Source organism: Desmodus rotundus, chromosome 5, assembly GCF_022682495.2.
Source record: "Desmodus rotundus isolate HL8 chromosome 5, HLdesRot8A.1, whole genome shotgun sequence".
Lineage (NCBI taxonomy): Eukaryota > Metazoa > Chordata > Mammalia > Chiroptera > Phyllostomidae > Desmodus > Desmodus rotundus.
The window spans coordinates 12,598,205-12,731,796 of NC_071391.1; the positions used below are offsets into that span (position 1 = coordinate 12,598,205).

At 42.2% G+C, this 133,592-nt stretch overlaps 3 protein-coding genes and 1 non-coding gene across 4 annotated transcripts; all 4 read left to right on the forward strand.

Annotated features, from left to right (window-relative positions):
* Positions 1 to 4,351: 4,351 nt before the first annotated feature.
* Positions 4,352 to 44,869, forward strand: NUP160 (nucleoporin 160). Its single transcript, XM_024558649.4, has 36 exons — positions 4,352 to 4,708; positions 4,979 to 5,090; positions 9,628 to 9,838; positions 10,148 to 10,370; positions 11,858 to 11,936; positions 12,424 to 12,538; positions 13,263 to 13,421; positions 16,222 to 16,299; positions 16,545 to 16,642; positions 18,216 to 18,300; positions 19,822 to 19,890; positions 21,562 to 21,645; positions 21,928 to 22,098; positions 22,864 to 22,963; positions 23,235 to 23,400; positions 23,758 to 23,885; positions 23,971 to 24,131; positions 26,092 to 26,225; positions 26,867 to 26,937; positions 27,890 to 28,049; positions 28,665 to 28,734; positions 29,275 to 29,373; positions 30,587 to 30,706; positions 33,453 to 33,548; positions 33,648 to 33,742; positions 33,846 to 33,942; positions 34,035 to 34,140; positions 36,608 to 36,768; positions 37,602 to 37,662; positions 38,412 to 38,522; positions 38,683 to 38,806; positions 39,500 to 39,601; positions 40,188 to 40,329; positions 41,228 to 41,353; positions 42,517 to 42,621; positions 43,062 to 44,869. Exons 1-36 carry the CDS (start codon positions 4,609 to 4,611, stop codon positions 43,149 to 43,151), a joined length of 4,209 nt encoding a protein of 1,402 aa, XP_024414417.3. The 5' UTR covers positions 4,352 to 4,608; the 3' UTR covers positions 43,152 to 44,869.
* Positions 44,414 to 44,520, forward strand: LOC112303498 (U6 spliceosomal RNA). The gene has a single exon (XR_002974649.1). It is a non-coding gene; the product is annotated as a U6 spliceosomal RNA (small nuclear RNA).
* Positions 44,870 to 46,121: 1,252 nt separating the features above from the next.
* Positions 46,122 to 79,113, forward strand: FNBP4 (formin binding protein 4). Its single transcript, XM_053924345.2, has 17 exons — positions 46,122 to 46,420; positions 47,685 to 47,777; positions 52,749 to 52,885; positions 53,237 to 53,423; positions 54,555 to 54,702; positions 54,807 to 54,927; positions 56,973 to 57,311; positions 58,241 to 58,451; positions 61,760 to 61,884; positions 63,113 to 63,217; positions 64,227 to 64,360; positions 65,347 to 65,534; positions 70,480 to 70,796; positions 70,924 to 71,068; positions 71,863 to 72,206; positions 75,294 to 75,451; positions 78,075 to 79,113. The coding sequence occupies exons 1-17, from the start codon at positions 46,180 to 46,182 to the stop codon at positions 78,163 to 78,165; spliced, it is 3,084 nt and encodes a 1,027-aa protein (XP_053780320.1). The 5' UTR covers positions 46,122 to 46,179; the 3' UTR covers positions 78,166 to 79,113.
* Positions 79,114 to 79,698: 585 nt separating this feature from the next.
* AGBL2 (AGBL carboxypeptidase 2) lies at positions 79,699 to 114,669 on the forward strand. The gene is given in 19 exon segments (XM_024559039.3): positions 79,699 to 79,906; positions 80,336 to 80,453; positions 80,688 to 80,751; positions 82,656 to 82,763; positions 82,766 to 82,789; positions 85,678 to 85,734; positions 86,493 to 86,678; positions 88,079 to 88,186; positions 93,683 to 93,836; positions 95,338 to 96,120; positions 97,772 to 97,928; positions 100,269 to 100,395; positions 100,976 to 101,076; positions 102,230 to 102,360; positions 106,300 to 106,366; positions 107,657 to 107,782; positions 108,298 to 108,405; positions 110,552 to 110,641; positions 112,275 to 114,669. Coding segments are annotated over 18 exon segments (2,601 nt in total). The 5' UTR covers positions 79,699 to 79,906; positions 80,336 to 80,417; the 3' UTR covers positions 112,449 to 114,669.
* The last annotated feature ends 18,923 nt before the right edge of the window (positions 114,670 to 133,592 follow it).

Here is a 133,592-nt window from a genome sequence, read left to right on the forward strand (position 1 = left end):
ACAAGAATCTTGGTAAAATGCCACATTGTTTCTAAATGAAGTTATTAATACCACCAGACCACTAGATGGCAATAAGATTCCATTTACCCATATTTGGCTGTGTATAATGCAGACTTTTTTGCCCAAATTTTTGATGGAAAAATAAAGATGCACGTTATACATGGGTAGTACTAATTCTGTATCTATATAAATGTTTTTAATTCTTTTATTTATCCTTATGCATTAAAAGTGTAACTCTAGAAAGGAATAACTATGTCCATATGCAAAATAATACCCTTAATACAATAATTGGTTTTGTTTCTAAATATAAATAAATAAATAATTGGATTAAAAAATTAAAACGGGAGATTTTTTTCCTGAAAGTTTGGACCAGAACTGTGGGTGCACAGGATACACAGAAGCACGTGGCAAAATACGGTAGATTACAACCACGCCAACCAGAATATTAATAGGTCAAGAAGTATTTCAGTTTTCTAAGAATGCATATGTGCATTTATTCATTCACTTACTCATTCATTCAAACACTTAATAGGAACTTTTAAACCCTCAGAATTCCAATGCATGTTGAAGATAAGAGAAATGAGACAGCGCACTGTCAAAAATTGTAATTTTTAGATTCCTAGGAAACTGTAAGAGGCCCTCATCAATGTAACAACCAGTTTTTTAAAGAAAAAGAAGGATAAAAGAATATGGCTACATTAAATATGCACACTGACCGCATGGCAGTCCTGGGGAGCTTTTGGAGCAGGCTTGGTCCACAGCCTGGAAATTCAGGAGCGATGGAGAGGTGAAGGTGAAGATGCTTCCTGTCTCTGAGTGTCAGCCATAGACCCTAGAGCTTCAGCGTCAGAAGAGAGCTTGAAGACCAATGTGTTTAACACCCTTTTCTAAGACACCGAGGCACAGAGATGTGGAATGGCTTGCCAAGTGGTGAGATTAGTTGAGACAGAGTTAGAACTTGGAACTGTCTCTTAATGCCCAGCTAATGTTTTTCCCAATATGTCCTTACCAATTTTGCAATTGAGAGTAGACCCTCCCCTAACCTCTCTCCCTTTCCAAATTCTTTTTCCCTGCTGTTCCCAGCTGACTGCCCACCCTTAGACAAGGTATCGTGTGTGTGTGTGTGTGTGTGTGTGTGTGTGTGTGTGTGTGTCACATTGGGTTCCCTAGGAAACAGACTCTGAGGCACAGATTTGCATGCAGGAGGTTTATTGGAGAGTGACCTCAGGAACTGCATCTCAGAAAGACTAAGAGACAGGATTGGGCAGAAAAGGAGTAGAGGCCTCACCCAACCCCACATAGCACTGTGGGGACTACGGTGGTCCTTCAGAGTTATCCTACATCAAGGCTAGGGGCCAGGACCTTTAGACTTTCCCTATTGACCACTGACTGGATGCAAGCAGCATAGCCATAGGCAAGGTAGCTCCCTTCAGCTAAGAGCGAAAATCAGCAGACTTAAGTCCAGGTGTTAGCAGGGTTCCATTCCCTTCTGGAGGCTCTAGGGAAGAACCTGTTTCTGTGCCCCTTCCAGCTGCTACAGGCTGCCCACATTCCTTGCTCGTGGCCCCTTTCGTCATCTTAAATGCCAGCAATGTCACCTATCTCTGACCTTTCTTCTATCCTCACATGTCTCTCTTTCTGACTTCAGCAGGCAAACACTCTCCTCTTAAGGACTATGTAACTAGACAGAGCCCACCTGCATGATCCAGGACCCTCTCCCCATCTCTACATCCTAACGTACTCAATGTATAGAGTCCTTCTGCCATGTAAGTGACATATTCACAGGTTCCAGGGATTAGGACGCAGACATCTTGGGCGGGGCCATTATTCTGCCTCCACAATCTGGATTAAACATTTTTGGTAAGAATACTTCATATGTTAATAGCAGTATTATTCACAATAGCCAAAAAGTGAAAACAGCCCAAATGTTCAGCAACTGATGAGCGGGTAAGTACAATGTTGCATATCCACACAGTGGACTATTGTCAGTCACTAAAAGGAATGACGTACTGACTCATCTACCCCAAGGATGAACTTTGAAAACATTATGCTAAGTCAAAGAAGCCAGTCACAAATGTGTATGATTCCATTTATATGAAAGGTCCAGAATAGGCAAATCTGTGGAAATATAAAGTAGATTAGTAATTTTGGCTGGGGAGGGGAAGAGGATGGGCAGTGGCAGCTAATGACTATGGGATTTCTTTTGGGGTGATAAAAACATCCCCAAATTAGATTGTGGTGATGGTCACACAACTATGTGAATAGACAAAAATCACTGACTTGTACATTTCAGAGGTGAATTTTATGGTATGTGAATATTATCTTATCAAAGTTTTAAAAATGCCTTATAGGTGATGCTGTATTCTTCACTTTGTATCACACCAGGAGGTACTTCATATCTGGTTGTCCTTATTAGTGGGAAATGGTAAGGTTGAACTCTGGGTTGACAACTGATGGAAATTATATTTTTAACAAGTGTTTGAGAAAAGTTATCTACCTTACAGGAATACTACTACCTTATAAGGAAGTTAGAGGATGAAATTAGAATGTGGCATATTTAGCAAATCATAAATATGTTGGGTAGAAAAAGCAACCCCTCCCAAAAGAAAGGTGTCCATGTCCGGATCCCTGGGATCCGGATGATCCCATATGCTATATGTAAGGTAACATATGAGTATGTTACCTTACATATAGCAATAGGAATTTTGCAAATGTGACTAAGTTTAAGGATCTAAAGATGGGGAGATTATTCTGTATCATCTGGGTGGAATCTCAGGAGCTTGAAATCCTGACTCAGGAAAAATATTTTAAGTGGTAGTTCTTTTCAATAATGCTTTTCATTCAGCAACATTAGAACTTTTACCACCAGTATTGAACGTTCCTGCAAGGAAATACAACCCAGCTTTCTCCCATTCTTCAGATCTGCCCCTCCTCTGCTGTTCCCACCCAGTTAACAGCATCTACCCAGTTGCCAAGAGAAAAAACATAGGAACCATCCTAGACTTGGCCTTCTCTCTTGTTTTCATGCTCACACAGCAGATCCTACTGACTTTACCTCCTAAATATTCCTCCGAATTTACTTTTCCCATGCCACTCAGGGCCTCAATTCTTGCTGGACTATTCATTCATTCATTCACTTACTCATTCATCTGAATGCCTCTTTTGCGTCAGGCCTTGCAGTAGAAGGGGGAAGGTGGGGAGGATATAGAAAGAATGCAATTTAGGAGGTAATCCAGGTGCTGTTTAGAGCCCAGGAGGACCCAGGAGGAAAGAGCAATTGAAGAGTCCAGTATTATGGTACAGGGAATGTTCTGCAGACAGGGAGGGAAAGGGAAGGAGAAAGAGGAAGAGAAATATCAATGTGTGGTTGTCTCTCAGCGCCCCCCACTGGGAACCTGGCCACTGGGGTCCTGGCCCACAACGCTTACACCCACAACCCTGGCTGGGAATCGAACCCATGAGCCTTTGGTTCACAGGCCAGCAATCCACTGAGCCACACCAGCCAAGGCACACAGTTGTAGTTTTTACCAGAGTATGTTGAACAGAGCTGGGCACGGGACTAATTTAACAGAATTTAAGCAGAGCAAGAAGGAAACATCAAGGAAGTGAAGCACAGCAAAAAGGTGTAGAACAATGGATCGCACGAAGAATGGAGGGATCGCATCGCTAGAGTTGGTGTCCTGGAGTGAGCTGCCGAGAGAAAAATGTGGTCAAAATAGGATGAATGAAACAGAGAAAGGCAAAGAAGGGTTGTGGTCACTGGCAATAACAAGAAGTAGTAATAGAAGTGCTAACAAACATTTTCTACCACGGATAAAAAAAACCTTTCTCCGTCAAAATTAGTATATTCCTCAATATTGTGCATCTACACAGCCCTAGATACGGATAAAGCCGCAGTATCTTCCAAACCTTCAGATCACGGGTGGAAAGAAAAGCACATTCCTTTCACGCACACAAACATGTGAGCAGAATTTAAGTAATCTCAGTAGGTTGCTCAGCATCAATGTTTTATTGAATCCATTATATCTTATTATACAGAATAGTCTCCTGAAAAAAAAAATATTTGCAACACAAAAGGACCCTCTGCCCCTCACTTTCCCTCGTCCCCGTCCCAAGTGTCGGGGAAGAGTGAAAAAAAGGAGACCAGGTGGAGATTCACAGAGCGACAGCCAGACGCAGGGAGCTGGGACCGCAAACTCGGAATCCGGAAGAGGAGGTTAATCTGCCCGGCCCCAGGACCTCGCCCTCCAGGGAGTTCAGACTCGCAGCCCGCGCCGGCTTTTTAAAAAAGGAAACAAACCCGCCCCCGCCCCCCTACCCTGGGGCCGCCGGGAAAAGGGAACCGCCCCCCCGGAGGCATCTCCACAAGCCACGCCAAAGTTCCGCAGGCAGAATCGGCTCCCCCTTCCTCGGCCTCTCGGCTTTCCTCTCCGCCCGCCCTCATCTCCAGCCAACTCGGTGGGAGCTCGGCAATGCAGAGTCAAAACCGCCTTTCTCCTCCCGGGGCTCTTTCACCTGCCCGCGCCTTCTCCCGTCCAGCCCCCGGAAGTGACGACTGCCGCCGGCTCCTGCGGGTGTCCCGTCGGTCTCCGCGGCAGCGGCGGGAAGATGGCGGCGGCGGGAGCACTGGAACGGAGCTTTGTGGAGCTCAGCGGTGCTGAGCGGGAAAGGCCAAGGCACTTTCGGGAATTCGCAGTTTGCGGCGTTGGTACGGGAGCAGCCAAGGAGGGAGCCATCCTATTCTTCCGCTCAGGCTCTTCCCATGGGTTCCTAAATCTCTGATCCCCAATTCATCCTCCTAAGTCCACATGGCCATAGACCTGGGATCAGAGTTTCCTTAGTGTCCTACTTCTTCCTTCTCTTTTCCCCCTTCTCTTTGTATGGGTTGTCAGTCCACCATCCTCTGTTTTCTGTGCACCATCAGTCCCTGTCATCCCCAGACAACCATGTGTGCAGGCTGATCACTCTCCTTTTGCAGAGACTGCAAATGTCTTGGCCGGAACGGTGAAATACAGTGAGAGCGCGGGCGGCTTCTACTATGTGGAAAGTGGCAAGTTGTTATCCGTCACCAGAAACAGGTTCATTCATTGGTAAGTGCTGTGTTTGCCCACGCCCCCTGGAAGGTCGGGTTGTTCCGGCGTCTGAATATTCGTGGCTGTTTGCTAAGTGTCATTTTCCAAAGCGGTGACCGACAGGAAAAGAGAAAGACTGTTTTCTAATCATATGTAAATCAGGGGAAAATTAGGGAGACCAGAGTTCTAAGAGACGTGCCCTCTCGGGACTGCACTTAAAGCAGAGGAAATGTAGTTTAGGGGATAGAGCCCTAAAGGCCAGTTTTCAACTAAGCGCATTGTGTTTTTATAATGCTTTAAAGCTTCCTTCGTTCTACAAACATGTTTGAGCTTTTTCATGTCAGGTACTGTGCTAGATGTGCTAGGGATGAAGTGATGAACAAAACCACCACCATTTTCATCATGCAAGATGTTGCAGCGTGAGATGTGGACTCGCCTTTCACAGAACGCTTTTAAAAAGGAAAAAGACATTATAGGGACTATGAGAGGCCAATGGGAGGATCAAATGTTATTTGTGGGGCTGGGAAGGCCTTTAAGGAAGTCACGTTTAACCTGAGATCTGAAGGATGAATTGTTAGCCAGGCAGGGGGTTTGGAGACAGAGCAGTTCAGGAAGTGGGATCACCACAGGCAAAGCCCATGTGGGTTTTCTTGGGGAACTAACTGTGGCTTCAGTGCAACAGGAGAACGTGATGTGAGAGATTCTGAGATTGGAGTAGTAGGAAGGACCGGTTATGAAGGACCCTCAGGTCCTTTTTAAAGATTTTGGATTTTATCTTAGGTACATTGAGCAATCATTGAAAGGTTTTGCAGGGTTACTAACATGATCAAAATTGCATTTTCTAAAAATTGGTCTACTTTGTGGAAAGTGAATTTGGATTGGATGAGTATAATAGAAAAGAACAAGTTGCTTTTTTTGGTGGCCCAAGTAAGAGATGCTGGTGGCACAATTGTGGGAGTGGCTATAAAAAGAGAAACAGGTAGATTCCAGATACAGTGAGAAGGCAGATGCACTGGGACTTGGTGATAGATTGAGTCTGGGTCAGAAGTGGTAAGGGAAATGGAAGGAGCAAGGACAACTCCCTGATTTCAGGTGTAGTTAACCAGATATAGGGTGGAGGAGTTGTCATTTACTGAGAACCAGAACACAGGTGTTTGAGAGATGAGTAATTCTTTTAGATCACAGGTGGCAAACACAAGGCTCAAGCTTAACTGTAAAGGAGTAGTTACATTTATACACTCCTAAAATTACATTCAGCCCTTTGAAAGCAACCTCGAGGCTGATGTGGCCCCTGGTGAAAATGAGTTTGACACCCCTGATTTAGATGTACTAAACGGAAGGTATGTGTGTAGCAGCTCTTTGGTAATGCTACATCCTTTCCCAAGAAAAAAGTGCACATACCGCCTGGCTGGTGTAGCTCAGTGGACTGAGCACGGGCCTGCAAACCAAAGGGTTGCCAGTTCAATTCTCAGTCAAGGCACATGCCTGGGTTGTGGGCCAGGTCCCCGGTAGGGGGCGTGTGAGAGGCAACCACACATTGATGTTACCCTCCCTCTCTTTCTCCCTCCCTTCCCCTGTAAAAATAAATAAATTAAATATTTTTAAGAAAAGTGCAGAGAATCTGAAACAGGAGCTTGTGTGCTGTGCTCAGACAATGACAGGAGGCCGTGTGTCTGCAGCTGAGTGGACAAAGGGTAGAGTAATGAGAAAGGCCGCCGAGGGCCGTATCAGGGCTTTGTCCGTTATTTTAGGGCTTTGACTTTTCCTTGGAGTGACACAGGAAGAAGCTATTTGAGGGTTTTCCGTGAAGGAGCAGCATGATCTACATTGTGTTTTTAAAGGACTGCTGTGGCTGTAGGTTGTGGGCAGAGTGTAGTGGGGAGAGGGTGATCGCAGGAAGACCAATTAAGAGGCTGTTGCCACAGTCCAGACGAGAGATGACGGGGACTCAGGCCAGGCTGGTCCTGGTGGCAGTGAGAGAAGTTCTGACTGCGGATATGCTTTGAAGGTGAGTTTTAGAATTTACTCTTGGAACAGGGGTAGGGCATACAGAAAGAGGGAGTCAAGGGTGATCTCCAAATTTCTGACTTGAACAACTGGAAGTTATACAGGTGCCATTCATTGAGTTGGAAAAGAGTGCAGGTAAAGCATGTGTTTTTGTTTCTTTGTTTTTCAGGTTTGCTGGGTCTGGAAATTTTATTTTGGATGGGTTTAGTTTGAGATCCCTGTTTGGTGTTCAAGTGGAACTGTTGGCAGGGGTCATGAGTTCAGTGGAGACTTTGGGCTGAAGATACAGATTTGGGAATTGTTGGCATTTGATGGCATTTAAAACCGCTGTGCTGAATGAGATTGCCCAGAGAATGAACAGAAACCAGCGTTTCTCAACCTCTGTACTGTTGGCATTTGGAGCCAGATAAATCTCTACATTGTAGAGTGTTGAGCAGCATCCCTGGCCTCTCCCCACTACATACCGGTGGTGTACACATGCGCACACGCATGTACCCATACACACACTTAGTTGTGACAAGCGAAAACCTCTCTCAGGATATTGCTGTACGTCCTTGGCGAGTTGGGTAAAAACAGCCCCCACTTGAAAACTACTGTGTGGATGAGGGAAGAGAAGCAGTCTGAGGACTGAGCCCTGGGGCACGCCAATATTTAGGAAGGTGAGGAGCCAGTGAAGGAGACCGAGAAGGAGTAGCTAGTGAGGTAAGAGTTGAACAAAAACAGAGTGGTGCCCCAGAAGCTAAGGGAGCTATTTCAAGAAAGAGGAGAGTGAAAAAACTGTGAAGTATCGCATGTAAGTCAGAGAAATGAAAATTGACCTTACACCATGGGAGTCATTGGTGGCCTTATAGGAACTTGTAGGAACTGCAGCAATAGCGGTGCAAAAGCCCCAGTGGGGTGGGTCCAAGAGAGCAGGGGAGGAGAGGAATTGAGAGTGTGAAACAACTCTCTCAAGGAGCGTTGCTGTAAGGGAAGCAGAGAAATCGGACGGGGGACAGGGGAACAGTGTAGGGGAAAGGTAATAGTATGTTTGTATGCAGTCGAGGGTAACCACTAGAGAAGAGGCATTGAAGAAGCTGAGAAAGTGAGGTATTACAAAGCAAGACGCGTATTGAAATCATTCAGGATTATGGCAAGAGAAGTGAGAATGACTCAGGAGCCTGTCGTCAGCGAATGAGAGAGGTCTGCCATGAACAGGGTAGCAGGTGGCATCTGACTGCATGACCTTCAGTGCTGAGTGGTTTGGGCACGGAGAGGGGAACAATGGCCTAGAGTGGCAATGGGGAACAAGCAGGACATCTGTGCCCTGCCCTGAGGCCCCACTACAAGGAGTGTGGTTGAGAAAGCTACCACTGTTAGAGAGGACTCTGGAGCATGCTGTCCTGCGGGAAGATCCAGAACCCCACTTTAGCCAGGAGGCAGGAAGGAAGCAGTTATTCAGAGGTGAGGCTGAGGGTCCATAAGATCGTGCTGACGACACAGCATGAGTTACCAGGAACGCAGTAGCTCTGGGAATCATCAGACCTCCAGTGGTGCTTAACGCTTTGCGAGTGGATAAGATGTGCTTTGGAGAATGTGTACTGTAAGCACAGAAGATGACCCAGGGTCAAGGTTCGGGAACTAACGTGGGGGTCAGGTCAAGGAGAAGGAGAGGAAATGCCCAGAGATGTGGGAGTAAAACCAGGAGAGGGTGCTATGGAAGTCAGTAGAAGAGACGGGTTTAAGGATAGCACGGTCAAGTGTGTGAATGACTGCTGTGAAAAGGTCAAGTTAGAAGACTGAGGAGTCCTTTGGAGTTGGTCTGGTGACCTTGATAAGAAGAGAGTAGGTTGAAGAGTACAAGACCAGTGAGGAAATAGAGAAAGTGTGGCCATAGAGGGGAATGGAGAAAACATGGCCGGGGGGCGGGGGCGGCCAGAATCGGTGATGGAAGGGGAGAGGCCTACGAAGAGCAGATTTGAATGTTTATGGAAGGCTCTGGAAGAAGGAGAGATGGGGGCAGGAGGGAGATACTTGGGAGGGTCAGGATTGACCTTTACTTGCTGAAAGGAGACCTGCTCTTGGGGGAAGGGCGTGGGTAATGTGGGCGATGAGGTGATGGGCCACCACATGGCACAGTGGCACCTGAAGAAGAGCCTGCCCTGCACCCCTTCTGCGCCGCAGAAGTAACAGAAGCAACAGGAGAAATACCCATACGCAGTAAGGTCACTGCGGTTGAGGCCGCCTCAAGTGATGGGCAGGGGGCATGAGTTTCCTAATAGTGGAGTTTAACTGCCTTGAATATTCTAAATAAATGGACCGTCGAGTTTGGAAACACCACCATTTAACAGAGTCGTGTAATAAAATTTGAATTTTATATTATGCTATTTTGTAAATCTGTATAATCTGGTGTTTTGGAACATAAACATTGGTCTGAATTTGTCCAAAATTTTCAAATTGGGAGAGTTCACCTATAAATTATTTTCATATATGTCAGTGCAACAATCAGTTGGAAAGAAAAGCAGAAACTTCTAAAACAAATGTCTTTTTTTTTTTTTTTTTTTAACAGGAAGACCTCCGGAGATGCACTGGAGCTCGTGGAAGAGTCACTGGACATAAACCTGTTGAATAATGCGGTTCGCCTCAGGTTCCAAAATTGCAGCCTCTTGCCCGGAGGGGTCCATGTCTGTGAGACTCAGACTCATGTGACAGTCTTGATATTAACCAATCAGACAGTGCACAGGTTGCTTTTGCCTCACCCTTCCCGGATGTACAGGAGTGTAAGTCGGTTAAGACCTTTACTCCCCAGGTTCCCCTGGCTGTCCAGACTTAGTGCTGGCGGAATATCCTTTGGAACTGGGGGAAAGCTGGACTCCTTGTTAGCCCTCACCAAGCACACTTCAATAATTAGTATCTGAAATGATCGGACACATTTTAAGTTCAAGAAGTAGTTTTTATTAAAAAGAATGGCTTTCTTTTTAAGCTCGAAAATTTTTTACTTTAAAAAAGCTTTCGTAGCAATTGAGAGGAGCTGTGTGAAATTCACCTTACTCTGACTTAACAGATTTGTCTTTTCAATTACTTCACAGGAGCTGGCGGTGGAAGGTCAGATGCAGTCAATATTCACTGACATTGGGAAAGTTGACTTCAGGGATCCTTGCAACTATCAGTTAATTCCAGCCGTCCCTGGACTCCCCCCTAATTCTACCACCTCGGCAGCCTGGCTTAGCAGTGAAGGGGAGGCCCTGTTTGCTCTACCGTCTGCTACTGGGGGAATCTTTGTTCTGAAACTACCTCCTTACAACATACCTGGTAAGAATGGGAGTTGAGCCTGGACTTGACTTAAAACAAGGCTGGCATTAAAACAGACCTTAGAAGTCCAGACCCACATCCAACCCAGGAACTGCCCCCCTACCGCCCCTGAAGTGGTTGTCCAGTGTCACTTACCTGGTGAGCCCCTAATGGTGTACTGTTTTTGTTCCAAAAGGAAGATCTTACACAGTGGGTGAGGAACTGTAAAGTTTATTGGGATGTGGGAAAAGATAACTGTAAGACAGCCTATTCTAAAGCCTCTAGTAGGGATGTGTGTGCCTTCAGGTTGAGGTCGTGTAACCAAAATAATTGACTCAAGGAAGTTGGGTTGCTGATGCCCTGCTCCAAGTCACTGCCCTCTCCTGCCTGAATTACTGCTTTAGCCTCCTAAATATCTCCCCGGACCTATCCTTACTCTCTAGAGAGAATTCTCAGGCAGACTCATGCACTTGAATCTAAGTTAAGTCATGTCACTAATCTGCTCAGAGCCTATAAGTGAGTGTTGTTCATCTCTCTCAGAATAAGCCCAAAGCCCTTACATTGGTGTGCAGCGACCCCTGTGGCCTCACCTTACTTCTCATTTCCCCCTCGCCTTCTTGACACCAGCCACGTGCCTTCTAGTCCCTGGAATGTGCCAGGCGCACATTTCCAGGCTTTTTGTCTGGGGCAGTCTCCCCAGCTGCCAGTGCGGCTCCTTCCCTCCGCTCCTGTAGGTCTTTTGCTCAGTGTCCCCCTCGGTGACACCTTCCCTGACCACACTTTCCAAAGTTGCACACACATCTCACCCTAGCATTCCCTGTATCCTTTCCACATTTTGTTTTTCTCTTGTTACTACTCAATTTGTTAACTCCCTGGCTTCTCCCACCTGCCAGTGGCATGTGAGTTCCATGGGGGCAGGAGTTTTTTAATTATGTTTACCACTCCATCTCTGACACTTGGCACTGCCCCACACATGAAAGGTACACAGTGATGATTTGGAAAGAAGGAAGTATTTCTTCTGAGCAATAGGAGGTACTATTTATAAATGGCAAAAATTTTCCCTAGGAATGTAAGAATGCCCTCTTTATTGATCTAGTAGTGCTTCAAAAGGTTTTAGATGTTGTGTATGTGGAAAGGCATGTCCTAGCAATTGCCTAGGCCTGGCTGGTGAGGCTCAGTGGGAAGAGCACTGGCCTGTGAACCAAAAGGCCACTGGTTTGATTTCTGGTCAGGGTACATGCTTGGGTTATGGGCCAGGTCCCCAGCCGGGGGGGCGTGTGAGAGGCAACTGATCAACGTTTCTCTCGCACGTCGATGTTTCTCTCCCTCCCTCTCTCCCCCGTCTCAAAAAATAAAATCTTAAAAACAAGAATTCCCTAGACAGAAATGTGTAAGCCTGTCACCTGTGATAAAGACCTGGTTCATGGTCGTATCCTCACCTTTGAGTGTCATGAAGTACCATCAGGAGGTGGCGCGGTTGAATCACTGGTCTGTTTTCAATCTTGTAGGGATGGTGTCAGTTGTGGAACTGAAGCAGAGTTCTGTGATGCAGCGATTGCTTGTAGGCTGGATGCCAACAGCTATCAGGTGAGTGCTATCTGCCAGGGAAATCAAAGGGCCTAAGAATTTAACCTTTTTGTGCTGGCCGGCCTGCTGCATTTCTTACTCCAAAGTAGATAAAAATCATACTGGAAAGCAGAAGAGTCTGCCCAGCCTCACATTCGGTCTGAGCAGAACCACATTCAGAGCCCACGTCCTCTGGGATGGGACACCTTGACCACAGAAACTGGCTTCCTGTGTATGTCCTCTCAGTATCCACTTCCGCCCTGACTTACCAAACCCAATTTTGAATAACATGAGAAGTAGGGAGTTTTTGATGGTTAGAACAGCATTCCATTGTTATGTAAAGCTGTTTAAAATTGATCATAATAATTGGTTATAAATCAAATAGAAAAGGATTATACCAACATGCAAACTCGTGCTCCTGTTAATTAACAGTGTACATTATCTCTTAATTTTCAAATTATAATGACCAGATGATTTTCAATAGTAAAACTTGGCCTTATGTTTTTAGAGGAGATCAGGGGCCTTCAGACCGTCCCCTCAGTCTCGCTGTTCATTGTGTCGAGAACGATGCGTTCATCTTCGCTCTGTGCCAGGATCATAAGCTGCGCATGTGGTCGTATAAGGTAACCGCTACGTTTCTAGCTAGAATAAGTTAAAAAGGGATTGCGAATTGTTAAAGACGTGAAGTAAGTCTTGCTGCTCTTCTTAGATACTTAGTTTGAAAAATTACAAGCCATGTCCAAATTCAGGCAGTTTCATTTTTCATACACTTATCCCCAAAGTTTTCATCTGCATTTTGAAAATTATAAGTCCTATAGAAAAGTTAAAATAATAGTGCAGAATAGATCCTTTACTTAAGAGGAACAGCCCTGGCTGGTGTGGCTCAGTGGCTTGAGTGCCAGCCTACAAAATGAAAGGTCACTGGTTCGATTCCCAGTCAGAGCACATGACTGGTTTATGAGCCAGGTCTCCAGTTGAGGGCATGTGAGAGGCACCTGATCGATGTTTCTCTTGCATATTGACGTTTCTCTTCCTCTCTCTCCTTCCCTTCCTCTCTCTAAAAATAAATAAATAAAATCTTTAAAAAAAAATTTTTTTTTAAAGGAACAGATATGCTTTTGAGGTGCAGTTAGTAAAATAATTTCCAAGGTTCACAAAACACTGGATGCTTTTATGTATCAGACTAAGAGATAATTTCATCTTAGCCCTCAAAAAGAGACCACTAGGTCCTTTAGCACATAAACTAGGCAGAGTGCTAGATATAATGGATGTGCATCTTTTAAAGGGGAGGGGACTTGTTTTCTAACCTAAATGTTCTTTGGTAACACTAACTCTTCTCTTCGGCAGGACCAAATGTGCCTGATGGTGGCCAGCATGCTGGAGTACGTGCCTGTGAAAAAAGACCTTCAGCTCACCGCTGGGACTGGACACAAGCTACGACTTGCTTATTCCCCTTCCATGGGAATGTACCTAGGGGTTTACATGCATGCACCAAAACGAGGACAGGTGGGGCACACATGAAACGTAGCACGTTATTCTGTGTGTGTGAACTGGAGTCTGTTTCAGTTCTTCAGGTCGACCTGGATGTCTTGTGTGTTGTTTTCACAGAGAATGAGCATTTGTGCTAATGTGTGAATTGAAAGGTCGTGCAGGACAAGTCAGGGTGAAAGGGAGTAGAGAGCTTAAAGGAGTATTTAAGGAAAAGTTAACCAAAACCAAAGAAGAAAGAATAAATTTGGAAGTCTGGGCGGAAAAGTGGAGTCATGAAGAGGGATCTAGGCGTTCATAAGTGGTTGAACGGAAGTGGCACGCACTGACATCCTCAGTGTCTTGGATGGAAATACAGGCGGCACGCTATTGCACGCCATCTAAGGATGAAAGCTTTCAGTGTTCCACCGTTTCGTATGATGGTAGCTATGACCTTTTCATAAATGCCATGTCTCGGGGGGGGAAGTTTCTCTCTATTCCTAATTCATTGAGAGTTTTTATCATGAAAGGGTGTTCACTTTGATGCTGTTGTCCTAATTCATGTTAAGACATCAGTAATTTTACCGATCGTTTTACATACTTTTACATTTTTGCGTCATTCATACAAATATCCACACAGTGAAATGGGCATGTAATGTCATAGTATTATAATGAAAAGAGTTTTGACCTCACTGGCCCCCTGCGACAGTCTCAGAGACCTCTGAAACCTCTGTGGACCACATGTTGAGAACCACTCCTCTAACAGCCACATCCAGAGTTGAAGGTGCCATTCTAGGAGCAGGGTCAAATTGGGCACTGCTCTTAACCTCCTCTGTTTTGAGCACTGTGGGGTCTATCAGTGGAGCCTAAAATCAGGCAGGCCTTTTTGGCAGCCATATAACACGTATGCCTAGTCAGGTTGTAATAAGTTTGCGTCTTTTTTTTTTTCTTCACAAAAACTATTCTATGCAGGGTTTTTTTCTCCCTAATCTGTAAAGTTGAAGTTTTATTTTTAAAATCTCTGTAATAGTTTATATCCATTTCTATTCATTTCATTTGTTCCTTGTTTTTCTTTTGGTCCTTTGGATTTTAATTTGGTTAATAAGTGTATTAATCCAGGGCACCCAGCTAGCTCAGTCGGTAGAGCATCAGACTCTTAATAAATGTATTAATCCAGCAGATGCTCGCTGAAGTACTGAGCATGCCATCTGTATTTCCATGTAAGATGGTGTGGTCCGTGGAACGGTCCTGGGCCAGGAATTCTTTGTCACTAGTTGCGGTAAGGTAAGTTACAGGGGTGAGAGAAAGCACTGGGAAACCTGTAGTGATTTGACATTGCCACAACATCCATGTTTTGTAGAAGTAATCGGTCTGCAACGGATTGGAAATTTAAAAAAAATATAAACCAGTCCTTTTCCACAGGTAGCTTATGCAACATTGCACTGGACCAGCTGGAGTCTACAATTAGAAATATTTTGCGCAGCTGCCTACTGTACACATGCGCAATTGACATGTAACAAAAAAATTTTCATCAAATATTTACTTTTACCGTGAGTGATGATGAACTGATGAACTCTGTTACTTTTTATGTTTGTTTTGTTGTCTTTTTTGTTTTGTTTTTTAATGCTGGTTGCGACCTGCTAAGTTGGTTCATGTTCCCCTAATGAGTTGCAATCCAGCTTGTGAAATACAGCTGTAGGCAGGAGTGAATAGCACTACATGTGTTTTTCATATTTCATGCACTCCTATTCTTTTTCAAAAGGGACTCACTGAAACTATTTTAGTACTTCTTTCTGGACAATTGCTTATGTTATAAGGACACAATTATTGTCGCTCTTATCAGTGAATTTTCTTTATCAAAAAATTATTTAAAACACCCATCAAAAATACTATTTTGAGTTTGAAATTCTTTGTTTTGGCTGTGGAGTTAGATACTAAACATGAATTATTTTATAGGGTTCTATTTTTAATAAAGATTAACTGACGAATGTTGATTTGTATTGTGTGTATGTTTTAAATTGTCTGGTACTTTGGAAGACTATAAATAGGTTTCTGACTACAATGAGATACCACCTCACACCCACTAGGATGGCTACTATCAAAAAGTAAAAAAATAACAAGTATTGGTGAGGAAATGGAGAAATTGGAACCCTTATTCATTGCTGATGGGAGCGTAAAATGCTGCAGCCACTATGGAAAACAGTGTGGCGGCTCCTCAAAACATCAGTCACAGGATTGCCCCATGATCCAGCATTTCCGCTTCTGGGTGCACACTCAATAGAATTTAAAAAATAATAATGTAAAGTAGGGTCTCGGGGATATTTGTATACCCATGTTTATAGCGGTACTATTCACAATAGCCAAAGGTTGGAAGCAACCCAAGTATTCATCAACAGATGAACGGATAGACAATATATGGTGTATGCGTAAAATGAAATACTATTTAGCCATAAAAAATGGTTATGATAAATGTTACAGGATGGTGAACTAAGTAAAATAAGCCAGTCACAAAGAGACAAATCCTGTTGGGACTCCAGGTACCCAAGATGCTGAGGAGTCAGAGTCAGAGCGATAGGAAGCATGATGGCGGCTGCCGAGCACTGCGGGGAGGAAGGAATGGGGGATGTTCAGTGAGTGCAGAGTTTCGCTTTTGTAAGACGGAAAGAGTCTGGGGGGTCAGCTGCACAGTAATGTCGATGTACTTAACACTTGAACGTTATGGGAAATGTGTATTTGACCATACCTTTTAAAAAATAGGTTTCTGAATGCTAATAACTCATTTAGAAAAGTAGCACATTGATTATTTCAAGTAATAAATTATCAACTTGTGTTTTAACAGTTTTGCGTTTTCCAACTGGTGAGCGCCGAGAATAACCGCTACAGTCTGGATCACATTTCCTCCCTGTTCACCTCTCAGGTAGGTTGGCTCGTCCTTCGCGTGTTGCCGCGCAAACGCAGGAAGGAAGTGTTGGCTGATTCGACTCTACTGCAGTATCTCGTGATGTGTGCAAACAAAATGTCGCTTGGGTTTCACCAAGTTCATGTGGTGCTATCTTTTGTTTTTATGATTCTGCCTCTCCCACTGATACAAATGTAGGTCATTACAAACTACTGCCCTTTCTTATTCTAACTCCCCTCTTTCCCGCCCCCATTTCCTCCTAGGAGACACTGATCGACTTTGCTTTAACCTCGACGGATATCTGGGCCCTGTGGCACGATGCCGAGAACCGAACGGTCGTGAAGTACATCAACTTTGAACAGTATGTAACACTGACCTTTGTCATCCTACCTCACCCCAAGCAGTTTCATACTAAGCAAACGAGCGCTTTTCAGGTGGTGCCAAAGTCAAGTATTTGCATTTAAAGGATTCAGCCCTGGGTCTGCCTACGGTTAACTATTTTCTGAAAAACCTTCTTTTATACTTGTGTTATTTCTTATCCTTGGTTTTAAGATGAAATGAGGATTCTTCAGTGTTGGAATGAGATAAAGAAGATACCATGTCTCTTGGGAAAGATAGCACATACCCAAAATACTTCTAATCTGGAAGGGGGGTTGTTTTGCTTCTAATCAAAGATATTTTCTGATACCCACAACTTCTAGGAGCCACTAAAGCCCCTTCGGGTTCTAAGATTACACAAGTACAGTACTTCTCAAACTTTTTTTAAACAGGAAACTCTTTTTTTTCCAAACATAACTCCAGTATATAACAAAACCAGTATTTTGTGAGTATAAAATTAAAAACACCATTCAACATGTTAAGAATTTCTAATATACATTTGGTATCTTATACTTTAATGTATATCATGAGTTATGAATGTTAATAGTTACAAAATATATTTTAAAAGACTTATTTGGAGTCAAACACTTATGTAACCCCTGAAACACGTAGGATTCCCTTGAACACATCTTGATGTCCCTGGAACTGAACTGATTGAACTTAAGGGTCCCTCATAACCTTATATTCGAGAATAGAATTCTAGAAACAGTTGCCCCCCCATTGACCCTGAGCAGCCACATCTCAGGAAATGTGTGAGAGAGTCCTGATAGATGGCATTCCAGCCAAGTGGGGAAGAAGCAGAGACTGGAGTCAGATGAGAGTTCGAATCCTGATTGTGCAACTTGCTAGCTGTCAGATGCCCTAAGCCTCACTTTCCCCATCTGCAAAATGGGGTTAAGACACCTTCAAAGCTACACGGCAGCTGCACCTAGCCTAATGTCTAGCATGCAGTAAATGCAGAGTAAGTTAGCTGCTATTTATAGAGTTGTGTTTAGAGTTTTAATTTCAGGAAGCCTGTTAAAACTGGTTAGAGCACATCTAAAATCAGAATAAGTTTCTTCTTTCTGAAATGATTTTTGTTTTTTATTATTGTTGTTTTTTAAGACCAGTTGCCTCTGACATGCCCCCAACCCGGGGACCTGGCACACAGTCCAGGCTTGTGCCCTGACTGGGGTCAAACCAGATCTTCGGTTTGCGGGACAGTGCCCAGCCCGCTGAGCCACACCAGTCAGGGCCTTTTTTTTTTTTTAATTTATTGATTTGAGAGAGAGAGAGAAACAGGGATTTGTTGGTCCACTAATTTATGCATTCATTCATTGATTCTTGTATGTGCCCTAACCAGGGATCAAACCTACATCCTTGCCATATCGGGACGATGCTCTAACCAACTGAACTACCCAGCCAGGGCTGAAACTTTTTTTAACAGTTGATGAAGTAGGCATTGCAGAGATCAGTGATGGGGCCCTCCCTGTCCAGATACCAGATACTGCCAACAGCATAAACTTTGTTTCTCTTCATCATTTTTCTGTAGACTGATGGACTGTTTTTCTCTGTAGTAATGTTGCAGGTCAGTGGAATCCAGTTTTTATGCAGCCTCGGCCCGAGGAACAGATCATTATCAGAGATGATCAAGACCCCAGAGTAAGCAATGCGGAAGTCTTATGTAAGGGGATGTTTTCCCCTGACCATCAGTCTCAGAAGAGCCAGGTGCATTAGAACTCTTCCAGCTGCGGGCGAGAGAACCCACCTCAGACTGACTAAGGTTTAAAACTAGACCGCACTGGCTTGTGCAGCTGAGAGGCTGAGTTAGCTGGCCCCACCCCTGGCTGGGAGGGTGCCTGCAGCAGTTGATGTCTCCTTCGTCTCTATCCTGCTTTCCTCCTTGTTGGATTTGTTCTCCGGCAGAGCCTGTGCGTTCTGTGAATGAAGCACCCCCAGGGGAGAGAGCACCTCTGTCCCAGGTCTGGCTTGCCTGGCTGGGGTCGGGTGGTGTTCCTGACACAGTCACTTTGACCAGAAGGAATAGAACACTGGCTTGGCTTGAGAAACACATCCAACCTGGGCCTTGCTCTGGGGGGAGGTTGTGAAGTAAGTTGAGTGTAGACAGTGGAGGAATGGTTCCCAGAGGAAGATAAGGGATTTGTTAGTGAAGGAAGGGGAGATGGATTCTGTCCAGGCACAAACCTAGGTGTCCTCTGTACTAACCACTGTGGTACCTGCACATAAAGTAGACGTAAGACAGATGCCGGCAGTGGTGTAATAGCTTTAAAAGGTAATGCATTGGAGAGCAAAACAGGCCAGTCTCCCTCTTTTCCAGGGACACCCTCGGGATATGTGGTAGAAAAAGCTTTCAGTTGATGCCTTAATATTAAAATGAGATTTAAAAATTATGGTGACTGTTTGTAGGCGTGGAAACCCACTTTGAACATCTGTTGCCATGTTTTTAATCCCAAGAGGTTATTACACTTGACTTTTGTCTAAACACCAAAATCATATGCTGATTATTAAAATCCTTGTTTTTCTCCTTCACTTTGGTCATTTTATTGTCCTCCAGAAGCTCAGAAGTAAGGAACTTGAAAGAAGGTCAGTCAGGTTTACTCCTCACTGACAGATCTCGTTTATGAAATTTGGTCAAAATAATTAGGCAGTGTGAGGTTTTCCAGTTTATTTTCTTCATTTCTCCACTTGTGAGAGCTTATTGCAATTTTTTGTTTTTCACATATAACACTATTCTTGGTTCCTTTTCTTTAATATGTGAGCCATAAAATGAGTACTTTGTGGATGATGTAGAAACCAGTCTAATTGTTCTGGTTAGTGTAGTTGTTCTTACTAGTATACTCGTACATCACCAATAAATTAGGTTCGCCTCTCCCACTTAAGTGGGGCGTTTGACAAGGTGTGTTTTCTGGTGGAGCCCAGTGGATCTGCGTGAGGAGCACGCCCTGTTCAGGACAGGACACCTAGCTGACTCAGGCACCGAGGTCTTCACTCTCCAGGGGGAATGGAGAACTGCTCTGCTACCTGCTGTTGCCCCAGTGTAGAAGGGCACGTGTAATAGAAAGCCAGCTTTGTTGCAAACCAAACGCTCTTGAATTCTTCCTCAAACTTCTCTAATTGTTATTTTTTTGGAATGATACTAATTTTTCTTTTATGTTCTAACAGGAGATGTATTTGCAGAGTCTGTTTACACCAGGACAGTTCATAAATGCAGCTTTGTGCAAAGCTTTACAGGTCAGTGAGAAAATACTTCATGTTTGTTTAAGACCAGCCCTTTATTTTATTACTACTTATTATACAGTAAATTATTGCTATCCATTTTTGTTGTGTTTTTGCAATTGTATCGTACTGTTTTTTATAAGTACTTTTTATAAGGGTGTTTATAAACGCTGCTGTAATTTTTATAACTGGTCTTCCCACGAAGTGAGACTCCCAGCTGGGAGGTGGGACAGGGCACTTTCCCAGTGACGAATTAAGCGTGCCAGTAGCACAAAGAGAAGTTTGTGCCTACCCTGTTACAAAAGATACATTACTACACTACATATAATCTCTATACTTAAAAGAAATCTAAAATATTTTCCTGGTTAGTTTTGGTGGTATTCTCTTACCCTTTTGGTAGTACAGTGAAGATCCGACTTGGTTCAGGTTCAATCTAAAACCTAAATCTAATGCCCTGGCGGGTGTGGCTCAGTGGACTGAATGCCAGCAAACTGAGGGGTCACCTGTTTGATTCCTGGTAAAGACACATGCCTGGGTTGCGACCCAGGTCCCCGCTTAGGGGCGTGCGAGAGGCACCAATTGTATCTCACACATTTCTCCCTCCCTTCCCCTCTGTCTAAAAATAAATAAAATTTAAAAAAAATAAATCTAAATCTAAGCTTCAAAAATCACATAATCGACGCTTCAAAATCACATGGTTTAAGAGATGCTTCAAATTTTACAATAGGATTCTCTACTTCAAAGTCACTTGTGCTTCCTTAAATTGCCACACTTGGTGAACTGAAAATAGAACATGGCTCATGGAATGGAAAGGTCCCTGGAATCTCCTGCTCTGGCCGCCCACTTGGGGCAGCAGTGAGGCTCCTCTGAAGGACAGCCCTCTGCTTTTGGTTGCCTCTGCCTCCCTGGCGACAGGTTTCTCACTGGCGCTGTGTGAGTTGTAGCTCCCAAACAGTGGCATTTAAAAGTTCTTCCCAGTGTCAGATCAGACTCAACCCCCATCCTTTTGGTGGCTTCTTTCTTTTGGAATGTCAGAGAACTTGTTTCTCTCCTGTAAAGCAGCCCTCAGTTATTTTAAGAATCTTTCCATGTTCTTTAACTTTCTCTCACGTGGTATAGTTTCCAGACCCTTGACTTCCCTTCTGGGCACATCGTTGGATATCTGGCTACTGCATGTTTTCTGTTTTCAGATAAAACTTCAGAATGACGTGATCCCTTTTTCCCCTTGCATCTCTTCAGCACTTTGTCCTTGTAAACAACGATCAAACGTAGGATGGTATTTCCCGTGATATCTCTTGCATCCCAGTAGTGAGGCAGCCACCACCCCTTCGCTCCTGTAGTTTAGCCGTGGGCCGGCCTCAGGATGTGTGTGTTCAGCTCCGTCACGCGTCTTCCTTCCAGCGGAGCAGTCGCCGTTCTGCTTTCTGTAATAATCCAAATGTGCCCTGCGGTGACTCTTTCAGATTCAGGGGTTTCTGCAGTTTATTCTGTTCTAAACTACTTCAAACATGCTCTGATTTCAGTTACAGAAATTACTTGCAGAATGTGTATTCCAGGCGCGTCTGGTCTCTTTTTGATATCATATGTTGCCCCAGTGCCGTCTAAGCTAAAGTATTTTTCATTCAATTTTAGGTATTATATAATCCTCTCATATTTCATCTCCTCTCACATGTCTCTTAATTTTAGATTTTCGGTCAAGGAACCAAGAGGAATTTAGATCTTTCCTGGAGTGAACTAAAGAAAGAAGTTACTTTAGCTGTTGAAAGTGAGGTGAGGCTTGGGTAAAGAAAGAATAAATATATTCTTCCATTTTGATGTGGATGGGCAGACTGGTACTGCGGAACTGTTCAGATTGTTCACTGAACCTTGTTACCGGAAGTAAAGACGTTTGAAGCTTTTACCTGGAGAATTATATATTTGTGTAGTCAGTGGCGTGTAAGCCGTAGAGAATATCCAGTTAGCTATAGCTTAGGAAAATAACGTCAGATAGTCATGTTTTAGGGGGAGAAGCTCCTGAATGGTATCAAGAGTTTCCTTTCTTTTCTTTACCAGCTCCAAGGAAGCGTGACAGAGTACGAGTTTTCTCAGGAGCAGTTTCGAAATTTACAGCAGGAATTCTGGTGCAAGTTCTACGACTGCTGTGTTCAGTACCACGTGGCCCTCTCTCATCCGCTCGCCCTGCACTTGAATCCACACACGAACATGGTGTGCCTGCTGAAGAAGGTAAGGGAACTGGCGCGCAGAGAGCTCCTTCAGACAGTCAGTGGGTCCCGCAGAATCCTTGTCTGCTGTGTGTCGCAGTTGGCTGTTAGGACTTTTAGGACTTTGTTTCGTTTTGTTTTGGTTTTTCCTAGAATTACAGTTCATTTGTATTTAGATAGTCTTCTGCATTGCTTATACATTTTGGCATTTTACTTCATTTACCTTGATATTGAAGTGATTTCAAACTTAATGTACAACTTACAGGAATAGCACAAAGAACTTCTGTGTACTCTTCACCCAGATTTACCATTTGTTAACTTCCATTTGCTTTTTTTCCTTCTATAATTTGTTTTCCTGGGCCACTTGAGAGTTAGCTGAGGACTTCATGCCCCATTAACTGTACAGGTTAACATGAATCTGAGATCAAGGGTGTTCTTATGTAACCACAGCACAATTTAAAGGCCAGGCGGTTTGATATTGATGTAATACTGTACAGTTCATAATCAGATTTACCAGTTGTGCCTGTGAGTTTTCTTCTTGATCTATAATCCAATCCGAGATCTTGCATATGTTCATATGTATGTTTTTTCCCCTTAATCCCAAACTGTTGTCGGCCTTCCTTTGTCCCTCGTGACGCTGACATGTTTGGAAGACTGCGTCTCTTGTCTGTACAGTGTCCCTCAATGTGGATTTGTCTGGTGCTTCCTCGTGATAAGATTCAGGTATCAGTCATTTTATACCTTCACACGTTCACCGAAATGAATGTAACTGGATCTGTGTTTCCAGGGGTACCTGTCTTTCCTTATGCCTTCCTCCTTAGTGGATCATTTGTATCTACTGCCTGATGAGAACCTCTTGACCGAGGACGAGACAACCATATCTGATGGTAATAGTGCTTGTTACGCCCATATTTCATCTCCTTCCCACATGCACGCCGTGCTTTGTTTCATATAGAGGCAAAACCCATTGATTGCCACTGTGACCTTTCCTGGTCATTTTACCACATTGCAGATATTTTAAGGGAAGCTGAAGAGGCCTGAGCACCTCTAAGACCTCAGATAGATCCTTAGCATTTAATTATTAATATTTTCACATAATATTCATCAGTAGCTCTTCATTGGCTTGAGACATGAGTGTTAACTTTCTCTTACTCATAGACGTGGATGTTGCTCGGGATGTCGTCTGTCTTATAAAATGCCTTCGTCTGATTGGAGAGTCCGTGACTATGGATATGTCAGTAATGATGGAAATGAGTTGTTTCAACCTACAGTCTCCAGAAAAGGCTGCAGAACAGATTCTGGAAGATTTGATCACTATTGATGTGTAAGGAGAACTTAGGGTAAAGTGCACTTCCTAATGGAAATTTAGCAGTTTTTAGTGCCAAAGTCAGGATTTTAACGTACATTCAAGTATGTACAAAGTAGTGGCTTAAACTATTAACTATTAACTGGCCTGTAAATTCTGAAACACAAAAGTATTTTTCTCATATATGTATTGTCTGTCATTTGTGAAAAAATGAGGGGAAATTTGCTTCGTGGAGTAAAGTATCTTGTATACCTCCATTCCTTGGTTATGTGGCTGGTTTTCCTGTTTCATAGCACATTGACGCTTTCAGGACTCACACAGAGTTTGTCTCGTGCGCTCTCGGTAGTAACAGGAGCTTTCTAATTGTCCTTACAGAGAAAATGTCATGGAGGACATTTGCAGTAAACTGCAAGAGATTAGAAACCCAGTCCATGCCATTGGGCTTCTTATACGGGAAATGGACTACGAAACAGAGGTGGAAGTGGAAAAGGGATTCGATCCAGGTAACCGACAAAACAACAAGCGTGCCCTTCTGACGTAGCGAAAACGATGCATTTAACCACCGCCCCCCTTTTTTTTAAATTGCAGCTCAGCCTTTGAATGTTCGAATGAATCTTTCCCAGCTCTATGGTAGTAGAACAGCAGGGTATACCGTGTGCAGAGGTGTGTATAAAATTGCCAGTACTCGCTTCCTCATCTGCCGAGACCTTCTGATCTTACAGCAGCTACTAATGAGGCTAGGAGATGCAGTAAGTACTGTTTGAGAGAAAACTGGTACAATTTAAGATCTGAAACCTTGGGTAGCCCTGCAGGCACATAGCAGAATGTCAGCTCTACGAGCACAGACTTTTGTCTTTATTCTCTGCTCTGTCTCCCCTGCTTGACCCCTAGTAGGTGCTCCGTAAATAGTTGTTGAATCAGGAAAGAGTAAGCGTCAGAATCTGAAATGACAGACCAAGAACATACAGAGAGCAGATAGTTTCACTATTACCCTTTGCACGCACAGGGGTAGGAAGTTTTCTCAGGTTGGCTCTTCCAAAATTGAGTGGTATTAGTCCTACTTTGGCTGTGATAGCTGGGGGCCATTTAGTGGGAGGAGAGAGGAAGAGAAGAAAAAGCTCCCTTCTGCATGCAGCACAGGGTTTACCCGAAGCACGGTCTTGAGACTGCAGTCTGTCTTTAGGGCTCTCCCACCTCCATTCTGTGCTTCCTTTCCATCCTGTTCTTCTTGGGCCACCAGACTCTACAGACCTCCAGTCCCTGTCACCTGCCCTACTGAACTTCCGTGTTCAGAAATTACCTTTCTTCCCACGGTCAGAAGCCCCTTAGGTCTCTGTCAGCAATTCCTAATGAGCCTGACAAGAAGCAGTCTAATTAAACTGATTTACGTTAGCGAGTACAAAACAACTGTAAGGCCTTTAGGGTTCCCAGAGATTCTAACACTTTTTAAATCAGAATTCATTAACTCAAATACATTGCTAGTGGTAGAATTTCGGGTAAAAATAAGGAAACACGTCTGGGAAGATGATTTGTTTGGGCCCACCAAGGAAGAACAGGGACCTTCCCGCGAGTCAGTCACTTACCACCGGCTTCGTTCGGTTCTTTTCAGTCTGGATAGATTTTTCCATTTCTTTAGGGGTTTGGGGCTTTTGGTTTGGGGCTTTTTTTTTTATATTATAAACTTTGTTGGGTTTTTCCTAAACATAGAAGTAATAGATGGTCATTGTAGAGCCTTTATATGTAAACAGAAAGAAAATAAAAATTCACCCGTAATCTGCACAATGATAACCACTGTTGCACATTTTGGCACACACCCTTTTTTTCTGTGCATTTGTTTTGTGTTTTATTTATAAAATTAGGATACGTTACATAGTATTTTTTTTTAACCTGGTGGTTTTTATTCTACTTACAAATTTCATCAGCACTTTCACATTATTAAATATTTTTCTACAGCATTAATTTTAATAATCTAGTATAATTTTAATTTATTCAATCAATCCCATTCGTGGTCATCCACACTGTTGCCAGTTTTTCCTTGTAGCTGTAATTTTCTGTACGCCTTTGGTTGTATCTCTAGGATAAAGTCTAAAAACTAGATTTGATTGGTAATAGGCTGCACACATTTTTAAGGCTTTTGGCTGTATTGCCAAATTTTCCTCTACTTTTTCTTTTTACCCAAGACCAGAAGTATAACAATGGTCTTAGATTTCCCTGTTCCACTTCTTGAATTCTGAATCCACAGATTTAATGAGAGTTAAGCTTTCCAATATTGTCTTCTTTTCGTCATCGGCTCTCATGACTTGGTGAGCTGTTTTTTATTATTTTACATGTTTGGGTAGATATTTTTGCCCTCTGCTATCCCAAAATATAATAGGTGTGTTGCTTTTGTTTATGTATAACTGTTACTTTCTTTTTAAAATTTACTTATTGATGTCTAGATGGGGGAAGGGAGAGGAACATCAATTTCTTGTCTCACTCATTTATGCGTTCATTGGTTGATTCTTGTATGTGCCCTGACTCGGACCCACAACTTTGGTGTATTAGGACAATGCTCTAACCATCTGAGCTATCCAGCCAGAGCTGCATATATGTTACTTTTTGTATGCCCTTTGTAACTTTTTGTTACTATATTTTACCTCCACCTGAACCTTAGGAGTTACAATCACTAATTGCTATTTCCTGTCTCCCCCGACCACCCATCATGTACAGGTGATTTTGGGAGCGGGTCAGCTCTTTCAGGCACAGCAAGACCTGCTCCATCGAACAGCTCCCCTACTCTTATCTTACCACCTCATTAAGTGGGGAAGTCAGTGCTTGGCAACTGATGTTCCAGTTGACACACTGTGAGTTTTATTATTCTAATTATTATTAAAATAAATTGTGAGTGTAATTATTTTTTTCATTGTCTTACAAGAAGAAAATTATAAACATGCTGTAATGTATTTTGCCTTAAAATTCGAAGAGCTTTTAGATTCTTCATTTTTTAAGGTTGAAGGCAACTTACAATGATTAAAATAAGTATATACTTGCTATATGTTATCATACATGTGTGTATAATGTAAAGGTAAATCCTGTTGGGAGGAAAATAAGATGAGGTCAGTGGAAACGTTAAGCCACACAGAAACATTGTGTTAGTTGTTAAAGGTAGGCTGAGATTCTTTATAAAGAAGAAAGGAAATCCAGCAATTAGGAGATACACGCTTTCAGTAAGATACACCATTCCGTTTTCTCTGGCAAGGCGAGGCTTTTCTTAGCATGGCGGTCTCTGGGAAATTTCCGCTGTGGCTTCTCGCTGAGGGGTCACTGAGTGGTGTCATGGGCGCGTGTCTAAACCATGACACGTTTTCCAGAGTTTTGTGCTTTCGGTGGAGCTCTCGTGTGCAGTTTGTTAATGGCACTGGCAGCGTTCTTGATAGAGTAACTTGTTGAAGTCATGTCGGGCATCACAGAATTTATGAAGCTGATTTTCCCCCTTTTTTCACAGGGAGTCTAACCTCCAACACTTATCAGTACTGGAACTGACCGACTCTAGTGCTTTAATGGCGAATAAGTTTGGTAAGGACCGGACCGTGTCTGCATTTGATTGTAAATTTGGCAGTTATTATATATTCATTAAAGTGGTCTCTCGCCACCTTGTTATAGAAAGTTTGGGGAGGCTCTGCTTTCACTTGGAGAGGGGATGAGCAAGCTGTGGCCTGAGACCTCTGCTTGTGACAGCGGTCTTGTGGAAACCATAGTCCCAGACGAGGCATACGACCTGTATCTACCTACTGCCGCTTTCCCGCTGTATAATGATACTCCAGCGGTTGATGCAAAGTCACTTTTTAAGTTTACTGAGTTCATGGTAGCTTTTGTAATCCTAATCAGTATATGTTCAAAAGGAGCCCCTCTCATGCTTGAGAACCATTCTGGGGAATTTATTTTGTGGGGGGGTTTTTTGGTATAAACCTTGGAATTTTCAAACTATTTTTATTGTAAATATTTTCTAGGGGAGACACTTAGGTTTAGTGAGACCAGTGAAAAGCAGTGACTACAGTGTTGATTTAACTGGCTTTTTACATTGCATTTATGTAGTACTTCACAGTTTACAAATTGCTTTTGTTTATATTGCCATTGATGATGTCAACGGTGCAGGGGGTTTTTACTTTTTTTTTTAGATTTTATTTACTTTTAGAGAGAAGGGAAGGAAGGGAGAAAGAAGGAGAGAAACATCAGTGTGCAAGAGACATATCGATCAGTTGCCTCTTACACACATCCAATGGGGGACCTGGCCCACAACCCAGGCATGTGCCCCAACAGGAAATCAAATTAGAGATCTTTTGGTTTGCAGGCCAGTGCTCAGTCCACTGAGCCACACCAGCCAGGGCCCAATGGTGCATTTTATATTTTGAAATAGTAAGTGTCCTTTGTTATAGGCATAAAATTAATTGGTAGACTGTCTTAATTGAAAATTGATACTGCTATCACAAGTTGGTGATTGTCGTTTCTTTTTTTCTTTTTTTTTAAGTATCTAGCCCTCAGACAATTGTGGAATTATTCTTCCAAGAAGTTGCAAGAAAACACATTATATCTCATCTCTTCTCTCAGCCGAAGGCACCTCTGAGCCAGACTGGGTTGAATTGGCCTGAGATGATTACTGCAATTACCAGTTATTTATTGCAGCTCTTGTATCCTTTTATTTAAAAGCCATTAGAATAGTTTTTTTTTTTTCTTTTTTTTTTAAGTCCTCACCCAAGGACATTGTTTCATTGCCTTTAGAGAGGGAGGGAGGGGGAGAGAGAAACATGGGTGTGAGAGAGAATCACTCATCGGTTGCCTCCCACACACTCCTGGACCCAGCATCCTCCACACCCAGACTGAGGGTCCGAAAGTGTCCCAAACGGCTGGAACCTTTTGGTCACGGGATCACATTCCAACCAACTGATGCATACCAGCCAGGGCAAAAGGTTTCTTCTAGCTAAAGAGTCTAAGGCTCACTCTGCCTTGTAATGAAGATTTTTTTAATGAGTTTGGGTGCTGTTCCACGTACAGAAGATGACAGTACTTATTTTCAGATATGATCCCAATTTTTATTTTATTTGGGTTTGGTTTTTTGCTCAGGAGTTGAAACAGATTTTATTGTTATGTGCATGTTTAATACCTAGATCTCTTTTAAAGTGTTATACATTCATCAAATATTTATTGACTAGCTCAATTAAGCCATTTTATGGAGCTCGACTGCCCAATGTGTACGTTTAAGTTTTGCCAAAAAACATTAAAAAATCTCCTTAACCAATGACTAGGTGGCCTAGCAATCCCAGTTGCCTCTTTCTAGAATGTTTGATGGGAAATTGTCAGTATGTCCAGTTGCAGGTGAGTACTGTTGAATATTTCAGGTTTAATTATTGTAAAGAATGGGATTTCTCAATTTTTTTCTTTGTAAATGTTACCTGCATTTTAATTGGTAATTAGAACCGTAATAATTTATATTCAACTGCACCAAAACATACTCCAGATTTTCTCTACTTCCCTCTTAATAGTATCATTCCTAATAAAATTTTTTCTAGAATCCTTTCTTCTTTTTTTAAGTCTCTCTATTAGGTAAAACAGCATACCATTCTGTTCATTTAAATCCTTTCCTGGAATCTAGTGATTAAACCAGTAAATACCAAAAGTTGGGAAATTTGCTAAGATGGAAAGCATATGTGTGTTTGTGTTATTGGAGTCCCGTTTATTTTCTTAAGGTATCTAATAGCCTAATATAAAAATCAATGAACAGGATTAGGTTTTGTTCTCCGGGTGATGTCAGGAAATACAGCTTTTGTTGATTGACCACATCTGCTTTCCCTCTGTGAAGAACATGGAAATGAGTATTTATTTTCTTAATCAGAAAGTGCCTTTTATGCCTTTAAGGATTATATTCAGCTGCTACATCCCTGGTGTCAAGTCAATGTTGGTTCCCGTCGATTTATGCTGGGACGGTGTTACCTGGTTACGGGAGAGGGCCAGAAGGTAAACTGCCTTTGAGTGGTGAACAAAATTAGCGCAAGGAGGACACTTAGTTTCCATTGAACTAAGTTGCAGGGGGTGAGAAGCATAGAATCCTTTGGATTAGGATACAGAAGACTGCTAGTGCCTGTGGACAATGTGCAGCCTCGGGTACTAAGGACACAAGAGAAGAAAAGAGTGAAACCCTCCTGTCCCTATACAGGTGTTTTAGGGATGCATTTTAGTAAATAAATATATTTTTCAACTACATTGTTTTCATTATATCTTTTGCGGGGGGGTGTTTTGGTTTTTTGGAAAAGCTTGAATTATCATTTAATTTTTAACTACTGTAACTTCCTAGGGTTTTTGAAAACATTTTTCATGACAATTTGAGATAAAATTTATATATCATTATAACTCACCCATTTAGAGTATACAATTTAATATAATACATGTCAACATTTTTAATATATTCAGAGTTGTGCAAGTATCACAGTTAATTTTAGAACGTTTTCATCACTCCAAAAAGAAACCCCAACTTATTAACCATCATTCCCCAGCTCCCCTATTCCTCTTAAGCCCTAAGTCAACCACCAGTCTACTTCATTTCTCCACAGAGAGGATAAATAATAAATAAATAAATTTACCTATTCTTGGTATTTCATATTAGTGCAGTCATACACTTTGTGGGTTTTTTTGTGGGTGATTTCATTCATTTAGCATATTTCAAGGTTCACCCGTGTTGTACATGTCATTTCTTTTAATGGCCAAATTATATTCCATTGTATGGGTATACCACATTTTGTTTATTCATCAGTCAAGGGGCGATATATCATTTTTTTTATCAGCTTCTTTTCCTATTATGGTAGTTGACATTTCTGATTTTTCTCTGATATCCTGGTATGTAAATTTTCAAACATACAGAAAAGTTTAAAAGCTTTTATAGTAAAGTCCTAAGTCCTATATATTTACCACTCAAATTCTACAAATGTTAACATGTTGCTACAGCTGCTTCATTACATATTTATCTATTAATTATTAAAGTTTACTTTTTAATAGCATTGACATAAAAAAGTAAGATAAAAATATCAATAATGCCTCAGAGAGTTTAGAAGGGCAGAAATTATGAATGTAGTCAGCAGTATTAAACAATGTTGTTTCTTTGTCTTTCTTTAGCACATGAGCACCTAGAATTGGAACAATCCATTGTAAGTCACTTAGTATTTTATTTCTCCAGGCTCTGGAATGTTTCTGCCAGGCAGCATCTGAAGTGGGCAAAGAGGAATTCTTGGATCGCTTGATCCGGTCAGAGGATGGGGAAATAGTTTCCACCCCCAGGCTGCAGTATTATGACAAGGTACATTATGTCATGGTTTGGCTCTTTTTCCATTATCTGAAATGCATTGCTTTGGTATTTTTGGAGAAAAACAGTATAAAAATTAATCATTCCTCCCTGGCTGGTATAGCTCAGTAGATTGAGCACAGCCTGCAAACCAAAGGGTCGCTGGTTTGGTTCCCAGTCAGGGCACATGGCTGGGTTGTGGGCCAGGGCCCTAGTAGGGAGCACACAAGAGGCAACCACATGTTGATGTTTCTCTCCCTCCCTTCTCTCTCTAAAAATAAATAAATAAAATATTTTTTAAAAAAATAAAGAATTATTCCCTGGATTTCCAAGTAAAGGGAAAATGAATTTGCCTAGAACAATTGAAAATTTTTAATTAAATTTGATAAATGTTTTTAGCTTAAATTATATCATTTTATTATCCCAGTTATCAGAATTCTATTACTTGACATTAGTTTTTCTGGTAACTCAAATGATTAACTTGCAATGTTTAGCCTTAGTTTATGATTTGGCCCCTGAGCTTTTCTCCTGCCACTGTTCCCTCTGGTCACTCAGCTGTTATGATGGCGGCCTTCTTACTGTCTCCTGCAAGCCAACCACATCCTCTGTTCCTTTCAGAGCCTTTCTGCCTGCCGTTCCCTTAGTCAACTTTCTCATGCCCTCGTGGCATTCAGGTTTCTGCTCAGGTGTCACCTCCCTGCCTCACCTACGAAGAAGAATGGGTGCTTATGCTGTCCTGCCTGCTTGTGCCCTCTCCCTCGTGTGCTCACTCGCAGACTGGCACCACGGGCAGTCTCCCAGCCCTGCTTCGTTTTCCTTTGTAGCACTTCTTTGTAACGTGTTGTATTCTAGTAGCTATGTGTCGTTATTCAGCTTTCCCACCAAACAAAATGCAACAAGGCAGACTTCACTGTTCTGTTCATTGCTTGTTCTTTAAAGAGATAAATGAATTTATGCTGAAATACTGAAATAGATTTATATCTATTAATAGCCCTCTACTATCTTGCAAATGAGAAAATTATTTTGAATTTTAAGTAGGAATTTTTAATCTGAAGCCAGATAAATTTAAGGCATCAATAAATCCCCTGAAATTAGGTATAAAATGTTGTTTGTATTTTTTTCTGTGGAGAGGCCCATAGTTTTTACCAGAAGAAACTTACTGATTAAAAAAACATTAAGAATCACTGCTCCAGTGGACTCCAAAGTGGGAATGGGAAAGAAAATACTAGAACTCTCACTCACAGAAGAAATAGACCAAGGTATGCTAATGTTTATCATAAGGATTGGCTCCGATGCCCTTATTTGGCCCTTTTACCAAGCAGTCGTTTGTCTCAAGGCAGGCGTCTGAGGGGAGAGCGGTGTCGCAGGGAAGGGCAGTGGTACGTAGTGGCACCCTCGTCCACGTCATTTCAGTAGGTTGGGTTTGCCTGGTTAAATTGATTTATACGTTACATTCCTTAATTTTAATGAAAATCACCTTTACAGTATGAACATGGCTTTTAAAAACTGCAAAGGAACCAGATTGGAGATTCTAACAAAGTACAAGCAAGTGAGGAAAATGTAGGGCTGACACTTACAAACATGTCAGTCTTACAAACATGTTAAGCAAAAGAAGTCAGATACACAAAAATACATACCATAAGATTCCGTTTCCATGAAATCAAAAAGAACTGTTGAAAGTCAGTAGTGGCGCCCTGACTGGTGTGGTTCAGTTGATTGAAACGTCATCCGGTAAATCGAAAGTTCATGGGTTTGATTCCCACTCAGGGTAGCTGCCTAGGTTGGGGGTTCAGTCTCTTGCTGGGGCACAAACAAGAGGCAGCCGATCAGTGTTTCTCTCATCAATATTTCTCTCCCTCTCTCTCTAAAATCATGTCCTCAGGTGAGGATTAAAAAAAAGAAGAAGTCAGTAGTGGCTGGAAGGAGCCACACCGGAGACTTGGAGTACTGATATATTATAATTCTTAATTTGGGTGCTGGTAGCACCGGTGTGTTTACTTTGTGAACAGTCAGCCAGCTCTGTACTTAGGATCTGTGCACATTTCTGAACACGTGTTACACTGAAGTGAAAAGTATAACCTTAAAAAAAACTAAGCATCCAGAACAAAAAGATGTTTTTGTACTGTGAATGAAGAAAAGAAAGCTAATATAGAGGTAGTAATAAGTAAAATAATTTTATACTATTTTTATCTTTACAAACTTATTTTGAGTGTTTCATGCAGACGTCTTAGAGAAACGGACGTATGTAAGCAAGTAAGTGCGTGAGCACAGGCCTAGAGTGTGCACAGATGTTGCTAATAGGGAGGACAATTTAAGCAGTTGGAGGAGTGCCATTCTGGTACCGGAAATGGGTTATGTCAGGCAGTAGCGTAATCTGTCTAGGCTTTTTATAAGGCTACGGTATTAGTATTATTTACTAGGCTTTAAATTCACCTATGACCTAAACAGTACAAAAAGTTAGTAGTGAAATTATACGTGTTCCTTCCCTCAGCAAATACTGAGAGCCTGCTATGTCCTAAACCCAGAGTACAGAGCCGCGAACAAAAACGACCAACAGGAGGTTTTACAACAAGCCAATTACTTAACAGCAGAATCTAAAGGAAAATCTCAAATAGTGACCAAATGATCCTAATGCTCATCTTGTCAGCAGCTTTCATTTAATCTTTATCTTACCCAGTTGTTTAATGGACTTAAAATCATATCTCAACTGGAGGGCGTTAGCATATTAATTTGAATGGAATTTTCTGCTATTTGTCTGTAGGTTTTGCGTCTCCTCGATGTTGTTGGTTTGCCTGAACTAGTTATTCAGTTGGCTACATCAGCAGTCACTGAAGCAGGTGATGACTGGAAGAGTCAGGTAAGCACTAAATATAATCTAGCCATTTCTCTTGAGGTTTGTCGTGAATGTGATGATTTGATTTATATTAATCTTTCCCCCCCTATGTTTGATACTTAGGCCACTTTAAGGACATGCATTTTCAAACATCATTTGGATTTGGGTCACAATAGCCAAGCGTATGAAGCCTTAACCCAAATTCCTGACTCCAGCAGGTAGTCAGTCTCAGTCTGTCTTCAGGAAGGTGATTTATTTACTAACACTGTTTAACCCACGAAGACAGTTGACCCTCATCTCCCTTTCCTTTCCTTTCCTTAGGCAGTTAGATTGTTTACGGCAGCTGGTGGTAGTTCTCTGTGAACGCTCGCAGCTACAGGATCTTGTAGAGTTTCCCTACGTCAATCTGCATAACGAGGTAATTTTATTTTCCACCAAGGACCGGGCACAACTGTGTTGGTTGTCGTGATGGCTGCTAACTTTGATGTTCAATCACTTCCCCATCCTTAGGTTGTGGGAATAATCGAATCACGGGCCAGGGCTGTGGACCTCATGACTCATAATTACTACGAGCTTCTCTATGCCTTTCACATCTATCGCCACAATTACCGGAAGGGTGAGCACTGGAGCTGATGGCCTGTGTTGGAGGCAGCCTTATCAGTTTAATCATGTTTTACAAATATATTATGTATTTGACCTATGTGATTTTACCTTATTTTTACTACTGCACGTGTTCTCTACAAGCATTTGGGGATATTATGTTGAAGGGCAAGAGGAGCTTCACCCTTTTGAAGACCACCTGTTAGCTCTAAAGACAGGCACTCCAATTCTCGAACCTTTTTGATGCATTTCCAGTCAGATGACCTTCCATGTGTGTCTACTCTCTCATTTTATTTTATTTTTAATTATATTTTATTGATTATACCATTACAACTGTCCCAATTTTTCCCCCTTTCCCCCTCTCCACCCAGCACCCCCCCACTCCCTCAGGCAATGCCCCCACCATTCTTCATGTTCGTGGGTCATGCTTATAAGTTCTTTGGCTATGCCATTTCCTATATTGTACTATATTATATAGTACTATAAAATATTATATAGTATAGTATAATATATACTACATACAGTACAATATATAATATTGTACTATATTATATTGTACTATATTATATTATACTATATTATATAGTACAATATATTATCTATTTTCTATATTATATCCCCATGATATTCTGTAACTACCTATTTGTACTCCTTAATCCCCTCACCTCTTCACCCCTTCCCTCATTCCCCCTCCCATCTGGCAACCATCAAAACACTCTCCCTATCCATGAATCTGTCTCTTTTAGCATAAAAACATCTTTGCATCTTCTTTTATTTTCTTGAATCATCCAGGAAGGGTTGAAGATCTCCCGTTGCTTGCTTTCACAATAATAACATCCCTTAGTCAACCTGATTAAAACTAGTTTAACCAGATAAATGTTTAGGTCTTCCTAGAGCAAGGCTGTTTTCTAACAAAATGTCCTACATATTACGGGCACTCACAAATATTTTTGGGCCCCGGCCAGGTAGCTCAGTTGATTAGAGCATTGTCCCGATACACCAAGGTTGCAGGTTTAGTACCAGTCAGGGCATATATAAGAGTCAACCAGTAAATGCATAAACAAGTGAAACAACAAATCAATGCTCCCCTCTTTCTCTAAAATCAATAAATTAAAAAAAAATTTTAATTTGTTAGAATGAAAAATAGTTTCATTCAAAAACTGAAAGAAAATTTTTTAATGTTCTTTGGTTTCTGGAGTCCAGTGCTGTCTCAGAAAAATGTATTATTCAATATTTAATCAACCTGTGTAACCAAAGTATGGTTAAAAAATAAGAGTCCGTGTTCTTAAACAGAGCATCCAAACATTTCTTGGTCTCAGAATCCTGGGTGGAGATAGGTGACCATTTGGCTGAGACAAGCTCCCTAAGTGAGTCTTCTGCCCTGTTTGGGAATACAGGATCTAATAGTCAGAAATAACATTTTACATGATTGTTGGGGGGAGCTTTTTTTTAATTGTGGCAAAGTACACACGAACTGTACAGTGTTGACCATTTTTAAGTGCCGGTCACGCTGAGTGCATCCACATCGCTGTGTAACCAGTCTTCAGACCTCTTTTCAGTCTTGCAAAACAGAAACTCTGTACTCATTAAACAATTTCCCATATCTTTTAATCTTGTATTAAAACATAAGTTGATAATTTATTACTTGAAATAATTAACATTGTACTTTCCTAAACAAGTCATTAGCATTAAGAAACCAATTTTTTTTACGTGTGGTAAAATACATACAATATTTACCATGTTGTCCATTTTTAAGTGTGCAGCTCAGTAGTACTGAGTACATTCACATGATTGTGCAGCTCATCTGCCAAGGTTTTCTCATCTTGCAAAACTGGAACTCTGTGTCCCTTAAACAGGTCCCCATCCCCTCGTCCCCCAGCCCTGGACAACCGCCACGATTCTCCCTTCTGTCTCTGAAGGTCGCTGTTAGAATCATACATTATTTTTCTTTTTGTGACTGGCTGGTTTCGCTTAGTGTATGTGATGTCTTCAAGGTTCATCCATGTTGTATCATGTCAGAATTTTGGGGTTTTTTTTTTAAGATTGAATGATATCATATCATATGTATATGTCACATTTTATTTATCCATCAATGGATACTTGAATTGCTTCCATTTTTGTCTATTGTACATAATGAACAAGGGTGGACAGATTTCTCTTCAGACTTTGCTTTCAATTTTGGGGAGTATATTTTCAAAAGTGGAATTGCTGGGTTGTAAGGTGATTATGTTTTTAATTGTTGGAGACTGCCATATTGTTCTCCCTAGTGGCTGCACCCCCAGTTTACACTCCCACCAGCACTGCACAAGGGTTCCCATTTTTCTACATCCTCACCAACACGTGATTTTGTGTGTGTGTGTGTGTTGCTAAGTTAAATTCAGTTTTGTTTTAATTTTAATATTTGATAAGTAAAGCAAATTCTGTGTCTCTCTAAAGAAACCCATTTTGAAAATTCTGCTGTCTAATTTATTATTGCCTCACAGCCGGCACAGTGATGTTTGAGTATGGAATGCGTCTTGGCAGAGAGGTTCGGACTCTCCGGGGACTGGAGAAGCAAGGCAACTGCTATCTGGCTGCTATTAACTGTTTACGACTTATTCGCCCGGAATACGCATGGATTGTGCAACCAGCATCTGGTGCAGTGGTATGAGAACTTTTCGTCTTGGAACTTAGGGATCATTTTATTTATTTGGTTTGGTCCTTTCAGAACTATGATCTTATCTTCTTTTGTGTCATTTAAAATTTCTCTTGGGATATTTGTGAATTTAATCTATTTTTGCAGCAGTTCAGTTGGCATATATTACTACCTGTTTAGTTCCCAAGCTCAGAATCATTATAGGAAGAAGTATTACAGAGCAGGTTTGGAGTTCGAGAGACCTGACTAACTTCAGGCAAATCAGTCTTTTGCTGTCCAGTTATTCTCTTGCATAAAATAGAGATGATAATATTAATATCTACCTTATAGAACTGTTAGGGTATTAAATTGAGATAATTCATGTACAGATTGCTTAGAACTGTAACAGTGCCCGGCCCACAAAAAGTGCTCAATAAATGGTAGTAGCTGCTATTATTTCATTCATTTTTGTTAATTCAATCTACAGTGACTATTTTAAAGAATGTAAACTTTGAGTATTTTTTGTCATGCCGATGTAGTCACATGTGCTCAGCTACCTATATTGTATAGTTCCTACGTTTAGTAGGCTGTTTCCCAGAATTCTGAGTGGAGAGTATATCTGCAACCAAGGAAAGTCGGGGTTTATACGGAGATCAGAAATCCACACCGTTGGACTCAGTAACGTGTTAGAGCTAAACGAGCCACCTTGGCAGACGTTCCCTTTCCTTGTCTGAAAGTTACAGTACCTTTGTAAGAAGACTTGTGCTACTTAAATAATTTCTGTTGCGAGAGTTTAAGCAGGAAAGCTCTGAGTGCAAATTAAAATAGTGATTTTTCACAGTTAAGTGACTTTGTCGTTTCAGTATGACCGCCCTGGCGCGTCCCCTAAGAGGAACCATGATGGAGAGTGCACCGCCGCCCCAGGTGAGACGGGTCGCACCGGTTCTTCTCTGGACAGTGATTCTGTTGTTGTATGAGAGTATTACTTTTACATATTTTAATGTGCTTACATTGTAGTATAGTAATATTGTAGTATAACTATGTATTTTATATATATAGTAGTTACATTGTAGAACTCTTGTAAAGTTCCCTTTTCTTAGTGTATTTTCAATATACTAATCTGCTAAAGGTTGGTGGCACTTCGAAAACTTTGTATGGCTGTATGAGAAATGAAAGTGCTTAAAAAGTGTGTTTCGTTTCTTGTATTTAAATCAGCTTAGTGGCAAACTTTTGTTTTATCAGGCTCCTTTGACACTACCAAGGAGGCATGATGCCCTTCCTTAGAGAGCCCGGGCTCCAGGGCTGGACGCCTGGCTTTAATTCTGCCTCTCTCGTTTTGGGAATGTTCCTTTCTTACTGATACATATAACAGATAACAGTTCTTTATGGTTCTAAGATTTAAATGAATGATCCATAAAACACCTTGTAAGCACCAAGCCGCTGGTGCTTACAGCGCCACTGCCGCTATGATTCAAGTACTGCTTCGATTTGACTCAGTTGTACGTTTGAAGCAGGGTGCTGCTTTAAGTTAGCTTTTATGGAGCCACCTGCTTTCTCACCGTGGAAATTAAATGAACAGCTACATAATATTTAGTGGCAATCGACAGGTTGAGATAGTCTATAGGTACGTCTTTTGCATTTGGAGAATGAAATTGTTTGTCTTTGGCTGACAGCAAATCGGCAGATCGAAATCCTGGACCTGGAAGACCTAGAGAAAGAGTGCATCCTGGCTCGTGTTCGCCTGGCGCTGGCTCAGCATGAGCCGTCGGCAGTCGCCGTTGCAGGTGGGGACGCAGCAGTCTGTCAGTTCCAGCAGCACACTGGAGGGCCACGCTAGAGGGTTATAAAGCATGCTGTCCTTCTGAGATACTCTCAACAAACAGTTTGGGGGCCCATTTGCGTATACCTCTGGTCGCACTAAGTGGTGCTTTTCTGTTTCCACAGGAAGCTCGTCAGCAGAGGAGATGGTCACTCTCCTGGTTCAAGCCGGCCTTTTCGACACCGCCATATCGCTCTGTCAGACGTTTAAGCTTCCCTTAACGCCAGTCTTTGAAGGACTCGCTTTCAAGTATGTTCGCCATTGTCTTTATAGTGTTAATTTTCTAATGCAAAAATGCTGTTGCTTAGTTTGAAGCAGGGGTCACACAAGCCAGTAACCTATAAGCCAGTGTTTTAGTTTAGTCCACACAAAGGGTTTGTTCTTTTTTTTATTTCTTTTAGTTGATTGTGATTTTTTTTTTTAAATATTGATTTATATTCCTCCTGAGAAGATTTGGCTTTCCTGGACCCTCATTCCCACAACCTGGGTTCAGAATAGTGTCCATTTGAGGCAGATCATGTGTCCTCTTTAGTCCTCTAGGACAGCTATTGGCCCCTGAAAGCCTTATTAAAAAGTACTGCAGACAACTGTAATTAAACAATAAAATAACTAAAATAAGTCAATCAATCAAAAAAAAACCCTCCTTATTGAAGTTACCTTATACCTAAATATTAGTCAAGTAGTTTGTAGATTGAAAATATTAACTTCCAGAATTTTTCAACATCAGTTTTCTCTTGAAAGTAAATTATCTCTTAACACTTGTTGATGGCCTGGTGGGTCATTCAGTTATGTGGCCGTGAGAAGAGAGAAGAGCCAATATCCCGGTAGTGAATTCAGCAATAGACTAGAGCTCAAGTTGTCTTATCTCCAGCTGTCGTAACAAAATAAGGTGGTGCTTTTCAGCAAGTTAGTTTTTGTGTGTGTGGACCATTTGCATTGCAGATGCATCAAGTTGCAGTTTGGTGGAGAGGCTGCACAAGCAGAAGCCTGGGCCTGGCTAGCAGCAAATCAGCTCTCATCCGTCATCACCACGAAGGAATCCAGGTATAGCCCTAGTGTTTCTCCTGCTTCCCTAGGGCACCCAGTTAACCTCAGTTTCCCCCAATCCTTCTCTGACAGCCCTAACCCTCAGTAAACTCCCCTTCCTTGAAACGCACTTACAATTTGTATTATGCAGCCTACTGCTTTACAGTTGGAGCATTTCACAATTTGGAAGTCTTTTAACTCCTAAATTAGCATACCAGAACCACTATTAAAATACAGATTATGAGATAATGCCCTAACCTTCTAAATCAGAACTTCTGTATGACTATAGTGCTTGATCAGGTTTGGCAACAGTAATCTAAGCCATTATTCTTATTTTAGAAATTTGAAACAAAGAAGTTAAGTGAAGTGCATAGTCAAGTAAATACGTGGTTATTGGAAAGGGAAATGAAAAATTCAAGTCATCTAGTTTCTACTACTACCCTGAAGTCACTTGGCCCTAATAATATTAAGTGCCTTGTAGCAATATTACTAATTCACTTGTGAACTTCTAAAGATTTTTTCCCTTGTAAGTACATTCTTTGAATGGTACTATAGATAGCTGTTAAGAATCTGGAACTTAGTAGTCCTTTCTGCTTTTATCAAGTGCTACAGATGAAGCATGGCGACTGTTATCTACGTACCTAGAAAGGTACAAAGTCCAGAATAACTTATACCACCATTGTGTAATCAACAAGCTCTTGTCTCATGGAGTCCCTCTGCCTAACTGGCTTATAAACAGTTATAAGGTAAGGGTGTCTTCACTTGGAGAGAGTAAGAAGCTGATCTTTATCATTCTGAATAACTTCAGATGATTTTAAAAAGCGTAATAATTTATGGAAATATACTGACTTACATACTTTGGGCAGCTTCTCAGTACTAGCTAAAAACAATTTCAATTCCACATGACATACTGAGTGATTAAAGTTCTGCAGCTTAGTAATTAAGTTAATGCTAATGCCTGCGCGTCTGCTCACCGAACAATGAGTGGATACTTTGAACCATGACTCCTGTGCACGACACAGTATTTATTGTTCACTACTCAGAGAATTCACAGGATTTGGTGGAGTAGTTTTCAAATTACTGCAGCAGTGTTTCTTTTGGTTTTTGTCAAAATTGGGTTTTTGGACAATCTGCATCAGAATTATTTGGGTAGTGGACTTCTTCAAAATATAGATTCCTGGGCCCCATCTCAGACTTACAGAACCAAATTATCTGGAGCTACAAACCAGGATGTATATTTTAACAAGCTCCTGAAGGTATCTGAAATACCTTGGAAGGAGAGGGAAAGAGAAAATGTAAAGCTTAAAGTCAGGAAAATGGATCCTTTTTTTTTTAAGTTAGAAAGTAGAGAAGGCAGCTAAGATTGGTTGTGATCCAATCAGAATGCAGAAAGCACAATTCGGTAGGAAAGAATTAAAATGTATCTTACATCACAAAACAGGGGAGGAAGACTACTTCATTCATAGGGCCTCACAAGGTTAGAGAGGGTAACTAGGCTGTTGGGAATCCAAACCTTAAACCAAGGTGCTCATTTATTCATATTGACAAGTATAAATGCCAGGGAATCAGACACTCAGTATCCTTTGGTCTTTGCCTGTGTAAGATGAAATCAGGCAGATGTTCATAATCACTGACTCTTTACAGAAGGTTGATGCCGCTGAGTTGCTCCGTCTGTACTTAAACTATGACCTTTTGGAAGAAGCTGTGGATTTGGTTTCAGAATATGTGGATGCTGTTCTGGGAAAAGGACACCAGTACTTTGGAATTGAGGTGGGCGTGTACACACATTTCATTTAATACTGTATTATCACACTAGGTAAAACCAGGATCCGAAAATAAATGAACTATAGAATAGTGGATTTAACATTTACTGTTAGTAGTTATACAACTTGTTTTCTACAAGATTAGGGACTGGCACTCTAAGAATCTTCAATTCCCTGTTTTTACAATGGGAATGTATTTTCTTTTTCTCCATCAAAGGGATGTGGCTTTAGTTGGTATTTGGAGGAAGGAGGTAAATAAGAACAAAATAGTTGTTTGTGTGTGCTGAAGACTATGCTGCATCTCTACCAGTGTTTTCTCGTTTAATCCTTACAGCAGCCTATAAGGGATTGTTTTAATCCCTTCTCCCTTTTTTTAAACCGTTGATTAAGGAAAAGGGCTCAGAGATAATTTGAAGTTAACTTGAAGTTGCCAAAGCTCACATGGATGGTACGTAGATAGAAGAGCCACGTCTAAAATTCCGGTTTAGTTGACTACAGAGCCAAGCTCCTAAACTCTCAGGAATGTATTGAGAAATTTGAAAGTTAAACTTTCCTTTTCCAAAATCCCCCCCCCCCCCCCAGAGAATTTGAATCTAAATTTCAGACTGGAAATAGTATCATTCCTTGAAAATTTAGAGAAGTTTTATTGAATGTGTTTAATATGATAAACTTAGAAGCCTTAGGGTTTCTTTAAGATAAGAGATGACATGAATTTAAAAATGCATTTGATTTAGCCCTGGCTAGTGTGGCTCCGTGGATTGAGCACTGGCCTGCAAACCAAAGGATCACTGGTTCGATTCCCAGTTAGGGTACATGCCTGGGTTTGCAGGCCAGGTCCCCATAGGGGGTGCTTGAGAGGCAACCACACATTGATGTTTCTCTCCCTCTCTTTCTCCCTCCCTTCCCCGCTCTCTAAAAATAAATAACTAAAATATTTAAAGAAAAATTTGAAAAAAACTGAAAAATAATTTTATTTAATTGAGAAAAGGATACATTCCCCAGTTGAAAAAGAGAAGGGGGGTTCAATTGTGTGTGTGTGTGTGTGTGTGTGTACACACGCATACTTACAGTTTCTCATTATGAAAAAAAATAAGCATTTTATGTTATCAGTGCCTGTGAAAGGAGCTATCCACTTTTCTGATTTTCTTCAAAAGATACTTTTCCTTTCAGTTTCCACTGTCCGCAACTGCTCCAATGGTATGGCTCCCATACTCTTCGATTGATCAGCTTCTCCAAGTGCTGGGAGAGAACAGTGCCAACAGTCACAACCTTGCGGTGAGTCCTTCCCTCGCTGTGCGCCTGCCCTAGCGGTCACACCTGACAGCTGGCTCTCCAGTTCTCAAGGAGTGAGGGAGGGGCAGAAGTCATGTGTTGCCCTTAACCTGCTGCCCCAATCCTTGCATAAAGTGATTTGTTAAATCAGATATAACCCCTCTGGTTCTAGGAAGAGAGCTGGTGATGCTTTTCTTGAAAATACTACTGTGATTTGCATATTTAGAAAATTCATTAGGCAAACAGGATTGGAGAATTATATGTAAGAGAAGTGCAGTTTTATCAGTAATGTCACAAAGCACGCTCCTATAGTGAATAATGATTAAATGAAGCAGAGTGGCTAACATCTTTATTAGGGGGTATCTGGCTGGAGAAGTCAAAGTGACTAATAAGCTCAGTCTTTTTCAGTACTGACATACTCTGTAATGATTTTCTTCTTACAGCTGTCCCAGAAAATACTCGACAAATTGGAGGACTACCAGCAAAAAGTTGATAAGGCAACCCGGGATTTATTGTATCGTCGGAATTTGTGATCCAGATGGTTGCCCAGCCTTTGTAATCGCTTGGTGCCTCTTTGGGCTTAAGACTTTACTCTACAGGAACCCTGTGCTCCAGGCTGATTTTTATACCTGTAAATGAGGTGTACAACATTTGAGTCTGCATTCTGCGCAAGAGGAGAAGGGCAGATGAGTCACAGGACCTGTGCTTGCCGGCGGTGCTAACACACAGTTTCTGGTTTCAAACTTGGTCTCAAATAGCTGCTTTTGTATATGATTCACAAGCTTTTTTAGAGTTTATATTTTTTTAAACGACCGAAGACGTTCTTTATCTGCAAATTAAAACCCACCTTCACTTTCCACAATGGGTGATGGTGGTTGGTTGGTAGTAGCTGACCGCCGAACACAATCACTGGAAATCCTTTCATTCTTCCCTTCCACGTTTTGTATTTCAATGGAATTATTTTGGTCCAGAATTGACATGTATTTTCTTTATTGCAGAGGCTAATGATTTTACGTACTCTTTCCATTATTTATTGTGGAGTTTTTGTATGATCTTCAATAAAGTATTAAATAACTTGCCTAAATTAAGCCTAAAAAAAAGACAGGTGTCAAAGAAGATAACTTATTTTAAATCTGGTTCTGAAGCTAAAGTTAAACACTTAGCTAAGAAAAAAATCAGAAATCCATCGTCTATAAAAGTAACAATTTTTTGCCTTGGCTGGTGTAGCTCAGTAGATTGAGCGCTGGCCTGCAAACCAAAGGGTCTCTGGTTCAATTCCCAGTCACAGCACATGCCTGTGTTGCTGGCCAGGTCCCCAGTAGGGGGTGCACGAGAGGCAATCACACATTGAAGTTTCTCTCCCTCTTTCTCCTTCCCTTCTCCTCTCTGTAGAAATAAATAAAATCTTTTAAAAAATAATAACATTTTCAAAGTAAATTCTGTTAGCCTCTGATTTATGATAATCAAGCTGGACTTGAACATACCGTTAATCTAATAATGTAAACTTTCCTGGCCAAATTTAAAAGCATTCATACCCACAAATTTGGGGAAAGTGAAAAATAAAATCTTGCATTTTATTCTGTATATTAAAATTTATCTTTTAAGGAAACAAGCTGTATACTATTTCCTTGTATGCCCTTTGGCCTTTCTTGAGTTGTTTGTTTGTTTGTTTGTTTCAGAGAATTTTTATGCATTTACTTGAGCCAAACTGATGATACATGCTGGGGAGCACGACCTCAAATGCTCCTTGAATTTTCATAAGCCTTTAATTTTTATACTATCAACACCATATTTAGTGCTGTCCTTGGTGGCACATATACTAAAATTGGAACAATATAGAGAAGATTAGCCTGGCCCCTATACAAGGAAGACAGGCAGATTCATGGAGTGTTCCGTATTTAAAAAAAAAAAAAACCCACTGGATCATTCAGTTGGTTAGAACAGCATTCCACAACCTTTTGGGCACTAGGAATCTGTTTCCTGGAAGACAATTTTTCCACTGACTGAGGGGGTGGAGGTAGTGGAGACGGGAGGCAGAGCTCAGGCAGCAATGCAGGTAAAGATCCCTGGCCCACTGCTCACCTGCTGTGCTGCTGGGTTCCTAACATGCCAGGTTGCGGGGAGGGATCCCTGGGTTAGAGCATCATCCTGATACCTCAAGTTGCCGGTGTGATCTCTGATCAGGGCACATACAAGAAGCAACTAATGAATGCATAAATAAATTGCATTGGAACAACAAATTGATGTTTCTGTCTCTCTAAATTCAATACATTTTTAAAACAAAATACCATCTTTACATAATATATTGAGAGTCCTTGTCCTCCTACTGTTATAAACCTGTGGCTTCCAGTGCAGCAAGAAGTATCTTTTGACCTACCATACATACACAGAAGCACAAGAAAGATTTCACAAAATATGTCCTCTTTTACTATGTTCACTGATGTTGTCATGAGTGACTAATGGGTCAATTTGAGGATTCTTCCATAAGTAGGGGATAATGATGTCTCCCCCATAAGGTTGTGAGAATTAAATGCAATTCTACGTGTAAAGCGCTTAGACAGTGCCTGACATATAATAAATTCTGGATGAATGTTACTTAGTAAGAACTGAGCAGCCAGGAGTATAAAAATGTATACCACTGGATTTCTTCATAAGCTCAGTTTAGAAGGGGTAAACGAGCATTAACAGTATATATAAATGTTAAGTGCTAGGGCTAGTTAATGCCTGCACTGGGTGTTGAGGAATAAAAAAAAATCGCATGTGGTGTGGTGGTTATTCCAGACTGTGAAGGATTGAAGGTGAGATGGTGTTGCAAGCATCTGGCTCCAGAAAGGCGGCGGAGGTAGGGGGAATGCTAAAGGAAGCGACGTCAAGCAGGTTGAGGCTGCCAGTGGGCCAGATTGGGAAGGCTCCTGTGTCCTACCGCCACAATTTAGGCTTCTACCTCCTATACAGTATAATTTCTAGTGATTTTTTTTCCAGCTGACAACACAATGAGATATCTTTGTGCTCTAAGAAAAATATTCACAAACGCGTAAAAGACCCACTATTATATTTACTGTTCAATGCTATATCCAAATTAATCCACAATAATGAGGGAGAAAGTTGGGGAAAAGCCAGCACATCCTCCTAGAAGACAAATGACGACTAACAGTAAGAAGAAAACAGGTACAACATGGAGGACGAGGGGGTAGAGAAAAGACTGCAAAAGACGCATGGGCGGAGCCCGAGGTGCTAGGGAAATCTAAACTCAGGGCCTTCCTACTATTGGCTTGACTCTCTTTTGTTCCTTTCCATTGGCTACCGGCTCCTTCAATGGGCCAAAATAGCCAATCGGTTAGCGTTATGGATAAAGTCCGCCCTTCTCCCACAGAGAGAGGGAGGAGCCAGAAGGACCTGCAGGGTCCAAGGCGCTTGCGCGCGTGCGCGCGTGCTCCGCCGTTAAAAATCGGACCCTTGCAGGAGGCGGTGTCACCGTGTATGAATATTGATTACGCAGCGGCGCGCCGAGCACCGCCCTTCTCGGCTTCCTGACGCGAGCAGCTCGCGCTTGGGCTCGCGATGGGGAAGAAGTCCCGGGCGGTACCCGGCCGTAGGCCTATCCTGCAGCTCTCTCCGCCGGGTCCCCGGAGCAGCACGCCTAGCAGGGACCCGGAGCCGGAACTCGACACCGAGCCGGACTCGACAGCGGCGACGCCCAGCCAGCCAGCCCCGGCGGCGACACCAAGCCAGCCAGCCTCGGCGGCGCCGCCGCCGACCGCGGTGACTGCCGCGGCCGCCCCAGAAGACTCGCCTTCGGAAGGTAAGGGTGCGCGAGGGGCCCCGGCCTCTAGGTGGGGCGTCCGAAACTCCAGCTCGGGGCTTACGGCCTAGTCTCTTGGGCAGGGCCCTGGGAGGAGGAAGAACCCGGGCGGGCGGTGTCCGCATCCGAGGCCTGCTGCGTGGGGCCTGAGGGGAGGACGGCTGCAGGCCTCAAGGCGACGGAAGGGGCCGCGGAGCCGTGCGCGCGGGTCCCAGAGGCGCCATCTCTGGCGCAGGGGTTGGCCTGGCACGCCGAGCCTCGTTAATGTCCGCACTCGGTTTTGGATAACTTACGGGGTCGACGTGGGGTTCGCGTTTACAATCCACGGCTTGGTGACTGTGGGACCTGGCTCTTTTTTACACGTCATCTGCTTTTCCCTTCGTTTTTGTTGAAACCTAGAGAGACCCTTCAGGAGTGAGCAAGGCTTTTTTTTACGATATATGCCATCCGAAGCTTCGGTAGCCCCCAAATTGGCAGGTATCCCCAAAATTTTTTGAAGAAGTGCGGTTTTGGGGTTCCCAAGTACAATACTTGTGTGTTTTTTCCTGGACTGGTACTTGGATTAAGAGTAATATGATTGTCTAACCACCATGCTGTGCACTAACACAAAATAATGTTGAATGTAAACTACAACAGAAAAAAACTTTTTTAATTAAAAAAAAAAAAAAGGTAACTCGACAGTGCTAATCCAGGGAGTAGACGCAGGAGAATCTGTGATCATTTCAGGTGTTAAAAAATCAGGTTGGGTAGCTTTTGCAAAAGAAAGTGCTATAGCTGTGCTTGCTGTAAAGGCTGCAAGCACAGCCTGGTGGTAGCCTGGGGAACATTTAGTGTGTGTGGTTATTTCAGATGCAGTTTTTATTTATAATGTTCAGATTTATTTTTTGAAAATTTCACTTACTTTTAGAGAGAGAAAGAAGGGAGGGAGAGAAACCTGGATCAGTTTTCTCACCCCCACCAGAGACCCAACCCCCCAACCCAGGCATGTGCCCTGAGGCGGATTTCAACCCGTGACCTTTGGCTTTGCCTGATGACCCACAGTTAGCTGAGCCACGCCAGTCAGAGCTATAATGCTTAATGTTAAAGTCAGTAGAAGGTTCTAGTTTTGCTTATCTCCCAATTATTTTGGTCAGTGATGGATTATAAACTGTCTTTTAAAAAGTGAGATCTAGACTCGAAAGGTCAAATCAAAGATGGTTTTAGTCGCCTGTAGTGTTTCTCTGTCCATTGTCTGACGGTAGTTTTGTTCGTTCTCTCAATCCAGATGAACAGGAAGTGGTGGCGGAGGCTCCCCGAGTTGTTCAGAACCCTCCGAAACCAGTCATGACCGCCAGGCCTACAGCTGTTAAAGCAACAGGTATAACGTTTTACATTTTTTCTACAATATCTTTCTTTAGGATCAAATTGGTTTTATTTATGGAGTGTTTTGTTAACTGCTTCAGTGTTGGCTAATTTATATTTCTCCCATAAAAGTAGAAATTGAATTTTTTAATTTTTTAAATTTTTATTTATTTGTTTTATTGATTGATTTTAGAGAGAGAGGAAGGGGAAGAGAGAAAGAGAAACATCAATTCATTGTGCCACTTATTTACGCAGTCATTGGTTGATTCCTGTGCGTACCCTGACCAGGGATGGGACTGCAACCTTGGTGGATAGGGGGGTACTCTCAAATCAGCTGAGCTACCTGGCATGGCAAAGTGGAAATTTTAAATCTCTCTGTGAGAGTTTGTTGCATATGTACAATTCAGCCAGTGTAAAATGTGTTGCTGAATAACCTCTACCCAGATTCCTCTGCACTACTTTTTCTTCCAATGCCATTTTGTAGTGAGTGGTCTGGCTTCTCCCTCTAGCTCAGGTACTGTCTGTCTCTTTTCTATTTCTTTTCTAACATATTGCTTTGATTGGTACCTGGTAAATGTTAGTGGAGCCGAAAAGTGCTCTTAAGCATGAAGGCAGGGGTCTCAAACTCATTTTCACCAGGGGCCACATTGGCCTCGCTGTTGCCTTCAAAGGGCTGAAATAATTTTAGGAAACTACTTGTTAACTGTTAAGGAGTTGAAATTACATTCGGCCCTTTGAAGGCAACTGCCAGGCCGATCGTGGTCCCCGGTGAAAATGAGTTTGACCCTCCTGCATTAAGGGATACAGTATTTGCAGCAGTGGTTTTGTAAACAAACATGGGTTCAGATCTTCACTCCCGCGTTCATTCTAAGACCTCAGGACCTCATTCACCTATAAAGTGGATCTGACAGCCCTAAGTGTTATTTGGGTGATTACGTTGAACGATTTATATAGTTTTGCACAGAGCAAGTGCCAAATGTATAAGACATGTATCTTGAAAGGTTAAAATGTGTTTTGATACTTACTATTCCGTAATTGGTAATATTGGGTTGGCCAAAAAGTTACGTTTTTTTCTGTAAAATAAGACACATTTTTCATTTTCACAAATAACTATTGATTTGGATAATTTGAGTATGTCACCTATCTCCTGCTATTGGCTTCTAGTGGGTAGAGGACAGGATTGCTGCTAAACATCTTCTAATGCATAAGACAGCCCCACAGCAAAGATTTATTTGGCCAAAATGTCAATAGTACCAAGAACCACTTTTGACACATTCTGTCACTCACAGCACCTTCTCCACGCACGGAACAAATCTTTTTTTGCATTTCAGTTGCATTTTTACTTTTAAAATAATAACACACCAAAAATTGTATTTTCTTCCAACTTCAGTATTAAAGTAGCTGCATAAAAACTCACCAATTTCGATGATTTCTTTTTTTTAATTGTTTTCGAATGAAGTTATAGATAGCTAAGCAAAACTACAACCATCATATAGAAAAAAACTAAATGAACTTTTTGGCCAACCCAGTAACCCTTAAATTTGGTATACTTTTTTTACCTAATGACACCTGTAATAATATATACTCTTTTGTTCCTCCTCCCATTTGCCACTAACCAAAAAAAAAAAAAAAAAAGAGCCCTGGTTGGTGTGGCTCAGGGGATTCAGCACTCACCTGTGGACCTAAAGGTTACAGGTTCAGTCCTGGTCAGCACACACGCCAGGGCCCCAGCTGGGGGCCCCTGAAAGGCAACTGATCAGTGTTTCTCTCACACATCATTGTTTCTTTTCCCTTTCTCCATCTTTTTCCCCCCCTCTCTAGAAATAAATACAAGCTTTAAAAAAGAAAGAACAAAACCCAGTGTGGGTTAGAAAAGCTAAAACTTCGTTGTGAGAGAAATATTCAAACTAGAAAATATTATTTTCTGTTTTTACACTACATATATTTTACTTCATTTGAATGGCTTAGTATAATAGAGTAGGCACTCAAGAGTTGACTATGTCTTTTTCTTGAAATGGTTTTCGAATTTTACCTTTATCATTATAAACATCAGATTTCTTTCCACCAAAATGAAATAGAAATTTTAAGTTACTAATATATGCTTTTATAATATAGTAGAGCAAGCACATCTAATACTTCGTCCTAAGAAACAGTTTTAAAAAGTATATGCATGTGCAGTTGCGGAACACTTCGGAATAAGCTCCGCTAGGTTACATCAGTAGGCTCCTGCGGCAGTCAGCCAGCATTCAGCATATCCCACAAACGGGTACGTAGCGTGGTTCCGCAGAGGAGTGTCAGAGGTCTGTGGACCCCCTGAATTTCACATTCATGTCTGTGTTTCTGTGAGGGACTTCATAGCTTTATTCATCTTGATTATTACGTTTCTGTGACCAAAGGGTTAGAAACTACTGTTCAGATGACAGTATGAGGAAATTATAATAGAGTTACCAGAAGTATAAGACATAATTGCTGTTTGAAGCTTATCAGTAAAGTAAGGTATATAATCTAAGAAATCACTGCCTGATACATAGTTGATTTGCAGGTTGTGTGGCACCAGGCATTAAAGGTAAGCATATTGAGGTCATCAAAAAAAAAAATGCTGCTAAGGACTGTGGCTCCAAAGAATGGCTCTGCTTCCTCTGGTTTCACATCTCAGCAGTAGCCTGGGACATGGTCCTATGAGACTTCTATTTTTCTAAGATTAAGCAATTCTGCAGAATATTGTGAACATTTTTCAGTGTTCTAAGTTTATTCCAGTTTTTATCAGTGTATGGATTAAATTTTCAAAGGTGTGATTAGAACTTACATACATTACATGACTTGCTTTTATCTTGTTTTTATACCTTTAGCATTACTTATTGTCCCCTTAGCATTATTTCATGTAATCCTATCATGATCTAACTAATCATAAAGTAATACTGTATCTGATACCGTGTTGTAGTAGCTTTGCCAGTCCCCTATTTGAGAGCATTTGAGTTGTTCACAGCAGTTATTTAATTAAGGCTGCTAGAAACTTTGTGCAAAAAAAAATTTTTTTATTTCTTGGGGTTGTATTCTGAAAGATGAGGTTATCTAATTAAAGCATACCTGAAGTAGTTCTTGATACATGTTACCAGATTGTTATTAAGAAATATTGAATTGCCATGGCCAGCTGGTTCATTGGTTAGAGCATTGTCCCCAAACGACAAAGTGGTAGGTTCTTTTGGGTTCGATCCTTTCCCAGTCAAGGCACAAACAAGAAACAACCGATGAGTGCATAAATAAGTGGAACAACAAAGCGATGTTTCCATCTCCCCCCCCCCACCCCGCCCTCCTTCTCTCCCTCTGTCTCTTCCTCCCTCTCTCTCGCAAATCAGTGAAAAAAGTTTGAAAAGAAAACTACTGAATCAATTTAATGTAGGGTGTCTCTAACAATATTAAGTATGCTTCTTCCCCCAAATACTGAGTTATGTTATTAGGAGCTTAAAAGAGGTTTGATGTGTGCCATAGAAAACTCTGAGGTAAAGAAAAAAGAAATGGGTGGAGCCCTGACTGGTGTGGCTCAGTGGGTTGGGCACTGTCCCCTAAACCAGAAGGGTGCTGGTTCCTGGTCAGGGCGCGTGCCTGGGTTGTGGGCCAGGTCCCCAGTTGGGGGCGTGTTCGAGGCAGCCAATTGATGTTTCTCTCATACCTCTTATATTTCCCTCTCTCCCTTGTTTCTCCTCTCTAAAAATAAGTAAAATCTTTTAAAAAAAGAAATTGGTGGAGCCTTGGTGAACATGGGGAATTACCTCTACTTTAGGAATTTTGTAATTAAAATCCCACACAACTCACCTGGTTGGAATCTTTTACCAAAGGGTATATATAGCATTAAGGACAGTGATTTGGGTGATTAGATCTATGAATGTCTCTAAACTGAGAAGTATTGTTATGTAAAAATACAGATTTTCCATCTTCCTCCTTTCCTCAAAAAACCATTAGTGCCAAGTGCTAACTTGCAGACTGTCTATACAGAAATGTCTCCTTTTATAGCCCTACCCTTTACAAGGCTAGGAAAGTTGACGTGTCCCAGAACCATGAGAAATAAAATATTTGGTAACACTGTCAAATGCCTATTTCAGATCATTTTAATCAGTTTAAAGTAGTATTTTAGAAATTAATATTTAGTGTAAAATATTTAACCTGTGTGTTAAAACATTTATGCGACTAAAGAATTGAATGTGAACTCTTGTATGATATGAAGCAGTTATGTTTATTTTTACATTAACCCAGGAATTCACTTACAAAATTAAGACAAAGAAAACTAGATTCTGCTTTTGGTAAATACGATGTTTACCAAATATTTATTGAGAACATAGAAATGCCAGACGCTGGGAAATTTAGTTACTAATAAAGCTGAAAAGTCTGGCTGGGATTAAACACTTTATGTACCTGTTATTATTCCACTTATTTCTGCATTCATAAATATGCTTTCTATCAGGATGACGTTTACACATGTCATCCTGATACAACAAGGTTGTGGGTTCATTCCCCACTCGGAGCATATACAAGAATCAACCAATGAATGCATCAATAAGTGAAACAATACATTGATGTTTTTTTCTCTCTCCATAAAAATTTTTTTTTAAAGAACTTTGTTTTTAGTTTTGAAAATCTGTTGTCGTCTGCTAAACCCTAACTGGTTTACTTGTTTGAGACAAATACATAAATTAACAAATGCTAAAATCGGGATATACTGTATGCTATTTTGACAGAATATAAGGCTGAGTGATTGAGTCTGTATTTTGAGTAGAGTGTCAAGTAGCTATGCAGACTGATTTTATTAGCTCTAAGTACATAATGTAATTTATAGCTCTGGTAATTCATTGATTGTTTATTTTGAGGGTTGCTCTAATCTGTAAGTAAAGTAAATGTAAACTGTTTAGTTAAAGAACCATGTTATATTTTTTCTTGGATATTACCTAGTACATGTCAGCATTGTTATTACTGTTTACCTTTTTGTTTCTAGGAGGTTTATGCTTACTTGGTGCATATGCTGATAGTGATGATGAAGAGAGTGATGTTTCAGAAAAACCAGCACAGTCTAAAGAGGCGAATGGAAATCAGTCAGCTGATATTGATAGTACATTGGCCAACTTTCTAGCGGTTAGTAGCACTTTTGCGTGGGTTTTTAAGATATTGAAGCCACTTTGGAACCTAGATCTCAATTGGCTAGCCTACTTGTCAATCTGTGTCTCACTCTCCCTTCCCCCCCTTCACCCCTCTTCTTTAGTTCCTCCCCATCTCTCTCTGTCTTCTTTTTGTCAAGGTTGTAAGAGAGAAAAATGGAGAATAGAAAGGTTTGGGGGGACTTGTGTAATTGGAAGATAAGGATTTAGATTTGAGAAGCTAGGAACCGAACATGTAGGGTTTTGTTTTTTTTTTAAGTGATTGCCATTTTCTCAATTTTCTGGTTTTGATGTGATTAATGGATTTGTTACTATTTTCTTTCTAAAGGAGATTGATGCAATAACAGCTCCTCAGCCTGCAGCTCCTGTAGGAGCTTCTGCTCCACCTCCAACTCCACCTCGCCCAGAGCCAAAGGAGTCAGCAGCATCTTCCCTTTCTTCCACTACTTCAAATGGAACAGATTCAACCCAGACATCAGGGTGGCAGTATGACACTCAGTGTTCACTGGCAGGAGGTAAGCTTGATCCTTTGGTTTTTAAAGAAATCTAAAGTGCAGTCCTTAAAGCCGTTCTAGGCATTGAGATTTCCAAGGATGAATGCTCACATGCTTTAGCTCCAGACTGTGGGATTCTGCCTTTCTATTATTTTTTTGTTATTATTTAAAAATCCTCACCCGAGCACATGCTTATTGATTTTTAGAGAGCAGGAAAGGGAGAGGGAGAGAAACATCAAATTGGTTGCCTCTCATATACACCCCAACTGGGAAACTGAACCTGCAAGCTTAGGTATGTACCCTGACTGGGAATTGAAGCCCAGGACATGCTGGATATAGGACAACACTCCAATTAACTGAGCCACACTAGCCAGGGCTGATTCTGCCTTTTAAAAATACAGTATTTGGGAAGATAATAAGTAGGAGTGTTGCCTCTGAGAATTACTAGGAAATATTTTTATTGTTTGAAAGATAATTGCTTGCCCCTTTAACCAGTAATAGCTTGTGCCAAGTGAATGATCGAAGCCATTATTTTAAAAAGTTTTTTGGGCCCTGGCTGGTGTAGCTCAGTAGATTGAGCACAGGCTACAAATCAAAGGGTCGCCAATTCAATTCTTGATCAGGGCACATGCCTGGGTTGCGGGCCAGGTCCCCCAGTGGGGGCCATGTGATAAGCAACCACACATTGATGTTTCTCTCCCTTTCTTTCTCCCTTCCCCTCTCTAAAAGTAAATAAATAAAAATTTAAAAAATAAAAATAAAAAAATAAAAAGTTTGGGGGGTTCAAAGTAAGTTTTGTACTATCAAACTGCTTTTCCTTTTTTAAAAAAAAGTACGCAAAGGTGATGGGGGGGTGGTTTCCCCTCAGGGGACATTTGACAATGTCTAGAGACAATTTTGGTTGTCACACCAGGGGGTGGAGGACTGTTGCTGCATCTAGTGGGTAGAGGCCAGGATGTTGCTCAACTTTACATAAGACTGCCCCCACCCCTGCCCTGCCCCACCACCAAGAACTGTTCTGCCCGATTTAACTTAACATTGCTGAGGTTGAGAAACCCTGTGTTAGATTGTTACAGCTTAAGAGATGACTTGGGCTATAAGGTCAGAACTATGGAGGAATTCGTGCTTAAAATTTGTTCTATTTTCTTCTAGTTGGAATTGAGATGGGAGATTGGCAAGAAGTCTGGGATGAGAACACAGGATGCTATTATTACTGGAACACACAAACGAATGAAGTGACTTGGGAGTTACCCCAGTATCTTGCCACCCAGGTACAAGGATTACAACATTACCAGCCCAGGTAGGAATAGACTTGAAATTACCTAGGAGGAGATCAGATTCTTTATTTTTTAATGATAATATTTGTCTTCTATTTTTCTTGGTAAGCTCTTCTTTTTTTTTAAGTTCTATGACAGGTGCTGAAACTAGTTTTGCGGTAAATACAGACGTGTATAATAAGGAGAAAAATATTTCTGTTTCCAGTAGTAAAAGTGGACCAGTCGTAGCCAAGCGAGAAGTTAAAAAGGTCAGTATTACAACTTACCTCATTTGCTTATTTTTAAATCTGAAGAATTTGGATGTTACTCTGGCAGAGGTATATAATAAACCTTCTATTATTTTATAGCACAGATGTGAAATAGAATAAGATTCATTTCTGAAAGTTTTACTTAATACGTTTCTGTTTATTATATGGCATTTATAGCAGTTTGACAAGTTCAGTGGTTCTTTTGGAGCTTTAGGGTACCTAAGAGACTCCTTGGGTCATTGGAAAGGCTGTGGAAGCAGCCAAGTAGGCAGAGAGAGCTTCAGGTCCCCTTCTCCGCTTCAGAGTACTTTTATTTGGGGATTCCACATAAGTATAGTTGCCTGTGCAATATTATGTTAGTTTCAGCTGTTCAACGTAGAGATTCAGCAGTTAAACACCTTATAGTGTGGTCACCACAATAAGTCTGTTAAAAATCTGTCATCATACAAAGTTGTTATGATATTATTGGCTGTATTTCTTATGATGTACCTTATATTCCTGTGACTTACTTATAATTGAACTGTGAATCTCTTACTCTCCATCAGCCTTCTGTACCCCCACAGCCATCCATGTGTTTTCTGTATGTATGAGTCTGTTTGCTCATTTTTTTAAAATTTTAAACAAGTGAAATATTACAGTATTTGTTTTTCTCTGTTTGACTTACTTCATTTAGCTATCTATGTTGTCACAAGTGGCAAGATTTCCTTCCTTTTTGTTACTGTAACTAAGGCAGCAGTGAACATAGGAGCACATATATCTTTTCAAATTTTATTTCCATTTTCTTCAGATAGACGCCCAGAACCAGGGTTGCTGGTAGTTCAGTTGTAATTTTTTGACAAACCTCCACGTTATTTTCCACAGTGGCTGCACCACTTTGCTGCCTACCAGCAGTGCACAAGGGTTCCCTTCACATCCTCGCCAATACCTGCTATTTGTTGACTTGGATAATAGCCATTCTCACGGTTGTAAATATTTTAATTATCTTGAACTTTTAAATGATGGAGTGTGTGGTTGTATCAAAAAAGTGGTTTTAGAATAATTTCATCTTTATAATTCCAGGCGGGAGGTAAAATAATTATCCCAGTAGAGGAAATAGATACTTCAATAATAATCATATATTGCATTTTAGAAATATTTCACTTTCCTCCAAGTCACCTTCACAGAATAAAGGTGAGGTTATCTCATCATACAGAAGAGGAAGGTGAAGATTTATCAACAGTTGTGTGTTGAACCTGTGAAACTTTTTTTTTAATTTATTGATTTTATAGAGGAAGAGAAAGGAAAAAAAAACATTGATTTGTTGTTTCACTTAATTTTTTTTTTTTACATTCATTGGTTGCTTTTTGTATGTGCCCTGACCAGGGATTGAACACATAACCTTGTCCTGTCGAGACAACACTCTAACCTGCTGAGCTGATAAAACTTTGGTCTTATTTATTTACTTTTGTATTTAATTTAAGATTTTGTTTATATTTAGCCCTGGCTGTGTATCTCAGTGGGTTGAGTGTCAGCCTGCAAAGTGAAAGTTCGTGGTTCAACTCCTGGTCAGGGCACATGCCTTTTAAAAAGTTTTTATTTATTTTTAGAGAGAAGGGAAGGGAGGGGGAAAGAGAGGAAGTATCATTCGGTTGCCACTCGCATGCCCTTCCACTGGGGACCAGACCCACAACCCAGGCATGTGCCATAGCCAGGAGTGGAACCAGAGACCTTTCACTGTGCAGGACAATGCCCAACTAACTGAGCCACAGCAGTCAGGGCTGATCTTATTTAAATCTGCCTGTGCATCATACTTATCTGTCTTTTGACAGAGGGAGTTGGGGAAGGATGTTTTGAGTTCCACCCATAATTAGGTTCTAGGTCAGACTGCCTTCCTAAAGTAGCAGTGTTTCCATTGTACACATGTAAGGAAAATGGTACAAACATAATAATCTATTGGGAGTTGGGTTTTCAGGATATTCAGTGCCTAAAAAATAGTCATTTTCTACATGATTATATACAGGTGAGATTTAATTGAAAATTAAATGAGATTATTTTATTCTTTATAGGAAGTAAATGAAGGAATTCAGGCTCTCTCAAATAATGAGGAAGAAAAGAAAGGGGTGGCAGCATCACTCCTTGCTCCTTTATTGCCTGAGGGAATAAAAGAAGAAGAAGAGAGATGGCGAAGAAAAGTAATTTGTAAAGAAGTAGAGCCAATTTCAGAAGTGAAAGAAACAAGTACAACAGAAGAAGTAGCAACAATAGTAAAGCCACAGGAGACTGTATTGGACAGTATGGAAGACCCTTCTCAGGAGGATCTTTGCAGTGTTGTTCAGTCTGGAGAAAGTGAGGAGGAAGAGGAACAAGATACCCTTGAACTGGAGCTAGTTTTGGAAAGGAAAAAAGTAAGTTTTTGAAATTTTACTTAAAGCACGTTTTCTTCTCTCAGTACTATCATATTCTGGGTATACTGTGCTCAGTTTACAGCACAGTTATTGGGATTTTGTTTTTCTTAACCCTTCGTCTAGATATGTTTAAGCTTTTGAACTATGCAGTTGTATTTTTTTTTTGTTCCCGGTGATCCTTTTTCGGTAGTTGACAACCAATAAAGACCGACATTGTTCTGGTTTAAGGATAGATAACAGTGAATAAAATATATTTGATTTAGCTTCTTAAACAAATAAGCATTACAAACTCTTGTGATAACTTGTTTTATAATCCAGCGATATAAAAGTACAAGTCAACATCCAGTTATCAGCCATGGTATTGTTTTAATAGTTAAATGGGCTTTGTAAGATCACAGAAGAATTATGAGGAAACCATAATTGCATATGCTTTTCTTTTAAAAAGGAGAAAAGGCACCATCTTTTAAAAAGGTGATGGTCCACAGGAAACTATCCTGATTAACAAGTTGCTTCTTACTCATTTTCTGCCCTGAATTTCTTGGAATAGTTTTATCTACTTCCTTAAATGAAACAAAATCTTAACAGATGTTATAACAGTAATATTTCCTTGATTCCTCTCCAGGGACTAACAGCTAAGTTAAGCTTTATCTGTTGTGTACACCTGTTGGATATTTTGTCTATTAGTGGATTTCTAGAACCTGTCACCTTCAAATCAGTATGTGTTCACTATAATCATCAGTCGGCATTTATTGAGTAACAGTTAAATGTGGACCATAATTCTCAGTTCTCATGGAAAAATTGTATTAAATGCTTGCTGTCCTCTAAGGGTTTAAATTCGGAGAACACGTTCTTGCTACTCACAGACACTTAAATGTAATAAACAGTTAATGACACTCTTAAAATTAACTTTATTTTCATGTTCTTTGTAGGCAGAGTTGCGAGCCTTGGAGGAAGGAGATGGTAGTGTGTCAGGGTCTAGTCCATGTTCGGATATCAGCCAGCCAGCGTCTCAAGATGGAATGCGTAGACTTATGTCTAAAAAGGGAAAGTGGAAGATGTTTGTTCGAGCTACCAGTCCAGAATCTACCAGCCGGAGTTCTAGCAAAACTGGACGAGAGACTCCAGAAAATGGAGAAACTGGTAATTCATGATCTAGAGGTGAAAGATGTAGAGGGGAAATCTTTCATTTTCCTTTTTTTGTTCCCTCTTCAGCAAAAAGCAGGGACAGCACTTTACCTTTTTAGAAAAATGCTGGGAAGGAAGCTTCCTTTCACTTCTCTCTAGCTTTTCTGGCTCCACCTTTTAGTGGAGGAGTAAGATTCTGAAAAACTGGAATTCATTGGGTCATGTATTTACTACTGATTGGGGATTACTTCTTCCTCAAAACAGAAAAATGAAATTGACCCTCACTTCCCCCCCACCTTTTTTTACTCTCTCGCCACAATAATTGTGTTGATCTGTGTTCTTGCGTAGCTTACTCTTTCCAGCTGTTAAACAGGGCAAGCAGAGACCACCTTTGGCAAGCCCAGCCCATCTCTGCTCTCTGTACAAGCCGCCCAGCCTCCGCTTGGCTGTATAGATAGTTTGATCCTGTTGTGAGGACTCATTGTCTTCGTTCAGGGTAATGTGGAAGAGATCCTGCTGCATTTTTCCAATTTTTTATTAGAGCTAATTAAAAGTTTTTATCTCCATTTGGCCCCAGTTCTGTAGTGGAAAATTAGCAAGATTTAAATACCAAACCACAGTTGATTATACCTAGTAGAAGATACCTGATAGGTTATGGTTTAAAAATCAACAAACAGAAACAGGTAATAAATGCAAACAATTTTGGATTTTCTCTTCTCAATCAATAATACAGAAGATGATGAAGTAGAATTCTAAAAGTTTTCCTTCATCTTTCTCATTCCCTACCCCTAAGGTCCATTTTCTATATCTTTGACCTACATATATTCTAGACCTTTTTCTCTATTTACATTTGAGTTTGTGTGTACATGTACATATGTAAATTTTCTATACAGATGAGATTAGCCATATGGATTGTTACGCAGTTTTTGGTTTTGTTTTTTGTTTTTTTTTTTTTCACTTAACATGGCTTAAATTATTGTTCTTAACCACAGAATGGTATAACTGTCTCCATTTTTTTTAAGCAAATAGATTTTAAAATGTTTTTATTGATTTTGGAGAGAGAAACATTGATTTCTTCCATTTATTTATGCATTCATTGGTTAACTTTTTCAGTCATTTTTTTATTTTCAATTACAGTTGACATACATTATTACATTGTTTAAGGTGTACATTCCAGTGATTAGACATTATATAACTTAATAAGTGATCACCCTGATAAATCTCACACCCATCTGACACCATGCGTAGTTATTAGACTCTTACTGACTCTGTCTCCTGTGCTGTGCTTTACATCCCCGTGACTGTTCTGTAACGATCATTAGTTGATTCTCGTATGTGCCCTGACTGGATCAAGCCCACACCCTTGTCATATCGGGACGACAGACTAACCAACTGAACTACCTGGCCAGGGCCTAGATGTCTTCATTTAATTCTTCCTCCATTGATGGATATTTTAAGTTATATTCGTGTTTCACTCTTAAGAATAAGACTACATCTAGCCGTGGCCAAATGGCTCAGTTGCTTGGGGCATTGTCCCATATACCAAAAGGTCATGTGGTCTCAGTGCCCATCTGGAACCTATGCAGGAGGCAGCTGACTGATATCTCTCTTTCACATCAATGTTTGTAAAAGAGAAAACATTGCTTGCTTGCTGTCAAATCAATAAACACATCCTCAGGTGAGGGTTAGGGAAAAAAAATAATAATGCTTTATTATCAAACCTACAAGCCATTCAAATGTCCATCAAAGGTAGAATGGATAAATTGTGGTATATTATTCTTTTTTTATAGTTTAGTTAGTTGTCCCCACTTTCCCCCTAAATTGTGGTGTATTCTTAAAATCAAATTCTAAACAGCATCAGTAAAAAATAAATGACCTATAGTTATATACATCAGTATGGATTAACCTCAGAAGTAATGCTGAATTAAAATAGACAAAAGAATGCATATGTTAGTGTTCTGTGAATATAAGTTGGAAAATGCATAAAAATATTGTGCTTAAAGACCTCTGCATGCTGAAAGAAAAGGAACGAACTGCTAACGCCGTCGGGGTAGAGGTTCTATCTGGTGTCGACATAGTGGCAGAGAGGCCAGAGTGGCTAGGAATAGTCTTCTGTGAAGCTGGGTTATGTGTGGTTCTTTGAGTGCTCCTATTTTAAGACTGTATGTTGTACACATTTGTTAGGATATTTCACGAACATTTGCTATGGTACTTCACAATAAACATAATGCTATAATAAACATCCATCCTGGTATATATTTTCTAATGCAGATTTTTGTGTCATTGTATAGGTTCCAAATGGTATATTACTAGGTCAAGGGGTGTGTGCATTTTAATCTGATAGATCCTGCCTAATTGCCCTTCAAAATATTTGAGTTGTAGAGCTCTTTTGATGCTTAAAATTGTTAAATAATTCCACCTGCCCCCTGCTGTAAAATGTCTGATACATAAATGAATTACAAACTAATAGGTGAAAGAGTAGAAAAATTGTGTTTCAGATGATTAGAAAATGCAGAAGAGATGTTACTGATCAAATGAAAGAGAGCAAGGCCATGTTGGGCTAATGAAAGCTGAGGAAAGTGATGTCAGTGTCACATTTCTTCCTTAGATCAAGGGGTAGCCAGCGTTAAGAAAAGGTACTCAAGTTTGATTTTTTAAAAAATCTGGTTCTCATGACAGAATGATTTACATTTTATATGAGGATTAGTTTGTTAACCAGGTGTTAAGGAGCAAGCGTAACAAAGAGAGTTTGTATCTTTTATTCCATTCAATTTGGTGGTAAACCTGTTCCCTTGTGGAGGTCCCACTACTAACAGACATCAGCACCAACCAAAAGAGTTAGGATACAGGTTAGTCCAATACAGATTGTCTATAGGTCTTACGTAGATCAGGAAGGAAGTTACCAGGTAGTTTAAAATGCTGCTCTGATTTTGAAAGCTTTTTTTCCAAAACTCACTTGATAAAGAACCCTCATATATTCCAAGTTTAATATTTAGCTTTTGTAAGTAATTTGAAGCAATGATATTCTGGAAGAAAAGATTAATAAAGTAGAAAGAGAAAGCAGAAACTATAAAATAATGTAGTGAAACAAATTTCATTCATAGGCCCATATTAAAAAGGTGATTATAAAGGATAAAGTTTTTTGGCTTAGTAAAGACAATAGGTTGATAAATCATTAGGGCTTCTTTAGCAAGTAAGAAACATAGACCACAGAGAGAAAGTTAACATTTTTTCCAAAGCTCTCTGCTGTAGGGGTCAGAAAATGTTCATGGTGCTCTATCAGTATCAGTCCCTTTGATTTAATTTTGTGTTTTCTTTTGCAGCAATTGGTGCTGAAAATTCAGAAAAAATAGACGAGAATTCAGACAAAGAGATGGAAATAGAAGAATCTTCAGAGAAGATAAAAGTACAAACAGCGCCTAAAGTAGAAGAAGAACAGGATTTAAAAGTATGTGTACATACTACTTAATGCAACATGACAATTTTTTTAAAAAATATTTTATTTATTTTTAGAAGAGAAGGAGAGAGGGAAAGAAACGTCAGTGTATGGTTGCCTCTCCAGTGCCCCTTACTGGGGGCCTGACCTGGGCCACACCCTGGGCATGTGCCCTGACTCGGAATCTAACTGGCGACCCTTTGGTTCTCAGGCTGGTGCACAGTCCACTGAGCCACACCAGCCAGGGCATGACAAATACTTTTAAATTGTCTAACCATTAAACTACTTCCTATTAGCAAGTAGTAAAAGTAATCTTTACTCTCTCCAAAATATAAATCATTTACTTTGTTAGGTGGAAATGTCATATTTAAGTCCAAAATAAAGAATTATAAGACTGATTTTATGTAGAGAAATTTTCTAAAAATATAAATTCTTAATTGCTTTCTCACAATAAACCTCCTTTAGAAAGCAGTAGCTTATCAAAGGCTTCTCTAGTTTGGAAGTACTAAAAACACTGAAAGTTAAAAATTCCTACATGTCCTTACACAAAGGCAAATTTGCTTCCAATTTCATTTTTATTTCTCGTGTGAGTAGAATTGGGCCATATAAGATAAGTGGCTATTTAATGGCGGTCTGTTGGAAAAACCAATTAGCATATTCTTTTGTCTTGAAAGAGTTTATTCAAGCAGTAGCTAGTGTACAGCAATGTAGAAAGGACTGGGAGAATTAATTTTGTTCAGAGTGTGGCTAGTATACATAGTAAGTGATGGATAAATAATAGTTTGAACAATATTGGGAATTATATTATTTAGGATCTGTTTTCAACTGTTGTGTTCCAGTAGATAATGCTTTAATTTCTCTACCTTGTATGAATTATTTTACTATAAATTATAATTTTATCTTCTACATAACTGGATGCAGCTACTTGAAAAAGGTTGTATAACTCTTTTTAGGATTTTATTTGTTTTTAGACAGGGAAAGGGAAGGAGAAAGAGGGAGAGAAACATCAATGTGTGGTTGCCTCTCACGAGCCCCCTACTGGGGACTTGGCTCCCAACCTAGGCATATGTCCTGACTGGGAATCAAACCAGCGACCTTTTGGTTCACAGTCTGGCACTCAATCCACTGAGCCACACCAGGCAGGGCAAGGTTATATAATTTATAAGCAGATCCATTTTACTTAATATAGAAAACATTGCTGATTCCATTTTTATTTTAACTTTTCTTTCCTGCATTTCAGTTTCAGATTGGAGAACTAGCAAATACCCTGACAAGTAAATTTGAATTTTTAGGCATTAATAGACAGTCCATCTCCAACTTTCATGTACTGCTCTTACAGACTGAGGTAATTTAGCCATTTTTGGTATAGTCAATGTTTAAAATGAAATGTTGGTTGTGAAGAATGTCTTGTTATGTTTTAACCCTAAATTTGAATGTTTAACCTTGATGTATATTTTAACCACTTACCCAGGAAATAAATCTATGTATTAGCCAAAGCAAAATATTAAGATAAACACAGAGAGGTACACATATTGTGTATAATGACGATACTTATACTTACCACTTTCAATGGGCGTATGTATTTTATTTTATTATGGTAACATTGGTTAATAACATTTCAGGTGTACAACTGAAAAAGCATATATATGTGTATATATATATATATTTTTAAGATTTTATTTATTTATTTTCAAAGAGAAGAGAGGTGAGGGAGAGAAACATTGATTGGTTGCCTCTCTCACGCTCCCCAGATGAGGACCTGACTGAGAATCTAACTGGCAGGCAGTCTTTTGGTTTGCAGGCCAGTGCTCAGTTCACTTGAGCCACACCAGCCAGAGCAAGGCATATATTTTAATACAAGTTTTTTTTCTAATGAATTAAAATTCTATTCATAATGATCAGATGAGACCATATAATGTTGAAAGTATTTTATGAAAGTATGAGAAGTCTAAGAAAAGTTCTAAAAAGTTCTGAGTCCTATTCGTAACCAACTTCCTATAGGAAGCTGACTGGTTTCCCTTAGAACTGAACTTTTAATTTTGATTAGTAACATTATTAACCTGAATGAACTATCTGCCCAAACGGAAGGTAAAATTACTGGGGAAATAATCTTAATATAGTCTAAAGGGCGAGACTAAAACTGCTCCTCGTTTTCACAGATACTGGAGAGTTGGCAGTGTAAAAATGTACTGGGGTCCAGTCTCATTTTTTATGAAACTAAGGTGGGAATTCTTTTCCTCTGGTCTACTCCTGCTACAGTCTAGCAGTACAGACGTGGGCTAGAAGACTTAAGTCCTTCCTACTTCTGCCTCCTGGCATAGTCTCTAAAGCTTACTGTTGTTTGTTGATTCTAGACTCGGATTGCAGACTGGCGGGAAGGGGCTCTTAATGGAAACTACCTTAAACGAAAACTTCAGGATGCAGCAGAACAACTAAAACAGTATGAAATAAACGCCACTCCTAAAGGCTGGTCCTGCCACTGGGACAGGTACGCACTCTTCTCCCCTTTTCACCTTTCACCTTTGACATCTCAGACATGATTTGTGATCACCACCACCTGACAACATGACAGCCTGTCTGGAGACTGAGAGCAGCTGCAGTCAGCGGTGCTGGGCAGGCAGAGCACCGCAAACGCTTACAGAGTTTGGGCCAGCTACGCGTTGGAGAAACAAAAAACAATGTTTAAAGTGTTCCATGTAACGGATTTTTTTCCAAGATCGGACAAAGCTGGTTTTACTCTCCAGAGTGTTGCACGGAGTAGGGCGGGCTTGGGGGTTAAGCGCATGCGAGAGCTCTGTGCGCTTTACAGGACCTCTGGAAGCAACTACTCCTGATTAACCTCGGTGAAGTTAAGGAAAGCTTCGTGGTTGAAGATGTGAATGAAGAACAAGATTACTATCTTCTGCCAGCAGGTCAGATGAAAACATTTCTTTTTATATTTGACTTTTCTTGATTTTTTTTTCGTTATTTGAAATCTTTGCTCTTTTATTTTTCAGCTCCCAGATCCTCTCCCTCTCTTTAGCTTTCACTGTGTTTGATATCAAGAGTATGAAATGTGAATTCCACGGTCCAAGAGGGGAAGAGTCACCTTCCGCATACTTCGTTGTTCTCTTCTTTGGAAGGGAAATTAGTGTTCTAGGAAACTGAGTCCCTCTGTTAATGACACTTGAAATCCTGTTGAGCATTGGCAAAAAAAAAAAAAGGGGGATATGAGAGATGTTTTCTAAGTCATCTGTTGGTGTGAGAGGGCTCAGGGCTGTATTCACAGAGCTGCTGGCAGTGCAAATAGCTTTGAATTATCCTTGGTTCTCCATTCTCAAATGTCAAAGCTCTTTGTTGCCTTTGTGAATAGCAGTCCATTAAGAAGAGGTTCGTCCCTGTGAGAGCAGACTGCTGTCCTGGGACAGGACCAAATGGAAGTGTCTTTGTAGGAGAATGGGTCTTAAAACATGTGTTTTCTTTCTTGTAATTTAGGGATCATAGACGATATTTCTATGTAAACGAACAATCGGGCGAGTCTCAGTGGGAGTTCCCAGATGGTGAGGAAGAGGAGGAAGAAAGCCAAGCACAAGAAAGTAGAGACCAGAATCTTCCTAAACAGACCTTGAAAGACAAAACTGGCACTGATTCAAATTCTACAGAATCCTCCGAGAGTTCCTCAGGTGGGATAATTTACCCTGTATTAATTGGAGAGAAATGATTTTAGAAAAAAAAGACTTGTATTGAGATCATAAAAGAAGGAAGTAATTTAAATCGTAACATAATTTTTTTTATTATATATTTTATTTATTTTTAGAGAGGGGAGAAAGGGAGAGAAGGATCAGTGTGCAAGAGAAACATTGATCGGTTGCCTCTTTCATGACCCCAACCGGTGACCTGGCCTGCAACCCAGGCATGTGCCCTAACTGGGACTAGAACCAGTGACCTTTCAGTCGCAGGCTGGCGCTCAATCCACTGAGCCACACCAGCCAGGTCATAAATCATAACATAAATTTCTATTTAAAAAATAGTGGCTTGACCCCTGGCCAGGTAGCTCAGTTGGTTAGAGCATTGTCCCAATACACCATGGTTGCAGTTTCGATCCCTGGTCAGGGCACATACAGGAGGTGGCCAATGAATGCGTAATTAAGTCTCTTCTCTCCCACCCCACTCCCCACCCACTTTCTCCCCTTTCTCCCCTTGTCTCCCTTAAGAAGAAAGAAAGAAAGTGGCTTAACCTAAAGAAAGAATGCAGAAGTTAATACTTAAGAAAACAAAGGCAGTGACTGGTTGAAAATCAGCATACTATTTATTGATAAAAAATGAAATGATGAGCCACTGTATTTTGATTTTAAAAGAATGTCCTATAACCACTCTCTCGTATCAGACAAAGTTGTGGATTTCCAGTAACAGAAATGCTAATTAATGCTAAGTAACTGCATGGTTGAGTTGTGAAAATCTATGTGGAGTAATGTGAGATTTGTTGCACCTTTCTGTAGAACTCTAGTGCAACCTCATTTTTCAACTTCACTTACAAGAAGTCTTAAAAGAAGTGTGGTTGTTTCAAATAAAAATGATCTACAGAAATGCTGTGAATCTAGGACTATGCTTGTTCCAGAGGAGCAAAATAATTTATCATTACAAATAGTCAACTTTTCTATAAATCAGGATGACTCTTCATTTAAAGTACTCTTGGAGCTCTTCAGTTTAGTTATAAACAGTAAGTCCTCACTTACCTCTTCGATAGGTTCTGTGACTACACAAAACAATGTGTAATGAAACCAGTTTTGCCATAGGCTAATTAATGTAAATAAGAGTTAGGTTCTTATGTCATCTCATTCATCTTACTGACGTTACAACAAAACGTGCGAGGACCTGCTGTACATTCGGGGACATGGGGAAGGACTTTCGGAACTCCTCAGTTACTCTGAGAATCTGGTAGCTCTTCTAAGAGTCGTGGTTTGATTTCCCCATATGGAAGAAGATACCCATTTTTTCCCCCTCCAAGTCCATCTTGGAATGACAAAAATAAGTGAATAATGAAGCATAGTCAAAACTGATTACAACCTTTCTATCTAAGAAAACTGGTAGCTATTAATATTTGTTAAAATGATGGCAAATGAAAGCAAGAGTCTGTGGAATCTTTTCTAAAGAAATAAACCTTTGAAGATAAAAAGACGTGGAATCTGCTGATAAGATAGGGAGTGAAGAGCTGAATTCTTTTGTATTCTGCTTATCAAAAATGGTGCTTTGCGCTCTGTAGGCTCCCTAATCCTAGGAGAAAAGTTCTGGTGGTGCACCAAATGAAAGTGGTCGTAATTTTAACTTCTTAAATGGCCTATGAGTCGTTACGAGCACTCTAAATAAAAAGGCCCATATGACTGCAGTGATCATTTTAGAACATAGCAAAAGGTTGGTTTCATTCTGCCTTTTCAGAAATACATTTCCTCAAGTTACAGGGTATTTTACTTACCATTTTCACAAAGAGGTTTTCTTTTGATTACTTCCCCCCTTTCTTTTAGTAGCAGTGATAGATAGGTATTCTAATAAGTTGGTTTTAATATTTGTGTTTTAGTAGTGAACTTACGAGGCTTGATGGTGGTTCTGGGTAGGTGATTCCACTCCTGACCACTGTCTGATGTCTTTCTTGTATGTTCCAAAGCCGGATAGTCTAGAATTACCAACTGAGTGTTCTGCGGTCAGATGACTGACCCTGTTGGTTCTGTCTGGTAACGGGAAGACCTTGAGACATTCCTGTCTGATTAAAATAAAAGTAATTATGCTATGGGGAAAAGCCACTAATAAACCAGCTTATATTCTTCAGCCTCTTTATTGAGAGCTATTAAAATCATATGATAAACTTGATGTAAATGAAATCCAAATGTGTACTTAGGTCTTTGGGATTTAAAAGCAATACTGATTACTATTCTAAGCCTATAAAGAAAGTTTATAACACATGCAGTGTGTGCTCTTCGTTAATTTAGCAGTGGTTAAAATAATCTTTCAGAGAAGAAAAATTACTATACTTTTGGGAGCAAGGAATTTCCAGAGTTCTCTCTATTTTTAGTCTTTGTTTATTTGTTTGAATTTAACATGTCTCTAAAGATGAGTGATATTTCAAGACACCCAGTATGTCTGTTTTACTGGGCTGTGTCACTTAGTTTAAATATAGCTGCTTTTCAAAAAAAAAAAAAAAAAAAGTCTCTGAGGACATATTTTTTATACAAGTTCTTGCTTTAAATTGCTAAACTGGCTTCTTGGCTCAAAATACTATATATAAAGTTTTCTCTTTGTGGGAATATAGAAAAATAAAGGAAGCCTGCCTGTAAATAGAAATAAAGATGCATAGAAAAGACATGCTCTTAAAGCATTCAAAATTTGCATCCCCATACTATTTTGTCTTTAAGTTCGTAGTTTTCTAAATCTGTTACAATGAAAGCTGTGTATATACCATTTTAATCTCTCCTTGCACTCCATACTTTACTGTTGTCTTTAATGGCGAAATAAAACAACTGGGTTATATTTGGAAATGAAGAAAAGCATCATGTAATATGACATCCATGGATATTCCAACTAGGATTTCTTGGAAGTTCTTTGTATTTAAGCTAAAGGAGATAAATTATAAATGTTAAGACCCAGCTTTTATGGTTTGAGTAAATGTAGTTTGGGATTCAAATATTAATTCTAAAAATGTTCCTTGTTTGCTGCTAAATTTATTGAGTCTGGTTCATTTTATTTTTACACAGAGTTTGATTCTGATTAGCTTTGCTGGGGGTTGTAAACCACACTGTTAATCCGGAACCTGTGTTTCCTTGAGTTTCTCTGTACAGCAGCGTATCACCATCATAATTGCTTTGGCTCCTAAATGAAAAATCTGCCAATACATAAAATCTGGCATTTTTACTTACTACCATATGTTGTGATTGGTTTATTAGAAGGAAGGATAGTACGATATTAAGCCTCAATGTTTGTTGCCTTAGTTCCGATGTCATTTTGATATACTGTTATGTAGTGTAGTAAACTGCTTGGCCATACCCAATCTTTATTTGTTTAAAAGTTAGTGTATAAATTCATAGGTAGGTTTAATCAAATACAAGTATAATGACACATTTGAAGTCTTTAGCTAAAAAATTGCATTTCTGTTTTCTGGTGAATTTTTCAGTGCTCTTTTCCTTAGTCCTAAACAACTCCTCAAAATAACTGCAGTAACCATGTGAATCAGGTTCTTAAAATCTTTTACATAATGTGTCAGTTTTCTGTTTCATGAAAAGTAAAGCTATTTCAACAGCCAAATGGTTCATGGTCACTTTGGTTTTACCTTGTTGAGTGCCATTGTGGTGTATTTTGAGTAAAGTAAGGTAAAATGCCTTATTCTTGTCCCAGAGCCTTTTATAATAGAGCCCTTACCTAATCCACTGCTTTGACCATGGAATTTAACAGGTGACTGCATCTGGATCTCCATGAGAAGTGAGATTTATTTGACTGAGACTTATAAAGCTCTTGGACTCCTGATATTTCACAGGGAAATCTTGGTAAACTAGCACTAGACGAGGATTCATACCTGGCCACTAAGCTATACAATCTTGGGCAGGTTATGCATTTCCTCCTGGGTTTCATTACCTTTAAAATGAGAGGGTTGAACTAGATGATTTCTCATGTGTCTTCTACTCCTAAATTCTATGAATTTTAGGGAGAAAATACCCTTCAACATTCCTGGGATATATATCTAATAGTCCCATATATTGTGAAACTTCCCTATTGACGATAAAGAGGGATGGGGAAGGCTACAAGTAAGTATATCCTATTTTCTCTAATCCTTAAAGCTTTTCCCACTAGAGAAAGGATAGTGATTAACTGAATTTTGGAAAACTAGAGGAAAGTTGATCCTGCAGCTTTTCAGCTGTAATTTAACTCAGACTTTAACAGCAATTTCAAATCCCCTGCATCTTCAAGCACCTCTTGTATGTGTGTGCCTTAGTTATCATATACCTTGAAAATTTGTTCTCCTAAATTTCCCTTTCTCACCATAGAAATAAAATTACCCTCTGATTTAGCAAATAAGTGTAATTCACACAAAAGTGTGAAGGAATGTTAAGGTTGACAGTAGCACCTTGCAAATGGGTTTTTAAAGCTTAGTGACCCAAATTAATTAAAACGGGTAGAATTTGTGAATGTTTTGAATGAGTACTTCTCTGGGTCATCCTCAGTTACTTGATTAGCTCACTAAAAATACATGGACTCAGCACTGCAAATGCACATCACTGCCCTCTCGTCACTCCTTGAAAATAAAGAAACCCCAGAGTGCCTTGTAGTTGGTGTATTTTGAAACTGAGTGTAGGTTCAGATGACCAGATTTCTCATCGGGTTAATGTGCTTCACTTGTTTATAAATCTGGACCCGGAGAACAAGATTAGTATCTCATAGCTAGGGTGTGAGTGCTAACTTTGAGGTTCATAAATTTACCTGTGAACATCATTTTTGAACTGAGTTATTTAGTACTTAAGTGACACTGATGTAGAATAGGTCTGTGGGTCAGATTTCGTCTCACCAGTCAGATACACATTTCTGTAAATAAAAGCCATGCAGTTTTTGTATTGCTTTTTACCTGACTCTTGTTCGTTTTTTTAGGTTCTCTTTGTAAAGAGTCCTTTTCTGGTCAAGTTTCTTCTTCATCACTCATGCCGCTTACTCCATTTTGGACCCTCCTTCAGTCAAATGTGCCTGTGCTTCAACCTCCATTACCTTTGGAGATGCCACCGCCCCCACCTCCACCCCCAGAATCTCCTCCTCCTCCGCCTCCACCCCCTCCCCCTCCTCCTGTAGAAGATGGTGAGATCCAGGAGGTAGAGATGGAGGATGAGGGAAGTGAGGAGCCTCCTGCCCCAGGAACAGAGGAGGATACTCCACTGAAACCTTCTACACAAACCACAGTTGTAACCAGTCAGGTGAGAGATGCTGTTGAGCATCCTAAAGAGTTTTAGGGGACCAGGGCATGATTGACACCATGTTTTATTTTAGAAGAGGATGTTTAACCAGGGCTTTCAGCCACTGACTCTTTCTTTTGTGTTTCAGAGTTCAGTTGATTCTACCATCTCTAGTTCTCCTTCCACTAAAGCAGTAAAAAGGAAAGCTACCGAAATTAGTACTGCAGTAGTTCAGAGATCAGCTACCATTGGTAGTTCTCCGGTCCTGTACAGCCAGTCACCTATAGCTACAGGTAAGCATCATGATTAAAATGTTTTCCTCAATGTATTGATATCTTTGCTTCTAGAATTAGATGTCATAAATTGATGTGAAAGGCTTCTCATTGCATAGACCATTTATGTGTGTTTCTTTTCACTTGCTAAACACTTGAGTTACTGTTAGCAGTTTGGCATGTATCCTTCCAGATTGTCTTCTGTGTATTTACATAATAGTGGTTTTGATGTTTAAGTACTTTAATGCTAAAGTATTCAGAAATTCATATTTTGCTACTATCCCTGACCAGTGTGGCTCAGTTGGTTGGGCATTGTCCTATAAAGCTACAGGTCACCAGTTCTGTTCCTGGTGAGGGCACATGGCTGGGTTGTAGGTTTCTCTCCCTTTCTTCCTCCCTTCTCCACTCTCTAAAAATAAATAAATAAAATCTTTTTTAAAAATATATTTTGTGCCTTGGCTGGTGTGGCTCAGTGGATTGAATGCCAGACCGTGAACCAAAAGGTTGTAGGTTCAATTCCCAGTTAGGGAACCTGACTGCATTACAGGTCAGGTCCCCAGGTTGGGGCATGTGAGAGGCAACTGATGGATGTTTCTCTCCCTCTCTTTCTCCCTCCCTTCCTCTCTCTCTAAAAATACATACATAAAATCTTTTTTTAAATACATATTTTGCTACTTGAAAATGTGGCTGTATTTTTGAGGAAAAGATATATTAGAATCGTTTTGTTGGTGATCTATAAGTTCCTCAGTTCCCTTTTTCTTTCTTGTTTTAGGATTTGTCATAAAGTTTCATAAAGTTTATGTTTTCTGTGTTAGGTCACCAGGCAACAGGGACTGGACAACAATCTGCAGGGATTGGACATCAGGCAATACCAGTTAGCCATCCTGCAACAGGAATGGGTCATCAGGCCAGAGGAATGAGCCTACAGTCAAATTACCTAGGACTGGCATCAGCTTCTGCAATTATGAGTTATGCTGAGTGTTCTGTCCCAATGACAGTGACTGCTCCCACACTGCAGCCAGTCCAGGCCCGAGGTGCTGTGCCTGCCGCTGCTGTTATAGAACCACCACCGCCACCTCCTCCTCCTGCACCCCCAACACCTCCACCAGCTCCCAAACTGCCACCACCTGAGAAGACGAAAAAAGGAAAGAAAGATAAGGTATAGTCACTCTCCCTTAACATTTTTTTTTTAGTTATCTTAAAGCATTTATTATTACTATTGAAGTGATAGATAAAATTAACCATTTTCAGGGCTCTACAGTTCTGTAGCATTTAGTACATTCACAGTGTGCAGCCACCACCTCTGTAGTTACATAACATTTTCATCACCTCAGCAGAAGACCTTGTAACCATTAAGCTTTCCCCATCACCCTCCTACCCCAGGTTCTGGGAACCACAAATCTGCTTTCTGTCTCTCTGGATTTACCTATTCTGGAATCATGAATATATGAACTTTTATGTCTGGCTTCCTTTACTTAGCAAGTGTTTTCAAAGTTTATTATCCATGTTGTAGCATGTATCAGTATTTCATTCCATTTTATAGCTTAATAATAAGTTCATTATATATACCACAGATTGTTTATCCATCCACCCATTGATGGAAACTTGTATTATTTTAACCCATTTGGCTATTACAAATAGTACCAATATGAATATGCATATAAGTATATGCATATTGAGTACTTGTTTTTGTTTCTTTGGGGTACATAGGAGTAAAATTGCTGGGGCAATATGATAATTCTGTGTTTAACTTTCTGAGGAACTGCCAAAAGTTTTTCCACAGTGACTGAACCCATTTTACATTAGCCACAGCAATGTACAAGGGTTCCAATATCTCTGAATGTACACCAACACTTGTGATTTTCCTTTGTTTTTTCTAACTTTTTAAAATTTTTTTCTTTTTTAAATATATTTTATTGATTATGCTATAACAGTTGTCCCAAAATTTCCCCCTTTGCCCCTCTGCGCAGTACAACCATTCCCTCCAGCAGTCCCCCTTTAGTTCATGTCCATGGGTCATACATATAAGTTCTTTAGCTACTCCCATTTCCTGTACTGTTCTTAACATCTCCTCCTATTTTGTACCTACCGATTTGTACTTACTAATCCCTGCACCTTTTCCCCCATTTTCTTCCCTCCCCCTCTCCCTCCCCACTGATAACCCTCCATGTGATCTCCATTTCTGTGATTCTGTTCCTGTTCTAATTGCTTGCTTAGTGTGTTTTTGTTTTTTTAGATTCAATTGTTGATAGTTGTGAGTTGTCATTTTACTGTTCATTGTTTTGATCTTCTTTTTCTTAGATAAGTCCCTTTAACATTTTATATAATAAGGACTTGGTGATGATGAACTCCTTTAACTTGACCTTATCTGGGAAACACTTTATCTGCCCTCCCATTCTAAATGATAGCTTTGCTGGATAGAGTAATCTTGGATGTAGGTCCTTACCTTTCATGACCTTGAATACTTCTTTCCAGCCCCTTCTTGCTTGCAAGGTTTCTTTTGAGAAATCAGCTCATAGTCTGATGGGAACTCCTTTGGAGGTAACTGTCTCCTTTTCTCTTGCTGCTTTTAAGATCCTTTCCTTATCTTTAATCTTGGCTAATGTAATTATGATGTGCCTTAGTGTGTGTTTCCTTGGTTCCAACTTCTTTGAAACTCTGAGCTTCCTGGACTTCCTGGAAGTCTATTTCCTTTGCCAGATCCTGTGTGCAGAAGATCCACATTGGGCGCCTCATGCCTGCATTTTTTTTTAATTTAATCTTTTTTTTTTTTTTTTTACATTACCTTTTAGTCCCCTTAGTGATTTTCCATTTTTTAAGAAAATTATTTTACCAGTTCTAATGGCCATGAAGTGGCACCTTATCCTGGTTTGATTTCTGTATCTGTGGTGAGTAATCTTGTTATGCAACTTCTCATTTGCTTGTTAACTATATCTTTGGAGAGATGTCTATTTAAGTCCCTTGTCCATTTTTTAACTGGGTTGTCTTTTGTTACTGAATTGTAAGAGTTCAATATATATTACAGGTTAGGGTCCCTTATGAGTTACATGACTTGTAAATATTTTATCCCACTCTGTGGGTTGCCTTTTCATTCTGATAGTGTCCTTTGGTACACCAAAGATTTTAATTTTTATAAAGTCTAACTTAATCTTTTTTCATTTCTGCTTCTGTTTTTTTGTGTCATGGCTGGGAATTCATTGCCAGATCCAAGGTCATGAACATTTACCCTCTATGTTTTCTTCTAAGAATTGTATACTTATGTTGTTGTTATTTTAATTTTTTTGTTTGAGCCAAACTCATGACATACAGGAAGCAAGATCTCACATGCTCTGCATTGTATAGTTTTAGCACTTAGAGTAGGTTGTTAGGTAAAGGGTTAAATTTCATTCTCTTGAATGTGTATATTCTTTTGTCCCAGCACCATTTGTTGAAAGTCCCATTCTTTCTCCATTGAATGGAAGACCTTACGTAAAATCAATTCACCATGAATACATGGGTTTATTTCTGAACTTTTAAATCTCTTCTATTGGTCTATATGCCAGTACCACGATGCTTTGATTGCTATAGCTTTATAGTATGTTTTGAAATTAAGAAGTACTTTTTTGCCTTGGCTGGTGTGGCTCAATGGATTGAGTGCTGGCCTACGAAACCACAGGCCAGGTCCCCAATTAGGGGCATTCAAGAGGCAACCTCACATTGATGTTTCTCTCCTCCTCTTCCTCCCTCCCTTTCTCTGAAAATAAATAAATAAAACCTTAAAAAATGTCATTCATTATTCATATTTTGATGTATCTCCTTGCTCTTTTCATATTCAATAATTGCCATGGACTTTGTTGCTCTTCCCAGAAGTGCTGGTCATTTGTTTCTTGCCTCTATTTCTCACTTGATGTTAACACTGCATCTATTTAAAATTTGTGAAGGAGAACGCCATGATTCTGAAGAGATGAGATAAGGGCAACAGTTCTGACTTCCATAGAACAAGGAGGCTAAAAAAAAATTTTCTGACCCGATTTGATAAAACAGCCACATTCACATATTTTAAATTTTTAACCAACCATTCAGTTTATAGCTGGTAGAAATTTTTGGCAAGAACTTAGAATGGTATTTATTTTGTGTTTTTGTTCTTTTGATTTTAGTTTACTTATTCTTTAGCTAGCACTCGGAAAAGATCCTGGTGGCACATGTGGAGGACTCGTTTCCTTACTTCATGTATTACATTCCTTCTGACCGTCAACCTTTGTTATAGGCAAAGAAGAGTAAAACCAAAATGCCATCTCTGGTAAAGAAGTGGCAGAGTATCCAGCGTGAGTTAGATGAAGAGGAAAACTCTAGTTCTAGCGAGGAGGACCGGGAATCAACCGCACAGAAGCGAATTGAAGAGTGGAAACAGCAGCAGCTGGTCAGGTAAAGAGACCACAGATGGGTTGGGTTGTGGTGAATTCATAGAAATCTTTATCCATCAACACTGTGATTTAGCCTCTTTTAAAATGAGAATTATCAGAGCTGCAATACCTTCTCCCACCAGTTGCTCGACTTATGAAAAGGGCTATGTTTTAACACTCAGGATACCAGGAAAAATAATAATCCCCATTTATTCTAAATCTAATAGATCCTTTTATATGCTTTAAAATTTTTTATTTGATATATAATTCACAGAAGTTAAAAATAAAGGAGTGAAAGCAGTATATTAGAAATTTTAAGAATTTAAACATAGCTAATTCAATTTTTTTTTTATTTTCCTAGTTTTGAAGGTATACATATTGAAATGAGCAACATTCTTCTAATGTTGCTCAATTGTCTTGCATAACCTGGACCATATTCATATCATAAATAGCGATGCCAGATTTCAAATTCATCTCTGATAGGTCTCGTTTATTATTCTGGTGTTTGAAGTAGCAGTATCCATAAATACAGTACTTCTGAAAACATTTGGGAGAAGATAGCCATTCTTTGCTTTATAATCCAAAATATTTTCATTTTTGGACACATAAACACCAGTTGAATTTACTTGTTTCTAAAATATCTATTTTTCTCCAATCACTACCTATCTGCTTTCAGCATTTTTCCACTTGAGAACCCTATCAAATAAATTTTAGCATGTAGCATCATAAAACCAGAAAGATTCCTGTCACACATCTTTTTAGGAAAATGAGCTGGTCTAGGTTCTTGTTACAACATACTGGGTAATGAAGTTGTTCCTTTTGAATGAGAATACTGTATTTCCTTTTTGTTCTTAGGAAATATTGTTTACTCACCAGTCTTGAATTTGAGAAAATCATTTAGAATATGGTCTTCTGGCCCTGGCTGGTGTAGCTCAATGGATTGAGCACAGGCCTGCAATCCAAAGGGTTGCCAGTTCAGTTCCCAGTCACGGCACATGCCTGGTCTTCAGGCCAGATCCCCAGTAGGGGGCATGAATGAGTGTACATTGATGTTTCTCTCCTTCTCTTTCTCCCTCCCTTTCCCCCTCTCTAAAAATAAATAAATAAAAATCTTAAAATATGTGTGTATATATATATATGCCTGGCTAGTGTGGTTCAGTGGACTGAGTACCAGCCTGCGAATCAGTGTCACTGATTCAATTCCCAGTCAGGGAACATGCCTGGGTGCGGGCCTGGTGCCTATTAGGGGGTACTTGAGAGGCAACCACACATCAGTGTTTCTCTCCCTGTCTTTCTGCCTCCCTCCCCCTCTCTCTAAAAATAAAATATCTTTTCTAAAAAAGAATATAGTCTTAACACATAATCTGAGATTTTACTTATTTGGTCAGTTTTATCATAGTTAGAATCTACAATGCCATTCTGTCACTTTGTTTTATATTTGTAAAAGAAAAAAAAAAATATGCAGGTGTCTTCTCCAGACTCGATACACTGTTTTGGGCAACATAATTAGAAAACTGAGGGATGGTATTAGTGACGATTTATTTCACTTTTGCAATATCCTTATAGGTGATTCCATTATTATTCAGGATTGGTTTGTTTTATATTGTTTTAGTCCTTTTTCTTTTTTTTTTAGTATTGCTGGGAATTCAATAATGATTAATTCCTACAATGATGAAATAGCAAACTACTTAAAATGATGGAGGGAAATCCCAACAATCCTGTAATTTATCTTAGATTATTTTAGACTTTGAAAAGAGTCTAGTATACCCATTCTGATAATTGCAAGATAGAATCTGAGAGCTTTATTTTTTTTTAAGATTTTATTCATTTACTTGAGAGAGAGAGAGAGGAATAGAGAAAAACTGATTGGTCGCCTCTCACACATGCCCAAATGGGGACCTGACCTGCAACCCCAGGCATGTGCCCTGACTGGGAATTGAACCGGTGACCCTTTAGTTCACAGGCCCATGCTCAACCCACTGAGCTACACCAGCCAGGGCAGATTTTATTTATTTTTAGAGAGCGTGGAAGGGAAGGAGAAAGAGAGGGAGAGAAACATCAATGTGTGGCTGCTTCTTTCGAGCCCTCTACTGGGGACCTGGCCCCGCAACCCAGGCATGAGCCCTGACTAGGAATTGAACCTAGTGACCCTTTGGTTCTCAGGCTGGCATCATTCCACTGAGCCACACCAGCCAGGGCTAATCTTTTTTTTTAGATGACTGAATAAGCCATGAAATACCAATCTTTATGAATAGAACTGGTCAAAAGAGAATCTCAAAAACATTAGGTGCAAAGGTTCCTGGTGGTATATTGAAGGTTAAATATATCTTCTTTAAAGAATAACTTCGGAGACCACATAAAACTTTGATAAGAATGTGTTTTATTCCTTTAATGTGGCTCTAGTGGTTGCTAAAGATACATAAATGTATGCACTAGCATACAGATAAAACTATATGAAGTGTGTGCATGTCTTTCATTGACCCATCAAAGAAATTTGATAAAGAATTTCTTAGCTGAGAAACTAGAAGCATTTTCACATCTTGAAACTTTCACATCTGTTTCAGTTAGATATTTTTGGCAGGAAATAAACGGTTTTATTCCTTTTTTTTTTTCCTGGTGAAGTAATCTATATGTTGTTCTCACAGTGGCATGGCAGAAAGAAATGCTAATTTTGAAGCCCTTCCTGAGGATTGGCGAGCAAGACTGAAGCGAAGGAAAATGACTCCAAACACATAGTTTTTGTTCTGTTTTGTTTTCAGTTCTTTGTGTGTGTGTGTGTGTTCAGAGTCTTAACCTGTTTTACTGTTGTCAATAAACTAAATGCTATGAGGGGGGGAGCATATGAATTTTCTGGGCGAGGACACACACACACAGCATTTCACACGCGTGAGATGCAGTTTCTTCTCTTTTGCCGAAGGGTGGGGTGACTGAATGCTTGGGCCTGGCTGCCTTTATTGTCATACTGGCAAACTCAGCATGCTAGGTACGTCACCTCATCAGCCTGGACCGTGTGGCTCGTGAGGCTGACACCTCTGCAGAGGACCCTGACAGAAAGTGAGCGATTTCCCTTCCTGATGGAGGAGGCCCATGATGCGCCCCAGCGAGGAGCGCTCCCACCCCGCTCCACAAGTGCAATTAGGAGGCAGCTCTGGCGGCTGCCTCGCTTCCCTGGGGTGTCACAGTCTCCCTGATGCTTCCTCTGCTCGGCCCCCCTGAAGTGCGGAGTTGGGTCCGGCTGCTGTTTGCCTTGTGTTGGCAGGTGGCGGGGCTCTTAAACCTACAGCTCACACACTCTGGAATTGGTGGCTGTCATTTCATGCACAAGATGAAACACTTCCATTTCAGTACCAGCGGCGGCAGCACGTGTTCTTGTCTTTGGCTTTGAGGAACCCCGTTACATCTGTGGCCATCCCTGTAGCCAGAGCCACTCCACTGTATGTTGATGTCTCCGTTGTCTTACCGTATTCCAAAATCCACCTCCCTTCTATGTGTGAACTATTTTCCATAAAATTCCAGTATTTAAAAAACAGTTTACTGTTTTGTATTTTCTATTGTACCACAATCAGGTAAAAATCACTTTAAACTGAAGAAAAGTCAAATTGTGTTTTAAAGCTGTTTGTATTTATCCAGTTTCTGACCTTGTAAATTTGTATATATGCTCAAATAAAGCCTCTTTTTTTAATACTTCTGATGGTCTGTCCTTTTGCTCTTGTAAACTTAACACCGTGATTAGGTAACCAAGCCTTATTTTAAGTTAATCTTTTTTTTTTTTTTTTTTTTTTTTTTTTTTTAATCCTCACCAGAGGACATTTTTCGTTGCATTTCAGACAGGGGCGGGGCGGGGGACAGGGAGAGAAACGGATGTGAGAGTGGCACCCCGTCGGCAACGCTTGTTAGCTGAAGCTGAGGGGCAGCAAACAAGTTTGGGGTATGTTGACTTCAGGCTCTGTATTCCGCCACCCGTTGCGACCGACGACCCAGAAGTGGTGCCGCATCATGCACGAAAAGGACTCAAACCGCGACTTTGCCGGCCCTGGCGGGTGGCTCTGCAAACAACGCTGGTTTGCAATCTGGAGGGTCGCTGGCAGATTGCCGGTCGGTCGGCGCACGGGCCTGGTTGCGGGCCAGGTCCCAGTAGGGGGCGTGTGAGAGGCAGCCCATCCACGTTTTCTTTCACACTTCGAAGTAAAAAAACCTCTCCTCGTTAGGCGGGGCCTCCCTCCCCGGAAGCGCGCGCCGCCCGCTTCCGTTTTGCAGTTGCTAGGTTACGCGGGCTGCTGCAGCAAGTGGTGGGTGAACGTGGTTCTTCTGCCGCCAGGTGCCAGCGGGGCATCTGTACCTGCTGTGCCTCGGCCTCCCACCTCGTTCAGGCGTTCCTGCCGCCGCAGGTGCTGCGCCCAGGACGGCGGGAGCGTGGAGGTGGCGGCTTGCTTCCCTCTGCCCTTCTAAGAAGTCCACCCCGCCGCCCACCCTGCAGGTAACTTCCCTCCACCACCTCCCCCCAGACCAGGAAGCCGTGAACCCCTGCATGTCCTTTTCGGAGCCCACTCTCTGAGCCTCTGACCTTTCCTTTCCATCTACCTCAAACAAACTCGCCGTATCCGCCCGTTCTCATTTTTTCACTTTCTTGCGGCGTTCTGGTGGCGGGCATCCTGCGGCCTGCAAACAGGGCGCCTGGGGAGGAGAATGCTGGAACACAGGTCACCTCCCTAATTCTTCGGGTGCGCCTCCGTGCCGCAGAGGGAACCACCAGCGGGGGCTCTGAGCAGAGGCTGAGTTGGCAGGGAAGAGGGAGCGACGTGGCAGGACGTCCTAAAACCGCACGGGAGCTGCGGGAGCAAAGGGTGGGAGTGGTGAACATGGACAAGCTTTTCAATTGTCCTGTTGTTGTTTATCTGTTGTGCAGTCAGCTGCCCTTTTGGAAGTCGGGCAGGGGCTGTGGCTGGATGCCGAGGTGACTGATCTTCGGTATACCATACAGCAGTAACATGTTCCCAGCGCTGGAAACAGACCTAAAGCAGGAGGTGGGTACACGCCCCTCTCCAGGAACTCCGCAGAAACCCGGTACAATCGGAAGGTGTACCTTCTTCTAGCTGGAGGTCTTGATCCCCAGGACAGAATGGTTTCTGTGAATGTCTTTCACTTGGCTTGTTGAGGGAAGTCCTCAGGCATACTCTCCCCTGCAACAATGCTTGTGTGCCTTTTGTCAGTAGTATTTGAAAGGACTTTCCGGATTTAAATGGCCTTTCCTTTCACAGACTCGTCTTGATCCCTATGAAGACTTTATGTACCGTCACCTCCGGTACTATGGCTACTATAAAGGTAATATTGTCACCGGATGGGGACCGGGCCCAGAGCCGGTAGTGGGTTGGTTCTTGACTTCATGCAGGACAGATTTCACCACAAGAGTCCAGGTGAATTTGAGAGTACGTTTATTAAAGCTGGGACAGTGAAACAAAGGAAGGGCTTAGGGTACAAGGCCAAGGGACCTTGGACACAGGATCGGGGGTTAGCCTGGAACGAGCTGCTGGTGCCCAGGGCTCCCCTGACTGCAAGTCTAGTGGGGACCCTTAGAGCTTAGGAGGGAAGTAAAAAGTTCGCGTGGGAGAAGGGGCATGGCCCTGCTCTAGAGCCAGCCGCTCTGGGTCTTTGTCTTAAGGGGTTTTTTTCTTTCTTGAGGACTGGGGGGAGAATCTCAGGGGAGGGTTTCAGTAGGGTATTCATCAGCTTTCCAGATGTGTTTTTCATCTGCCGATGCATCAAAACGAGTGCCCAGGGGAGTCTGGGATTCCTTGTTGGTGTGCTTTACTGCTTTATCTCGGGGCTGTCAGACTCTAATTGAGTTTGTGTTATTTGTCCCCCCGACTTCATCCTTTCTTGTGTTTAGCTGGCATAATTGGCATTAATTGGGTCCCTGTCCTCTGTCTCCCTGACCAGGGTGATGTAAGCTATGTATTCTTGGCTGAGGGAGGAGCCGTAGAAACCATTTGCTCTCAGGTGTCCCTGGTTAGGGAAGCTGAGGTCCCGAGATTCACTAAGTGGCTGGAAGTGGTTCAAATTGTTTGGCCTTGTTTAATTATCTGGTCTCAGTCTCCCCATTCCGCTAGCCCAGGAACTTTCCTAGCTTCTACCATCCTGCTCCAGTATCTCGTTCCTGTCTAGCATCACCTTTCCTGGGTTCATGAAGTAAAATATCTCATTAACTGAGAGGGTTATGCTTGGATCAACAAATGACGAATTTGTCAAGCACCATTAGTGAAAAGTGCTTCCTTTCCCCATTGTCTGTTTGTCTTCCCTTACAATAATACCCTTTGTTAATTATGCTGTGTGGCATTAAAATAGTCTTTTTTGCCTTAAAACTCCAATATGCCGGATTGTGTCATGAGACATTATTATTACCTTTAGTTAGTACATTCCTAATATCTGGAAAGGCACATCTTCCAGATTGTTCTTCAGAATTGTCTTGGTTATTCTTGCCTTTTTATATAATTTTAGAATTGCCTTGTGATGTTTAAAAAAAATTATTGGTATTGCACTGAATTTATAGACTCTAATTTCACAAGAACTGAGAATTGGCTGATACTGGTTTCTCCAGTCTATGAATTTAGTCTAATTCCCCATTTACTTAGGTCTTCCTTAATTTCTCCCAATAAAGTGTTATGACTTTTTTCATAAAATGTCATACTTTATGCTGTTATAAATTATGTCTTTTTAATTCTGATTTTCTAATTTTATTCCTGTTATTGAGAAACAAAGTTTTGATATTGACTTTATTGCTATCAACCTTGTTATACTTTCTTATTAACTATTTCATTTTTTAACTGATTACTGATTTGTTGAAAACCATACATCCAGTTCGCCAGGTTCAGCAGAGCCCTCGGGACGAAGCAGCTCTGGCACCAGGGCTTCGCTCCCACTCTGAGTACCAGCCTGCGCTTGGGCCGGCTCTCTCGGCCACTCTTAGAGCTACTAGGTCTCTCTGCCTCCCAAGCCCTTTCTTTTTCAACTATCCACGCTGCTTCTCAGGTCTTCTCCTTCCTGTAAAATGGGGGAAATGATGTTTAACTCAAGTAAATTGGAATGTGAAAACTCTTTGGGAAGTGAGAGGTATTCATTGTAAAGGCCTGTGGTAGTGGGGTTTGGTAGTGGTGGTGTTGGTACAGACCTAGATGTTGGAGGTGGTGAACCAATCTTCCAGCACCTTTAATTAAACCATCTTTTCTTAGCTCAGAAAGGGAGTTTCCCAAACTCTGACCCACACCAGCATGTTTGGAAGGATAATCCCCGATTCCTCTTGGGTGGCTCCTTTAGGGAAAGAGATGATTTGATACCAGACCCCTGCAAAAGGAAAAGCTTCTGTGTGAGTAATGATCAGTGTGTATGAGCCCCAGAACCCTCTCTGCTTGAGCAACTGCTCTGGGTATTCGGGAGAACATGGCCCAGTGTAGGAGAAGCCAGAGAAGCAGCCTTGGCCACTGTTTCTGACATCACTCAAAAATGTTCTCTCTAGCCCTGGCTAGTGTGGCTCAGTTGATTGGAGCATCATCCCGTAACCAAAAGGTTGCAGTTTTGATTCCCAGTCAAGGTACATACCTACGTTCAGTCCCCAGTGTGGGAGCGTCCAGGAGGCAACCAGTTGATGCTTACCTCTCCCGTGGATGTTTAGCTCTCTCCCTCCCTCCCTCCCCCGCTTTCTTTCTTTTTCTCTTTTTTTTTTCCCTTCATCTCTTTCTAAAAGCAGTGAAGAAATGTCCTTGGGTGAGGATTTTTTTTAATTGTCTTCACTAGGTCTACTTTGGATCATAGGTTTAAATTAAAATACTATACGTTCTGGGTTGTCTTCCTCAATTGTTGGCGAATTTGTTAAGACTCTGCTCAAGAGTAAAACATCGGCTTTTTCTTCTTAAGGTTTTATTTATTTATTTTTCGAGAGAGAAAGAGGGAAGGGGGAGAAACATCTTTGTGAGATCCACCCAGGCATGTGCCCTGACCAGGAATTGAACCAGCCACCTTTCTCGCTTTGCAGGAGGGACCCAGCCAACTGAGCCACACTGGTCAGCACTAAAATACTGACTTTTCACACAGTTTTGTTGGATATATTTGTTAAGGCTCTTTGCATGAGAGTGGTGGAAACTACTTCCAGCTAGCTTAAGCAAAAAATAATTTTCTACAGGTATTCCAGAGGTTTATTCTAGAATCCAAGGCAAGAGTTCAGTTGAATTTCTCCCTCAATACATATTCAACCAAACATATTCAACTCACTTCTCTTTACGCTACATCCTCCCTGTCCCAGCCCAAGCTGCCATCAGTTGTCACTATTGAAACAGCTTCATAATTGGTCTCCTGGCTTCTCCTGTTCCATCATGCCCCTTTCCAATGCATTTTGTACACAGCAGTGGTTTTTTTTTTTTTTTCCAAATCTGATTGTATTCCTTTTCTAGTTAAAACCTTTGAATGACACAAGACCCAAAGCCATAAACTAAAACATTGATAATTTTTACAAAAAGTTAAACTTCTGTATTGAAACAAGTACCATCAATAAAAGAAAATTGAAAATATATATATATATATTTGTGACAAATCAAAGGATTTTTTTAATATATTTTATTGATTATGCTACAACAGTTGTCCCATTTTCCCACTTTTATTCCCCTCTGCCCTGCACACCCCCTTCTACCCGCATTCCCCCCTTTAGTTCATGTCCATGGGTCATACATATAAGTTCTTTGGCTTCTACATTTCTTATACTATTCTTAACTTCCCCCTGCCTATCTTCTACCTACTATTTATGCTACTAATTCTCTGTACCTTTTCCCACTCTCTCCCCTGCTGATAACCCACCATGTGACCTCCATTTCTGTGATTCTGTTCCTGTTCTAATTGTTTGTTTAGTGTGTTTTTGTTTTTGTTTTAGGTTCGGTTGTTAATAACTATGAGTTGTCATTTTACTGTTCATATTTTTTATCTTCTTTTTCTTAGATAAGTCTCTTTAACATTTCATATAATAAGGGCTTGGTGATGATGAACTCCTTTAACTTGACCTTATCTGGGAAGCACTTTATCTGCCCTTCCATTCTAAATGATAGCTTTGCTGGATAGAGTAATCTTGGATGTAGGTCCTTACCTTTCATGACCTTGAATACTTCTTTCCAGCCCCTTCTTGCTTGCAAGGTTTCTTTTGAGAAATCATCTGAGTGTCTTATAGGAACTCCTTTGTAGGTAACTGTCTCCTTTTCTCTTGCTGCTTTTAAGATTCTCTCTTTATCTTTAATCTTGGCTAATGTAATTATGATGTGCCTTGGAGTGTTCCTCCTTGGGTCCAACTTCTTTGGGCCTCTCTGAGCTTCCTGGACTTCCTGGAAGTCTGTTTCCTTTGCCAGATTGGGGAAGTTCTCCTTCATTATTTGTTCAAATAAGTTTTCCATTTCTTGCTCTTTCTCTTCTCCTTCTGGCACTCCTATGATTCAGATGTTGGAATGTTTAAAGATGTCCTGGAGGTTCCTAAACCTCTCCTCATTTTTTGAATTCTGTTTCTTCATTCTATTCTAGTCCAACGTTTCTTTCTTCCTTCTGGTCCACACTATTTATTTGAGTCCCAGTTTCCTTCCCATCACTGTTGGTTCCCTGTACATTTTCCTTTATTTCACTTAGCATAGCCTTCATTTTTTTCATCGAATTTTTGACCAAATTCAACCAATTCTGTGAGCATCCTGATTACCAGTGTTTCGAACTGTGCATCTGATAGGTTGGCTATCTGTTCGTTGCTTAGTTGTATTTTTTCTGGAGCTATAAGCACTGCTATTATCATTCTTTTTTGGGGAAAAAAAATCCTCGTGTGTCTATACATTTTTTCTTTTTCTTTTTTTTAAAGATTTTATTAATTTATTTTGGAAGGGAGGGAGAAAGAGAGGGGAGAAACATCAACATGTGGTTGCCTCTCACGTACCCCTACTGGGGACCTGGCCCACAACCCAGGCATGTGCCCTGACTGGGAATTGATCTGGCAACCCTTTGGTTCGCAGGCCAGCGCTCAGTACACTGAACCACACCACTCAGGGCTTTACCATATTTTTAAATGTTTGTTGTTCCTCCCCTCACCCCCAATTACACATTGGGGAAAAGATTTAGAGGTAGAAATACTGGGTCCCAAAGTGGGTGTGGGGAATGGAAAGGGATAGGGGAAAGGGGGCAGAGAGAAGAAAGACAAAGATCCCTGAGACAAGGCCGCCTTCTCCTTCCTCTTTCTAGGGCCTCCCCGTCTGTCTTCTTCAGCTGTGCACAGACAGACAGAAGCTGTGAGCAGAGGTATTTCATGCCCCTCCAACCAGACAACTCATACTCCTTTGTGGGACAGGTCTCCACCTGCTGCTCTCCTCCCGGAACTGGAAACTACCACACCTGGGGGCCTTCAGCCTTTCCTTCCCCTGTCAGTTTCTTTCTGTTCGTGCTTCCTCTCATTTCCTTTCTTTTTCTCTCTCCCTGAAAGTCTTTCTTTTTCTCCCTTTTTTCTCCTTCTCTGCTTCCCAAGAGCTCTTTTTCTGTCCCTCCTGACCATGCACAGTACTCTCCCACTCCCTCATCATTCTCTGTTTGAGAAGTCTCTCTGTCCTTTGAATGGTGCATTATGACGTAGAAATTTAAGTTGCAAATTGTTTTAAATAAAGTTTCATGTACACTTTTCTAAAATGCTCATGGGTGAAATGAAAGGTCCTTCTCTTGGCTCACTCTAAACAAAAGTAATAAAACGCATTAAGTAACTTTTTACTCATTTGCAACCCACTGTTGAAATATATTAGACTCATTAGCTCTGATTTTTAAAAAAGAGTTTCTTCTGACTTACTCTGACATATTTAATAGACTGTGCAGAATTTTAATTTGATTTTTATAATTTCGGTGCTGTCATCCCGGAGTACATCTCCTTGAAGGAGAAATATGTCATAGGATTACATGTCTGTGCCCATATTTTAATACAGTGCTTCACGTTGCTTAGTTGTTATAGTTGAGTAGTGAAGTTCCCAAGGAGGAAGAGGAACCTGCTCACTCATTCCCTTGCCCTTTGGCAGATTCTTTTGTGCTGAGTTCACCGCTTCTCAAGAGCAGACAGCTGCTTCACGATGAGTTTGGTGAAGCAAACCCACGCCTTCAAGAACCCCGAGATCTCTTTGCCTTTTTCTCTGGCAGCGAGCCAGTGCAGGCTCCAAGATGGCCAATAGAATGTGAGGTCATCAAGGAAAACATCCATCATATTGGTAATGTGGCTTCCTTGTGGTCTTGCTGTTCCGACAGACTTGATTCCAAGACCTCACAGTTTTAAGTCCTGTGTCCTGAAGTGTGGGACAGACCGGTTCAACATTTGTCATCTCACCCTGAAATGAATAAGCTCTGGGAAACTCATACACACTCGCCAAAGTCAAAAGTTACACCAATATGTAAACTGGAATGTTTCTGAGTTTATTGGAATGGGGGAGTACCTTGCTAGAGGCCAAAATATATTCATACTTAAATCTGTTTTCTGGATTATTCCCATCTCAGTATTAATATGCATAGTTGAGTTTCATAAAAGTTGTATTCTTTACCAGCCTTGGTATAGTCGATGCACACCCTATATGCCCCAGCATCATTTTTACTGTTTTTCATTACATTTTGATTTTATTGGAGTTTTTATGGGAGTGGTAGAGGCATTTTTTAATGACATTGCTGGTCATATCTTTGAGCTATTGGTGCAGATATAATCTTCAGCACTCCGTTGATGAAGCATTTTCAGAAGTGCGTTGCGTTGAAAAGGGGGGACTTTTCTAATTGCCAGGACACTTACGTCTAGCGAGCATCACGTCTCTGCTTTAGACTGCTGGATAAACAGCTGGGTGTTTCTTTTCTTCTCACTTCCCTCATATGATATGCATTCAGTAAATGTTTATCAAGCACCTGCCCTATGCTTGGTGTTAGAGATACAGTCATGAACAAGGTGGAGACACCTAGAGTGCTCACACCAATGGGGAAGTGGAAAGAGATAACCCGGCAATTGCATGGAGCTTGGTCCCTTTGGGAATGCTTAGCCCCAGCCTGGAAGATCAGTGAGGGTTTCCGAGGGGAGTTGAAACCTAAGCTGAGATCTGAAGGAGCAGCTAGAACTGATCTGATTGAGAGGATCAAGGAAAAGTATTCCAGTTAGAGGAAACGGAGAAAGAGCATGTCGAGTTTGGGCAACCATGGAGCATCGAGCATGAAAGACATGAAGCGAAATACAGGCTTTCATCAACGGCTTCTGTACTTAAAATGATACTGAAAATTTGCCCAAGTTGCATGCAAGAAATCTCTTAGAATTGAGTGTTAATGGAAAAGCCTTGTTTTCTCCGAAACAATTGATAAACTTGTTCCTCTATGACAATAAAATGTATGTAGCTGATCATATTTTCCTGATTGTAAAAGGAAGCTCGGGACCAAATTTTGAAGCGTATTGCAGCAACTATGTTGACCTTTCCGGCTTCCTTTTAAATCTTCTATTTATACCTTACATTTTTTTATTGAAAGGCTCCTCATAGTCTTAGGGAAAGAAGCAAAACAACTTATAAACACTAGAAATTTAGGTTCTGCTAAAGCGCTTTTTATATCTTAGCTTATTTTGCACTTTTTAAATGTCTTCTTTCAGAGGGAGTTCCACCTCAACCAGAATATTTTTATCAACCTACAGGAAACGAAAAGGTGCCAGAAATTGTAGGAGAGGAAAAAGGCACAGTCGTCTACCAGTTAGACTCAGGTATTGTCATTACACTGAACAGCGAGTAGTTAATCATGACAGGGGCATAAATATTTTCTGTAATCGTGATTTCTAAACATTCATAGTTCAGCGATAAATTGTCTTTTCCAAACCAACCGGAATGGGGGGCTGGCTATTCATGACCAGTCAGCTTTAAAATTGCAATCTTTTTTTTTTAAATGACAGTACCTTTTTCTTAATAGTTCCAAGTTCATTTTATAGCTTTTCCCTTGTTATTCCTCTTCCTGAAATTCAGATGTTGGATCTTTGGGGAACTTGTTCTTCTTTTCTCCACCTCCTATGTGTGCTTTGGTGAGTACTTTTATAGTATGTGCGCGTGACTGTCATTTACTGTGTGGTTTCCTGCGTTGAGTTGCAGGCTTCCTAGGGGAGGACGCCGTGTCTTTTATTAAAGTGTGCAGAACATTGTGCCCAATGAGCAACAAAATACACATTCTTTTCAAAGGCACATAGTAGATTCCCCAGTATACACCATATGCTAGGTTGTAAAGCAAGTCTTAATACCTATTATTTGGAAGGATTGAAATGGTACAAAATACATTTTCTGACCACAACAAGTTAGAAAATTAAATTAGAAATCAACAACCGAATGACATTTGGGAAATCTATAGATATTTGGAAATTGAGCAACACGTTTCTAAGTAACCCATACATTAAAGATATCCCAAGGAGAGTTAAAAAAATATTTTGGAGTGAAAAATAAACATTACAAGGTAAATTTATGGCTTTAAATGCATGTATTTGAAAGGAAGAGGAAGAGCGCAAAAGGGGTTGTGGGAGAAAGTCTCTTCCTTTCCGTCTGGCAGACACCATCTGGTAAGCCAAGATGGGCGCTTGGGGAGCGCTCCCAGAGCTGGGGAGGACAGAGCAGTCAGGTGCAATGCGCTTCCTGCTGCTGGCAGTACTGCCAGCTCTCTGTGCTCCACAGGGCCCCCCGCCCCTCCTGGCCCGATAAGGTACAGCAGACTGTGATACAGGGTCAAGCAAGGTTACGTCATACTCGTACATCAGATTCGTGTGCACCATGGTGGCCACAAAGGCCCGGTTTCTAAGGGTGCAGCCTGCGGCAAGCCTGTCCATCATGGTGTTAGCCAGCTAATGTTTGCTCGAAGCCTTCAGTGTGTTGCCAAAGGACGAGCTGGACGTGACCGGGGCTCTGAGAGTCCTGAATTCTTACCGGTTTGTGACGATTCCACATACAAATTCTTTGGGGTTATTCTCACTGATCCATTCCATAAGGCCATCAGAAGGAACCCTGACACCCAGTGTGGACCAGATCACCGAGCCAGTCCACAAGCACGGGGAGGTGCGAGGGCCGACACCTGTCGGCAGCACGAGCCTGGCCTTGGAGAGAGCCACAGTCGCACCACACTGTCGGGGGTTGTCGCAGTGCAGCTTGGGGAGGGCACAGTACTCCCAGCTCCACTGTGACCGCTAATGTAAGTAATGTTTGTAAAATTCTTACCTGTTGAACAATTTAGGACAGCCAAGGGGGCGGGGCATGAGAAAGATCTCAAATCAATTACCAACGCTTCTACCTTAATAAATTTGAAAAATCAGAGCAAAATAAATCCAAAGCAAGCAGAAGGGTGGAAATCATAAAGATAATAATGAAATCAGTGAAGTAGAAATCAGAAAAATAGGGAAAATCAAGCCAAAAGTGGGATCTTTGGAAAGAAAAACAAAATTGACAAACTTTGGCTAGCCAAACCAAGAAAAAAGGAGAGGAGACACAAATTATCAAAATCGGCAATGAAAGGAAACATAAACATCAATTCTACAGAAATCAAAAGAGTTACAAGGCTCTGCTAGCAACATCTTCGTGCCCACAAACTGGAGAACTTAGATGAGAAGGAACAATTGCTAGAAAGACACAAATGACCAAAACTGACCCAGGGACAAATTAGAAGTCTGAATAGATTATAACAAAGAAATTGAATTAGTAATTTAAAATCTTCCCACAAAGAAATCCCTGGCCCAGATGGCTTGACAGGGTTTGTTTGAACCATATGAAACATTTAATAACGATGGAATAGCACTAAGTCCTTACAAACTCTGAAAACAGAGGAGATGGAGGGAATGTTTACCGACTCCCTGGTGAAGCCAGTACTGTCCTGATACGAAAGCCAGACGAAGACGTCACCGGAAAACTACCGATGAGTGTTCCTCATGAATATAAATGCAAAACCTTTCAGCAGAACACCAGCAAACCAAATCCAACAGCATATTAAGAGGATTATACACCATGACCGGGGTACAAGGAGGGTTCACCACTGGAAAACCAGTGGAACCACATTAGTAGAACAAAGGGGAAAAAACAACCGTCTAAGTACAGTAAAAGCATTTGACAAAATCCAGCCTTTCATGATAAGAAAATTCAGGGAACCAGAAATTGAAGAGAATTCTGTGAACTTGATAAAGGGTATTTATGGAAAAAAGGGATAACTTCACACCCACTAGAATAGCTATAATAAAAATGTAGTAAGTGCTGGGGAGGACGTGGAACAAGCGGTAATACTAACATTTACGACAGAAAGGAAAGGGAATTAAATGTTGAATTAATGATGTCAGGGTGCCAACTTAATAATAGAGGGGAGCATGAGGAGGTAAGGAATCTGCCGACAAGGGCATCCTCTGTCATCACCAAAAACCCATCTGAAGCTCCTTGCACACACAGGCACCAGAGCCCATTAGAACTTCTGGAAAGGAATTCTCTGCAGTTGGGGAAATGCTGTATTCAAGAAATAGAAAGTAAGAAAATATTCCCATAATTTGAAAATCATCCCTGCTAGATAATTATCAGGAAGGAAATCTGTTTTATTGAAAGAGGAATATGTACTAAGTTTAGTTAGTAGAATTAGAATGTGTTAAAGAAATGACATGAGGGGAGGCTTTTGGAGAAACAACCAGAAAAAGGAGAGAGGGTCCTCGCTGTGTTTCGGTTCCTGCAACTGGAAGAGTAAAATGAGCCAGTTAGTCCAGAGGGCTCAGCGCTGACGTAATTGCTCTGCCCCCAGGTGCCTTGATTATGAGCTCTCATGGTAGTAATAATTGGGTGGGAAAAGCTATCGTGCTTCGCCATGCATAATGCACACTTTTTTGCCCAAATTTTTGAGGGAAGAATAAGGATGCACATCATACATGGGTAGTACCTAAAATACCCGTATCTGTTCTTGTGTTTTGTAATTATGTGTTACATAAAATTTCTTGTACCATAATATGTTCAAAAATAAATGCTAAAATTCCTTTTAATATAAAAAACAAGTAGCTAAATAAATAAAAATTGAATTAAAAAATTAAAACGAAAGCTTTTTTCCCTGAAAGTTTGGGGAAAAAGCATAGGTGCACATTATACATGGTAAGATGCGGCGTATGCAATGAAGTAGATAAGGTGGAGCAACTCACAGTCTGCCTAGCTCCCCCTGGTGGGATGTCTCAGGAGGAGTTCGGGAGGCACTAAAAAAGTAGAGGGTAAGTGGGTAGACTCGGGTTATAAATAAAGGGGATGTAATGTTTCTACAGCCTTATGCAATTCTGAGGATTGTGAGCCTATTTTCCAGGGTTGGCGTCATTTTCAGTAAACCAGACGACCGCGAATCCTCACTGCTTCCTCTGCCCTAGTCAGAGAGATTTCCGCGTGTCTTACCCAGGAGGGAACCCTGGGGCAGGGGGCGCTTTCTCCTGATAGGGCAGCTTTTGTGCCTATCACCCTTGCTGCCCTGCGAACACACAGTTGTGGCAGCTGCCTCGATCTTGTGTTTTACATTCATCAAGAAGAGTTGAGCCCCCCTAACTGGAGGAATGAAGAAACAGAAAACTGCGAAGTTGGGGCTCCAGAGGAAACTTGGGAGTCCGTCAGTTTAGGGACCCCACAGCAACACATGCGATGAGAATATTGGGGGTGGGGGGGAGAGAATTGGTTTGATATCTCTTTGAGAAATATTACTCTGGGCTATGAAATGGATCTTTAATGTTACCTAAGAGACTCAACAAAATACTGAAATGTCTTTATTCGTGGCGTCTGGTTGCTGGTCTTCACTCCGACTAGTTTCATGAAGACTGAACCACGTGGGTCCCCAGCTTGTACTTGGATTCCACGTACTCCTGGCTGTGCTTCAGCCCCTTCCTCTGTGCTTTCTTCTTTCACTCCCTTCTTTACGTGATCGGTTTGTCCTTTGTTCTCGTTTATTATAAGGTCTCCAGAGCGACACGAGGTTGCATGGGAGCAAAAGTCATCATAGTATTACTGTATCTACTAGTGAACTGGCTACTTGTATAATAAGGCCCCTTGCATATTAGTTTGTTTGATGTCCCGTAGTCAGCATCTTTGTTGGTGTCAATCACTTGCTGATTGGTGGATGTTGTTAACATCTGACAACATAATACAAATAAAGTAAATAAGTGCAAAGTGAAATTATGGTTCTTAACAAGAGATGCAGGATTTTATGAAGTTGATGAATGTTACAGAATTGCTTGAATCACTTGCAAAGCCACTGACAAATGAGAACCTAGAATTTTTTTATCAGTTAACAATTAAAGAGAAAATCAACAAAAGATGACTCAAATAGGTTCTTCTATACACAATGATGAGAATATTGTGGCGCAAACAGAAGTCCTTGGGAAAACTGTGAAGCCTGAAAAAAAGTTTTGCAAAAACCAAAGATGTTATATGGCATTCTTACTGAATTTGTCTGAAAAGTTACAGCCCCACTAAAAAAAAATTAACAATTGATTCTGTATTATTTCAAGTATTAGAGATTGTGATTATAATCTAAATTTTGTTAAGTAAGGTAAAATAAAGTTCATAATTTTTTGTTTTAGCTTCATTTTAAAGTTAAAACTTTTGAGGGGGGATGGGCAGGCAGAGGAGAGCAATGGGAGGAAAATGGGGACAACTGTAACTGAACAATAAAAAATTAAAATTAAAAACAAAGTTAAAACTTTAATTGTAAACTTTTTACTAATAACTCTGATATTTTGGTTCCATACTTAGGGAAATTCACCCATGCCAATTCTCAAATTTCTATTTTTGTTATATTTAAATCTGGAAGGATATGGCAAAAAATTTTATGGAGTATACTATGTTCTCTCTTTTTTGTTTTTCCCTTCATACTTTTAAAATTAATAAATAGATGCTTTTTGTTTTGTGTTTTTAAATAAGATTGCAAATGTTTTCAGATGCTCCATTTAGAATATTATCTTTTGCCAACATCCTTTTAAATTAGGGTTTAAGTGGGTACAAGCAGTATCTCTGATGACAAGGGTAGCCTGTAGCAAAAGGAAGTGCTCTAAACAGGCCTTGAAAGAAACACACTTTAAAATTAAAAGTCTCAGCAAGGACCGTTGAAAATTTTAATGTTCATTGTTGCTAACCTAGAACAGCACTGGCTGAACACATACAAGGGCACAGTGAATATTGCTGGGTGAATGGATTCTGAGAGGAAGGTGGCCTAAATGTGTCTGTCCCATCCGCAGTGCCCACCAAAGGTGCCTATTTCACCAGTTCCAGAGTGGGAGGCAAACGAGGAATTATCAAGGAACTCGCTGTCACGTTGCAGGGACCAGAAGATAACACTCTCCTGTTTGAATCCAGGTTTGAGAGTGGGAACCTGCAAAAAGCTGTCCGAGTGTGAGTAGCAAAGAGGTTTTCCCAAAGGGAGGGTGACTGAAGTGACTGAGAAGAGTCCTAAAGAATCACCTTAGGAGTCAGGAATGTTTCTGAAAAAGACAGGTGATGGGAAATGGAAAGATTGTGCCTCATTTTTCCCCCCAGAATAAACATTTATCCCAATTGTTTTTTCTGCTTATAAAAGAAATTAGTGTTCATTTGAAATTTATATTAATAAAAATACCTAACATAAAATTTCGCCCTGGCTGTGGCTCAGTGGATTGAGCGCCTGCCTGCAAACCAAACGGTTGCCTGTTTGACTCCCAGTCGGGACACAGGCCTGGGTTGTGGGCCGGGTCCTCAGTAGGGAGAGGGAGGGAGGCAACTGGTCACTGTTTCTCTCCCTCTCTTTCCCCCTCCTTTCCCCTCTCTAAAAATAAATAAATTAAATATTTTTAAATTTTTGAGTCCTATAATCATGCCTCCCGGGTGCAGCAGCTGATAACGGTTCAATGTATACTGGTATATATTAATTTTTTCTCTCCGTGTAATACACACATATTTTATGTATTGTTAAAAATAGGATAATGGTGTACATACAGTTTTGCAAATTGTTGTTTCCACTTAATACATTTTAGATGTTTTCCTATGGCAATATTGCATTTGTATCTGCTCATTTTTAATAGTTTATATTATTCTATCATATGGATATTCCATACATTATTTACCCCGTTCCTGACTGATGAGGAGTTAAGATATTTACAACTTTTTGTTAAGCAGGTGAACATAATTAACACCCTTGTGCATGTATATTTTTATGGAATAAATTCTGTTACAAAATTGGTGGGTCAAAGAGTTGGAACACTTTGGTATTGCTAGTTTCAGCCACATTGCCCTCCAGTGTGATTGCAGTTCCCGTCAGCCGTGTGTGATGATGAGAGGGTGGAGAGAACATCCCGTTGTAATCTGCATTTCTTTAATGATGCATGTGGATGAGTATCTTTACGTGTTTTCGGCATTTGTATTTCCTCTTCTGCAAGCTAGTCCTGTTTCTTTTAAACAAGGTGCATGCATTCCAGCAAAGCCCCTTTATCTTCAACAGCTGATGATCAGAGATAAAACTAGCACAGGAAGCTTACGGGCCTGGTCCATACCGGCGATGCCCAGGATGTAGCTAGCAGCCAACACTAAGGGCTCCAGCTCACTGGTTTTGGTGTGTTTCAGAGAAATGGATTGCAGTGGTTAGAAACTACTACTGGGTGTTCTAGAAAGACCGAGAAGCTCAGAGCTCCCCAAAATCCTGTGCAACAGTGTGAATTTTGAGACTCTTCTGTCCCACCCCAAATCCACTTTCTTTCCCCAAGTTTCTGTTAGCCTAATACATGAGTTGGAGAACTGGGTAAACGAGAAAATAAATGTTTGATGTAGCAGGCTTTCTGTTATAATGAGATCTATTTTTACCAAGAAAAAAGTATTTTGAGGGTGGTGTTACAGAGATAATCTTCAGTATTCTTCATTACAGAGACACCTACGAGTATGAGCTGACCTTGCGAACTGACCTCTACACGAACAAACACACTCAGTGGTTTTATTTTCGAGTTCAAAACACCAGGAAAGATGCCACCTATCGCTTCACCATTGTCAACTTGCTGAAACCCAAGAGCCTGTACACAGTGGGGATGAAGCCACTCATGTACTCCCAGTTGGATGCCAACGCCCACAGCATTGGCTGGAGAAGAGAAGGAAGTGAGATCAAGTACTACAAGAACAACACGGACGGTGGGCAGCAGCCCTTCTACTGTCTGACGTGGACCATCCAGTTCCCGCATGACCAGGACACTTGCTTCTTTGCACACTTCTACCCATATACATACACCGATCTGCAACACTACCTCCTGTCAGTGGCAAACAACCCGGTCCAGTCTCAGTTCTGCAAACTTCGAACTTTATGCAGGAGTCTGGCAGGAAATACTGTCTACCTGCTCACCATCACCAACCCATCCCGGACCCCTCAAGAGGCTGCCGCAAAGAAAGCTGTGGTCTTGAGCGCCAGGGCCCACCCGGGGGAAAGCAATGGCTCCTGGGTCATGAGAGGGTTTTTGGACTTCATTCTTAGCAACTCCCCAGATGCTGAGCTCCTCAGAGATATCTTTGTCTTCAAAGTGGTCCCCATGTTAAACCCAGATGGGGTGATTGTGGGGAATTACCGGTGTTCATTGGCTGGAAGGGACCTGAACAGGCATTACAAGACCATTCTGAAGGAGTCTTTCCCTTGCATCTGGTACACCAGGAACATGATCAAGAGGTGAGAGCCCTTACCTGCTGAGCCACCTCTGGTTACTGTCTAATGGCGGGGTGGGGAGGGGTGAGGTCTCTTCTGGTGTTGTCGGAGGTGGGAATGGCTTTGTAGACAGTCTTTACCATTCTCTTTGTAGTCACGTGGGTTTGTTCACTTTCCAACTTTTAAATCAGGTCTTATCTCTGAGTGCAAATTGAGCATGAAACTTTTTAGCCAGTGGTATTTCACTTAGAGGTGAAATGATTGGACAAGATCAGATGTCAGAGGATTTCATAGGTCTTCATGATGAGAGTTGTGTAAAAATAGTACATAACGATTAGTACTTTTGTATGAGGTGACAGTCAGTATTAACAGTGCTTTATACTTATGACCCATTTAATCTTCAACCCGTTTAATCTTCACATTAGCCCCACGGATAAGCACAATCAATATCCCCATTTTTTTTAATGAGGAAATTAAGGCCCAGAAAGGTTAAGTAACTTGCTCAAGGCCTAGCATAGTAAGTGATAGAATAGATATTTAAACACAGGCTCTCTGGCTCCAGAGTCTGTGCTTGCTTTTTTTTTTTTTTTTTGGATTGATTTGAGAGGAGGGAGAGGGAGAGAAATATCGATTTCTTGTTCCACTTATTTATGCATTCATTGGTTGATTCTCGTGTGTGCCCTGACTCGGGAATCAAACCCACAACCTTGCTGTATTGGGATGATGCTCTAACCAACTGAGCTACCTAGCCAGGACTGGAGTCTGAGTTTCTTATTACCATCTTATATTGCCTGTCATTGAGGAAGGAATAATAAATCAGCATTTTTCAAGCCTGTATGAAAGCCGTCGAAGGCTATGATGTAATAGCACCTCGCTTCAAAGAGCTTCCATTTCATTGGAAGTGAAACTCCAGCACATAAGAATGTGTCAATGCACACACCTTCTAACCATATCTGTGTGAAAGGGTGGAGTAGTGTTGGGCTGGTAGCAAAATGGTTAAGGGCGTATGTTTGGGAGTCAGACAAGCTTGGTTGTAAGACCCGGTTTAATTATTGGCTGGTCCCGTGACCTTGGAAGTCACTTAACCGCTCCACTTCAGCTTTCTCATCTGTAGAATGGGGATAAGAACACCCACCTTGGGTGGTTACTGTGAGGATTAAATGAGATAACCCATGCGATCTATTCAGCATAGTACCCAACACATAGTTAATGGGTGGCATATTATCATACTCTTCATCCTTTCATTATGGGAAAGGTGACCTTGTTTGGAAGATTGAATAGGTACCCTGGGTGATCAGGAAACCAAGAAGATCTGAGCCTTGTCGGAACCAGCCCCAGAAAGTGAGGAACCAAGGCTTTCTTTGGTTCTTTTTATCCCTGCAATTACAGCCTCTCCACCTCTCCCCGCTTTCCACTGGTCTACACCAGCGTGGGGTTACTTTCAACAGATTTTCTCCACTTCCTTGTCAACTTACACAAGGCCTACCTACCCCCCACCCCTGTCCACATCAGGAGGGGCTGAGGATGGAGGTAGGGTCCTTTGAAGGCCATTAGGGGCTGAAATTTTCTTGGAAGGGAAGGTATCAACAGACACACTTAAGAGACTCTAAATAATCCTCGATTATCTGCATGCATTTGGATGTCCACTGAGTCCTTTGTTTGCCCCCCTCAACAGACTTCTTGAAGAAAGGGAGATTCTCTTGTACTGCGATTTCCACGGCCACAGCCGTAAGAATAATATCTTCCTGTATGGCTGTAGCAACAGCGATCGCAAGTACTGGCTTCATGAGCGAGTCTTCCCTTTAATGTTGAGCAAAAACGCACCAGAAAAGGTGAGCATGGCAGGTCATTTTCTCTCCATCCACTAAGGGAGAAGGGAGCTCTCTGCCTCTTGTATGTGGTGCTTGATTTGCCACTTTGTATCTTTTTATATCACCTTGGGTAAATCCCAGCAACCTGACTTCAAGAATTTATTCTGTGTCCATCAGCTGCTGAACAGGTAAGTAAAATGCAATGCATCCACACAATGGAATGTTGCTTGGCAATAAAAAGACCTAACTACTGACATGCTGGGACATGGGGGAAACGTGAAAAAGCATGATGCTACGTGGAAGACAAGACACAAAGGCCACGCTGCATGATTCATTCTATGAAATGCTGTAGCGACAGAAAGCAGTTTAGCGGTGGCCCAGGGCTCCGGGCGGGTGGCGCGAGCAGTGACTGCTCATGGGCCCTGGGTTTCTTTGGGGGTTTTGAAAGTGTTCCAAACTTACATCACATCCCTGTGAATATACTTAAACCATTGAACTGTGTGCTTTAAATGTGTGGATTTTCTGGTGTGCAAATTATATCTCAAAAAAGGTGATTTTAAAAAATTGGCTGCTTTGCCTGGGCACAGTTCAAACTCTTACCAATGGAGTTATCTCTCATCTTGAATCCTGTGATGTGTGGTGGGAGCAGGGAGTGAAGGACAAGGAAAATGTTAATGTCACATGAGCCTCCGCAGAAAAGTGCCTGTAATACAAGATCACAAATAACGAAGATACTACAGGGCTAGTGCAAGCAGCAGGAGTCTGTAATAGCAGGCGGAGTACCAGCTCTGCGGCAGGTGGGCATTTACAGAGTGTCTGCCTTGGGTCAGCACCATAAATGCATCCACACAATGTAACTGGCGTTAGGAGAAATTAGGTTGGATTTAGGAAAGTATTTAAATGATAGTACAAAGTTTCTCATTTAAGATGTTTAAGACAAATATTTTGTACCTGCTGCTTTTATTGTGAAAAAGAAAAAAGGAAGCTTTTCTTCCTTTCTCCTTCCCTTCCTTCCTTCATTCCTTTTTTTTTCCTTTTTTTAATATTCTTGTCCATTTTTGCCAGGGATCTCATTCTTCAAATGATATCACATCCAGAACCCAGTATCTAAAGCAGTTAAAAGCAGAGCTGCATTGGCGAAGAGGTAGAAGGCTTGAAACCCTGCCCATTCTGCCTCCTCCTCCAGTCCTTGGACAGGAGTGGCCCGAGGCTCCTCAGCAGAACTCCTGGCCTCTAGAGGGCGCAAGTTAGAAACCACTAGGTAGTGAGGTGTCTCCCAAACGTGAAGCATCTTCAGCAGGATAGCTAGGATAGGTTGGGATAGGCGCCAAGTGTACGTTACAACTTCCTAGAGAGGAGAGAAAGTTGGGGTGGTCGTGAAAGACAATGGAGGACATTGAACTCCGAGCTGAGAACATTGGCAAAAGGGAGCAAGAAAGTTAAAGACAGAGACTGTAAGGCTGAGGCATACACAAATCATATAGAGAGAATAAACCCCACTAGAGCCAAGGGTTCGAATTGGGGGGTGGTAGAAAATAAGTCTGACAGTTCTGGCCGGTGTGGCTTAGTTGGTTGGACTTCGTCTCGCAAAGAGAAAGGTCACTGGTCCATGGTCAGGCCACATGCTGCAGTTGTTGGGCGGTCCCTGGTTGGGGTGCATGTGAGAGGCAGCCACCGATGTTTTCCCCACACATTGATGTTTCTCTCCCTGTCTTTCGGAAGGGAGGGAGAAAGAGCAGGAGAGAGACATCAATGTGCGAGTGATACCCATTGCCTCTCTCATGCCCCCAACTGGGGACCTGGCCCGCAACCCAGGCATGTGCCCTGACTGAGAATCGAACTGGCAACCTTTCAGTTCGAAGGCTGGCACTCAATCCACTGAGCCACACCAGCCAGGGCTAAATAAAATATTTTTTAAAAAAGAAAAGTTTTACAAAGGTTATCCACTGCCTTGAATGCCAAATTTGGCCAGCGTTCCCAAACAGGCATTCAAGGAACCCTAGTCCTGCAAAATGTCCCCGAGGAAGGTGGGGGGACAGGAAGGAAGGGTTCATGGCCGATGAGAGCAATATACTCCCCCTCCTTTGGAGGATCACGGTCCGCGATAATGTTAGCTATTCTGAGAGGTGCTGCAGAGGAAGCCTGTTCAGTTTGTTAAGCCTTTATCTCCCTGATGAACATGACCACAGAGCTCGTGTTTCCCTCTGAAATATCTATTAACATCCCTGAGAATTAGTGTTTTACGGAACGTACTTTAGGAAATAATGTATAGATCCCAAGGGAACCATTCTTGTGTCACATTAACGAATCAGCTTACATTTGCCAGCTTATGATTGACAGAGGACTTGGATTTCTGTTTAGTTCTCTTTTCACAGTTGCAATTTTAAGGTCCAAAAGTGCAAAGAAGGAACGGGACGCGTTGTGATGTGGCGGATGGGAATCCTGAACAGCTACACCATGGAGTCTACCTTTGGCGGGTCCACCCTGGGTGAGCTCCCTTCTGTACATCGTGGGCCAGCGGGGCCAGGGGAGCTATGCAAAGCATTGGGGAGAGTCAGTCCCTTCAAATGCTGGGGGGAGAATTTGATTTAAAGGATTTTCTTGTCTGTGCCTCATGCCAAATTTAAGTATCCGAAACATGAGTGTGAAATACAATATCTGACGGAGCCTGTAACGTAGTGGCTGCTCAGGATGTGGAATCAGGCAGGTCTGGGTTTGAATTTCAGCTTGGCTTCCAAGTTGCGTGATCCTGCGTAAGTGACTTAACTCTTTGAACCTCATTTGTCTTTGACTGTCAGCTGAGCACCTGCATTACAGGTACTGCTTAATGAGGTAGTGCATATAAAGCACCTGGCACAGTGCCTCCCACAAGGTAAAACTTTATCATCATGGGAATTATAACTTCATAATTATAGCCTTCATGATTGTCAACTTTTTCATTGTCAAAGATTCTTCGGAATCAAACTAAAACTAGAATCAGGGGTGGTGTTTTTAAGGAGATACTCGTAAATTAGATTTGCAGTTGCTCATTAAGATTAACAAGAAATGCTTATGGATTTTTTTTCCAGGCAGTAAAAGAGACACTCATTTCACTACTGAGGATCTGAAGTCCCTAGGTTATCACGTCTGTGACACCCTTCTGGATTTCTGTGACCCTGACCGAGCCAAGGTAAAAACGGAGTTTCTACAAATGCAGTGCCCTGGCCGGTGTGGCTCAGTTGGTTGGAGCGTCGACCCGTGGACCCAAAGGTCACAGGTTTGATTTCTGGTCAGTTAAAAAAAAAAAAGGAAAGAAAGAAAGAAAGAAATGCGGTGATGCAGCTACTGTGATCAGTTTCTCACGGGTCCAGATTCAGCTCGCTGGGATTTTAGGTGGTCTTCATTTCTTCGTAACATTTTTCTGAAAGTTTTGTAATGAAAGGAAAAAAGAAAGGCCCCGCCTGCCCGCTCTCAGCAAATGGCAAGACCTCAATTCTCCAAGCAGGTGGAAGCCGTCGCACCAGCCCCTTCAGCGCGCCTCTCCCTCACTTCCGGGAGCACCCCTTTTCGGAAAACCAGCTGTCGCTTGTCTCTCTAAAACTAACTCTGCCCTCGGTGCATTTGCTAGCCTCCCCCACGGCCCCCCTGAGGTCTTGCCTCATGAATAGCCTCCCCTTTTTTCCTGTGTCTTCGTTTTTTTCCTCTTACTTCCCCTCAACTGCAAATGTTCTCAAGGTGCTTTAATCCCAAGTCACAGAAGTTTCCTTTGGCCTCGTTTCCTCTGCAGTTTATTTCTGTTTCCCTGCATCGCTCAGCCTCTTAGAAAAGGAGTCTGTACTCACTGTCTCTAACTCATCTCTCAGACCCCCTCTGAAATGTCAGCCCTGGGAACATGTGATGGGCGCCCCCTCTGGATGCAACTGTGAAATAAAAAATGTTTAAAGGAGAATTTGACCACAGCATGACCCGTTATATCATATTTGCAATAGGCCAAAATCTGAACAATGCTGTTCTAACTTTTCCTTCCTTATTACTCAAAAATAAGTAAACAAACAAACAAACAAACCAGACCTCTGCGTTTGTAGCCAAGAAGTGTATTACTGGCTATAGCCAAGGAAACGTGGCTAGCGCAGTGCTTATGGGTGTTCTGTCCCAAAAACACTTACGTGTGTTCCCACAGCTCACGTAGTTTACCTGGTAACACGTCCTTGGTAGCAGACATTGCAGCGTCCTCTCCTCGTGTCCTCGTGTCCTCATGGCAATAAAGTGCCTTTTAGCGTTTACTTAGTATTTTACAAATAAGTAAATGAATAATCAAAATAGTTCTTGTTTTACCTCCGCAGTTCATGCAGTGTCTAGCAGAGCTGAAGGAGCTCTTGCAACAGGAAATCCATAAGAAATTCAATGAACTTGGACAAGACGTGGATTTAGGAGAAAATTGGAATGACATCTCTTTGTCTGACATTGAATCCAGGTAACAAACTTCCCTTCAAAGAAAAACCAGAAAAGTTTTATTTTTTTTAATTTTTTTGTTTGTTGTTTTGTTGGTTTAGAACCTCAGATGCAAAATACCGAGTAAAGCATGGCATATATGAGTATACTTCTCTCCTTTGACAACTCTGTATTGATTGCCTGTCCTTTGACCCCATCATAGGCACTAGAAGGGGTTGGGGAGACGGGCAGGCCGTTGCTATAGAGCTTTGTAGGTGGTTGTAAAAGCTTTTGTGTTTCATCCCACGGGGGATGGAAAGCCTTTGGAAGATTTTAAGTAGAGGAATGCCCGGATCTGCCCAGGTTTTTGTTCCAGCAGCACTACTCCGGCCGCTATGTGGAAATGGATTGTAGAGAGAACCTGTCTAAGCAGGGACACTCTCTGGGAGGCTCTTTCAGTGACACAAGTGCAAGGTGAAGGTGGCTTAGGCCAAAGGAGTAGTGGTTGGTGGTGTGTGAATTGGTGGGATTTGAGATGTATTTTGAAGTTTCAAACATTAGGATTTGCTTTTGGATTGGACGTGGGGCACAAGAGAAAGAGAGAATGATTCCATAGTTGGCTGGATGGCGTTGCCTTTAACGGAGATGGAGAAGGTCAGTGGGGTGGTGAAGAGCAGGAACCTAGTGTTGGGCATGTTCAGTTTGAGATGTCCGTTAGACGTCTAAACGGAGGTAATGAGTAGGCGGTTGGCTGATGAGTCTGGAATTCCGTGGAGAGGTCCAACAGAGTCATCACTGTAGATATTTAAACTTTAAGACTGGATGAGATCCCAATGGAGTACGTGCAGCGAGAGTGAAGAGGTCTGAGTCTGAGCTGGTACCACAGCGGGTTTTTTAAAGATTATATTTATTTACTTTTTTAGAGACAGGGGAAAGGAGGGAGAAAGAAAGGGAGAGAAATGTCAATGTGAGAGAGAAACACCTTGCGCACCCCAGCTGGGGACCAGGCCTTCAACCCAGGCACATGCCCTAGCCAGGACTTGAACTGATGACCTTGTGTCTCATAGGGACTATGCCCAACCAACTGAGCCATGCAGGCCAGGGCTGGTACCACAGCTTTAAAAGGTCAAAGGGATGGGGAGGAGCCAGCGAATATGGCCAAGAAGGGATCAACCAGGCCAACAAAAAATCAGGAGAGTGATTATTTTTAGAACAAATCAGCCCTGGCTGGTTTGGCTCAGTGGATTGGGCACTGGCCTGTGAATCGGGAGGTCCCTTGTTTAATTCCTGGTCAGGGCCCATGCCTGGGTTGTGGGCCAGGGCTCCAGCTGGGGTCGTGCAAGAGGCAACTGACTGATGTTTCTCTTACACATCGATGTTTCTCCTCCTCTCTTTCTCGTTCCCTTACCCTCTCTTCAAAAATAAATAAAAATAAAATCTCTTTAAAAAATCAGATCATATCATTCCTCTATTTAAAATCATTCCTGTTTAAAACTCCTTAATGGCTGTCCCAGTTCACTCAGACAAAAAGTCTAGGACCTACAAGGCATGGCCTACAGGGCTTTCGGATCTAGCCACCTGACACCTCTATGACCATGACCTCTGCACCCACCCTCTCACACTCTGCTGCACCCACCCTCTCACACTCTGCTACAGCCACACTGGCCTCCTTGCTCTTCCTCACACTTGCCAGACCCTCATCTGCCGCAGGACCTTTGCACTGGCAGTTCCTGGGATACTCGTGCCCCGGATGCCCACGTGGCTAACTCCTTCACCTCCTCCACGTCTCCACTTCACTGTCAGCCTGTCAACGTGCCCACCTCCATCACCCCGCCACCGCTGCAGCGGCCCCCTGCCTGCCCTCCTGCGGGGCCCACGCCCCTTAGGTGCTCTGACTTTTCCCACAGCACTTTATCACCGCTGTCACTCTGCACCATGTGCAACTTTATTGTGTCTGTTATTTGTTATCTCTGTTCTATTATTAAGATGTCGGTTCCACAAGGTCAGAGATCTTTATTTTGTTCACCTCTATGCCTCATGTATCTGCAGCAGTACCTGGCACATAGGGAAAGCTCAGTAAATGTTTGTTGAATTAATTTAGTGTGTGGGATCTTGGCCCCACCCTCAGAGTCTTCAGGCTATTTCGGAAGCCCCCAGGTGGGCAGTATCTCACATGTGTGTAAGAACACCTTCTACTCCAGCTTCCCCGCCAGGTGCCTCAAGCCTGAACCCGATGCCCTCAGTCAGAGTTTTCTGGCCTGGGCAATGGAGGCCTTCTGACAGGAGCTATGCTGTGGTCTGTGGTGGACAGTGGGCAGCGGGTGGCTGTCCCACACACACTCTGTGGCATGTTGTCCTCTGGGCTCCGCAGCAGTTCTGCTGGCTGAGGCTCCCAGAGGTCTGCTTAAACCAGATGATCAGGCCAGGTCAAGTGCCCCGTTCACCACGTCTCCTCTTCCATTCTCCCAGAATCCTTTGCCTGCTCCCCAGGACCAGTACAAGAACAACACGTCCCCTGCATATGATGCACACAAAAGAGCGCAGGGGGAGTCAACCCAGAAACAGCCAGACCACTTTCTAGCGGGCTCAGCAGGGAAACACTGACATGTTGAGTTAAAAATGATTGAACCGTTTGCCAGCTTCTGCAAAGGGAAGCCAGCTCCCACGAGCCCCCGCGGGGTGCTGCCTTTCTACTCTCGCTATGATACGGGGAAGCAGAGGGAGCGTACAAGCGCAGCTAGAGTCTGCTCTGTCTGTGTGTGCACCTACCATTCTCCTTGTTTCTGGGGCATCCTGCATCTAATGCTTTTATCCCGTTTGTTGAAGTTCTCTGTTATCTCTGAAAGGGACTTCAGAGACTATTATCCTGTGGCCTCAAAAGCTGCTCCTTGGACTGGAAAAGCCTTGTGAGAACAGGGAACTGGGACTTAGATCAGAGAGAGAGGGCTTTCTTCCTGCTGCCATGCTGTGGGGCTGCTCACTGTGCACTGGCGGGGGTGGGGGAGGAAGGGGGGACACAAACAGAATGAAAGAGCTGAGCAAAACAATGGTTTGAAATGCTGCCTTTGCCCAGATTCGGGCTTTGTGCCTAAGATGTTTTTTTGTATACAGAGAGTGTCACAGAGCTCAGGTCTAGCCTACCACGCCCCAGGAATGGGGAAAATACAATGTGACACATGGTGGAGGAAGAAAGAGTCGGTTATCTGAGACCTAGTTTATCCTGGCCCCTAAAGGAAAGGGGCAGGCACAGTTGGGGGGGGGGGGGAGGCTTTAGATCAGTCTGCACATACAGCCAAAACTTTTTTGGGGGGAGTTTAAAGTGAAAGTGAGTTTATTGGTGAAGCAGCAAGACAGAGAGCGAGCTATCCCACCACAGGCAGAGTGGCCCATCCAAAACTTTCGAAGGGAGAATCAGGGTAATAAAAGTAGTATTCCTAGTCTCTGATCCATAGATTCTTTGTATTAAATGTATGTGTTTATGTATTGAACACATTATTTTAAAGAGTACCTGGTAGGGTCCTTGCTCTGAACTGATACTAGCCAGGCAGGAAGGTCGGCCACAGAGCCCCTGCTTTCAAACAAATCACAGCCCCTGGTGTTCTCCAAGGCTGCCGGTTAACAATCCCACAGCCTCTCACAGTCGCTGCCAAGGGCAGCTTTGCCCCCCTGGCTGGTTGGTTGGGGTTTTCTGTTTGGTTGGTTTTTTGTTTGTTTGGTTTTGCCACACGGGTTGCAAACTCTTTGGGGCAGGGACTCTGCTTTGTCCATCTGTTGCCTGTGCCTGACGCACTACCTGGCATGCAGTAGGCATTCGGAATGAATGAGTGCAAATGCTTGTCAAGGATTCTTAGCCACTGAAGCACAGACAGTGCGGGCAAAAAGCAGACGGGATGTCCTAGCCCCATGCACCTGGTCTGGTAGATGGGCTGCTTCCAAGCATCGATAACGGGCATTTCCCTTTCTTCTCTCCTTTCGAAAACAGCACCAGCGGTTCTGACAGTTCCCTCTCAGACGGCCTCCCTGCTCACCTCCTGAACATAGCAGATGAGGTGAGAGTAGACAGAGTCTCGTGCCCAGGAAATAGCAGCCCTAAAACACCGTGACGCTGCTGGGTAGTTTGGTGGAATTTTCCAGCTGTCCTAAGATCTGCAGAAAATAGAACAATAGCGTTGTAACTGGTTATGGAATCTTTTACTTGGTTCTTTATAACTTTTGTTTTAAAAATCTAGGGGGGAAAATGTGAGGACTCCATATTTATTCCAAAGTTAAATAAAAAATGAAAAAAAAAAGTTTAATTAAAAGTGAAAACCATATCAACAGATAGAGGTTGTTAAAGATGACCCACGCTTGTTTGCCAGAGGGGAGGGTAATAGGGGGCTGGGTGAAAAGGGTGAAGGGATTGAGTACAGATGGGCAGTTACTGAACAGTCACGGGGATGGAAAGTACAGCACAGGGAGTACAGTCGGTGATATTGTAACGACTGTGTAAGGTGCCTGGCGGGTGCTGGAAATAGGGGGGAGCCCTTTGTAAAGCATACGATTGTCTAACCACTGTGCCGTACACCGGAAAACAACACAAAATAATACTGCATGTAAACTGCAGTTAAAATTGTAAGTTAAAGTTCTTTAAAAATAATCCGTATTTTTTAAAGAAACTGTTTCTTTACTCATGTAGTCTTAGGTCGTTTTTTATGCTTCATGTAAGTGACTTTGCTGCCTCATCAGTTCACAGACTTTCTCTTACACAGGTGATATTTAGAAACAAGAAGATACTCCTTGTGGCTTATCGTGCGCGTGCTTTCCCACTTGCATTAAGAAATGTCTCAGTGGTAGGGGGAGACCACGGTGGTCGGTGGTCGGGAGGAGCCAGCCAGATAGACGGGACCCTGCAATTTCTTCATCGGGGTTTACAGCAACGTCAGCTTAAGCTTCACCACACCATAGGTGCCTAGAAAATTAGTCCTGAGCTTCATTTGCTTAATTATTAAAGCCGCCTTATAGTAACAACCAAATTAAATCTTTAACCACACGCCTAATAATCAGTATTGTCTGTACCTGACGTTATGGCCACAAGCAATGGGGTTCCATGGTGTAAAGCACCGGTGTTTGGTTACTGGTACGGGAGCCCTTTTGGCAGCAAATGCACAGTGGTGGGATCCGGGAGGTGTGAAACGGGCAGCAGCCTCCAGTACGGAGGGGACCGAGCCACTTGTCCTTCAGACCAATGACAGTTTAACCTGCAAGGGCCGCACACTGGGTGAGCCAGTGTGTCTTAAGTGTTGTGTGAAGAGAGTCCTCTGGGATCCTCAGTGACTGGTTCTCTGTCCTTTCTGGAATAGTTGAATCAGAAGAAGAAGATGTACAAGAAGAAAAGAAAAAAGCCACCTCAGACGAGGAAACAGAGAAATGAACAGTATCAGAAAAATAATTTGATACGGGAGTTAAAGTCCACAGAGGATGCCCTGGTATGAAAGCTGTGTCGCTGTCTGGTGAAAGGACTTCCCACGGCAGGGTGTTAGGTTTACTCCAAACCAGAAAGGGAATTGGTGGGGGGTGGGTCTTCCAATCTTGAGTTCAGAGCTCTTCCACAGGTCCTCTGGACTTCTCTGTCCAGGGCTTTCAGCCTTGGCCCACAGATCTTCTGTACTCCGGACTAGCAAGCCTGGGTTTTGACCGAGTCCGGATGTCCAGAGGGAAGAAGTGGAACAGGCTGGACAAGCAGTGGCTGGAGCTAGTCCAGGGTTGCTGAGTGCTGAGGGGTCAGGCCTGGTCCAGTCTCAACACCCCGGGTAGCCCCTTTCTAGGCTTTCTCCTAGCTGCTGCACCCACATCACACCCTCTGCTTTCTAACGCTGAAATGGCTTCCAGAGGTGGGAGTTTTACTGCTGGGTGAACTGGGTCAGTTTCGAGTAGATTAATTGCAATGGATCAATTGAAAGACATTCTCTCTGCACTCTCTGCATTCTCACCGCACTTCTAGGAAAGGGCAGGATTTGCCTCTACAGTGCAAAAGCAGTCTACCTTTCCCAAAAATTCACAGAACACCGGCTCTTCAACAACGCAAAAGGAAAAACCGAGGCTGAGTGAGGTAATATATTTGCTGGACTTTTTTAACACACTCATGGGAGAGTCATTGAAACTTTCCGGCAGTGTATGTAAAGTGGACAGTGTGATGAGGTGGGACGTGCGTACCCTACGAAAGGGCGCCCACCCCTGAGTTAATTATCACGTCCCTCACCGCACATCGTTGCCTTTTTTTTCTTTTGCTGAGAGCACCTTCAGATCTACTCTCGGCAAATTCCGGCGATACAACACGGCGTTGCTAACTGCAGTCACCCTGGCATACATTAGAGCCTCAGACCTCGGCTTGCAACTGACGGTTTCTACTCTTCACCATCCTCCCCCTCTGACGTTTTTAGCTTCCCCGTTACAGGCAATGCCATGTAGTGTTTGTCTTCCTGTGTCTGGCTCATTTCACTCCGTATAACGTCCTCCGAGTTCACCCGTGCTGTCATGGACGGCAGAACTTCATTCTTTTTTATGGCTAAATAACATACTGTTTGCAGGTATTTCCTCGCACTCAGTAGGCTGCCTTTTGGTTTCGTTGCTGATTTTCTTTGCCGTTTAGTTTGATGTAGTTCCACTTGTTTATCTTTTCTTTTGTTGTCTTTGCTTTTTGTGTCAAATACGAAAATCCTTGCCAAGACCTACGTCAGGGAGCTTACCTCTTATGTTTTCTTCTAGGAGTTCTACAGTTTCAGGTCTTAAATTTAGGTTTTCAATCCATTTCGAGTTGGATTTTGTGAATGGTATTAGAGAGGCGTACAGTTTAATTCTTTTGCTTATGGATATGTCATTTTTCCAATATCATTTATTGAAGAAACGATCTTTTTCTCATCGTATATTCTTGGCTCCTTTGTTGGCAATTAAATGACCATTTGTGCATGAGTTTGTTCTGGGCCCTATATTCTGTTCCACCCTTGACCCCCCTCACACAGACTCTCTGATTTTTCCAATCAGCATGTCTCCCCACAGAGTGAAGAACGCAATAGCCCTCCGCATCACCCAGGCAGCGCCACTGGGAGCAGGGGTACATTAAATGGGTGGGGAGACTGGCTCGGCCTTGGGTTAGACACCACTGACGTCTGATGTCAGATATTGGTCACTCGTGATTCTGTACCCAGAACATAAGAACAGGCTGCTTTACCATCCCCCCACCCATTCATTGAACAGATTGTATTGTGCAGCTGCTGTATGCTGGGCCCTCCACTGGGTGTCGGGACTGCGACATAGAGCAAAACACTGTCCCTGCCTCAGGCTCCTTGGAGGCTGGCCCAGGGAGTTCAACACGCAAACAGCCAGTGACACGGCAGAATAGGGTGCAGGGCACACAGAGGAGAAGCACCTCACCAACCTTTAGTGCTTGGGAGTTTTGTGGCTACGAAATCCTTGATTCTTTTACGTGCAAAAATAGGTTCGGGTACATAGCTAACTCCCCGCGGATAGGGTGCGCAGTTGGCCCTCCTCAGGCGGAAGGCTGCCCTGTGAATGACAGCGACGCAACGAGGTCCCACGCATTAGCCAAGGAACACCCACAGGGCACAGCCATCTCTGTTCGGTGTCGAGGGACATTGGGGTCCAGTGTAATAGTGACAAGGACATGAGTTCTGAGGTCTGTCTTGAGTTAAAATGCCACCCCTGCCCTGGCTGGTGTGGCTCAGTGGATTGAGTGCCGGCCTGCGAACCAAAGGGTCTCCAGTTCAGTTTCCAGTCAGGGCACGTGCCTGGGTTGCAGGCCAGGTCCCTAGGAGGGGACACGTGAGAGGCAACCGCACGTTGATGTTTCTCTCCCTCTCTTTCTCCCTCCCTTCCCCCTCTGTCTAAAAATGAATACATAAAATCTTTTTTTAAAAATGCCACCCCTCCTATGTAATTTTCCATAAGCTAGTGAGCCACCTTGGGACTCTGTTTCTGCGTCTAAAGTATTGGGGAAATGATATCTACATCACAAGGCTGGCTGAGAAAATTAGATATGAAACTATGTATGACGTGCCTGGCATATGGTAGGCATTCAATAAATATTCGTTTCCTTCTTTTCTTTGAATTATTTGTGCTCCACCTCCCTTTTGGTGTCAGAGTATCATAATGAATGAAAACAATCAAGTAATGTATGTTTTACATAATCACACTTGTCCAAGTGGAAATGTTAATGAGGGTGTGTTCGTGTGTTTTAGTCACAGTTAAATGAAAGAGACAGAGGCCTCCCGCTGGACCCATCAGAAGCAGCTGCCTTGGTTCTGACTGAGAATAAAGAAGGAACGCAGGTATTTCACGTAATGTACACACACACGCATCTATGCCAGTCGTTTACTTTGTTTGGGGGTTTTTGTTGTTGCTTTGAGAATACATTTATTAAAGCCGGGACAGAGAAGCAAGGACGGGCTCAGAGAGAAGCCGCAGCAGGAGAGCCCAGCGGGGCTGCCCTGACTCCCTACAAACACAAACGTTAAGGGCAAGAGGGGAGCCCAGGAGGGGCTGCTGTCAGCTCGCCCGGAAGTCAGAGAAAAGGGGGCCTGGGAGGCATGTTCTGGAGTTTTGCTGCCACTGTTCCTCTGGCTGCCCGTCCCATGGGGGCCCCCAGATGTTTTTCTTTTGTAAAGTACACGCCCGAGGGAGGAGCACCGGCACAGTGAACACGTGCTGTGTCCGGTTTCGAAATGTGTTCTGTGATGTGGAGGGGTGCTGATCCACAGCCCGCGGTTTCACCTCTCAGGTTTGTGCTCCTCGTGAACACCCGAAGGATTTGCACCCTCAGGCTGCAAACCACCTGACGAGCCTGGGCCACATCTCACAGGTGCTGAAGGAGGCAAAAGCCCGCCCAGACGTTAAGGACAGAGGGGCTCCGCGGTCAGCTGTGGGGCGCCTCCCGTGCGGTGGCACAGATTGTTCCGTGCTGAGCCCCGTGAGTGGTTTGCTTTGTTAGAAGAGTGAGCGAGCAGGAGTTCGTGTTGACCCCTACAGCGTCGCTCTTGTTCACTGGGACTTGCGTGTTCTTTCCTTAAAGGAGGAAATAGAGGTGGACATGCAGCAAGGGAGCTGTCGTTTCTGACGGCACTGGTGCCTCTGTGAGGGGCGGGGTGCTGCTCACATGTGTCCAGGCAGGGACCGGACACAGCGGTTCATGTAGGCATACTAGCTGTGTACCAGGATCCACAGTTCTCCCGAGGTGTGGCCCCTGCTGTCTTCTCCAACCTGTTGCTTGAAAATTGTTGGGCTGATGTTCTTGTTCACCCAGCAGTATCTTAGGGAGAACCCACCAGGTGCAGGGCCCTTCGGGAACAGTAGGACCTGTGCCTCCCTCAGGCAATGGTCCTCTGCAAAGGCGTGGCTGGGAGTCCAGCCACCTGCTGGAACAGAAGCTGCAGAGCAATGAAAAGAGGTTAAATAAAGTCAAATCAGAGAGGGCTTCTCTCCTGGCAGACCAATAAGTGATGAACTTGTCCTTTTCCTTCATTCAACACATATTACAAGAAGTCTTTGGGGGCTAAAACCATATCCCACAACCAAAACACGCTGGTTAAACTGTAACATGTAACTAGGGGTCCAGTTAATCCCAGTATACATGGTCAATGCCATCCAAACCTGTACCTTCGCTTCCTTTTCCTGCAGTCCCTGGTGCCATATTTCTCTAACTGAGATGTAGGCCTTTGACTTCCAGACAGCTTATTAACTGCAGTCCCCGAACTTCTCGGCGCACTTAAAACGGTCCCCACAGACCGCTGGCGCTCGGAGGGACTGGGGCACGCGCTTGGTTGGCCTCTGCCCTCCAACAATGACTCTGGGGTTGGGGGGAGCAACTGCTTCTCACTGACTCCTTGTAAAACCACCCAAAGCCTTCCTCTCACTTTACAAATGGCAACACAAAGTGAGCTCCACTTTTATGTCTTGTTTGCACAGAGAGAAACGCCGGGATGCACAGTATCATGCTCTCCAAAGAGAAGCACAAACAGCAGCCAAGAGCCCGCTCCAGATGCGACGCCGAAGTGGCTCCGGAACAGGTTTCTTGCCACAAAGAGAGGCCGCGCCACGATGGTGGTGTACCCATCCTTGCACATATATACGTACCCGTAAGGCGCCTGGACCGCCCCCCCCCACCCTACCCCCCTCCCCGCGCCCCCTCGGCTGTTTCGGGTTAGACACGTTGTGCAATGAGGGGAGCTGTGTGGTTGGTGGCCGCTCTGTCCGTGGTGTGCTGTTTGTGTGTTCTTGTGCACTGGCCTCCCACTGTGTGCTCACGCTGTGTGCAAGCCTTCGAGATGCATACCTCGTGCATTAAATTATTTTTCACAAAGTGGAGCTTCATGACAATGCATTAAAAAAACTTGAACGGAAGTCGAATGTGTGCTTATGGAACCGCATAGCACAGATATACCTCACTTTAACCAACAGATACTCTCTCTAAAATTATGTGCAAATCAGTTTTAAAAGATCAAACTCTGTTTCAAACGTATTCTGGGAGTGCGCTGTGTTAAAAACGTCTGTGTCAGGGCTGCCTAGCGAGGCAGGGCCAGCCAGACGGTGGGATCCCGGGCTCGCTCAGGGTGAGGTGTTCCCACACGCAGAAAGCAGCCCAGGTATTACCTGGAATTGGATGTTGCATATGTTATGTTTAATACAGTTATGTAAGTTTTTAAACCCATTGATTAAAATTCTTCCTCTCTAACCACTTGTTTCCATTGACTGGCTAACTGCATAACCTTAGGTGAACAGACACTTTATATCCCGCACAAGCAGCGCCTGCCGTCTGCAGCCTGTCCTGTCCACTGCTGGGGTCACGTTGGAGAAGGGTCACTCCAGGCCATGCCAGGCCTCCTGTTTGACGTCACCTTCTTCCTGAAGTTCTTCGTTATCGCGTTTAAACGTTCAGCCACCACCACGACCCGGGTGACTAGCAGTTGGAACCACATGGCACTGCAGATTTTATTACAGTCCCAGTATCTGTGTCTTTTTTCAAAAAATCCCTGGAGTTCGTTTGGAGAACAGTTTTACATTTGCAGATAATTGCACAGATCGTACAGGGCTCCCATGTGCTGCCCACCTTCCCCCACCCAGCACTCACCCAGGCTGTGCCGGCCTTTCTCCCTTGTGCTTTTCCCCTGCAGTCCCCTTATGTCCCTCCGCCCCACGATCCCCACACCGTTGTCCACGTCCATGAGTCCTTTTTCCTCTTTGCTCACTCCCTCCACCCCCTAACCTCCCCCCACCTTAGCTGTCATCTGCTCTCCATCTATGAGTCTGTCTCTGTTTTCCTTGTTAGTTCAGTTTGTTCATTAGGTTCCACATATGAATAAAATCATGTGGTATTTGACTTTTTCTTACTGGCTTATTTCACTTAGCACAATGCTCTCCAGGTCCATCCATGCTCTCACAAAGGGTAAAATGTTCTTTTTTGCAGCTAAGTTGAATACCATTATGTAAACGTCCCATAGTTGTTTTATCCCCTCATCCACTGATGGGCACTTGGGCTGCTTCCATATCTTGGTGATTGTAAATAATGCTACAATGAACACAGGGGTGCTTATGTTCTTTCAAATGTGTTTAGGGTTCCTTTGGATATATTCCCAGAAGTAGACTCGCTGAGTCAAAACACAGATTCATTTTTAATTTTTTGAGTAAACTCCATACTGCTTTCCACAGTGGCTGCACCAGTCTGCATTACCACCAACAGTGCAAAAAGCTTCCCCTTTCTCCACATCCTCTCCAACACTTGCTGTTTGTTTTCTTGTTGGTGGTAGCCTTTCTGACAGGTGTGAGGTGATATCTCATTGTGGTTTTAATTCACATCTCTCTGATGATTAGTGACATTGAGCATCTTTTCATATTCTATTGGCCAGCTGTGTGTCCTCTTTGGAGAAGTGTCTATTCAGGTCCTTTGCTTATTGTTTAATTGGGTTGTTTTGGTTTCTTAGGTGTTGAGTTTTGTAAGTTCCTTGTAAGTTTTGGATATTAATCCCTCATCAGATGTATCAGCGAATATGTTCTCCCATTCTTTGGGTTGTCTCTTTATTTTGTTGCTGTTTTCCTTTGCTGTGCAAAAACATTTTACTATGATGTAGTCTCATTTTTTCTTTTGTTTCCGTTGCCTGGGGAGATACATCCGATAAAATAGTGCTGTGAGCAATGTCCGACATTTTGCTGCCCATGTTTTTTCTATGACTTTTTTGGTTTCACGTCTAACATTTAAATCTTTAATCCATTTTGAATTTATTCTTGTGTGTGGTGTAAGGTCTAGTTTCATTTTTATGCATGTGTCTGTCCAATTTTCCCAACATCATTTATTGAATAAACTCTCTTTAGCCCAATGTATGTGCTTGCTTCCTCTGTCGAATATTGTCATATTACTATAAGGGAGTGGGTTTATCTCTGGGCTCTGTATTCTGTCCCATTGATCTATGTGTCCATTTTTATGCCAGTACCATGCTGGGTTTTTAAAATAAGATCTTATTCATTTAGAGAGGAGGGAAGGGAGGGAGAATGAGAGATACATGATCAGTTGCCTCTCACAAGCCCCCCACTGGGGACCTGGCCCACAACCAGGCACGTGCCCTGATTGGGAATCAAACCGGTGACCTTTCAGTTCGCAGTCGGGCGCTCAATCCACTGAGCCACACACCAGCCAGGGCATTAAAGTTTTTGATGGATCACTAAATATAGGAACTCTGTGTAGACATAGAGGCTCCTTGAAAACAAAAATTCTAGATGTTTTTTCTGTTGTCATTCAAAAAGTGCCAGAATTTTGGAGACCTGGTACCTGGCCGCTCTGCAACTACCATTGATGGCTGGTTTCGTCGTGTCGTCTCCAAATTTGACCCCGGCTCTTGGCAAAAGGCCTCACAAAGGGCTCCACTTTGCAGAAGTAGAGCAGCTAACCCTCCTGTTTTCCAGACCGTTCTCAGACGCATCAGTTCTGAGAACAGCAGAGATGTTTCCAGAGCACAGACACCCGACACCTCCTGCGCACGGTGCCTTTGAAGCTGCAAAGCCTGCCCTGTCCTTCAAACCACAAGCACTGACTGTGTGGCACGGCCAGGTTTAGTCGACCGACCTTCCACCAGCGACGTTTCTGTCCGTTTCTCAGTGGAACGTCCCCGCAGAGGATAGCTCACCTCTGTTCGTGCGTGCTGAGGCCCAACGTCTGCGTCCCCTTTGCCTCGCCTTGCTGTTCCCCGTTAACTAAAAAGCAGCTCTGAGTGGACTTGCCCCCTTAAGGGCGTGCCACCGCGGCTCCCTGCAGCTGAGTCCTGTGGTCTCGGAGAAACAAGCCTCCTTGTGAAATCAGCTTCAGAAAGGCTTTGTTTTAATAAGGATGATAATGGACAAGCTCTGGTGACAAAGTATATGCCACATGGCCAGGGTAATGCTTGATTAATAAGGGTCAAAAGAAGAAGCTCCCTAAGAATATGGGAAGAAATGATGTCACTTGAAAATTCTGACTTCCTGCCAACACTCCCACGCTAAGACAAGGGCCACTCCCACAAGTTCATCCATCAGAAAGAATGCGTTTGTGATTTAGGAACTGTGGAGGATGCAGTGATGGGTGAGACTGCATTCCTGCCTCTGCGACTCCAAGTCGGGTGGAGGAGCCGAGCCCAGCTGTCCAGGACGCCCCAGCCGGGCAGCTCGCTCACGTCTCAGCCACCAGGCAGGGCATGTCGCTCTTCCTGCCTCTCGGTCTCGGTCACCACATGCCCTCTAACAGTCCCAAGGACCGGGAAAGAAAGTGGCGCTTTCTCCACCCCAGGGTTCCAGGACGTAGTCTGGGACTTCATCCCGTCTACCCAAACCAACGTGTAAGGCAACTACACCTGGGTTTTTCCAAACAACTCGTATTTCCTCAACCCTGTGGAACAAGAAGCTGCCACAGACTAAGGCCCAGTATAGGAGCTGCTTTCTTTTCTACTCTCTCCCCTACCAAAATTAAAATGTACGGGTTTTTGTTTCCCCCCAACTCCTACCCCCCAAAATAGCTCAGATGGAAAACAAAGACTAGTGTACCCACTGGAACAAACCAATCAGTGAGACAATTTGCTAGCTTCTGGGTTTCAACCCCCCCGGGCTGGGGTGGTGATGGTGGGTGCAGTTGCTTAATGGCTCTGGACCTTCACTTTTTGACCTTGAAAGTGAAGTGAATGTTCAGGTGAAATCATCTCTAAGGTCCTTTTCTTTTTATGAAGTCACATTTATTTGGATACTTCTCTCAGCTGCTGATCATTCCTTGCAGTAATGTGCCTGAAACAGCTTCTTGCTTCATCCTCCACCCCCTAGGTCTTCTCTCAGTCTCTGGCCCCCAGGGAAACAAAGACCCTTGGTTGCTCTAAGTACAGCCCCTCCCGGTCTTGCCTCCAACCAAGTTCAATACAAGGCCATCTCTCCTCCTAGTCCCCTGCACTGGCTACTCCTGGACTGTCGGATTCAGTGACAGGAAATCACCTCAGTGAACCCCTTCTCAGCCCAGCTCCAGCCAGTCCTCTTTCTTCACTTCCCCATGCAGCCCAGACTCTGGGGTGCATTCCATCAGCCACTCTCTTGTGAGCACCCCGGAGTCCTCACCCTCTGTCCTTCTGCCACATCCACATGGTAGTCCCCCAACTTGGGGTCATTCCAGCCATCCCGGCCATCTGTCTTCTCTGTTCCTACGCCCAGGCTGCCAGGATGGCTGCGGGAGAACCTGCCGTCAGGTGGCCCAAGGCCACCACTCACGTAGCTCCTCCAGCCTCGGAAAGGTACCCTCTGTGTCTGGCACTGAAGCCTCCCGCCCTTCCCCTTCCGTGGCGATGTCACACCTTCTCCACTGCCGCAAGTCCCCTGCTCCCTCCCTGCTACCACCTTCCTGCCTGTAACAACCTGGCTGGGAGGTGCTGGTGAAGAAAACTGCAGACAAATTCTGAACTCTTTAGTAGGCTTGTTTCCGCACTGGCATTGGCAAGATGACCCTGAAACTCCTTCAGGTGCATTGTATGACTGAGCAAACGACTAAACGTGTTGACGTTCAGAGCCAGGGTTCTCACTCTGGAGGAAGAAAGAAATATGTAATGGAGGGAAGTAAGAAGAAACCCTGTGAAAATGGCTTGGAATTAGAGATATCAGTGTGAACTCGTCCTGATTTCTAAACTACGGATATGTGTGTACATTCATATGTGTGTACGCACATATGTGTTTACACACGTGTGTGTGTGTTCAGCGCTGTCTGCTGGAAGGGCCTGAGATTACGTGCGCTCCATTAGCAAAAGGCACACTTTGCACTGCGATCTTGTTCTCTAATATCACTCCCCACTAGGAGGACTCAGGGCTCATCAGAGAAGTGGCTGATTGCAGGGCCGTTGTAGCGCTGAGCCGAGGGCCCTGGAACATTCTGTTATGCCAAAAAGCAAGAAAGTGCTTGAAAAAAGAGACGTGTCACAGGCAAAGGAGCCAGCTTGACTATCTTGGATATTTCAGGTGAAATAAAATATTAAAATTAATTTTACCTGTTTCTTTTAACTTTTTTCTTCTTAGCAGCATTTTATTTTTTTGATATATTTTATTGATTATGCTATTACAGTTGTCCCAATTATTCCCCCTTTGCCCCCCCACCCGGTACCCCCCCATTCCCTCAAGCTGTCCCCCTACCTTAGTTCATGTCCATGGGTCATGCATATAAGTTCTTTGGCTTCTCCATTTCCTATACTATTCTTAACATTCCCCTTCTACTTTGCATCTACCAATTATGTTCTTTATTCCCTGTACCTTTTTCCCCATTCTCCCCCTTCTCTCTCCCCGCTGATAACCCTCCAATGATCTCCATACCTCTGATTCTGTTCCTGTTCTGGTTGTTTGTTTAGTTTGTTTGTTTAGATTCAATTGTTGATAGTTGTGCATTTATTGCCATTTTAATGTTCATAGTTTTTATCTTTTTTTCTTAAATAAGTCCCTTTAACATTTCGTATAATAACAGCTTGGTGATGATGAACTCCTCTAGCTTTACCTTGTCTGGGAAGCTCTTTATATTTTTATCCACCACACATGAGTGTGGGACCACCCGTTCCACGTCTCCGCACCTCTTCCCATCTCTGTGCCTCTCCGCATCTCTGCCCTTCCTACCCATCTGGATGGAGGTGGCTTCTTCTTTAATTCCTTGGTCATCGGACTTCCATGCAGCTTGGTTTTCTGACGATTCTGGGTGATACTTGTTTTGTTGTCTAGTTGTAATTTTTGCTTTGGTTGTGCAAGGAGGTGAGCCGTATTTACCCACACCTCCATCTTGACCGGAACTCCCTGTTTTTACTGGTTTTAATGGAGCTACTAAAAATAATGAAATTGTATGTGTGGCTGGAATTATATTTCTGTCGGACAGCACTGTTCTACAATATTCATCTCACGATGAAATATGGCTTCTTGTCTTGTGCAACACCACTTACCTTAGCTCGCTGAATGCACCCTGGGCTTTGGGGCTCTCCCTGTACAGGCCCCACCTGGGTGGGGGGCGGAATCTGCACGCCACAGTGACGCAGGGTCAGGCCTCTCCTACACCCCAGACCACTAGATCCGTCTCCCCTCCATCCTTACTCACTTTCCTTCCACACCTCAGAGGCAACATGCCCCAAAAGGAATCATTCCACTATCTTTTCCTTAATTAAACTAGAGCGTCCCCCTATAGTCTTGCTCAGTGAGTAGGACCCCGATCATTACTGCGCTCGCAACCGTGGCACCCCTAGAGCCTCCTTCCCCTGCGCCTCCACTGCCAGTCAGTCACCACATTCTGTTGACTCTTCTTCCCAAGCAGACATAAACTTTGCTCCACCAGCTTAGTTCAGGTTATCGTTGTTCTCCTGAACTGGTCAGTCTGGTCTCCCAGCCTCCAGCCTTGAAGAGCCTGACCTTTCTCTACAGAGCAGCCGAGGTGAGCCAGTTACAAGGCAAGTCTGGTCAAGTCGGTCCCTGGCAGGGTGCCTCTCCTGCAGGACAGTCCACCTCTGACATGGGCCTGCAGCCCTGTCAGCCTCAACTCTGAATCCACCCTGTTCCCTGTGAATCTGCAACGTTAACTGCCTCCAGTCTCCCTCCACACCCTGCCCCATTACTTAGCAAACACCTGTAATCTTTCAAGACTCAGCTCAGTTATGTGTTGAGTATATCAATTTTTTTTTTAAAGACTCAGCTCAAACAGTAGCCCACTCTCTGAAACCGGCCCAGACGTTTGTTCCCAGGCAGGAGCCAGCAGTTCACCCTGTGCATCCTACAGACTTCTCCCTCCGCCCCTGGAACGCTTCCGTGCACAGTGTGTTTGCTCGTCTGCCTGTCCTAAGTAGGATGATTTCCACTACAGCCCACGGAGGGCGGGGAGACTCAAGCAAAATGCAGTATTGCTTTATGTAAACAAGTAGTCCAGGCATAGGGCAGCTCCAGGACTTGTCAGTTTACCCAGCGGCCCGTTGGTACCATCGAAGGTGAAGGCTTTGTCTCTTCCAGCCCCACCATGTGCAGTGCCGACCTTGCCCAACATTGTTGCTGTCTGTCTGTCTGTCTGTCTGTCTGTAGCAGACCCAGGCAAACCCCTGGACCCACAAAGCCCAGTGAAAGAGAACACCTGTCCCTGTGTGTCTTTTCACTGTTCTTCTATAACCTTATCTCTTGGTAATATTTGATTTACGGAAAAGTTGCTAAGACCCTCCCACAGTCTCAGTTTCCCCTAATGTTACCATCTCACGTTACTGTGGTGCGTGGTCAAAACCAAGAAAGCATGGGTACGTCACTATTAACTAGGCTCCAGACTTTATTCGGATTTCACCAGTGGGTTTTTTTAAAAATATTTATTTATTTATTTTATTTTTAGAGGGGGCAGGAAGGGAGGGAGAAAGAGAGGGAGAGCAACATCAATCGGTTGCCTCTCACACACGCCCCAGCCAGGGACTGGTCAATGAGCCAGGCGCGTGCCCTGACTGGGAATCCAACAGGCGACCTTTCACTCAGTAGGATGATGTTCAACCAGCTGAGCCACACCAGCCAGGGCTCACCAGTGTTTCCTTAATGTCCTTTTTCTCTTCAGGCATCCAATCCAGAACATGCATTTCGTTATCACGTCTCTCTAGTCTCCTCTGCTCTGTGATCATTCCCAGTCTTTCCTTATTTTTCATGAGTGATATTTTCAAAGAGTACAAGTTAGGTATCTTGTAGAATGGTCCTCAAATTGAGTTTGTCTGATGTTTTCCCATGATTTGACTGGGGTGACGGGATTTTTGGAATGATTACTACAGAGAAGTGTGCTTCTCATCAATCAGGGCACTTGCTGTCCACAGGACATTACTGGTGATGATATGTCTCTCCCTTTAAAAAAAAAAGGTTTTATTTCTTTATTTTTAGACAGAGGGGAAGGGAGGGAGAAAGAGAAGGAGAGAAACATCAATGTGTGGTTGCCTTTCACACGCCCCCTATTGGGGACCTGGGCCAACCCAGGCATGTGCCCTGACTGGGAATAAAAACAGTGACCCTCTGATTCACAGGCCAGCGCTCAGTCCACTGAGCCACACCCCCCAGGGCAGAGGTGTCTTTTTAAAGCCAGGAAAACCTTCCCAAAAGCCCTGGAGAGGATTCCTGCTTATGCCTCATTGGCCAGAATCCATTGGCTTTGATATCAAGGTAATAAAAGCCTTATAGAAGGAATTAAGAATATCTTTCCTCTATTTTCTGAAAGAATTTTCCAAGAATGATATTATTTTTTTTCTAAATATTTGATAAAACTTATAAGTCACACTATTTGGGCCAGGGTTTTTCTTAATAGAAAGATTTTTAATTACTAATTCAATTTAATTTTTTGTTATCATCTAATCAGTTTTTCTTTTTTATTGATTTTAGAGGAAGAATAGAAGGAAAGAGAGAGAGAGAAAAACATCAATTTGTCGTTCCACATGTTTATGCGTTCATTGGTTGATTCCTGTCTGTGACCTGACCGGGGATCAAACCCACAACCTTGGCATACCAGGACGACACTCTAAGCAACCAAGCTACCCAGCCAGGGCCAATCAACTTGTCAATTTATTTTCCAATTGCTTTTGATAATTTGTGTCCTTATAGGAATTTGTCCATTTCATCTAAATGTTCTAATTGTTGGCATAAAGTTGTTTGCAATATTCCTTTTTAACCTTTTTTCATTTCTGCAGGATCTATGATGATGTCCCCTATAACACTGCTAATTTTGGTGATTTGTCTGTTCTTTCTTTGCTTTATAGTCAGTCTAGCTAAGATTTATGTTGATCTTTTTCGAAGAACCAACTTTTGGTTCCATTGATTCTTCTCTATTGTTTCTTTTCATTATTTGATCGACTTTCACTTTCATCTTTATTATTCTCTTCCTTCTACTTACTTTGGTTTCCTCTTCTTTTGTTCGATTCCTGTTGTGGAACCTCATTAGAATATATATTTGAAGCTATGAATTTCTCTTAACACACTGCATCCATAAATTTCATCCATTGTATTTTTGTTTTCCTTCAGTTGAAGGTATTTTCTAATTTCTTTTGTCATTTCTTTTTTGATCCATGAGTTACTGAAGAAATATATTATTTAATTTCTAACTATTTGGGTATTTTCTAAATTTCTTCTTATTCCTTATTTCTAATTTAATTTCATTTTGAAAAGTATACATTTTATTATTTCAATCATTTTAAACTTATTGAGACTTTTTTAATGTCCTAGAATATTCCACAGAATATGTTTTCAAATAAAAAGCAAGCTGAAAAATAGTATGATAAAATGTGGAACCTGGAAAGAAGTGAGTATAAATTTATTTCAACACTGCTCAGTAGAGAATCAATAGGTACTATCTAATAAAAAGAGAATAAGATATAGTATATAAAGTTGAGGTCACAAAAATAACCACTATACCTAAAATAGAAACCTATCAAATATACCCCTACACATTCCCAAAGCAGATAGTTCATACAAGAAAAGTTTATGTTTAAAGTATTGACAAAAAGCTATTTAAAAAGTAGTAAATACTTTTTTAAATGTTGTAAAAAAATTGTATAATAATGGAAGTATGACTAAACATACTTGTCATATGCAGAAACATAAACGGGCCCCGACTGGTGTGGCTCCATTGGTTGGACAACGTCCCGCAATGCAAAAGGTCACCGCTCCGATTCCCAGTCAGGGCACACACCTGGGCTATGGATTTGACCAATGTTTCTCTCCCTCTCTTTCTCCCTCCCCCTCTAAAAATCAATAAATAAAACATTTTGTAATTTTTATTTTTATTTTTTATTAAATATATTTTATTGATCATTCTATTACAGTTGTCCCATTTCCCCCCTTTATTCCCCTCTGCCCTGCACACCCCCTCCCACCCACATTCCCCCCTTGTCCATGGGTCATACATATAAGTTCTTTGGCTTCTACATTTCCTATACAATTCATAACCTCCCCCTGTCTATTTTCTGACTACCATTTATGCTACTTATTCTCTGAACCTTTTCCCCCTCTCTCCCCCTCCCACTCCCCCACTGATAACCCACCATGTGATCTCCATTTCTGTGATTCTGCTCCTGTTCTAATTGTTTGCTTAGTGTGTTTTTGTTTTTGTTTTAGGTTCAATTGTTAATGACTGTGAGTTTGTTGTCATTTTACTGTTCATATTTTTGATCTTCTTTTTCTTAGATAAGTCCCTTTAATGTTTCATATAATAAGGGATCGGTGATGATGAACTCCTTTAACTTGACCTTATCTGGGAAGCACTTTATCTGCCCTCCCATTCTAAATGATAGCTTTGCAGGATAGAGTAATCTTGGATATAGGTCCTTGTCATTCATGACTTTGAATACTTCTTTCCAGCCCCTTCTTGCCTTCAAGGTTTCTTTTGAGAAATCATCTGAGTGTCTTATGGGAACTCCTTTATAGGTAACTGTCTCCTTTTCTCTTGCTGCTTCTAAGATTCTCTCCTTATCTTTAATTTTGGGTAATGTAATTCTGATGTGCCTTGGTGTGTTCCTCCTTGGGTCCAACTTCTTTGGGCCTCTCGGAGCTTCCTGGACTTCCTGGAAGTCTATTTCCTTTGCCAGATTGGGGGAGTTCTCCTTCATTATTTGTTCAAATAAGTTTTCAATTTTTTGTTCTTCCTCTTCTCCTTCTGGCACCCCTATGATTCAGATGTTGGAACGTTTAAAGATGTCCTGGAAGTTCCTAAGCCTCTCATTTTTTTGAATTCTTGTTTCTTCATTCTGTTCTGGTTGAATGTTTCTTTCTTCCTTCTGGTCCACACTGTTGATTTGAGTCCCAGTTTCCTTCCCATCACTGTTGGTTCCCTGTTCATTTTCCATTATTTCATTTTTCATAGCCTTCATTTTTTCATCAAATTTGTGACCATATTCAACCAATTCTGTGAGCATCCTGATTACCAGTGTTTTGAACTGAGCATCTGATAGGTTGGCTATCTCTTCATCACTTAGTTGTATTTTTTTCTGGAGGTTTGATCTGTTCTTTCATTTGGGCCATTTTTTTTGTCTTGGTACACCTGTTACATAGTAAGTGGCGGAGCCTTAGGTGTTCACCAGGGTGGGGAAACCCACCTTGCTGGGTTGTGATGCTGTATGTGGGGGAGGAGTCCGAGAGGGAACAGTGCTGCTTTTTCCTCTCTCTGCGGCTTTCAGTCCCGTCCTCTGCTACCCACAATCAAATTGGGCCCTTCTGGTGCTGATTCCAGGGTGGGTAGGCTTGTCTGTGTTCTAGGACCCTGTTGGTCTCTCCAGTGAACTCTCCTGTGAGGCTAGGGGTTTCTATAGCTGCTGCCTCAACCCCCACAGGTGTTTTCAGTCAGAGGGTTTGAGTCTTTCTTTCCCATGCTGGAGCCCTGGCCTTCGTGGTCTGTCTCGCTCCCGAGTTGTTCCTCCCGGTTTATCTGCACCTCCCGGTTTACCTTGCCTCAAATCCTCTCCCAGGGCCGCCTGTCTCCACCCCTCCTGCCGGTCTGGGTGAGTGTTTCTTCTTTAACTCCTTGGTTGTCTGACTTCCATGGAGCTCAATTTTCTGTCAGCTCTGCTTGTTTTTTGTTTTTAAACTTGTTGTTGTCCTTCTTTTGGTTGTGCGAGGAGGCACAGTGTGTCTGCCTACACCTCCATCTTGGCCTGAAGTCAGTAGGCTTTTTTTTTAATAAAACCTTTTTTTTTAAAGGAAGCTTAAAAAAAGAAATATAAATTGTCTAAATTCATTGTACTCAAAAGATTTTCAGATTGAAACCCACACAGAACCCACAATTACATGGCATATATAGGAGACATACCTAAAACAAAGTAACTAAGAAAGGTTGAAAATGAAAGGTCAGAGGAGCACTAGACAAATAAAAATAATAATAATAAAAAGGCTATTGCCTTGATATCAGATAAGATAGAATTCAAGGCCAAGAGCATTTAATAAGACATACTGAAAGAGTGCAATATACAGTGAAGCTACAAACTCTCTATACCAAATAACATTGTATTGATATTCATAAAGATAAAACTACTGGAAATACAAGGAGAATTTGACCAACATACATTAATATTGGAGATTTTATTTCACCTTCCTTTGGTTGAGTGGACAAAAACTAAATTAAAATGCACACACAACACTAACCCTGAGAAAAGAGAATATTTATCCTTTGCACACACTCATGAAACACTCCCAAAAATCACTCATATATTAACCCACAAAGCAAGTAAATGTTTAAAGTTACAAAAAGTAGAAATAGAAAAGCACAAAGCAATAAAACCAGGCATGAATAATATTATCTGGAAGGTACTATAAAAGCAAAACTGCCACTGAGAAATTAAAAAGCTCTCTCAAACAAATCTTTGGTCGAAAAAGAAATCAAAACCCAAATTGCTAACTATTGAAGAACTATTTGAATCAATGAGCTAAAGCCGTGCTCCAAGGGAAGTCCCTAACTGATGCTTACAGTAATGAATACGAAAGGGTGACAATGAATGAAGTGTCTGTAGTAAGCAGACTTTTAAATGTCTCCCCTAAGATTCCTGTCTTCTGGTTATTTAATCAAACACTAATCTCTGTACTGCTAGGGAAGGATTTTGTGGATGGAATTAAAGTTACTAATCAGCTGTCTTTAACGTGAGATTATTCTAGATTATCCAAATAGAAAGATGGGGTGAAAGAGGCAAAAGAGATTGCTAGAAGGGGAGGTCAGAGATATTTGAAGCATGAGGACTGGAGCCACCTTTGCTGGCTTTGAAGTCAGAGCAAGGGGGCCCTGAGCCCAGGAATGTCTCTAGACGCTGAGAGCAATCCCTGGACAACAGCCAGCAAGGAAATGGGAATCTCAGTCTCAGAACCACATGCACCTGACCTTGAATTCCATCACAGCCTGAATGAGCCTAGCAGCAGATTCTCGCCCGAAGCCTTTGGGTAAGAATCCAGCAGGCCAACACCTTGACTTCAGCCTTGTGGAACCCAGAGCTGAGAAATCAGCCAAGCCTGCTAGACTTCGGACCTACAGGCTGTGAGATAGTAAACGTGTGTTCTTTTAAAGCCACTAAGTGGTAATTTGTTATGGCAGCAATGGGAAATTAATACAGCATCTAACTTAAGAAGTTAGAAAAAGAACAACCAAATAAAGTCAAGGAAAGCAGATGGAAGGAATTAAGAGAGTTAGAAATAGCAAATGATTAGGGCTTCCAGTCAAGACGGAGGAGTAGGTAGACCTGCTTCGCCTCATTGCACAGACATAAGAAGGAACACAACCAGCTTAAAAATGAAAAACACCCAGAACTGCCAGAAAACCACCCGTAAGTGGACAGAAGTACCACACCCAAGTATTTAAAGAAGCCATATTCATCCAATGGGTAGGAGGGGTAGAGACAGGGAGTCCAGGCAGAGAGGACACAGTGTGGCAGCAGCAGGCAGAACAGGCGGTCCCTCATTCACATGTGGTGGATAAAAATCAGGGGGACATCTTGTGAGCAAGTGATCTCAGCCCCAGGCCAGACCGCACAGCCCACGGTTCCAACACTGGGAACAATAAACCCTCATAACTTCTGACTGTAAACCCAATGGGGGTTGGGGTGGCAGAAGAAACTGCCGGTCTCTCAGGAGAGCCCAGAACGTACATAAACCCACTCACTCTGGGAAGCACAACCAAGACAGCAGCTGGAGTGGTGCCAGTCCCATAAGGGAAGTGAGCGAAGTGAATGGAAAAGGGGCAAGTGCCAGGCAAGCCCCTAGAAGTCAGCCAGCAGTGGCATTGTCCTGTCTTCAACCCCTTCTCAGAACCCAGAGCCACAAAGCAGTGAAGCAGGTTGCCCCGCCCTGGCAAATACCCGAGGCTCCACCCCATACAACTTAACAGGAATGCTAAACAGGAAATCAAAGCGGCTCTACCTAGTACACAGACACAGGGAGGCTGCCAAATGAAGAGACAAAGAAATATGGCCCAAATGAAGGAACAGAACTGAACCCCAGAGAATGAACTAAGGGATGAGGGGATAGCCAACCTATCAGATGCAGAGTTCAAAATGCTGGTGGTCAGAATGCTCAAAAATCTCACTGAGTACAGCAAAAGTATAAGGGAAGAAATGAAGGCTGTACTAAGGGAAATAAAGACAAATTCACAGGTAATCAACAGTGAAGGGAAGGAAGCCAGACTTCAAATTAATGATTGGAACATAAGGAAGAAAGAAATAATCAACCAGAACAAGATGAAGAAACAAGAATGCAAAAAAAAAAAAACAAGGGGTGTTTAAGAAGCCTCTCGGACATCACCAAACTTACCAACATCAGAATCATAGGGGTGTCAGAAGGACAAGAAGAAGAGTAAGAAATTGAAAACTTATTTGAAAAAATAATGAAAGAGAACTTCCATAATTTGGCAAAGGAAATAGACATATAAGTCCAAGAAGCACAGAGAATCCCAGACAAGCTGGACCCAAAGTGGAACATGCCAAGACACATCATAATTAAAATGTCAAAGGTTAGAGATAAAGAGAGAATCTTAAAAGCAGCAAGAGAAGGGCAGAGAGTTAGTTACCTATAAGGAGTTCCTATAAGACTGTCAGCTGATTTCTCAAAAGAAACCTTACAGGCTAGGAGAGACTGGCAAGAAGTATTCAAAGTGATGAAAAGCAAGGACTTACAACCAAGATTATTCTATCCAGCAAAACTATCATTTAGAACCAAAGGGCAGATAAAGCGCTTCCCAGACAAGTTAAAGCTAAAGGAGTTCATCATCACCAAGCCCTTATTATATGAAACACTAAAGGGTCTTATTTAAGAAAAAGATCAAAACTATGAACATTAAAATGACAATAAATTCACAAGTATCAAAAACTGAATCTAAAAAACAAAAACAAACTAAGCAAACTAGAACAGGAACAAAATCAAAGAAATGGAGACCATTTGGAGGGTTATCAGTGGGAAGGGGGAGGGAGAGAACAGGGAAAATGGTGCAGGGATTTAGAAGGACAGTTGGGCAGGTACAGAATAGCAGGGGGATGTTAAGAACAGTATAGGCAATGGAGAAGCCAAAGGACTTACACACACACACACCCCATGGACATGAACTAAGAGGGGGATTGCTGGAGGGAAAGGGGTACCAAGTGGACAGGGGCAAAAGGGAAAAAACTGGGACAATTGTAATAGCATAAACAATAAAATATACTTTAAAAAAGGAAATGATTAGGGGACAGAAAGCCATCAATCCATCTGCGAGCCAGTTAAACTATAATGAACCCTACATAATCTGGCAGAGAGTCCAAAGCATTTCCTCAATTTCATGAGCCTCTCCTGGGCCAGTGGCCAAGGTGGGGCAAGGCCATGAAGGACAAGATGCATATTCTTGAACAGGAAAATCCTTTCCATAACAAGCAAGCGCGGCTCCACAAATAGCCACCTTTGTAATCTCTAAAATGGAATAAGCCCAAGTCGTAGCTGGGCTGCAGAAGCTTTTCCCTCTCCACGGTGAAAGTCAGGAGCGTCACTCACTCTCTGCTGCTACACGTCTTCTGTCTCCGGGGCTGTCGGGTCGGTCTGCTTAGCTCTCTTCTTTCTAGGTTTCCTATCTTCTGCGCTAGAACTGTTGCTGTTATCTGCCAGCTGCCAGACCTTTCATTTGCCCTCGTTGGTTTTGTCCAACACTGGACTGGTCTTTTTTTTTGGTGGGGGAAGCAATAAAAGAGTTAAAGTGTTGGCTAACCTCATAAATGAAAAAAAAAGTAAAAATAAAATGCACACAATAAGCATTCCTATTAGCAATGGCTAATAGGAAGTTAACCACAAACTCAGCATATGTAAAAGGAAACATGAGGCTACTTTACTCAGCTCCATGTAATTAAATTTGAAAATCTGGATGAAATCAATAATGTTCTACACAATGTAAATTATCAAGAGAGATGGAAAATTGAAACTAATTACCTTAAAATAAATAGGGAAGGTTGTCAAAAAGCAAACCCCCTGAAGAGCACCAAGCCCAGATAGTTTCACAGGGTTATTCTACCCAACTTTTAAGAGATTAAGCACAATGCTATTTAATCATTTTAGAAGATTTTTAAAAAGCTGCTTTTTAAAAAAAAAAATCAATAATATTGATACCAAATGACAGGGCCAGCACAGAAAAAGAAAATAACAGACCAACCTCATGGGATTTATCAATTTATAAATACCACATAAACTATTATCGAATCAAACCTAATAGAATTTTTAAAAGATAGCACACCTTAGACTATGCCAGGATTTCCCAACAGCTGCACTATTGCTGTGTCCAGACATTGCCGAGTGTCCCCTGGGGGACAGAATCACCCCGTTTCGTTTTGCTTGGTTTGATACCAAATTACTTCATTTGAAGGGATGGTACAAGTGAAGGACGTAAGTGCATGATTGGCACACGTTATAGAAAAGGTGAAGGTAACTCCAACATGCATGTACGGCCTTGGCGACCAGGGAAGTCACCCGGTGACCGTGGGAAGGCAGCCTGAGGCTGAGCCCTTGTCACTGTGTCCCAGCATGTGCTTGTCAAAGAGATGCTCCGCCACGCCAGACTCAGGGGCCCCCAACCTGCTCAAGTTGGTTAGGTGGTCACCCAGTTCTTTGATGGATTTCACCTGCTCATCCAGGTAGTGAGCTCAATGAAGTCACACGAATGAGGGTAACCTCTTTCAGTGGCCAGTTTGTGCAGGGACAGTAGTGACTGACTCACACTTCTTTCCAAGTGTAACACACACTCCACTGCATTCAGCCCACTCTCCCAGCCATCACAGTCTGGTGTCTTGATATCCTGAAGGAAGATCGGCCACCTTGTTGGTTCTGCGGCTTCTTCAGTTTCTCAGCACATTCCTCTCCTCAGGAGATCAGTGAAGGAGATATTTGGCAGAGTTCTTTGATGTGGACCCTGGCCTGTGGGGTCCATGTATTGTGGCCGCAACAAACAAATTCACACGGACTACAGAAGTCCTATGGAGGAAAAGGGACAGCATGGCCACTCTCTAAGTGAGAGAGAGGGCCCCGACCCCTGCCTGGACAGGCTTTTATTGCTTTTCTGGGTACATTACATTGAGGATGGTGTAGGTGATTACCTTTTACAGATAACAAAGGAAAGAATGTTGCTAATTACTGCAAAGAGAAGGATCAAGAGGAAAAGTGGTTGAACTGGTTACACTCCATACTTGGGAGGCTTAGCACAGACTTTAGCAGTAAACATTTGCTGCCTCAATCAAGGGTGAGGGAGTTTTAGCAAAAGTGAGTCTCATAGCAGCCTAGGTACAATGCAGGTCTCATTCCCCATGGGAAAACCGATCTGTGAGCGTGGGTCCTGTGTGCCAACCTCACTCCCCACTGGCCTTTCCAAGTAGGTGCTGGGCTACATTCCCCATATTACACGAAACGGTTCCCTATGGTTCTTCAAAGCCACATCATGGTGGTCAAAGTAGTAAGACATGGACAGAAAGACACAGGAAGCATAGAACTCCAGGTTGATCTGGCAGTTGATGGTGGCTTCCAAGTCCTGGTGGTAGTTCTGGCACACCTGCAAGGTGAACGTGGTTGTCATGATGGGCAGCCGAAGACAGGAAACTGAGGACAGGTGGCTGAGGACAGGCAGTTTCGAGGCACTGGAGTGGTGGTGCGGCCCTTGGGGCAGTCTGAGGGTGCTGTGAGGGGGTGGAAGAAGGATGGGTCGCTGGTTCCATCCAAGCACTGTTGAAGCAGGAAACCACAGTGACTGTCCCATCACCCCCTGCTGTGAACCACTGGCAAGTGACCCACTTCTGTCCAATGATTCATGAGACGATTCATTGGGGGGCAATTGGGGAAAGTTTTTGTTTCTCCAAAGAGAGAGCTATGGAAAAAGACCCCCTCTCCCTTCTTTCTTTGACTATGTTAGTGTTTGGATATGAAGCTGAAAACTGCAGCAGCCACCTTGCTATCAGCCTAAAGATGAAAGGCAAGGTGGAAAGAATCCAGGTCTTTGATAACATTCTTGAGTCATGGACTCATGCAATTCAGAAGACTGCATGAACTCAGGTCTTCCTGTGATGCAGAATAAAGCTACATTATTTAAGCCCATGTGACTCACTTAAGGAAGAAAGTACACTGTTGAGACCTGGTGAGTCCAAGGAATAGAGAAGACAGTAAGAGAGAGAGGGACAAGGTGTCTTCTATCTGGGGAGGGAAAGGTCAGGCTGGAAAGCAGGCACATAGATGAGGGTGTTGGCAGGAAAACACGAATGGCACCTTTGCTGTCCAGTTCATCCTGTCACAAGCCCAGGACTCACCTGCTGAAGCCACACAGACCCAGAGATTTTTGCCTGCGTAGCACACTGGAGCTCCTCAGTCTCCCTATTTTATCAGGTGGGGAAACTTAAGTCTGGAGAGGGGCATGAACCCAAGATCATAAAGCAAATAAGAGTACACATCTGGGCTTCTGACATCCAGCCAGGCGACCTTCCCATTTGTACTGTCTGTTCCCTATTTAAAAACCGATAGGGCTCCCTCTGGCCTCACCCTCAAAACTTCCAGGACCTTCCTTTCTCACCTCTCCTGCATTGATCCCAACCCATCCTGCTACATGAACTTCTTCCTTTGAAGTGATCCTCCTATCTGCCTCCAGCACTGCTCTTGTGGCTTTCCCCAGCCAGGACCTAGCAACCAGATAAAGGCTCTCAAATAATATTTGTTGAATGAGAGTGAATGAATGAATGAATGAATGAATGAATTGGCTCTCCTTAAAATCTTAGTTCAGTTCGTACACCCTCTATGAAGCCCATTCAGATCTAAATCTGCTCTCACAGATTTCTCCTTTCCTTGTGCATTGGTGATAAAATTCAGTCCTCAACAGCTTCGTGTGTCTTCGCTTTCTGTCCCTAACTAGATTGTTCATTCTGCAGTATTCATGTATATAAAATTTAGCTCCCAGCCCTATGTTGGGAGTTCTATTTCTAGCTGTATAAAACTCGGTAGAGTCACTAACCTTTCTGAAGTCGTCTTCTCATCTTTAAAAACGGAAATGATCCCTTGCCTGCCCATTCACAGGGTTGCTGAGAATCAGATGTATTTGAAGAAGCACCGGAAACTAAGGTGGTGTTATGACAGCAGGTGCAATAACTGTTGACTGATTAAAGAAGTCAAGAATCAACATTTATTGAAAACCTGCCAAGTTTCAAGTAGAAATTAACTGTCATAGCACCATTGTAGTTAAGAAATACAGTGCCATTTTTGCCAATCTAGTGATCGTTAGCCTTTTTTTCAAATATCAGCACCCCAACTTTTCTTTGGGGGAAATCGTGCCACTCTCCATCATGTATTTCAGGTGGGCTTCCACTACGATATAAGCTCCCTCAAGCGCCGAGGGAGGGCATGTGGCCTGTGCCTCAGCTAAGCTGCATGTCCCATCCCGCTGATCACAGTGAGTTCAGGAGCCTGCATGCAATCCAACCCAGTCCCTCAGGAAGTTTGTGGGGAACTTAGGGTTGAGGGTAGCTCCACTGTCTGGTCTCAGGACTGTGGGAGGTGCAGGAGGCTTCCCTGAGAAGTGATCCTATCTGAGAATAAAGCCTATGAAGAAACAGGACTGAGATATCATGGGAAACCTAGTCTACTTAACATCCCTTAAAATCCTGGACGCAGCCATGCCTGAAGTCATCCATTTATATGAATCTATAAATTTCCTCCCCCACCCCACCCCAAACAAGTTTGAGTGGGATTTTATGTCACTTGCACACAAAAAGCCCTCATTAAGATAATACTTGAGACTAAGACAGTTTAAAAAAGACTATACATGAGGAAGTAAATGATATTTATCATCTTATCTGTAGTTAACTGAAGAACATGAAGGAACTCAGAGAAAGAATGAGTAGCCTAGACCTGGAAGGGAAACTGACTCCCACTCCTTAGTAAATCCTAGAAGTTTCCACAGAAATAATTATTCCAACTAGTACTTACTGACTACCTACTGTACCTCTGGTACTATTCTAGACACTGAGAATACAGCAGTCAACAAAAAAAGGGGGGAAAATCCCTGCCTTCTTGGACTTCACATTCTAGTATTGGGATGGGGAGGGAAACAAATCAAAATTTTAATTAAATAGTACTTTGGAAGGTGTAAACGCTAGAGGAAAAATAAAGCAAGGGGCAATAGGAATGTCAGATTGCTTTTGAAACTCATAACAACGAACCATTGAAGGAGGTTTGTTCATCCCAGCTGCACCACAAACAGGCTAAATCCTCAACCAGCAAGTGCCACAATCAGAACTGGAGAATGGGGGAAAAGTTACAGGACCTTGAATCTCATGTAATTCTCACAACAGTATGAAGTAGACATTACTATACTAATTTGTCCAAGATTCAAAGAGTCCCTGTGATTTGCCTCAAGTCTCACAGTTAATAACTGGTAGAGGTGGAATTTGGAGCAGGACCATTGAACTTTAAAGACCATGTTCCTTCCTGCTCTGTGAACTGCCTCCCAATATCACCTAGCACTGTGCTAAGTATAGGACAATATTAATCAAAACTAACTTTTCTATTTTAATACAGTTTTTCAAATATCTTTTCCTGCACACAATTTCACTTAATGCTCAATAACCCTGAAAAGTAGGTACTAGTGTTACTCTTTGATTTAGGTACAAAACCTGAAAGCAAATGAATGATTTCTGAATCACTTGGATCGAAGAAAAAGCCAGGATCGAAACAGACGTCTGCTCCGTACTTCATTCTCTGTGCCACGCTGTGTTGGGGGCTGAAGTGGGGAGGATAATGCCTTTTCCTTTTGGCCTC

Bases quoted from the DNA above. Each gene is read 5' to 3' on its own strand.
- NUP160 (XM_024558649.4), top strand. From the start codon at position 4,609: ATGGCGGCGGCGGGAGCACTGGAACGGAGCTTTGTGGAGCTCAGCGGT. The intron at 16,300-16,544 runs GTAGGTTGGCTC...ATTTCCTCCTAG, and splicing joins CCTCCCTGTTCACCTCTCAG to GAGACACTGATCGACTTTGC. The intron at 37,663-38,411 runs GTGAGACGGGTC...TTTGGCTGACAG, and splicing joins AGAGTGCACCGCCGCCCCAG to CAAATCGGCAGATCGAAATC.
- FNBP4 (XM_053924345.2), top strand. From the start codon at position 46,180: ATGGGGAAGAAGTCCCGGGCGGTACCCGGCCGTAGGCCTATCCTGCAG. The intron at 54,928-56,972 runs GTCAGTATTACA...TATTCTTTATAG, and splicing joins CCAAGCGAGAAGTTAAAAAG to GAAGTAAATGAAGGAATTCA. The intron at 70,797-70,923 runs GTGAGAGATGCT...TTTGTGTTTCAG, and splicing joins CCACAGTTGTAACCAGTCAG to AGTTCAGTTGATTCTACCAT.